The sequence below is a fragment of the Acanthopagrus latus genome, chromosome 12, assembly GCF_904848185.1.
Source record: "Acanthopagrus latus isolate v.2019 chromosome 12, fAcaLat1.1, whole genome shotgun sequence".
NCBI lineage: Eukaryota > Metazoa > Chordata > Actinopteri > Spariformes > Sparidae > Acanthopagrus > Acanthopagrus latus.
Window position 1 is genome coordinate 26,553,928 of NC_051050.1, and position 125,327 is coordinate 26,679,254.

The following is a 125,327-nucleotide window of genomic DNA, read 5'->3' on the forward strand; positions in this document are numbered from 1 at the left end:
GTCGGCTCCATCCGGGTTTACTTCGACCAGGTGAGGAGGACTTGAGTTTGTACCTTTCAGAGTTTTGGTCCTTTTCACTTCCTGAGGCTTTTAAGTTCATGCTAATATTCACAGAATATTTTTTGTATTTTTTATATGTTGTATTGGATAAAGCATTGTACATTATTTGTACATCTTTATGAAATGTTTGAGGAGATTTTTAACATTACAGCCCCTCTTGGAGGAAACGCTCATTCCGTTGATTAATTTTGGTGAATAAAGCAAATCACACATCACAAAACTATATTTACTCAACATGTCAAACTTCTGGCTTCAAGAAACATTTAAAAAGATAAAGAATGAAAATTGATGTATTCAGTCACATCAGATATTAGATCAAATACATTTTTTTGATTAAATGAATAGGGCTGTAACGACACATGTATCAAAACTGCAGTCGCGACACTCAGATCCACTAACCTGTCTCACGATGTGAGAAGGCAGAATTGCGACACAACGTCCAGTCCAGATCCAGTCCTATGAGCTGTAAGTAGCCCCTTTCACATAGAGACGCTGCATTAACACCACAGCGGTGGTTCGCCAATTTTTCGCCATTGTCGTTCACAAAGATTGAAGCACCGCTGGAGTAAAGATGCACCGCTGTGTAATTCACACAGAAAGCCGGCGCTGCAGCTCCTAAAGAGGCGTGACGGTACACGTCATGATGACATCTGTGTGTTTTCAAGGTGTTTCCCAGGTGTCCTCCTGTCAGTCTAACCCTGCTGACAATTTATGATGATATGGATGCTGTTATGTGTAGTGATTGAGATTCTGACCCACCAAACATCCTGAAAAGTGACAAAGTTAAATTTTTCACTCATTATCATTAATTACATAATTATATTATATAATCGCCATCAGTAAACTGGATACTGTCTGACTCTGGGGGAAAGTTCACTGAAGTCTTGGTCCAGAGGACTGATGGTCACTGTGATTTATTTCATCACAAACTCTCGGTGAGTTAAAGTTTTTTTGTCGGTGACAGACGCCGTTTTTTGGGCAGAAATGTGACGAGGAGTTGGTAGGACAGACAGGAAGACAGACAGGAGGACAGACAGTAGGACAGGCGGGAGGACGGCCAGGAGGACAGACACTTCTCTATGTACAGCTGCAGTATTTTTTTTTACATTTCTCTGTATTCAGTTGAGTGAGGGACCTGTGCAGAACAGACCATCCAATAGACACGCATCCATAGGCGCAGCTGGCTCATCCATTCACACTGGTTCAGTTCACCAATACTGCGCCTCTGATACTGTCAGACAAGTATCTTATACAGAAGTTATTAAAAGGTTACATAAATAAAATGTTTTGGTTTTTTTTAAATTGAGGTTTGTATCAAGTCGTGGGTCAAAAATCGTGATACAAACCAAATTGTGAGTTTGGTGTATCGTTACAGCTCTATAAGTGAATATTTGAGCAAATATTTTAATGATTAAAGTCTTCCTTTGCTTGTTTATGATCCTCAGGAGCTTCAGACGAATGCTCCTCGCTACAGGAAAGGCTCCTTCTATGACCGCAGCTACGTTGTCGACGGCGACCAGGTGTTGACAGGGACAAGTGAAGGGGGCCTGGTCTCCATTGACGGAGGGGGTGTGGCCCTACAGAAGGGCGCAGCATTAGGGGAGTTTAACCTCGGCTCCACCATCGTTCTTCTTTTCGAAGCTCCAAAAGACTTCAGCTTCAATCTGCAGCCGGGACAGCGAATCAGAGTGGGAGAGGGTCTCGGCTGCCCCTGATTGGATGAGCTTGAGTGAGGGGGAGGGGCCTGATGATGAGGAATGGCTAGAGACTAATCAAAGACAGATTTTAAGGTTAACCGCATTGTGGGTAACTTTCTCAGTATGTTTCTATGACAAGGACTCAAACTCCCAGAATGCCTTGTGCCTCATTAACGACAATATGCCAAACTCTCTTTTTCTATCCTCTCTGTCGATCGCCCAGAAACTGAACCAACAAACTAAAATATTCCTTTAAAATCAATACAAACAAACATTCAGACAACATTTAAAAAACAAACATCTGTTTCTGTTAACGTTCTGTTAACGTTCAGACAATCCGTCCACTCAAAGTTTGAATGGTGAAACTTTATTGTACAGTCAGAGCTGATGGCATCAGCAGCTGATTGGTGGACAGTGTACAGGATGCCTGTGATTGGTCGTAGTTTTGATGTTGCTGAATGAACAGACAGATGATGACTGGATGCTGACTGTGTTTGATGTTTTGTAAAATATGTCATAAATAAATCTTTCTCTGTGAGCCGCTCTGTCTTCATTACACTCAGAACATTATTAGGACAGTTTAGACGGAACAACACTGTGATGCTTCTGGTCTTTACACAGGCACAGGGAAGTTTGATAATCACCTCTGATGTCATCGATGACATTATCATCAATGATGTCATTGATGACATCAGCGTGTGTTATTATATCACAAGTCAGACACACTTCAGCTATATTTGTTCTTCTGTGTTTAGTTTTATTTATTGTGTTCAGTAGAGGGCAGACCTGACTCATTGGCCAGTTCTAGCCCCGCCCCTGGCAACAGAACCAGCAGCACAGCCAATAGGACGGCAACGGACAACAGTTGCCATAGCGATGGAAACGCGGCTCAGCCAGTCCTCCGTGTGACCAGCCATCATCAGTGACCTCCTTCCCCAGCCATAGCTTCCCGTCCCGGGACGTGTCTCCGGCCAGCACCGCTTCCCTTCGGCTGGAGTTCCAGGAGGTCAGGGAGCAGGAGGATGTGCAGGTCTGCTGGGCCTTCACTCCCAGGAAGGAGGCCAAATCCAGGTCCAGACCTGCTGCTCCTCCTCTGGGCCGAGGAGTATTCTGTCGACACTGAGGACACGGGATCCACACCTGAAGAGGAGGAGGAGGAGCTGAGATTTAATCAACTCCCACAGTTTACACATGGTTAACATGTTCAGGTGAGTGTTGATGATGCCATCAGTCACCTGCTCATTGATGACCGTGTCCAATCTCTTCAAACATGCCTGACAGAAGGCGTGGCCACAGTGCAGTCGCCGCGGCAACCGAGTCGCCAGGTCGTAGCTGCCGAAGCACACAATGCACGCCAGGTCCTGCCTCCTCAGTGACATCACCGTCTCCATGGCAACAGAGGAGAGTGGAAGGGGGAGGGGCTGACAGCTCACTTCCTTCTCTTCTTCTTCTTCTTCTTCTTCTTCTTCTTCTTCTTCTTCTTCTTCTTTTCTGTTGTCTGACATTTTCTCCTGTACAGCAAATAAGAAATCGTTCAGATTCACTCAGAAGAGAATGTGACATTAATACGAATATGAATAAAATATCATTGATCCATGATATACCTGTAACATAAGTTTTTTTTTTTTTTTTTTTGGCCTTTTTCTGGCTTTATTGATAGTACAGCTGAAGAGTGTGCCAGGAAACATGGTAAGAGAGGGAGAGTGACACACAGCAAAGGGACCCGGGCCACTGTTGGAGGCTGATGAGTAAAGAGCTTCATGCTGTAAATGATATCCTGATTACAAACAAACAGACCATAATGCAGCGCCTAGATGTTACCACGGTAACGTGTTGTCAGGTTCTCAGTCAGCTCCACCCTCACTTCCTAATATGGTCAAATCTGAATCCAAAACTAATCAGTAACTTTTAACAGTAACTTTTCCAGTGAGTAATCTGTACTGAACTCTGTCTGTCACTGTCTCGACTGTGATTGGTCAGAAATGGGAGCTCACCTGTATGAACATTCTGAACCTTCACATAACGTCTCCTCTTCCTCCCCTTTGGTCCCTCTTCTTACTCTTGTTTGTTGTTACTGACACGTTTCTTCGGCTTCTTCTTCTTGTTTTCTTCCTCTTGGTTTATTCTTCTTCCTCTTCTTGTTTTCTTCTTCTGTCTTCCTCTGTCCACCTGTTAGTTTCTTCCTCCTCTCATCCTTTTGTCATTTATTTTCTCTGTTTCTTCTTCTTTGGTTTTTTCTTTGCTCTGTTCTTTCTGTTTATTCTCTCCTTTTCTTGTCTTTCATATGTTTGTTTTGATCTTTTCTGTCTGTCCTCTCTCTTGTTCCCTCTTTTCGTCTTCTGTTTGTTCGTTGTCGTTGTTCATCCTTTGCTTCAGAGAGAGGGTTAGGGTTAGAGAGAGAGAGAGACAGAGAGAGAGGCCTCCATCAATAATTCAGCCTTGTTCAGCCACAGCAGAAACTGACAGACCGTGAGTAACATGAATCTTTTCATCATATTTAATCACACCCGACATTAAAATAAAAACATTTTAAAATATTTTTTTTAGAAAATAAAGAGTTTGAATATAAACATGAATATTGTGATCAATTAACAGAACATCAATCAATAACTATTAATACATTTATATAACAATCATATTCAGACATCATCATGATGAAGAGATCAATCTGTAACCTGATCAGCCAATAGAAAGTTGAGCTGCTCTCAGGTTTCCATTGGCTGCTGATGTCCACCTATCAGGTTACAGCTCAGTGTAGACTGACAGACGTCACCTAGCAACAGACACACAGAGAGTGTGTGTGTGTGTGTGTGTGTGTGTGTGTGTGTGTGTGTGTGTGTGTGTGTGTGTTTGTGTGTGAGATGGTTGGTCATCTGTCATCACGTCGCTCCTCTGCAGGGAGACGAAGATAAAACACAAAGTGATGAGGGAAGCCAGACTTCTCACCTGAACACCACCTTTCCTCCTCCTACAGGTGGCGCCACAACAACATCTCACTGTAGACACTGAGCCAGGGAGTGTTGTTATCCAATCAGTTTGCAGAGTTTTTGTCAGAACTGACACTGATTTTTCACTTCCTGTTTGTCACAATGATGTCACAATGATGTCATAAACTTCGCTGATGAAGATTATTTAAAGAAATGGAAATTGTATTACCGCACAGAAGAAGCTCACCTGCCGTGTGAAACCACTACAGTTGGAGGCATCATTTTCTGAGGTCACTGTCACCAGGGAATGTTGGAATAACGTCAATAACTGTGGACAGTCTACACTGTAAAAGAAAAGAAGCCATTGATGGCAGCGGTGAAGAGGGAGAGTGATCGACACCGAGGTAAGACAAGAGTGAACAGATGGACTTTCTCTCACCACCGAGACCTCAGGTGCTTCAAAACTGCTGTCATTCTACAAAACCTGGCGACTGATTAACAAAACCGGCTGTTTTACTGTGTTTTACCTTTAACAGCACTGAGGTTAGGTTTACAGATCAAACTGGGATCTTTACATATGTTGGCTTTGGAGAGTAGCCATGCTGCCAACTGTAGCCAGGCTGTCAACTGTAGCCATCCTGCCAACTGTAGCCATCCTGCCAACTGTAGCCAGGCTGTCAACTGTAGCCATCCTGCCAACTGTAGCCATGCTGCCAACTGTAGCCATCCTGCCAACTGTAGCCAGGCTGTCAACTGTAGCCATCCTGCCAACTGTAGCCATCCTGCCAACTGTAGCCAGGCTGTCAACTGTAGCCATCCTGCCAACTGTAGCCATGCTGCCAACTGTAGCCATCCTGCCAATTGTAGCCATGCTGCCAACTGTAGCCATCCTGCCAACTGTAGCCAGGCTGTCAACTGTAGCCATGCTGCCAACTGTAGCCATCCTGCCAACAGTAGCCATGCTGCCAACTGTAGCCATCCTGCCAACTGTAGCCATGCTGCCAACTGTACCCAGGCTGCCAACTGTAGCCAGGCTGTCAACTGTAGCCAGGCTGCCAACTGTAGCCAGGCTGCCAACTGTAGCCAGGCTGTCAACTGTAGCCATGCTGCCAACTTTAGCTATGTGGCCAACTGTAGCCAGACTGCCAACTGTAGCCATGCTGCCAACTGTGTGTTTGTTTGTTTGTTTACATCCACCTGATGACAACAACAGTATTTGTGTTTGACATGTGTTCAGCTGTTACTCAGATGACCAGTTCAGACCAGACCAGTGGAAGGTGTACTTTCCTTTTCACCCTGCAGGTCATTGAACACATCACTCTGAGCTGATGTGAAACTTCCAATGTCCCAGTGGTCGCTGAATGCACCGCAACTCAACCTGATGAGCAATTGGTTTAAACAGCACCTGGAGACCACTGAGAGTTTTACCTGTCAGGCACCATACAGGCTGTTCTGCTGCAGACTGGAGGGAAAATCTGCAGAAAAAACTCAGGGCAAAAACAACAACAATAACAACAACAATACGAGTATTATCTATAGTTGAAAACTAATTTATGGTGTCAAACACCTTTATTAATATTTTTCATCTTTACTTCATCAGCTCCTCTGTAAGAACAAAACAATTAATTCAACTCGTCATCTTACAGCATTATAAGAATATTAACAGTTGATATTAATATTTTTCTAATTTGATGTTATTTCTAATTTGTTGTCATTCTATTAAGATTTTCTGATTATCTTGATTTATAAAATCTCCATGTTAAAATGGTTAAAATAATTGAAAAATAAAAATACTTTATGGAAACGTTGCAACAGTTCTGAAACCAGAATAATACATGAATAAAATATGAAATACAACAAAAACAAAACAAGTCCCATCACAAGTTGTTCGTCAGTAGAATGTGTTCATAATGATAATCAAGCATATTAATAATCAATCAGAGAAGAAACTAAAGGTTACATAGAAACACTAGAACATGTTGTTCATATTTCATGTGTCATAAACAAGCAAACTTTAAGCACAGACTTGTTAATGTCTCCAATAATCAACCAATATTTAATCAATATTTACCCTGAATCATGACAGGAAATAAAACCAGTAGAATAAAGTGTGATGTCATAATGTTGCCATGAAGCAGCTCATATTCTTTTGTGGTTGTCATGGCAACAGCAGAGAAATAAACCTGGAGCATCAGCAGTGGCCATTTTGTGTCAAATCTGTAATGTGTAAATAATGATGTGTTTAACAACAACAACAACAATAACAACAACAACTCCTTCTCATGAAGCTCTCAGGTTTATCTCATTGTCTTCAGCTGCACCAATAACGGAAGTGGATGTTGAGTTTAAAGGTCAAACAGGAAGTTTACACATTTTGTAGTTTTTCATTTTGAGCTCATTCGAGACACAAAATGGCCGCCCCCGAGGAAACACCCAGCTAACCTCCTCTGTCTCTGATGGTTGGGGGTTGGCCAGAACACCAGGATGAGCCAATCAGAGGCAGAGGAGGCAGAGGAGGCAGGGCATGCTAAGAGAAGCAGAGGAATTCAAGAAACAACTTCCTCAACGTCAACAACTCTTTCCTTCCCTCTCCCTCCCTCCTTCCTTCCTTCCTTCCTTCCTTGGTTTGAGTTTTTCTTTCTTTGTGTGTTTTTATTTCATCTCTTCACTTGGTTGCTTCCTTGTTTCCTTTGTTGTTTCCTCAGTCAAAGGAAGGAAACACTGACTCAAAGAGACCAGGAAATAAGTATATCTGAGCCAATCACAGTTCTCCTGCCTCTGTAACATCACTTCCTCCTCCTGCAGCGATAACAGCACGCACGGCTCCTCCCCTCCTCCTCCTCCTCCCCCCCTCCTGCTTCCTTCACCACGTATGGTGGGGGGGCGGAGCTTGACACACCATACGGGTTCCCGCCGTCACTGCTCAGAGCCATAGGATTGGCTATCACTGTGGCGATGTCATTGGAGGAGCGGAGCTTAGCCCGAGGGATGCTCACCTCACTGTACGGGTTCTCCAGGGTGACGTCAATCTTTGACATGATGGTGTGTCACAGGGGGTGGGGCCAAAGATGATCAAACAATCAATCAATCAACTAACTAGTCTGGTAGTCGGACAATTATAAGGCAGTAAGGGCGAGAGAGCTCTGTCGAGGAGAAAGAGAGAGAGAGGCATTAACTGAAAGGGGAACAAGGAGGCATAGAAGGAAAGACATCAACAACCAGAGAAGTTTTTCTTCAACATTCAAATTAAAACCTGATTGAAAGTGACCCAAAAATATAATCGATTACTCTGCCACTGAAAAGAGTTCTGCAGAGTCTTTGCTCTCTGATTTTGTTCATCGTGGATGAAGTTTCTCGAAATCACATCTGTGTGTTTCCCTGTGAGGAGGAGCGCCCCCCTCAGGACACTTCACTTTTAGGAGCTGTCCACACCAGTCCGGTTAATTTTGCAACCGTGAAGTTTTGTTCCTGGTTTCACTGTTCTGTCCACATGCAACCATGCTTTTGGAACACTGAAACCACTGTTGTTTGAAACCAGAGTCCAGGGTGAGGTTTTCAGCCGATTCGTGTTTCAGCGGTTGCGTGCGGATATGACAACTGCCAATATTTCCAATCAGAGCTGAGCGCGTGCCTCTGTAAATATTGCACATGCAGAAATGTAAACACAGAGAGTAACGACAGTGAGAAGGTGGGTAGAGGTTGTTAACTAGCTTCGCTTGATAATTTGGCTAAAATGGACGTGACGAAGTTGTTGTTTATTGGCTTGCTGTCAGCTGTGTTTAGCTGTCATGTCCAGCTGCAACAACGGCGGCGCCTGGATGAGTAACGAAGGAGACTGCTCCTCTTGCAAATAGCAAATAGATGATGCACCCTTGGGAGTTGCCATTGTTGTTTGTGTTTTGGTATTTGCCACACTTCCCCTTTCCGGTTTTAAACTACTTTGATTGGTTAAAACGGCCTTCCTGTTTTACCTTACATCCCCACCTATTGCTGTGGCATATGTATTACACGTATATTGCATCACTTGGTGGCAGATTTTACGATTGCATTTGTACAGAGTTATTCTCGGTTATTTTTATTACACCACTCGTGTGGACGCGGAATCTTATTTAACAAAACCTTGGTTGCAAAATAACCTGGACTGGTGTGGACAGGGCCTTAGTTACAGCTACAGCTGCAGCTGTAGTTAGTCACAGCTATATGATGACAGTTACAGGTATAGTTACAGCTACAGCTGTAGTTACAGTTACAGCTATAAGCTGTTTTTAGACAGAGCACCAAGCCGCCAATTTGCCCGTCCTTTTGGTGGCTCGGTCCATGGTTTTAGACAGGGCGGCAAATTGGGGGTCTGTTTTGGTCCGCCGATTTGCCACCTCGGAGGGAACACTTATTTCTTCCTTGCCTTCTATCTAAATCTGAGGCATCAGTGTGCTGGCCCCTGTGTGAGGTGGGTGGAGGTGTCAATGACCTGCACTGTTGTGTGACCCACGGCCACAAGAAACAGCTGATCACAGCAGTCAGTCCATCACTTCATCCGCGGACATTAAGATGAACAACTGGACAGCTGCAGAGATCCAGGAGATGCAGCGTCTCCTCAGTCTCTGTAGCTGTTTGGTTGTGTTAGCTTGTTGTTGTAGCGGCAAGCTAAGGACGTCGGTACTTTCAAATTAAAAGCCCCCCGCTAAGAACCCAGTTCTAAACTCCAATGGGTTCAATGTAAAGCTCTTATTTTGAAGACAAATTCGTTGTCACTGTTCACAGCCCAACTTAAAGCTTCACGTCGCGTCACATGTTTACGCCTACTTCAGAGACGGCTTTTGGAAAAGGAGGAATATTACACCTCCGTTTTAGAAAGACAGGCCGGCACATTGCCTTCCTAACCTTGGAGCAAATGTGTCGCCTTTTCTATCTGAAAAGGGCCACTGTTACAGCTACATTTACAGTTACAGTAACAGTTACAGCTACAGCTACAGCTACAGTTAAAGTTACAGTTACAGCTACAGCTACAGCAACAGTAACAGTTACAGTGTAAGTTACAGTTAGTTACAGTTAATGCTACAGCTACAGTTACTGCTACAGTTAATGCTACAGCTACAGTTACAGTTACAATTAGTTACAGTTACAGTTACAGCTACAGTTAATGCTACAGCTACAGTTACTGTTACAGCTACAGTTAATGCTACAGCTACAGTTACTGTTACAGCTACAGTTAATGCTACAGCTACAGCTACAGTTACAGTTACAGCTACAGTTAATGCTACAGCTACAGTTACAGCTACAGTTAATGCTACAGCTACAGCTACAGTTACAGCTACAGTTAATGCTACAGCTACAGCTACAGTTACAGTTACAGCTACAGTTAATGCTACAGCTACAGCTACAGTTACAGTTACAGCTACAGTTAATGCTACAGCTACAGCTTTAGTTACAGTTAGAGATCAGCAGAGTCAAACGGAGTCACATGAACAAGAAGTCAGTGAAGCTTCATGTTCAGCCTGATGAGACTCAGCAGCAAACATTCAAGCGTAAAACACAACATGTCACCTGCCTCACCTGTTCACACTGCACACAGAGCTGAGCTGCACACCCTTTTCTTCTTCTTCTTGAATTTTGTGTCTTTAAAGAAAATCACAAACTTGTTCTGCTGTTTTTAATCGCGTCTCTTCTTCTGTGCTGCTGTTTAAAGAAACTCAGCAATCTGACTCTCTCTCTCTCCTTTTCACTGTGTGTAAAGCTTGTTTGACCGCCTCGCCCAAACCTGTTCTACCTGCTGACACTCCCTCTTTCTCTCTCTCCCTGTTCATTCCCTGTGGAGCTCCACCTCTCTCTCTAACACCTGACCCCCCTCTCTGTCTCACACTAACATATGAACAGTGTTGGCAGTGTTTTACCTCAGGAGCAGTGGGACCAGGTTCATCTATGACACCTTGAATTGATCCAATCAGAAATGGGCTACAGTGATGTCACTCACTCTGCACATGCTCAGTTTGATTGTCCTGTTGTTGTTGAAGGAGCCAGACTTCCAGAAACACAATTTTGATGTTTTCTGTCACTTTCAGGACTGGACAGGTAGGCAGGCAGGTGACAACATGGCTGCCTTTCACATCATCCTGCAACCAAATCACATTTATACTTTATATCATAAAGGTCTTCAGAAGCTACATGAGACTGCTGTCAGCCTGTAGCTAGTAGCCCCTCTGGCTAATGCCAACATATTTCTAGAAATGTTATTAATTTGCACTGTCTCTCAAATAAAGTAATACAATACAATAAAACTATTATTGTCCAAATAAATGCTGCTCTAAATGCTGAGTTGATGTTAATTAGCCTAGTCACACGCTAACAGTCTTCAAACTATTTAGAATCCATGTTTAACATTTGTGTGTTCATTGAACCATTTTCTTTCTTCATAATATGGCATCTTCATATACTCATATATATTTATAAAGACAAGAATAAGAAAAGCTGGTCCCAATAACCAGTGAAGGCATTTCATGAAAACCCTAAAATGTATTACACATTGAAGTTTATGAGAACAGGTAAGACATTGTGAAGTATGTCTGTAACCGGTTGGACAGAAACTTGTACCATTCTTGTGGCACCAAGTCCCGCCCACAGTCTGCTCCTATTGGCTGAGATTTAAATGTGTTTTTCCAGCTGCTTCAGTTTCACACCTCTGTCATAATAATGTTCATAGTGTTAGAAATTATGATGAAGGCTTAAATAAAATGTCTGAGATGATCCCAATTCAAGAACAAAAATAAATAAATGAACAAAAACAAAGTATTGATCCAGTGTTTGAATATTGATCATGTGCTAACTAAATAATAATCAGTCAATATTTTACAATTTATGTTTCATCTTGAACGTGTTATGTTGTAAGGTGTTTATAACCCTTTGATCACAATATTAAACTTGTTTCCTCTGAGGCTCAGGGGTGGAGTCAGCGTCTCGTTATCAGAAGGTCGCTGGTTCGATTCCCCCGGTCTGCGTGTTCAAGTGTCCTTGGGCAAGACACTGAACCCCAAACTGCTCCTGTTGCTGGTCGGCACCATCAGTGTGTTAATGAATCTGTGTCAGTCACTTTGGACAGAAGAGTCTGATGCATGTTTGTTGTTATATTGTCATTAAAAATGTTTGTTGTTGTTTGTGTTATTAATTGTGTTGTTGTTTATCTTATTAAATGTGTTGTTGTTTATGTTATTATATTATCATCATAATAATTTCACCCCCCTTCCCATTTCCCCCTTTTCCGTTTCCCGCGGAAGCCCCTCCCTGTTAGCCGTTAGCCGCTTAGCTCCATAGCCGGACGACAGGAGGAGACACCGGGAAAACAGAGGAGGAAAACACGGAGAAGAGAAGGACATGAGCCCGGCGGAGGACAGCAGAGGACCGCGGTGACCGGACAGCGAGTCTGCCGCCGAAAACAGCCGCTTCACGGTGAGTAGTTGCAGCTGAAAAGGGCCGCGGAGAAGTGGAAAAACAGTCAACCTCCTCCCGACTCTCCCACTCCTCCTCCTCCGTCTGCTGTCTTCCTCTTTTCTTTATTTACTGGAGAAACGAGACGAAAACAAGAGCCGAAGCACAAAGTGCTGGCTGTAGTCCGTTTATTGAGCTGGTGGTCGGTTTTAAAGGTGGTGTTAATCAAGTTTACCCGCCGCCATCAGCTGCCAGATACAGTTTCCTCCAGTTCAGTGGAAACTTCAGAGCTCCTTATCCTGTTAGCCTGCTAGCCTGCTAGCTTCACTCTCCACTTGTTTTGATGAGGAAGAGCGACTAGCGTTAGCCTAGCTTCAGTTGTACAGCAGTTCTTAAGGAATTGGAAGGGTTAATTTGGAAATCAGTTTGGAAAAAAACAGATTAAAGCTGTTCGGTGTCATTTAAGTGATGTAAGGAGGTTAGAAATGTGTGTGTGAAGGTTTGGAACAGTTAGAAATGTGTGTGTGAGGGTTTGGAACAGTTAGAAATGTGTGTGTGAGGGTTTGGAACAGTTAGAAATGTGTGTGTGAAGGTTTGGAACAGGGTAGTGAAGCGAGCAGGATGTGTTGACAGTTGAAGTATGATGGAGGAGATGTGAACTGTCAGGAAGGTTTTGATGAATGTTTTCAATGAGATGGTTTTCTCTCTGGATCAATACCTGATCACTGCTGGATGTTTTCTCTCTGGATCAATAAACTGATCACTGCTGGGTGTTTTCTCTCTGGATCAGGTCACAGATGTGGTGAAACTTCGTGTCAAGCTCATTTATTGATGTGTTTGGTGGATTTGATGCTGTAAATATTTTAGAATTTCTAAGTAAATGATATGTAAACTTTATGCCTGAATATCATTGAGAATGACAAAGAAGGGGTTTGATGAAGCAAGTGATCACTGTAATAATTCAGTAACTGTATTTATTGCACATTAAATCTAAATGTTGAGACATATCTGTTGGACTGTGAAAGTTTGTAAGTGACGGAACCTGTTACTGCAGTTCGACAGCTACATTTACCTGATCATACTTCAGTGTGTGTTTACCATCCACATGTATGTTTCATCATTATGACGCTGGTGATGATATACACATCTTTGTTCTCTCTCTCTCTCCTCAGACAACCATGCAGTCATTCCTCGCTCACCCCTTCCATTAGAGTGTGTGTGTGTGTGTGTGTGTGTGTGTGTGTGTGTGTGTGTGTGTTTGGGACTGCGTGTGCGTGAGAGATCCAGGATGGGGTTTGGTCGAGATCTGAGGAATTCCCATGAGGGATTACTGAAGCTGCAGGACTGGGAGTTAAAGGTGCGACTTGTTAAGTGTCACAGTAAACATTTTAATATTTAGCTGTGTTTCATCAAACTCTCACTGACACTCCAACTCAGAGGGAGATGATTCTATAATTGAGTGTAAATGTAGTTCGAGACCTCACAGCCAATCAGGTCTTGGGGCGCTGTTTAGCTCAGTTGGTGGAGCAGGCATCCCATGTGCAGAAGCTTTGTCCTCGCTGCGGCCTATCCCTAATCCCTTTATCAATAAAAGCTCATAAAAGGCCAAACGCAAAAAAAATCAGGTCTTCCATTAATCAGTAGCCCCATTCAAACTTCTCTTTGAGTGCAGGGATCCTGCGCCAATTCTCTGCATCCTCCTTTGTGTGAAAGTCTCAGATACAAAAAGGGGAGACATTTTGCTCAGGTGTATCAGAGGAAGTATCAGAGGAAGTATCAGAGGCGCAGTATTGGTGCACCGGACCAGTGTGAAGGGATAAGCCAGTGGTGTCAAGCGAGGGCGTGTCAGTCAGACAGTCTCATAACTACACAGCTCCTTCACTCAACTAAATACAGAGAAATGTCCCATAGTGCTGAACGGTATGACCAAAAATGTTAATCACAGTATTTTTCAAAATTTGGTTTCACAGTATATAACGGTATTTTTTTTAATGCATAATCAGGTGTTCACAGCATTTTCTACTGGTTTAGAGAGTAATTACTAGACCCTGTTAGATAGAAAAGTGAGGTTTAATATTCCTTCTTTCCCAAAAAGCCTTCACTGGGGGAGGCATAAACATGTGATGTGACGTGAAGCAGGAAGTTGGGCATGAATAGTGACGTACAACATATGCATCAGAAGAAATGTGGCGTCACTTGATAAATTTACTTAATTATAGACCCGTGGCCCATATTCTCACCTCCTCAGTCAAACACATGCTGATGTTAAACCCCCGCTATTAAAGGAAGCGTGCAGCGGAGCGCCTCACGTTAGCTGCCTCAGGCAACAGACAGCTAACTGGAAGCAGGTCGAATTTGTCTTCAAAATAAGAGCTTTACATTGCACCCCATTGGAGTTTAGAACTGGGTTCCTAGCAGGGGACTTTTAATTTGAAAGTAGTGCCCGTTAGTAGCTTGCTGCTACAACAACAAGCTGACAGCTACAGAGACTGAGGAGAGCTAGCATCTCCCGGATCTCAGCAGCCTTGCAGTTGCTCATGTTGACATCTGTGGATGAAGTGATGAACTGCCATGTCTATTCTATCCATCTTCACTGTAACGTAACACCAAAGCACTACTGTTTACCCTCACCACGCCACGCAGTTGCACCATGCCTGTTTAGAAGTGCAATGAAAAGGGGCTGGTCTGAAACAGTGCTGCGCAGCGAAGCGTTCCGAACGTTGTGTAATCAAATTCACCAGTATGGCGGTATAATAAAAATTCATATCTTAATGAAAATATACACCGGTATTCAGTGTGAACCGGTATACCACCCAGCACTATCAGTACTGCTAATTCAGGGCTGTATTAGTGAAAAAAAAATAATATGATGCTGTTTTTGAACCTGGAGCAGTACACCCTCAGAGGCTCCTGCACTCATACACACACACACAGCATAAATAAATCCAATGTTAGAGAAAGGAAATATTTTTCCGTCGTCTTCCACCACAGTCCTCGATGTTAACTAGCATGGTGAATATTTAGCTTGATAATTAGCTAGAGGATTAAAATGGTTACTTATATAATTCCTCTCTTCAAACAAATAATAAAAACAGTATTTCTGTACAGTAGCAGACAAATCTTCATTCCAAGCCCATGCTGGGGAATTCATGACGGCTGTGTGAGAGCATCATAACCAGAGAAAAAAAATTAAGTTCCTGAAGAAGTCTATGACATAAGAATAAATAGTACAGTATGATGACTCAAACTGCTCATAAAATACCGTGGGAAACACTGGCCTGTCCAGGCATGTTGCTAGCTTGTACCCAACACACGACCACACCAAGACAGTCTGATTTATTTATTGGACTGTGTGGAGAACTTTAAACACTGACAGGAGAAACATTTATCTGTACCGTGGGTCCTGTGTACAGTCATTTACATCATATGTAACACATGAAATCAATGTGGGTTGGTGCAGCCAGTGTTAAGTCATTGTGGCGCTCACTCCACCTGTTGAGTACCAAGTTAGAGACAGAATATTTTATATTTCAAAACTGAATGATTTGATGAGTTTGTTGCTGAAGTAAACTGAAGGAGGAAAAAGTGTCAAAATAATGAAGTAAATATGAGACCCAGTCATGCAACTGAAGGAGAAAATGCCGAGGTGTGATGTCATCACTTCCTGTCATCTCTGCACACTTTAACAATTAACACAAAAACGTGTCTCTGTCGCCCTCTAGCTGCTGGAGACAGTGAAGCGCTTCATGACACTGCGAGTGAAGAGCGATAAAGAATACGCCGCTCTGCTGCTCAGCATGACTCAGCAAACTGAGAAACAGGAGGCCGCTGATTACGTCAGCACAGTGAGCAAGGTAAGACTCAACTGGTCATTCAGTCACACCTGATGTCCCGATGTCATCATACTAGTCTGTCTCTGTGTTTGTGTGTGTCAGTCGTGGTCTCAGGTGATTCGTCAGACGGAGGCATTGGGTCGAGTCATGAGGAGTCACGCTGATGATCTGAACTCTGGTCCTCTGCACCGCCTGGCCACACTGATCCGGGACAAGCAGCAGGTGAAGAAGAGCTACCAGAGTCTTCATCAGCAGCTGGAGAGTCACAACCACAAGGTCTGCTGGGAAACGCACACACAACACACACACACACACTGAACACAACACTGTAGTTTACAGTGAGCAGTTGACAGGTCAGTTGAAATGTCGATTAGTGAAGCTTAAGTAAATTGTCTATCAGCATTTCAGAATGCTGAATGTTTTCTAGAGGCTAAAGAAGACCTGAACGGATTTGAATTAAACTGATATTTAGAATCAGTCAAACTGTCAGATGAAGAGATTAAAATGACCAGAGAGGAAGAGTGAAAGATGGAATCGGCTGTTTGAGGCAGAAGAAGCTTTAGTCAGTTCAGATGTGACAGCAGTTGATGTAGTTGTTGTTGTTGCCAGGTAACCAGGAGCGACCTTGACAAACTGAAAGCCACGTATCGTCAGCTGAGCCGCGACGCCAACAATGCCAAAGAGAAATACAGAGAGGCTCTGGCTAAAGGTTTCTCTTCTTTACTCTTCTGTCTGTTGATATATTCAAAAAGACTAAAACTTAATGATATACTAAGAAACTTTCAGTGTATTGTGGTCAGAATTTCTGTCCTTGAGTGTTTCAGTAATGTCTCCAACTTATTAAGGTTTTAAGTTGTTTCACAAATGTCCCTCATTCCTCCACCTCCTCCGTCTAATCACAGGCCGGGAGGCAGAGCGCGCTCGCGAGCGTTATGACAAAGCGACGGCAAAGCTCCACAATCTTCACAACCAGTATGTGTTGGCAGTGTGCGGCGCTCGAACGCAACAGGATGAACACCGCCGCCGAGCTGCACCCGCACTGCTCGACGCTCTGCAGAGGATGCAAGAAGACATGACACTCGCCCTGTGAGTCACATGGCTACACACACACTCTGAACCATAGACATAATATACGTAGATGCCTCATGGCGTGCTGGAATGTAATCCTGTGTCGCCGCGGTTGGTTGGGTCTCCTCACTGTAGGCTAGCACCAGAGTCAATCGGAATCAACGGAGAACGAGCAACTATGACCGTATTTTGTGCAGTTTATGGTTGCAATAACCAGCGCAGTATTGTTACCAGATCGCAGGGGATTACCTTTCACAAGTACGTTTTTGTGAAAGTTTTTTTTTTTTTTTTTTTTTTTTTTAATTATCTTTGTGACAGCACCCTGTATCATAAATAAATCTCTGCCGTTTGTAACCGTGTGAAAATCCGGAAAACTCGGGAGGTTTATTGTAGTTGTGGATACACCTTCCTCAGTAGAAATAAATGCAGGGGGTCGCATTGGAGACCCATCCAAGATGGCGGCCGTGCTGATACGTTAACCCCAATAGGCAGCGTCAGTCTATGAGGCGTCTACTTATATTATGTCCATGCTCTGAACCCTTACCTGACACACCCACGTACTGCCTGACACGCACATGTGCCACCTGACACACACTTGCTACCTATCATGTTGACATACTGATGATATTCTAATGTATACCTGTGTAATACTGCAGTAAAAGTATTCTGGAGGAGTACTGTGAGATCAGCAGTCTGCTGACGGAGGAGATCGTGAAGGTCCATCAGGAGATCTCAGCAGCTGTGCAGCAGATCGACCCGCTGGCTGAGTACCAACACTTTATCGACGCCTACAGGTGTGACCCTCACCACTCGTCACACATCCCTCATACTTTGGTTACTGTAGTAACGGTTTTTGTGTGTCACTTTTGGTTACCATGGCAACAGGTCTCCGGAGACTCCTGAGGCAAGCGTGGAATTTGATGCATGCCTATTGGAGGAGACGGACAACCTTCCGGCCAATGAGATCCTCTGGAACACTCTGACGGCCGACAACCTGCAGGCCATGTGAGCTGCTTCAAAATAAGACCGTCACGCACGGCTTCCTGCAGCCTGTCAAAGTAAAATGTTTTCTAGCTTTCTGTGACACTTTGTTGATCGGTCTGTTTGCCTTTCCAGGTTGTCATCGGCAACGGAGGAGCTAGTGCTGACTCAGCAGAATCTGAGGACAAAGGAGGCGTTGGCCGACGACCTCGATACCAAAATCCAGACAAGTCAGCAGAGCGCCGAGAGGAAGAGCGAGTGAGTCTCTCTCTCTCTCTCTCACTCTCTCTCTCAATTTCAATTTTCAATTTCAACAAGCTTTATTGGCATGACTGTGCTTCACAATATTGCCAAAGCGTACAAGATTATAGAAAAAAATGATAATGATAATAATAATAATAACAATAATAATAATAATAATAATAATAATAATAACTATAATAGCAGTAATAACAATAATAAACAGTATATCAGTGTGCAGGTAAGAACCCAGTCAGGATCAGCTGGTTCATGTGGAGGAGATCATGTCTGTGGCAGCATTCACGTATCTCGCTGCATCTACAGCAGTGCCAGTTTGTTCTCCCAGTAAATGCTGGAGTTTTTCTTGGTCTGATAGTTTGGGGAAGTCTGGGGTTGTACATGTGATTTTAGTGTATATGTGTGTTCTGAGGTCTGTGTTTGTGTCACAGTGCAGCAGGAAGTGCTGCTCTGTCTCCACCTGTCTCTCTCTCTCTCTCTCTGTCTCTCTCTCTCTCTCTCTCTCTCTGTCTCTCTCTGTCTCTCTCTCTCTCTCTCTGTCTCTCTGTCTCTCTCTCTCTCTCTCTCTCTGTCTGTCTCTCTCTCTCTGTCTCTCTCTCTGTCTCTCTCTCTCTCTGTCTCTCTCTCTCTCTCTCTCTCTCTCTCTCTCTGTGTCTCAGTGTCTCTCTCTCTCTCTCTCTCTCTCTCTCTCGCCCTCTCTCTCTGATGGTCTATGTCTCTCGCCCTCAGCTGTGTCCTGCTGCTCAGTCAGAAACTTTCTCTCCTCGAGCTTCATCATGCCGTCCAATCACTGCGCAGCTCAGAGGCCCGCCTCGCCTCTCAGAAATCCTTGTTGGATGCCAAGATGGCCGATGCCGCTTCCCCGCCCCCACCGCCGCCTCCCCCCGCGCTTCCATATGAGGACGACGCTCGCTCCGTCGGATCCACTGTAAATAACTCTTTATTGATCAGTGATCATTGATTAATCTGAGCTCTGTACAGGAGCTACAGCTGTGAGCTGCACTTCAAAAGTCAAGGCATTTGCGCATTTTCATTTGCACATCATTTCTTGTAATTGTTTACTGCCAGATGGTCTGCTCCTTTTACCAAAAAACAGATTGTGTATATATATTTATATTATATAGTTATATTTTCTACTTTTTAAAATAGTTTATATTGTTAATTTGTTATATTTTCACTTAATAGTTATTTGATGCATGCACCAACATCACCACAACAAATTCCTCGTATGTGTAAAATCGTACTTGGCAATAAAGCTTTTCTGATTCTGATTCTGATTCTGATTCTGAAAATAAAAGCATGGTTTCAAGAATCCAAATGCTCAACCTCAAGACAACTGGGTTACATGTGTTTGTGTTTGTGTGTGTCTTCAGGACAAAACGAAGGAGAGGAGCTCTCGGTTCGACACTCTGCGTCACTCTCTGGCTGGAATGATTCGATCTCCTAAGGCCATGCTGGGCTCCTCTACCTCGGTGAGACTCGCCTGTCAGTCTGTCTGACCTCCCACCTGTCTGTCTCACCTGTCTCTCTCTGTGTCTGTCTGTCTCACCTGATGACTCTTCACTCTCTCCCATGTCGTCCTGTTTCTTGCTGATAAAGTTAATTTGAATGTGTTTCTGTGGTCATTTCTGCAGCAGTTCTTTGATGTCATCCCCACGTCAGAGCGCCCCCTGGCGGAGCAGGAGTGGTATCACGGTGCCATCCCTCGCACAGAGGCTCAGGAGTTACTCCGGCAACAGGGAGACTTCCTGGTGAGGGAGAGTCACGGCAAACCGGGCGAGTACGTTCTGTCTGTGTTTTCTGACGAGCAGAGAAGACACTTCATCATCCAGTACGCCGATGTACGTATTTACACACATTAACTATGTATAATCAGGTGTATATGTCTGTCATTAATCATGAGTAAACAGTCTTTAAAGTATCAAACTCAACATCTAGACAGAAATGTTTCAAGACAGTTTGTGTGCAGTGAGTGTGTGTAGCTACATGCTGCACACTTTGTGTCAAAGACAGACAGAGGGACAAAATGACCAACATAGAAACGACTCAGTGAGAGTGGCCAGCCTTGGATATCAGACTTTGTGGAAGTACCGTATTGACCAGAATATAGGACAAGGTTTTTTCGATGAAAACAATGTGAAAAAGTGGGGTCGTCTTATAACCGGGGTCTAACTGTTGACACATGCTGAAAGTTGTCTGGGTCGCTACACGACCACAACGGCAGAGGGCTTGCATGCTTACACCAGGTACAGATGACTTTTCTAGGGTAGTTGCCAATTCATTTATGTAGATACTGAAAAGTCCAGGGCTGAGGTTACAGCCCTGGCGGACGCCTTGTCCTTGGGTAAAGTATTCATCATCATCATTCATCATTTTGCCTATTTTTACACTGCACATATTGTTGGAATACATTGATTTGATAATATCATATGTTTTACCCCCTATACCACTCTCAGTAACTCTGTAAAATAATCCATCATGCCAAATAAAGTCAAAAGCTTTATGGAAGTAAAACAGTATAAAACAATTAAACAGGTGTACATTTTGGTTTTATTTTGGTTTATATGTTTGTCAGTTAGGGTATGTAGGGTGTAAATATGATCGGTTGTTCATTGTTTTGGTATGAATCCACTTTGGATTTTGCTCAAGACATTGTGTTTGGTAAGGAAGTTCATAAGTCTGGTGTTCATAATATTACAGAAAACCTTCCCCAGATTACTGTTCACACAGATGCCTTGGTAATTATTAGAGTCAAATTTGTATTTTTTTATAAGGTTATAAGTCTGCAGTTCCAGATCTCAGGGGAAAAACCTACACTCAGAACCAAATTGAATAGTTTTAATATGGCCGATTAGGATTTTTTTGTCTCTGTGTTTTTAGCATCTCATTCAGTATGCCATCAGGCCACAAGCTTTTTTAGATTTGAGGGTCTGCAGTTTCTTTAGGAGTACTTGTTTAGTAATTGGTGAGTCTAATGGATTCTCTCTGTCTCTCTGTCCGGCAGAGTCAGTACCGTTTTGAAGGGACTGGGTTCTCCACCATCCCTCAGCTCATCGAGCATCATTTCTCCACCAAACAGGTCATCACCAAGAAGTCTGGAGTCGTGCTGCTCAACCCCGTTGTCAAGGCAACCACCACCATATATATCTATATACACCCACACAATAAAACCATAAAATAATCCATATATCAATAGGTATCAATGTCTTCAGTAAGGATTATATGACCTGACCTATCAGTAGTTCTGCCCAATGAGGGACGCACATCTACTTATTGTATGCATTTTATAGATTGCACGTTTGTGTAAACGTGTTAAATACACAGATACATAAACCTGTCCGGTTGTACACTGGATGTATAGCTGTGGCGGTTGAGTGATGCTCCGTGTTCTTCTCTTCTCTGCAGGATAAGAAGTGGATCCTGAACCACGAGGACGTGGTGCTCGGCGAGCTGCTGGGAAAGGTGACCTCACCTCCTATTTCCTGTTTCCTCCTGTCATAGATTTTGGCCATTTGAAACAGCGTTTTTATTGTTTCTCTCTGTCCCATCATGCCCTGCTGTCGGCTGGTTGCCAGGGTAACTTTGGTGAGGTGTTTAAAGGGACGCTGCAGCGTGACAGAACACCAGTTGCCGTCAAAACGTGTAAAGAAGATTTACCTCCAGAGCTGAAGATCCGCTTCCTGTCCGAGGCCAGGTCAGCATCGATCAATACATAAATCAATACATCAACAATGAAGAATATGTTTGTCAATAAATCTCATCAAACAACAACAGGATATTGCCATCAGGTCATAATCACGAAGGATATGAAGGGTTTTCTCAATCCTTCATATCCTTCTTGATAAACTTGTGTTTAACTGAAGAAGTCTCCTGGATGAGAGGGATGCTTCAACAAACTGAATCCAGTTTCCTATGATACAGCACTCAGTTACCATGACAGTCCTCATCAACATGTGTAGTGTTTGCAGTATGTTTTGATTGGCTAGTGTCTAATGCTGTCTGTCTCTGATTGACTGCAGGATCCTGAAGCAGTACGACCATCCGAACATTGTGAAGCTGATTGGTGTTTGTACGCAGCGACAGCCAATCTACATCGTCATGGAGCTGGTTCCTGGTGGGTGGATTCAGCTGGTTCAAGCTCAGTTGGTTCTGTACTTGAAATGTTTGTGTGACCCTATCCTCTGTCTGTCAGGTGGAGACTTCCTGTCCTTTCTACGAAAGAAGAAAGACGAGTTAAAGACTAAGCAGCTTGTTCGCTTCTCTGTCGATGCTTCTGCTGGCATGGCATACCTGGAGAGTAAGAACTGTATCCACAGGTAAATAATCAAAAACTAATGAATACCTGATCGCTGTGGTGTCCGACAGACCCTTTTACAAAGCACAACACTTTTATGTTTACGTGTGTGTGCGTGCGTGTGTGTATGTGTGTGTGTGTGTGTGTGTGTGTGTGTGTGTCAGGGACCTGGCAGCGAGGAACTGTCTGGTTGGAGAGGGCAGTGTGTTGAAGATCAGTGATTTTGGGATGAGTCGCCAGGAGGACGATGGGATTTATTCTTCATCTGGACTCAAACAGATTCCAATCAAATGGACGGCGCCAGAGGCTCTTAACTATGGTAACACATCTGACTAGGGCTGCGTTATGCGTCGGCATAATCAAAGTTATCTAACACGTAAATACGTTGATTTTTGAAACGTGCATCGAAACGTCTGATGTAAGCAGTACAACTGCCGTGCTCGAGCACTTAAGGCAGAGTCGTCCCGGGGCGGCTGGATTCCAGTTGGATGGTGCAGGTTGGTGTGGTGGTGTGAGAGTCACACCACAGTCCGTGTGTGGGATGTGTTGGGAACCTTCGCTGATCAGCTTGCTGAACGACAAAGCTGCTATGTTGTTTGTGTTGGTCCTGCTAGTAAAGAACCAGCATAAGCATCATCACTGTGTATTAAACTGGAGAAGGGACCAAACTGAAGTGAAAGTGAAACTTAACTCTACACAGAGAAATGTCTGCTTTGTCCCCTCGGTAGTATTTATCCATGGTAATAAACACGTCCTGGTGCTGACCTGTTCTGCCGTGCTTATGATCTCCAGTAATGTCTCTGCCACAGTAGGTTAAACCTGCCGGTCAATAGTTACCATTACTTGTAGTTACTTTTAGTCTCCACCCAGATACAATGAATAACAGGATTACACAGATTACAGTTTAGATAATGGCCTGCAGTGACTTTGTCATATTCATTTGTATATGATTGAATAAAAATTTGAATATGTTATTTTGGGTAAAGTAATTGTTATAATAATCAAGTATTAAGTATAACTAAAAGTAATCAAGTATATAAGTATATATAAAAATAGTCAATAGGAAAGATATTGTTAGGCGCAGCCCTACACCTGAAACACGCCTGACACAACTTGTTGAAAACAACATAGGAGTATATGTATGTATAGGAGTAACAGTATAGGATGGTATGAACCCGTTTCTACACCTGTTACTGTGATTGGTCCCTGATGTCTCCTGCTCTGTGATTGGCTGTTGCAGGGCGTTACAGCTCAGAGAGTGATGTGTGGAGTTATGGAATTCTGCTGTGGGAGACCTTCAGTCTGGGGGTGTGTCCTTATCCTGGGATGACCAATCAGCAGGCCCGAGAACAGGTGGAGAAAGGTAAATGCACAGAGAGAAGAAAAGAAGAGCTGTAATCTGTCCACAGCTCTTCATCATCATCATCATATTAATAAACGGACATCTCATACAGCTCAGATCACTTCTGTTCAGTACTGATTAGTAATCAACAAGATAATCAAAAAATAAATTGAAGTGAGCCAATCATCCTTATCTCATCAAATCTCTGCTAGTGCACCATGCAGTTACCATGAAAACATTAACCCCACCCCCTTTCTCTACTGCTGGTTGCTAGGTTACAGGATGGCGTGTCCTCAGCGTTGCCCTGACGATGTGTACAAAGTGATGCAGCGGTGTTGGCAGTACAACCCCGAAGACCGACCCAAGTTCTCTGAGCTTCAGCGAGACCTCGCTGCCATCAAGAAGAAGTGATGATGTCATCATACACCTCACCACCATCAGGAAGAAGTGATGATGTCATCATACACCTCACCACCATCAGGAAGAAGTGATGATGTCATCACACACCTCACCGCCATCAGGAAGAAGTGATGATGTCATCATTCACCTGGCCATTTCATGAGACACAAGAAGAACATTCAGTTGCGTCCTCAGTATCAATCACCAGCAAAGAGTTACTTTTTTTACAGATGGGCGTGATCTTTGTGTGGGCGTGGTCTCCATGTGGGCGTGTCTCTTCAATAACAAAACTTATAAAAACACTTAATCTGTGGTTACACTACAGACGGAGAGCGTGGAGCTGATGCTGTCACAGCATCACACTGAGCGTGTCCGTTAATAAACAAACACTACAATATTTATATTCATCAAGTCATCACTGACAGTCAACTGAACAAACTGTAGCAAACAGCTTAGCGTGATTGTAGGGACGGTTCCTTCGTACTAACAGTCCGATACAAACCAACTACAGTCAGTTAATGAACAAACAAACATCCAGCTTTGAGCCTTGTGTGTGTGTGTGTGTGCGTGCGTGCGTGCGTGTGTGCGCCTCTGCATCTGCCTGTGTGCACACATGCTGCTCAGCCAACTGAACACAATCAGACCTGATGCCACAACCACCTGTCACTGTTGTAACTGTGGCAACAGCTTGAACCCTAAACGTTCCACTGCTGAGGACCAATCAGCTTTCAACATTAACATCAAGTCTTTATTATTTTTATTTATTTTAATATTTTAATGTTTCATGAAACTTTTAATGGATTGATGTGAAGCTGAAGGAGAACTGACCTTTAGTCTGAAAATCCAGCTGTCAGTCATCACTCAGACCACGCCCACTCTGACAGTCACAAACAAAAATAATCAGATTTTTTTTTTAAAGGAAGTAGTGAAAGTTTATAAAAAATAAAAAGGTTGTTTTTTTTAAGACTTTAAAACCAAAGTAAGAACTTCATCCAATCAAACATCAAGTAAATGACATCATCAGCACTTACTCCACAGTTTCCAGGTTGTTGTGGTAACTGAACTGACATCAGACCACATAAAAATGTCAAAAAGAGAAAATTTTAATATAAATATGTTTAAGAAACATGTATCTGTGTAAAGTAATTGTTAATCCTGATTGGTCATTATCACTTCCTGAATTGGTTGGGGGAGGAACTCAAATGTTATGATGTCAGCGCGATGCCTACTGTTCCTGTAAATAAATCCAAGATGTTTTTAAAGTCTGTTTTTGTTTTGAAACACTAATCATCTGTTTGTCTTTTACATTTGTTTAAACTTTTTACAAATATTATCGTCGCATTTATGATGAAAATAAAACCAACAACACCAACATTCACAGAGGTGTGACATCATTTCAACCAACTAACAGGCTCAAGTTGGCTAACATGCTGATGGTAATTCGTATTAGGAATGACGTCATCTATCGACTGGGATCCAACCAAATCGGCTGTGACTTTTTATGTGACATGAGTTTCTATGAAGATAACCAGTCAGGTTTCTGAGTGCATCACTGCTCTTGTCTCTGTCAGTCTTATTGTCACTAACTGGAACATTTAAAGCAGGGGTGTCAAACTGATCCAGTAAAGGGCCATGTGGCTGCAGGTTTTCATTCCAACCAAGCAAGAACACGCCTGATTTGGATCAGGTGTGTTCTTGGTCATTATCACTTCCTGAATTGGTTGGGGGAGGAACTCAAATGTTATGATGTCAGCGCAATGCCTACTGTTCCTGTAAATAAATCCAAGATGTTTTTAAAGTCTGTTTTTGTTTTGAAACAAACTGATCCAGTAAAGGGCCATGTGGCCATGTTTTTAAAGTCTGTTTTTGTTTTGAAACAAACTGATCCAGTAAAGGGCCATGTGGCTGCAGGTTTTCATTCCAACCAAGCAAGAACACGCCTGATTTGGATCAGGTGTGTTCTTGCTTGGTTGGAATGAAAACCTGCAGCCACATGGCCCTTTACTGGATCAGTTTGACACCCCTGATTTAAAGGAACTGCACTGAGCTGGTTCTGCTCATCAGACCAGTGCTATAAGAATCCACGAGGTTCTGTGCTTGGACTAATAGAGTCCATTTTGTAAATAGATGACTTTATTAATCCCTGAGGGGAAATAATGTGATCATAACAGCACATTCAAATACAAATACAATCAAAATATAATAAGAAACAATAAAGTACTATTACAATATACAAAACACAAACTACTGTAAATAAAATGCTTAATTAGTTAAAAAATAAAATACTGTGGTATCGTGAAGTAAAGGTAAGTGGACCACGGGCTGCGAGAGGATAAGGTGCAGTATTGTTTACAGTACCCGCACCCCAGGACACCACAGAAGAAGAAGAAGGTGCTCACAGTAACAGACTGATAAAACATTTGGAACATCTGGCTGCAGACATTAAAGGACCTGAGCCTCCTCAGGAAGTAAAGCCGGCACAGGCCCTTCTTGTAGACTGCCTCCATGTTTGTAGTCCACTAGACTGGAGAGGGCGGGGCTTGTTCCTCCTGAAGTCCATTACAATCTCCTCCGTCTTCAACACGTTCAGCTGCAGGTGATTCTCTCCACACCACTTTACAATACTGCCGACCAGGTCCCTGAACTCATCCTCCTTTCTGCCTTCTACACGCCCCACAGTGCTGAGCTGGCTGGCACAGGCCATCAGCACACGAGGGCTGATGAGGTCCAGTCCGGTCCGGTCCAGCAGCTTTCCCCTTCTGTATATGCTTCCTCCATTAATTTTCATTCTCAAGCAGATGATACACAATTATACTTCTCCACGAAGCCCGATGGCACAAATCCGTCAGCTAAACTTTGGCACTTGTTCAGGACGCAAAAAACAGGATGACCTGATTTTCTTCTTTTAAACTCAGACAAACAGAAGTTATTGTGCTGAGCCTCCAACATCTTTGAGACCAGCTGAAGACGGTCAGCTGCCTCTCAGAACCTCCATCAGTACCTCCACCATTAATTACTTCATTTACACAATAACAATGTTTCTTCATGCTGACTTGTTGTAAGTGAAAATAATAATAAACAAAATAAAACTAACCTGATTCCTTATTTTGATTGTTAATGTGTTATGTATTTATTTTATACAAATCTCTTATTCATATAAAGTTTTTTTCTTCCATGTCATGTGACCCAGTGACTCAATCTCATTACTGAATGGAACAAATAAGACAGTGAATGTCTGTCAAATATCCAACTTCAAACAAACTTCACTGTGTTCATTAACCAATGACACAGCTCCTCTGGATGACATCAAGATGATGATTATTAGTTCCAGGAATGGGGGAAAGAAATGAGAGGAGGAATTTGTTTTTTTATAATGCACTTAAACAAAAAATATTATTGAAGTGGACTCTTCTGGTCCCACAAGTCCAGTTCGGGGAGCGGCTGAGCTTTTGTTGAAGCAGTCACATGCCTGTTTGATATCATCTCACAAGGTCGACTTTAATCTGGAAATGTCAACTTTATTTTTGACATTCAGATTTTTTTCTTCAGGTGCATAATGAAAATTTAAAAGAATTCCTCCTGAGAATGTTTTTCTCACCTCTGGTTCTGATTCTCTTCTGTAGGATTTGTCTTGTAACTCCCACTTCAAGACTTCCGTCTTCCACCTGCAAAAATCAGGAACATCCTGTCTCAAAAAGATGCAGAGAAATTAGTCCATATTCCCTCAAGTCTGGATTACTGTATGTGTAAACAAACTTCTCCAGTCACATAAACTGGATTCTAATTCAGTTCTACTTAAATTCTTGAGTTCAATCTTATGTCAACACAATATTTCAAATGTGTTCAACATGAGACAACATGTGTGTCAGCACATTTCTTTATACATTATAAATTCAGTTATTTTTTAAAATAAAATTAACTTTGAAACACAAAACATCACCAAGAGTTTAACTTCACTGCAGTACTTTTACTAAAATAAACAGGGAGAGTTGTACTTTAACTCACGCACACACACACACACACACACACACTCTCTCTCTCTCTCTCGCACACACACACACACACACACACACACACACACACACACACACTCTCTCTCTCTCTCTCTCTCTCTCGCACACACACACACACACACACACACACACACACACACACAGACAAGATGGCGGACCGCAGCAGCAGTGCCTCCACAACAGAAAGGCCTCAGAGTTAAACTTCTCCCGACTTTGGTAACTCCACTTTTCCCGGTCTGACCGGAGACATGAGCGGCCTCTGCCGCCTCTAACGGACCGTTTCCCGGGTCGGTGTGATTCTCCGGTGATGTTCCCGTGAATCCGTCGCTGTCTGAAGCGGACTTTGCTCTTTTCTCCAAACCGGGAAGGTAAGAACGGCCGTGCAGTTAGCTTAGCCACATGCTAACCGTTTGTTTTGGTTGGATGTCGCTGTTTGGACGGGTCTGTGAGCTCACTGGTGTTGGTTACCGGGTTACCAGGACCGGACAGAGGAAGGGGACGTTCGATTAATTGCAGACCGAGGGTATGTGTGAATGTATTCTGGGGAAATGACGGCAAAGTCGCGGGTCAGTGTTAGCCGCACAGTAACGTTTAGCTAGCTACGGAGCTGCTACTATTGTCACAGATACACGGTATATGTGTAATTCTGCAGTACTACAGTACTACTACCACAGCGTAAGGTTAAGGCTGATTAGTGTAATCACTGCTGAGTTTTAAAACCAGTACTACATAAACTACATCTACCTGGTGCTCCTTTGTTACTAACGTTAACCCCACTTAGTAAATACTGGTACAGTTACGTGTTGGTGCAGTCCGTGTTGGTACAGGGAACCTGTTGGCATAGGTACTTGTTTCTACAGGTGCGCGTTGGCACATTTACACCAAATCTGATGGTGAAACCCTGCAGGTTGGTGCAGCGGTGTGGGAGTCACTCCCTGGTCCGTGTGTGTGACGTGTTGGGTCAACCCTAATCCTCAGTTTGCTGAAAGACAAACATGCTATTGATATAGCATCCCTAGTAGATGAGGACAAGTGGTTACTAACAGGACCAACTTGCTAGTAAGGGAACAATTTCTGATACTAGTATGTTGGTCCTGCTAGTAATCATTTGTATTATACATGGAGTGGTTTATGAAAACCGTCGGAACCGTTCGGTCCGACTGTCTCAGTTCGGTTTGCGTATGATGGATAGACATAGCAGTTCATCACTTCATCCGCGGATGTCAAGATGAGCAACTGGAAAGCTGCTGAGATCCGGGAGATGCTAGTTCTCCTCGGTAGTGTTGTGTCGGTCGCGAACGTGTCGTTCGAATGAATGGATCTTTTCAGTAAATGAAGTGAACGGGATCACTTCATGGACTGATTCATTCCTTTCTCAGTTCAGTTGAGCTCAGCCGCAATCATGCCAGCCGGGAGTGGAACTGCTGCGACTCACTCAGAGAACTGTGAGGACGTGATTCTCGTTCGCGCTGTGATTCGTTCATGATTCGCCTACTGCCTACTGCAGGCAGAGAACTGACGCTGAGGACATGATTTTCGTGCAGGTACTGTGCTGACAGTGGCACTGTGTCACTCACCCAGCCAGGGCAGAGGAGATGATTCACGTTCAGTAACGGTACTGCTAAAATTAGCGCTGTGTTGCTAAAATCCGTGTAGCATCATGTTAAGTGATTTTACTGTGCACAGAGGACACTTTCACCGTGTAATAATTTTAGTGCATGTATACTCAGAGCAGCACTGCGTCTCCTGTGAATGATTGCGCACCGTCCCTCAGTAAGTGAACGTGAACCTCAGGGCTGAATTATTAACTGAATGACGGATCGTTTGGCTGCTTATCAGTTCAGGGAGTTGGAGAGCACTGAACGATTCAGTGAACAAATCTTTTGAACAAATCATTTTACTGAACAGATTCTAGAGATTCAGTTCAGTAAAAAGAACTGCCGTTCCCATCACTACTCCTCGCTTGTTGTTGTAGCAGCAAGCTACTTTCAAATTAAAAGTCCCCCGCTAGGAACCCAGTTCTAAACTTCAATGGGGTGCAATGTAAAGCTCTTATTTTGAAGAGAAATTCGACACGCTTCCTGTGAAGGCAGGAACACACAGGCCCAACCGTTGGACGTCTGAAGCATTTGGAGAGACTCGGATGAGGTCGGGAACATTTCTGTTTGGTGTGTTGAGCTGCGTTGGAAGCTTTCGGAGCCGTGCGGACGTTGTCTGCTCAGACAAAGCATGCGAAGTCTCAGGAGGAGGGTCGTCGGACGTCTGAGCTATTGGATTCTCTGATTGGCGGTGTGCTAATGAATCAGCACGATGTGTGGGAGGGTTGGAATACTGTGTGCACACTGGTTTTCTACGCACTCCGTTCCGACATTCCCCGTTGTCATGCTTTGCAGTACCGGCATGAGACTAGTTGTTATGTCCGTTCAGGATGAATTAATTGTTAGTTTGGTAATGCCTCGCTGCATGTTTAGTATGCAGCTGTTTTTATCTGAAATAGTTCAGTTTCGTTTTGATCGAAAACAAAGAGAGTTGAGTGCATAAGCCTCGTTTACAGCTCACAACACAAGCGCCACCCGCTTAGTGCATCTCGTGCAAGCGCAGAACGTACACGCTACTGTGGAGTAGGCAGCACGTCGAAGTGACGTGTTTCAGTGCAACCTTACTGCTGAACGGGTCAGACAAAAAGGCAACTAAAAAACACATAGGTTCGAACCATTTGAATATCTATATTTGCCCATTATGTCAGTAACAGGAGGACAAACTAATACGAGACATAACTACTTGTATAGGTATTTTTGGGATACGGTACCTCGGTTCCAATTCTTGACAAATCTCTCTGAAGCCTGTGCCATCAACAATACTGATCGACCTCACGTCCATGCATATAAACGAAGCAAGTCTCTTGGTGCAGCCTCTTGTCGTGCTACAGACAAAGAGCTTGTGGCGGGCGGTGAAAAATATGAGTGGAGATGTGACTGTTCAGTTGCAGTTCCAGACATAATGGCGTGCTCATTTGGGTGCACATTTTCGAGATGTGCCCTCATGTTGCTGGTGGTGGAATGGTTAGCTATCTGTGGCTTACACTGCTTGCATACAACTTTATCTCCAGGCTCCGCATTTTTCCCCTCTGCTGACCAGAATCCGATGTATTTCCAAACGGGGCTTTTTAGGTTGCTTGGAGTCCAAACCACTCTCTCTGCTCCCAAGTTGGGCTCTGAACTTTCTGCCATTACGTTTTTCTCTCTGCCATCTGCATCTGCCTTGGTTTTTGTCATGTCCCACTTTTAGCAGTGAGTGACGCTGTGCAGGTGCGACTCCTGTGACCTGTCCCTGACCCGTCATGCCGTGCGCCCATTTGCAAAGCAGCCGCCGATGTGTTTTTTTCCACAGTCGAATATTAACCCTTAGGAGTCCAGGGTATAATTGGCCGTTTTTGACTATTTTTGATTTTACCATTATATGTCACCTTAAAATCTACTTATCTTGCCTTGTTTGGTGTCATTATTTTCAGCACAACCTCACATGTGTGACTGTACAGTTATTTTTTTCATTTTGACACCCTGTATTAACACAATGGACCGAGTAGAAAACCACAAATATGTTTAATGAACCAATTTTATTTCTTTGAATGCAAATACAAATTGTTTGCTAAAATTGTGCATAAGTATTTGAAATTTACAAAGTTATAAGTAAGTATTTACATTTAGATGCAGGCAGTGCCTCAAGCTCAGGGCTTCTCAGCTCTCCTGCCTGTTCCACATTCAGCAGTCTCCTCATTGTTTTGACTCACAAAACAAAAAAATGACTACACTACACACTAAACACTATATGACACACTAATTACACACTCCAAACACGCTATATGTCACAAATCTCTCAACTCTCACAACTCGCCACCCCATCGCTGTCTCTGTCTGCCGTCTGTATCTCTGTCACCGTCCCTCTCACAGCTTCCCCTGTTCCTCAGCAACCAAATCACATGATTTATCATATAATTTTGTGATTGGTTGGTGTGGTGCCTTTTTACAGCAACAGGAATGTGTTTTTTTTTTGCTTGTAAACACTTCCTGCTTGCAGACACTTTCGCGAGAGCAGCCCGTTTTTATCGCTTCATCCTGCATCAAACGCGCAGCAAACATGACGGCAATGTTGGCGAAAAAACGTGGCGGACATTATTGATCATAACTCCGGTTTTACGTGGCCTATCAACACAGTTTAAAAAGTTGTATATTGTTTGAAGGCCGCGCCAATACATACAGTCAGAACCAAGACTCACCTAGGCTCCGTCTCGGTGCTACGTCATCTTAAATCAGTCTCGTGATTTGGTCACGCCGGCGTGATCGCCGACTCTTAAGGGTTCATTTTCACAATCGAATCTCCGTTTTTTTTTTAAATACTCGAATATATATATTCGAATTTAGAATATTCGAATTTAGAATATTCTGACACCCGGAGATTATGTAATTATTTAATTTAGAGAGAAAAACTTAACTTTGTAACTTTCCAGGATGTTCAGTGGGTCAGGATCGCAATCACTACACATTATAACAGCATCCATTCAATTATAAACGGTCCGGATTTTGATTGACAGGGAGGACACCTGGGAAACACCTTGAAAACACACAGACGTCATCATCATGACGTGTACTGTCGCGCCTCTTTAGGAGCTGCAGCGTTGGCTTTCTGTGTGAATTACACAGTGGTTCATCTTTAAAGGTCCCCTATTATACTGTTTTTCATCAATTTCACAAAGCTGTCAGAGGTCCAACAGCTCTGTATTCAACATGCCCCAAACCCATTGGTGGTCCTGAATTTCAGCTGTCTAAAAGTCAGCTGCTGAGAGCAGGCTGTTTCTGTGCCTGCACCTTTACATACTAATGGGCTCTGTCTGTCAACAACAGAGCAATTTGCATGTCTAACTCGGAACTCTTACCGCTGGACACACCGAACTTCACCTCGGGGATGAACGCCCCCCTCTCAGATATCTCCTATCACTGTGCAGAGGAGGCCGGCCTATGTAAATGACAGCTCCTTTCGTTACATAACGAAAGGAGCTGAATCTGAACAGCCTGTAGGAGCGCCCTGTTACCATTGGGTGGGCTGCAGAGACCATGCAGGAATCCCTTATTTTCCTATTCCTATTCTGGGAGTTGGCAGGCTCAGGGAGGACCAGCTTATTTATGTAGAGACCAGAGAAAAGGTGTTTTTCATAATACGGGACCTTTAAGGCGGAGATGCTTTGCTCTGTGTGATTCACCAGAGGTGGAGAACTGGCAAACTGCTGCTGCACAGATAATGCGGCGTTGCTGTGTGAAAAGGGCTACTGATCAGAAAGTGATGTTATGTAGGTTTGTTCATGAATGTGAAATGACTCCAGCTGATCATAAATCGAACTCTTATCAATTTTATTTTTATGGAGGAAATACAATACAGATTATATAGATAAAGATTTAACCATTGATTGGTTTATTTATTAAACAGAAAGGGAATATGTTGTATTGTGTTTTGATAAGATTTGATTAATTGTTTATCTGAGTAAACTGTGTGTGTGTGTTAGTGTGTTGGCTGTAAATGCTGACATGGGATTGGCCCACTGCTCAATGAGGATGTGACTGTTTTAATAAGTCTCTGCTATTGTGTGGGGCGAGAGACATTCAGACTGGAGAGAGAGAGAGAGAGAGAGAGAAAGATTCAGACTGACGAGAGAGAGAGAGACATTCAGACTGAAGAGAGAGAGAGCGAGAGAGAAAGATTCAGACTGATGAGAGAGAGAGAGACATTCAGACTGAAGAGAGAGGGACAGTAGCTCCATTCACACTGCCATTGGCATGCGGGGTTCCTGCGCCAATTCTCCGCCTCGTCCTCTGTGTGAAAGTTTCAGATGCAGTGCGGAGCGAGGGCATGTCGGTCTGATAACTGCACAGGTCCTTCACTCAACTAGATACAGAGAAATGTCCCACAAAGCAACGTTACAGGACCAAACAACAGTAACGTAGTAACTATAACTGTCTTTGGCAACTTACATGAGGAAAAAGATTAAATTAAAAGCCCCCCACGAAGAACCCAGTTCTAAACTCCAATGGGGTGCAATGTAAATCTCTTATTTTGAAGACAAATTGGTTGTCACTGTTCACGGCCCAGCTTCGCGCTTCACATCACATGTTTACGCCTACCTCAGAGGCGGCTTTTAGATAAGGAGGAATATTACACCTCGGTTTTAGGAAGACAGGCCGGCATATTGCTGCCCTTACCTTGGAGCAAATGTGCCGCCTTTTCTATCTAAAAATGGCTAGTGAGTGAGTCAGACAGCGTCCAGTTTACTGATGGTGATTATTTTTTTTTGGTAATTTAATTTTTTATTTGGTTTGGGTTAGGGTATATATATATATATACACTATATTACCAAAAGTATTCGCTCACCCATTCAAATGATCAGAATCAGGTGTTCTAATCACTTGGCCTGGCCCCAGGTGTATAAATTCAAGCACTCAGGCATGCAGACTGTGAAACAAGACATTTGTGAAAGAATGGGCCGCTCTCAGGAGCTCAGTGAATTCCAGCGTGGAATTGTCATAGGATGCCACTTGTGCAACAAATCCAGTCGTGAAATTTCCTCGCTCCTAAATATTCCACAGTCAACTGTCAGCTCTATTATAACAAAATGGAAGCGTTTGGGAACAACAGCAACTCAGCCACGAAGTGGTAGGCCACGTAAAGTGACGGAGAGGGGTCAGCGGATGCTGACGCGCATAGTGCAAAGAGGTCGCCGACTTTCTGCACAGTCAATTGCTAGAGAGCTACAAACTTCATGTGACCTTCAGATTAGCCCAAGTACAGTACGCAGAGAGCTTCATGGAATGGGTTTCCATGGCCGAGCAGCTGCAGCCAAGCCACACATCACCAAGTGCAATGCAAGGCGTCGGATGCAATGGTGTAAAGCACGCCGTCACTGGCCTCTAGAGCAGTGGAGACGCGTTCTCTGGAGTGATGAATCACGCTTTTCCATCTGGCAATCTGATGGACGAGTCTGGGTTTGGAGGTTGCCAGGAGAACGGTACATTTCAGATTGCATTGTGCCAACTGTGAAATTTGGTGGAGGAGGAATTATGGTATGGGGTTGTTTTTCAGGAGCTGGGCTTGGCCCCTTAGTTCCAGTGAAAGGAACATTGAATGCTTCAGGATACCAAAACATTTTGGACAATTCCATGCTCCCAACCTTGTGGGAACAGTTTGGAGCGGGCCCCTTCCTCTTCCAACATGACTGTGCACCAGTGCACAAAGCAAGGTCCATAAAGACGTGGATGACAGAGTCTGGTGTGGATGAACTTGACTGGCCTGCACAGAGTCCTGACCTGAACCCGATAGAACACCTTTGGGATGAATTAGAGCGGAGACTGAGAGCCAGGCCTTCTCGACCAACATCAGTGTGTGACCTCACCAATGCGCTTTTGGAAGAATGGTCAAAAATTCCTATAAACACTCTCCTCAACCTTGTGGACAGTCTTCCCAGAAGAGTTGAAGCTGTAATAGCTGCAAAAGGTGGACCGACATCATATTGAATTCTATGAGTTAGGAATGGGATGGCACTTCAGTTCATAGAATGAGTAAAGGCAGGTGAGCGAATACTTTTGGTAATATAGTGTATATATATATATGTATGTATGTATGTATGTGTATATATATATATATATGTATATATATATATATATATATGTATGTATGTATGTATATATGTATGTATGTGTGTGTGTATATATATATATATATATATATATATATATATATATATATATATATATATATATATATATATATATATATATATGTATATATGTATATGTATATGTGTGTGTATATATGTGTGTGTGTATATATATATATATATATATATATATATATATATATATATAATATATATATATATATGTATATGTATGTATATATGTATATATAGATATGTATGTATATGTATGTATATGTATATATAGATATGTATATATATGTATATATAAAAATGTATATATAAATATGTATATGTATATATATGTATATATAAATATGTATATGTGTATATATATGTATATGTATATGTGTATATATATATATATATATGTATATATGTGTATATATATGTATATGTATATGTGTATATATATATATATATATATATATATGTATATATGTATATATATATGTATATGTATATATATATATATATATATATATGTATATGTATGTATATGTATATGTATGTATATGTATGTATATATATATGTATGTATATATATGTATGTATATATATATATATATGTATGTATGTGTAAAATATATATTATATAATATATATATATATATATATATATATATATATATATATATATGTATATATATATATATATATATATACATACAAACATACAAACAAATACACTCACATGTATATGCACATACATGGATGATAAATAGACTTAGCACTCATAGTAACATCTCTATCTCTACAACATCCCCACAATACCATAGGCAAAGAGATAGAGAGGCAAAGAGATCTTCATATGATACTATCTCTGACATGAGCTGTAACCATTGTCTAAATTCTGGAGGGGATGTACTTTTCCACAGCCTCAAAATCAATCTCGTAGCTGTCACAGCCCCCACCTTTATCACTGTAAGGTCATATTTTGATGCTTGTGGCAGCTCTGTATGGTCCCCTAAAAGGCACAACCTAGGAGATTTCGGTATTGTCATACTCTTCGCTTTCTCCATATGTTCTATGACTTTTTCCCAAAACGGCTTAACCAACTTACATTCCCAAAGTGCATGTACAAATGTTCCTGTTTCTGTATGGCATTTTCAACATAAATGATTGGCCAAAATACCCATTCTGTATAGTTTAGAAGGTGTGAAGTAAAATCTGTGTATTAATTTATATTGAATAAACTTTCCCCTGGCCTCCCATATACCTTTTCCTGTGTTTGCCAAGATTTTTGACCATTCCTCCTCACTAACTTCTCATTCCAAGTCTTTTTCCTACACTAGTTTTAAGTTATTACACGGATCTCTCGATTGCCCAATAAAGAATTTGTAGAATCCTGATGGTCTGTGTGCTGTGCATGGTAAGTCCAGAAAGTCCATGATTGGGTTTTTCTCCAGATTGAATTTACCTTTAGTAATGCAGTTTCTGATTTGTAAATATTTCCAAAGGTTTCCTTTGCGTTCCAGCTCAGATTTTTGCAACAGCTCTGAGAAAGATATAACATGTCCATCTAAGTACAAATCACTTATTTTATGAATCCCTTTTTGAAGCCATTGGTCCCAGTAAATAGTCTTTTTTCCAATCCGTATTTCTGGGTTGTGCCATGGGGAGGCATAGGGTTGTCTTAAGTGTGGCACTTTGTACATCCTGTGTACTTCCCTCCAAACTGTTTGGGAATGAGCTATTACTGGGTTAGAGGAACAGGTACCCCCATCAGTCCTTGACCTTTGTGAGAGAGTGTCCACAAATGTAAATGGAGCAACCAGCTCCTGCTCCATCTTTATGCAGCTTTTTCCTGTGTTTGCTCCTCTCCAGTGCTCACTCAGCATAGCCATTTCAAAAGCCATATTGTATAACCTTACATTGGGGAGGCCTAAGCCCCCTACATCTCCAGATGACCACATTTTCTTGATGTTGATTCTGGGCCTTTTCTTATCCCAAAGAAATGTTTTTACTATGTTATCAAATGTCTTGAACAGTATGTCTAAAGGTAACATCATGGAAACATAATTGAATTGTGGGACAACAACCATTTTTATCACATTCACTTTCCCCCATAGAGTAAGCTTTAATTTACCCCACTTTTCTAAATTTGTTTTTATCTTCTGTAGGAGTGGTTCAAAATTAAGAGCACTATTTCCTCCAAGTTTGGAGTTAAATGAATCCCAAGGTATTTCATGCCTGTAGGCACCCATTTGAAATTAAACACAGTAATGTCATTTGAGTGACATTTTTGATTCTTGATATTGGCATGCCTTCAGATTTATGCCAGTTTATTTTATATCCTGATAATTTTGAGTAAGAGTTAATGCATTCAAGTAACACTGGCAAAGAGTGAGCCGGCTCTGCTATTACTGCCAAGATGTCATCTGCATACATAAATAACCTGTGTTCTCTGCCACCTGCATGTACTCCCTTAATTCTTTCTTCTGCTCTAATTGCCAGAGCTAGTGGCTCTAAAGCTCAAGTGAATAAGAGGGGTGATGGGGAGCAGCCCTGTCTCGTTCCCCTTGATAGGCCAAATAAGTTAGATATCACACCATTTGTAAGAACAGCTGCTCTTGGATTTGAGTAGAGCACTTTAACCCAGTGGCAAAAACCAGGCCCAAATTCAAATTTAGAGAGAGCTGCCATAAGGAAGCCCCACTCTACCCGGTCAAATGCCTTCTCGGCATCTAGTGAGAGGGCCATAACCGGTATAGGATTAGTGCGATTTATATGTACAAGATGCATGAGTCTTCGCATATTATCCATTGATGATCTCTGCTTGATGAAGCCTACTTTGTCACCATTTATGACATTAGGTAACACCCGTTCCAATCTTGATGCTAGAGTCTTAGTCAATATCTTAAGGTCAACCCCAAGTAGACTCACAGGTCTAAAGTTAGTTGGTTATGATGTATCTCTATCTTTCTTCGGGATAAGAGTGATTAAGGCATCATTGAATGTGCTGGGCAGAGAGCCCCTCTCAAATGCCTCCAGGTAGACCTTATGCAAAATAGGGGCCAGGATATCAACATATTTTTTATAATATTCAATTGGGAAGCTGTCCAATCCAGGCGACTTCCCATTTTTCATTGACTGTATGGTTGCTCTTATCTCATCCTCCGTTAGAGGAGCATCCAGCATCGTTCTTTGCTCCTCAGAAATATTAGGCATCTGGAGGCTTGAAAAAAACTTCTCTATTTCCTCTGTGCTAGGAGTGCAGTCAGATGTATATAATTCTTTGTAAATCAAATACCTTATTAATTACTTTTGAGGAGGTCACTACTCCATTTGCTCTCTTAATCAATGGGATGTTGTTAGAAATGTCCTGATGTTTTAATTGCCTGGCTAACAGTCTACCACCCTTTTCCCCTCCTTCATAAAAAGTAGATTTCAGTCTAAATAAAGCATATTCTGCTTTTTTATTAAATATTTCATGTAACTGATATTTATGATTACTGATGGTTTGATATATCTCCTCTGTATTATGAATTGCCTCTGATGGTGATTATTAATTATGTAACTTAGCGTGAAGAATGTAACTGTCACTTTCCAGGATATTTGATGGGTCAGGATCTCAGTCACTACACATTATAACAGCATCCATACCGTCCGTGGGTTTAGATTGACAGTGAGGACACCAGGGAAACACCAACGTCATCAACATGATGTGTCATGTTCATGGGTTAGGGTTCAAAAAGAGGAGGCGTGGGTGAAAGTCGACGTTGAAAGAGCGGGTTGAGAAATAGCGGTTCAAAAAAGGAGCGGGCAAGCCCGTTGCCTTTTTTTTACCAAGAGAGGCAAATGAAGCGAATTATGCAAATGAAGCGAATAGTCCAAAATGATCAAACGGCGCCATGGAAGCGTCAAAGCGATTGTATTCGCATCTGTCGCGTTCGTTCTGAAAGCTCCTATAATGCAGAGACGCTGTTGAGAGAGAGAGAGGTAGAGAGAGAGAGAGACCTTCACACTGAAGAGTGATGCAGTGTTTCACTCTTTAGTATTTTTCATATGCATCATTATTTGTTAATGCTTAAATTGTTTTTCATAAACTAACATGAGTTCTGCTACTTTCATTAGAAAAGTAGGATTTATGCATTTAGAATTTATGTTAACCTTCCTTTATGGCTAACATTATTAAGGCTAACATTATTTTCTATCAGTTTTGTTGTGTTGAAGCTTTTTATGCTTCCAAAAGTTTTCTTGAGTATACTTTAGTATTAATGCCAACATTAAATTGACATTAGTTTTTAAATATTTAGTTTTTATATCAGGTTAATATTGTTATTTGGTGATTAGTTTTTTTCTTATGTTACTTATTAATGATTTTGTTTATGCTAACACTGATTTTTATCATGAACTGACCATCAGATATGTAGAAGACTCTCAGTGTCTGTGTCTGTGTGTGTTTGAGTAACCTGGTCAGTCTGCCTGCAGTAGCAGCTGCAAAGCATGCTGGGAGGACTAGGAGGAGGGAAAAGTAGGTCCCCCTCCCTCATCCTCCTCCTGCCCCTCCCCTCCCCCTCTCTCTGTCTCTGCCTCCTGATTGGCTGCTTGTTCGCCCAGCTGACTCCTCTCTGTCAGACACAGAGAGAGAGAGAGAGAGAGAGAGAGGGAGGGTGATGGAGGCTACAGCGATGGGGTGAGCTGCCATTTTCTCTTTCTTTATCCACAATGTATTCATCCTTTCTTTATCCTTTATCCATCCTCTGTCTTCTGTCTCTGTTTTTATTCTGTGTCACATCACTGAGAGACAGAAAGGGGGAGAGGAGAGGGGGATGAGGGGGAGGATGAAGGGAGGAGGAGGCAGAGAGGAGGATAGAGGTTGTTTTTTTCTTCCTTCATTGTCTGTTTTCCTCTTCTTGCTTTTTCCTCTTCTGCATTAAAATCATTTTGTTTTCTGTGATGGAGAGAGGAGGAGAGAAGAGAGGGAGGAGCGGAGAGAGGGAGATGAGGGGGGGTGGGGGAGGGTGCTCGGTGGTTGATGGAGAGAGGAGAGAGGAGGGAGAGAAAATGGCCGACTGGTGATGGTGGATGAAGACAGAGGGATGAAATCAAAAAATAAAGAAGATGAGAGGAGAGGGCGGATTCTGTCAGCTGAAGCTGGACTGATCACTGTATTGATCAGTGATCACAATATGACTGATTGATGTTGCAGAGAATGTTAAACAGGCAGACATGAGGATGTGTGTACTTTTAGCACTGCAGTACTGCTGTAGTACTGTGTTACTGTAGTAGTACTGCATTACTGCTGAAATACTGTGTTACTGTAGTAGTACTGCAGTACTGCTGTAGTACTGTGTTACTGTAGTAGTACTGCAGTAGTGCTCTAGTACTGTGTTACTGTAGTGGTGCTGCAGTACTGCTGTAGATCAGATTGAGTTGATGACTGTGACGTCTTCATGTCGTGTTTTTGTCATTTCACAAAGAGAGTAAGATTCCAAAGGTGAAAACTGAAACCATTAATTGATTTTCTGATTAGGGTCCTGATTGTCTTTCTCAGTTGACGTTTTCATGAAGTAACAAATTGTTCCAGCTGTGATTATATGATTAAAATATAAATCCTCACAGTGAAAAGAGATCCGAGCGAAAACGGGTTTAGACACAAAAATGTGTGTTGGCACTTAAATCTGTTGTTAACATGTATTTATGCTGTAAAACAGGACACACGTCTGTTAAAGTAAAGCTGCAAAAACTGATGTTTTTCATCGTTGTGAGCAGAAACCGTGAACACGTCAGCAGATCACTTCCTTGGCAGTTACAGATCAACATGATCAACATGTGTTCAGCTTGTTTGTGTCTCCTCGTCAATCAAAATGTTTCAGCTCGGTTTGGTTTCCACCAACTCTTGAAAGAAATGTCGGCCTCTTTAGCTGCTGAACGTTCACAAGCTCATCAATCAATCAATTGCCAAAATTGAAATAGGCCAACATTTAAGTAATTAAGTATTTCACATCTGTTCCTTCTCAGGTCTTTGATATCTTATAAGAGTTAAAAAGTGAAAGTTTTAAAAATCAGATTACTGAATTATGGATGAAGGGTTAAGGTGACATTACAGAGAAGGTAATTAAACTAATTGCTCTGGATAACCAGTTCACCTCCGTGGTAGAATTTAGATTCTCTGCTCGAGCAGACCCAGGTCACTCAAAATAGTGACTGTATTTCCAGCTCGAAAATGCGCATCTCTCTCCTGCCTCCATTGTTTGTGTCGCTGCGTGGAGTTACACCTGAGCGTCCTCATGCTGAAAACCTGACGTGACATCACACCCGAGACACAAGAAGAAACCAAAATATATATTTTTACTAAGGAAAATGACTAATAATAATAATAATAATAATAATAATAATAATAATAATAATAATAGTTCGGTGGGTAGAGCGGGTCGACTAGTGATCGGAAGGTTGCAGGTTCGAATCCCGGCCCCCTTGGAACTGAGCCAGCTGTTGAAGTATGCAGATTGAGCAAGATACTGAATCCCAAAATTGCTCCTGATATGCAGTTGGCACCTTGTGTGGTAGCCTCTGCCATGAGCTGGCGACTCATCCATGCCTTCATAGTAATAGTAATGCACAGTGACTTGAATAAGCAAAAAGCCCTTTAATCTGATTACTGGTTCGGAAATATTAAGGAAATATTAACTAGATTACCTGTTACTGAAAAAAGTGGTTACCGGCATCACTGATTGTGTAGCATAAGTGCAACATGGAGCTTGAAGATATGAAGAAAGCAATAAAAACATGAGAATTATCTTTTGAGTAAATTTGGAGGAAAGTCGGAGGTATGGAGCCATTTTAAACAAGTCGTGGGCAGTGACAACATGTCGGGTTTGTTGAGTTTGTTAGGTGTTGCACTTGTTGCATTATTCATTAAGATAATTCTTAATAGATTTCTGTAGTTCAAACAACTTAACGTCATAACATCAGTTGTAACAGCCCACATATTAAAAAATTGTCTGGTTTAAATCAGGCTCGGGCTCATAATTACAGTTAATGGGCCGGGCCGGGCTGGGCCGGGCTTGGACACAACAGGCTCAGGTCGGGTCAGGCATGATCTTTTGGGCCCGATCTGAGCTCATCTCTGTGGTAGAGAATCAGGGTTTTCTTCATCACCTGGTGTTTGTGAACTCCCCAGTATGCCCTGCCATCTTGCCATATATAGACTTTGTTTCAACAAAATGAAAACAACAACCATGAGCTCTATGAACCCATTCAGTCTGGTATCAGGGCACGCCATAGCACAGAAACTGCCCTCATCAAGATCACCAACGACCATCTCATCACTGCAGATTCTGGCCACATCAGTATTCTGATCTTCCTGGACCTCTCAGCCTTCGACGCAATCTCCCTCACCATTCTCCTTACATGCCTCTCTGAGTACCTTGGCCTCACCGGTACAGCACTCCCCTAGTTCCAGTCCTATTTAACAAACAGGAAACAGTTTGTCACCGTTGGAGACTCCAGTTCTACCCCCACAGTCACTTTATTTACTTTTTAAGAAAAATTGACATTTATTATACAGTATGCAAAGTAGTAAACCGTTTCAGTCAAAATTTCCAATAAAAATAAATAAAATTACTTAAAACTTAACATTTCCTGAGACATAAAATTAAATAAAATTGTTTCCCACTTATTTTTTCTAAGTATCAAAAATGAAATAAAAAATACAGATTCTTAAACACAGCGTTTAGATTGTGCAACTTCACATTCAGAATCAGAACCAATACGTTTCAACAGAAATGCTTGGCTGTGGACTGGGACTTGGAACAAGAGTCTAACACCCCCTTTACAGTCTCTTTGGACTTGTGTGTGCAAGCCATTAGGAGCACATGGTTGCAGTGAAGGGAGGTGAGCATATCTACATGCTCAGGGCTGAGGCTTGCCCTCTTTTTTTTTTTTTTTTGAAGCAATGTTACCTGCTGCTGAAAACCAATGCGCTGATGGTGTGGATGTGGCCGGAATACACAACAGGGACTTTGCCAGCCTCGCCAGTGTTGGATAGTGTGGTGGATTTGCTTTCCACCATGCCAGCAGATTATTCTTCTTGGGCAGGGGCTCTTCTCCAAAATACATCTAGACCTGTAGTATAGTTTGACAACAAATAACAAACTATCAAAAATGGGTTTTGTTTATTCATATTTTGTAATTTGTATTTTCTGTTTCAGTGGTACACTTTAAATTATGTGTACTGCCTTATTGTGGAAATTGTTAAAGAAAACCAAAAATAAAACGTTATTTGTACTCACCTCCTTCTGTACAGCTCCATTTGACAGCTGCTCCTCATCTTGTTCTTCATCACTGGTGGTGGAGTCCCAGTCAAGTCATCTTGCCACAATGTGCTGCCGGCGGGGAGTCCTCTGATGTGCTGAATGCTCCATTTCCACTTGCAGTGGGCCTCACTTGCTGTTAGGCAGCAAGTGCCGCCATGTTTTTTTACTGTGCTTTTGACACTGAATGCCTGGTCAGCAGTTAAGAACTTCAGTTTTCAAAACCTCGGATCCGTCCATCCATCCATCCATCCATCCATCCATTTTCGTCCGCTTATCCTTTGCCGGGTCACAGGGGCAGCTGTCTGAGCAGGGACACCCAGACTTCCCTCTCCCCGGACCCTTCCTCCAGCTCTTCCGGGAGGATCCCAAGGCGTTCCCAGGCTAGCTGGGTGACAGAGCAGCAGAAAGCAGGGTGATGTTTGGAGATTCAGGTTTGAACTCCGTTAAGTCTTTCCATCTTTCTGTGACCTATTCTGTCGCATGAGCCTGGAATTACTTCACAGGTGGCGACTCAAGATCTGGGTCCTGTAGTTTCTTTTAAATTTTGTGTCCAATATGTGGAAGTATAGACAGTGTGACATATTGTTGTCCACTCATAAACTTTGTGGCTGAGTTAAAGGACTCACGGACCTAGTTCAGCTCCTCAGTCAGGCTCCACTGGTCAGACTTGAGATCGAGGTAGTGTTTCCCTCTCTGGGTCACTGCTGGGTCAGACAGTGTAGCAGTCACTGGCCATCTCTGTTCTTGCAGCCTGGAGAACGTGGCATAGGTGCTGTTCCAGCGTGTGCAGACATCTTGCACCAGCATGTTCTACTTGGTATCCATTTGCATCTGCTTGACCCTCAACATTGTGCATGCCAGTTCACTCTTCTTTAAGTGTTCAACAAGGCTTCTTGCAGCAGCCACACACTTGGAGATAGCCTGTTGGCTTTTCAGAGAGTTTTGCACGACCAAGTTGAAGGTGTGTTCTGCACCTTTCGCTGATGCCCATCCATGCTTTTCATGCAACATCTTTGCTGCTGCTACGACATTAGCACCATTTTCATGGACGACGGCCTTGATTTTCTCTGGTGGAATGTTGAATTTGGCAATTATCTCCTCAATCCATTCTGCAGTATTAGCAGCTGTGTGTGGAAGTTCATAATTGGGATGGAAAGTGGAAATCATGCTCAGTGGGTGCATGTCTGGGATCAGTGTATTTAGAATGCTGTCTGTCAGTACAGTTACTTGTGCAGGGGTGCAGGCTGGTGCTTTTTGCAGAAACTTGTCCATAAGAGGCTGTTATGGTTTACTGCAAAAGAGGTGAAAATAATAATTACTTAATAGATATTTTGAAGGCTAAATGTCTTAATGCTACAATAATAATAAGCCTTACTGACCAAATATACTGCAAACTAAAATTAATAGATATGTGGTATGGTTAATCTGTTAACAGCAGATCTACACTCTCGCAACGTGTCATGTTAAGATGTAGTGGAGTAGAAATGAAAGTATTTAAAATTGGAAATGCTCAAGTGAAATAAAAATATCTAAAATTGTATTTCAGTGCTTGAGTAAGTGTACTTAGCTACTTTCCACCACTCATAATCATAATTAATAACAACAATGTTCCTTTGATTAACGCGACGTTGGTAACATTAACGTTTATCACATCATGGATTTTATGTTGAAGTAACCTTGTCTCGGGTCGACTGCTCATGTCGTCAAATGGGTGTTTTCTTTTGAGGTGCTGCAGCATTGAACTCGTGCTGTTATGGTACGCCAACTCCATCTTGCAATGTGCACACACCATGATGTTGTCCTTAATTTTTAATTTAAAATGATCCCACACCTTCGACATCTTGTCTCTTCCTCTTATTACTTTGGCTTTGCTGCGTTTGCTCATTTTCACTGTTTTCACAGTTGTCGGTCCCGGCGTCTGCCATTCTGTACAGCAAAACTGTCCACACACGTTAGCCTGTTTCCCTCTTCTTCCGCTTTGTAGGGACGTAAGCACGTCGTGTGACACTAAAAAGAATTTGTGGGAAACGTGAGCCTTAAATTTAATTAAACAAGGCTTCGAGGCAGAGGAAATACGTCAATCATTTTTTGTAATTGAGTTATTCGAGGTACTCGAGGAATCATTGCAGCCCTAAAAAAACCTATTAAGGAACAGCTTGGATGCAGGTACTTTTTTTGTTAATGCCGCTGTATTATTCAGGAAAATATTAGTTAATGCTAGGTATCACTCGGGAGTCGGTATCAGCAGATACTGAATATTAAAGGACTCGGATTGGGGTAAAAAAGAACCTGATTGGGATATCTCTTATTATTATTATTATTATTATTATTGTTATTGTTGTTGTTGTTGTATTTATAGAAAACATGTTGGTTTGATACTAATCTGAATAAATGCTACATCATCGTTTTGAATGGATTTTTTTGTTTTGTTTTGTTTTGCCTAATCACCAATCATGAATGAAATTGCACAATATCACTGTTTGACCACATCAAACAGCCGTAACTACAAAGTGTTACAGGGTTCACCTGAATGATGTGCTGGTGCCAGATGAGGAAGTTTGTAAAGCAGTGTTTACAGGTCCAGTAGCAGTCTTGCAGTTCTACAGTGTGATGGTTCCTGGTTTGCTCTGTGCAGGTCAGTCGTGGGTCTTCCAACATGGCGGCAGCGTCTTATGACCAGCTGCTGAGGCAGGTGGAGGTGTTGAAGATGGAGAACTCTAACCTGCGTCAGGAGCTGCAGGACAACTCGAACCACCTGACCAAACTGGAGACAGAGGCGTCCAATATGAAGGTCAGTGTCAGACTATACAGTGTGGACTGGTAGCTGGAGAGGTGTCAGTTCATCCCCCAAGCACTGCTGAGATGCCCTTGAACAAGGCATAAAACCCCTTACTGCTCCTGGTGCCCTATATGAGTCAGCACCCCTCACTATAACACCTCTAGACTAATACATGTGTGTCTCTCTGGGTTATTGTTACCCTCTGTCTGTCTCTCTCTCTGTCATACTCAGTAGCCCCGTTCACTCTGCAGTTTGAATGTGGGGTAACGTAGTAAGTGTAACTGTCTTTAGCAACTTACATGAGGAAAAAATACTGCAGTTGTACACAGAGAAGTGACTGTCCTCCTGTCTATCCTCCCGACTCTGTCATGTTTCTGCCTGGAAAACGGCTCACCTGAAAAACACTTAAACTCACCAAGTGTTTGTGTTGAAAAACAAATCACCGTGACGGTAGCCCTCCTGAAAAATGTAAGAAATGTAACTTTGTCGCTTTCCGGGATGTTTGGTCACTACACATTATAACAGCATCCATATGATTTAAAAATTGTCTGTGGGTTTAGATTGACAGGAGGACACCTAGGAAACACCTTGAAAACACACAGATGTCATCATCATGACGTCACCGTCAGGCCTCTTTAGGAGCCGCTGTGCCGGCTTTCTGTGTGAAATACACAGCGGTTCGTCTTTAAGCTGGCGCTGCTAGGCTCTGTGTGAACAATGGCAGAGAATTGGTGAACCACCGCTGCGGCGATAATGCGGCGTCTCTGTGTGAAAAGGGCTTGTGTCTCTCTCTGTCTCTTCAGCCCAGAATAGACCTGTGGTATTTTCTACCAATCACGCGGCGCTCTGAGCGGCAGAATGAGCTCCTTGTTGTTGTTCTGAGTGAGATATTTGTGTGTTAGATGATCTTTGATGTAACGCAGAGTACGCAGGAAAGCTGTTGGAGTGAGATGTCTGTGTTTTCTACTCACCTTTACTTGCTCTTCTGTCTTTATTTTTCCATCTTATCTGTGTTGTTTTTCTTGTTTCCCGTTGTTGTTTTCCTTCTGCTCCCTCCATCTTTTTTTCTTGCCTTGTTTTTCTGTTTAAGTCTTTCTTTGTGTTAGTCTGGACCCTAACCCAGTGTATCCTTTTGTTGTTGTGTTGCTCCTGTCTTACTGTGTGCTTGCTGCCTTGGGTGAAGTGTTAACCCTGAGAGGAGAGTTAACTCTTACCCTAACCCTTCTTTTTGCATATTTGGTGTTTAGTTTTATTAAGTTTGACCTTTTCTGCTCTTATATTTCCTTTTATTTTATTTTCCATTTGACTTCTGCTTTTTGAACTGTTCAGTTTTAGTTTTCTGTTGATAGTTCTGTGTTACCATCTTATGGTCTGGTCTCTGTGTTTTTCGTGTCTTTCACTTGTAGTTTTCTTCTTTTTAATTGTTGCGTCCTTCCTCTCCAAACACACACTCACTTCCCGTTTCCTGTTTCCCGTTTCCTGTTTTGTGTCGTTGAGCAGAAAACACATATGGACAGTCTGAGAGTTGTTAGTTCCCATCATGTCGCTGTATGAACGCTGTCGTTTCATCGTGGTGAGTGAAGAGTCTTGCAGTGATTGACTGGGCGAGAGACATAGACAGAGAGAGAGAGAGAGAGACTGAGTATATATGACACAGTTTTGTGTTTATTAGTTTTTATTTAGTTTGTTCTTCTTGTGTTTGGCAGATTGTTGCTAGTTTTAACAACAACTTTTCACTATTATTGTTGATATTGTTGTTATTATAATTATTATTATGATTTGTATTGTCAGTGGTTGAAACACTGTCAGGAGCAGGTCTGTGCTCAGGATGTGACTGTGGCGCCCCCTGTGGCCTCAGCAGACAGCAGCGCACTGTGATGTCACTCTGGACCTTCTTTATTCTCCTCTTGCATCAAACAGGAAGTGCTGAAGCAGCTGCAGGGCACCATAGAAGAAGAGTCTGGAGAGGCGTCTGGTTCTCAGCTGGAGCTCATTGAGAGACTAAAGGGTGAACCGCACACACACACACACACACACACACACACACACACACACACACACACACACACACACACACAGTAAAGATGCACACTCACTAACCTGACTCTTGTTTCCCCTCTAGAGATGAGTCTGGACTCTGCAGGTTTTAAGCCCAGGTCGAGGGCTCCTCTTCCCCCTTCATCCTCCTCCAGCTCGGCCTCTTCTGGCTCTGGAGCTGCTGGAGGAGCTGCTGGAGGCTCTGGAGCTCCAGGCCCCCTGACCACCGCTGCCTTCCCTAGGAGAGGGCTGCCGTCATTGGGCAGAGACAGCCATGACCGCTGCCTGGAGGAGCTGGAGAAGGAGAGGTACTACAGAGTGTACTACTACAGCATTGATTATTGATATTGTCATGGTGTTGTATCAAAGGTAGAAGTTCTGTGTCAACACTAGTTTGTAGTTTTTGTCAGATTTTACATTTTATGGTCCTCTCTCTGTTTCTCTCTGTGATTGGCTGCTGCTCCCTGTCAGGTCTCTCCTATTGGCTGAGCTGGAGAAGGAGGAGAAGGAGAAGGACTGGTACTATGCTCAGCTGCAGAATCTTACCAAGAGGATTGACAGTCTGCCGCTCACTGAAAACGTGACTCTACTTTGATTTTTCTACTGAAAGTGCACACACATCTCTAAATACTACAGAACCCATGAGCATCAGCTGCTGTTGCTGCGGTGACAGTAACCTGATGAAAACTGAGTCACAGATGTGTCCTAACAGCTGATTGGACTGTGTGTTTTTAGTTCACTCTGCAGACGGACATGAGTCGTCGTCAGCTGGAGTTTGAAGCTCGTCAGATCCGATCGGCGATGGAAGAGCAGTTGGGCTCCTGTCAGGAGATGGAGAGGAGAGCTCAGGTAGGAACTCAACTGGAGTCTGTTTGATCACCTCTGCAGGGCTCCAGACTGCGACCAGTGAATTTGCCGGTGTTTTTTTTTTTTTTTTTTAACGCTGGAAGGGGCGAATCACAGAATCTGGAATCACAGGTGGCAGGTCAATGTGTGTGAGAGGGGGAGGGAATGGCACTGTAAGTGGCTAATGTGTGGAGGGTGGGGTCCTAAAGTTGTTCTGGGCAGGGAAGGAGAAGGTTTCACTTTCAGCCAACAATGACGAAACATTACCCCGCAGTTCCACCAGATACGTGTCCGCTGCGTTACGGCTCTGCCACGGCAACAGGGCTGATTTACTGTAGTCCATGAGTAAACTTCCGCCCTGCCCGGTCTGGTCTGCTGTGTATTTGCTCCGTCCCAGCTCTGGCAGTCCGAAGCCCTCCAAAACAGATACCCAGGACTTCTATTTCTAGTGGATGCAAGAACATAACCCAGCTGAATTTAGCACTGAGCAAACAGGAAGTCACACACCGAAACAACAATAAACTGTCCAGTTACTATATTACTATATAATATATGTGTGTGTGTGTGTGTATATATATATATATATATATATATATATATATATATATATATATATATATATATATATATATATATATATATATATATATGTATATGTATATATGTATATATATATATATGTATATATATATATATATGTATATGTATGTACATACATACATACATGTACATACATACATACACGTACATACATACATACACGTACATACATACATACATACATACATACATACATACATACACACTAATACAGTTGGACTACTTTCCACACTGCAGACATTTTATCCACAGGTTTGCAGGGCAACGTTGCGCGCGCGTCTGAGTTCTGCCACAAATTGTGCTCTGACGTAAAAAAAACTTAAAATCAGGCTTGGGTCCACGTTCAAAATTGCCGATTCTGATCAGTGGGAAAATGCCCATATCAGCCCCTATTCCGATCCTACAGATTGGATCGGGACATCCCTACGTGGCGCAATGCAGTCAGACAAGTATCATTCTCCTGGCAACCGTGAAACCCAGACTCGTCCATCAGATTACCAGATGGAGAAGTGTGATTCGTCACTCCAGAGAAGGCGTCTCCTCTGTTCTAGAGTCCAGTGGCAGCGTGCTTTACGCCACTGCATCCCACACTTCGCATTGCATTTGTTGATGTATGACTTTGATGCAGCTGCTCAGCCATGGAAACCCATTCTATGAAGCTCTCCATGCACTGAGCTAATCTGAAGGCCACATGAAGTTTGGAGGTCTGTAGTGATTGACTCTGCAGAGGGTTGGCGACCTCTGCACACTATGAGCCTCAGCATCCGCTGACCCGCTCCGTCATTTTATGTGGCCGACCACTTCTTGGCTGAGTTGCTGTTGTTCCCAATCGCTTCCACTTTGTTACAATACCACTGACTGTTGACTGTGGAATATTTAGAAGCGAGGACATTTCATGACTGGACTTGTTGCACAGGTGGCATCCTATCACAGTACCATGCTGGAGTTCACTGAGCTCCTGAGAGCGACACATTCTTTCACAGATGTTTGTAAAACAGTCTGTATGCCTACGTTCTTGCTTTTATACACCTGTTGCCATGGAAGTGATTGGAACACCTGATTCCAATTATTTGGATGGGTGAGTGAATACTTTTAGCAGTATAATATATTATATAATCAATATAATTGATTTACGGTGTGCGCCTCTAAATTCTGTGATTGTGCTCCTAAAATTTTCAATGAGGGGCCACTGTGCTCCTAGTAAAGAAAGCCCTGCTCTGAGTGAAGCTCAGAGTGACCATGACAACTGCTAACTAAAGGGTGGAGCCTCCACCTTATCTCGGTGGATGTGATGAACGATCTCTCCTATCATTAATGTCCAATTCAAACAGCTTCATCACAGCTGAAATATTTAAGTTTGAAGAAATGTTTTTTAATGTCAACATCGTGTGTGTGTGTGTGTGTGTGTGTGTGTGTGTGTCCGTCCGTCCGTCCTCAGGCTCGTGTGTCTCGTATTCAGCAGATAGAGAAAGACATCCTGAGACTGGGAGCTCGCCTACAGGTAACCTCACCTGTTCCTCATGTTTATAGTGACATCACAGACTGTGCAGTGAACTAATCAAAGCTCAGTGTAAGTTGATTGGTTGATGGAGATAAACAGCAGCTTGAGCTATTTGTCTAGTTGTTGCCATTAAACCACAGAAGAAGAAGACACAGTCGGAGAGCTCCAGTGAACCGTCAGACTGGGGTAGATTTCTGTTTGACTGTTTTAATGTGAGGAAGGTTGCAGGAGGACTTTTCCTGCTGTGCTCAGTGTAAATGTAACATTCCTCAGACCTGCTGTTTGAATCTTAAAGTTAACCTTTTAAGCCCCAAGCCAATTTTCTAGGGTTAAGGTTATGATGATTGACGAAGTTTGATGTTTAGTTGTTTATTTGAGTAGTGTTTGGGTCATAAAAACATGTTTTCTACACGTTGTAGCCCAGCTTCTGCTGTTTAATTTGATTTAAAATATGACTATATTCTTTCATAATTAGTGCAGTAGTGGCTGTGGTTGTTCTGCATGTCTTAAGGGTTAGGGTTAGGGGTTAGGGTTAAACCCCCAAGGCCTTAAGGGTTAAACGTCATTCTGATTGATTAATAAGTCGTTTACGTTTCTGATTAAACTCGTCCTGCGCCCTCCTCTCTCTCTCTCCAGGTGGAGGAGGGTCAGGGGGCGAGTGACAGTAGCGTACTGGCTGGAGCTCAGGTGAGCTTGCTGTCCTCTCTTCTTCTTCTTTACTTCTTCTTATTTTTTTGTTTAAGCTCTTGTTGTAATCTTTCTTTGTTTTTGCCTCCTTCAGAGCTCCAGCAGCCGATTGGACCACGAACCATCTAATGATGGGAGCTACTCGGTGCCTCGACGAATCACCAGCCACCTGGGAACCAAGGTCATAAATTGTGCCTAGCCTAGCAACCCTCTAAATACATACTTGGCTCTGTGTGTTTACGCTGTAAAAATGTACATCTCTGTGTGGAGATGATTTACACCGTAAAAAGGTAAACCTCTGTGCTGCCCCCTGCAGGTGGAGATGGTGTACAGTCTTCTGTCCATGTTAGGGACTCATGATAAGGACGACATGTCGCGGACGCTGCTGGCCATGTCGAGCTCGCAGGACTCGTGCATTGCCATGCGTCAGTCTGGCTGTCTGCCATTGCTCATCCAGCTGTTGCACGGCAATGACAAGGACTCTCTGTTGCTAGGTAACCAGTGTTTCTGCCCTTTTCTGTCACAGGTATCTCATAACACGTGCTTATGTTTCCCCATCTGCCCAGGTCATGCTGTATTCTCACCTGTGGTATGTCTCCTGTTGACTAGGTAACTCTCGTGGCAGCAAGGAGGCTCGAGCGCGGGCATCAGCGGCGCTCCACAACATTGTTCACAGTCAGCCAGACGACAAGAGAGGCCGTCGTGAGATCAGGGTGCTCCACCTGTTGGAGCAGGTACGTCATTACTGTGAGGCGTGTTGGAGCTGGCAGGAGAACCATGAGAGGGGCATTGACCAAGAGGAGAACCCCAGTGAGTGATGTCACACTGACCAGTCAGGGCACATGTCACATATCCATCACAGTTTTTTTTGTTTTTTTTTAATCTACTAAATACAAATTATATATATGGAATGTGTGTGGTGTTCTATACATACATGTGTTGTGTTCGTAGTGCCATCTCCAGTGGAACATCAGATTTGTCCCGCTGTCTGTGTCCTGATGAAACTCTCCTTTGATGAAGAACATCGACACGCCATGAATGAACTTGGTGAGTCTGAGTATCTCGTCTTGGAGTCTGGTTCCTGACTGGTTCCTGACTGTTTTTACTGGTTATTGATTCCCTCCATCTCTCTGCAGGTGGTCTGCAGGCAGTGGCGGAGCTGCTTCAGGTGGACTGTGAGATGTTTGGTCTGAGCAGTGATCATTACAGCGTCACACTGCGGCGATACGCAGGCATGGCACTCACCAACCTCACGTTTGGAGATGTTGCCAATAAGGTTGGAGGAAAACACAAACATGTTTAAACATGTTTATGCTACATTAATCAATCAGGTTACAGCTCTGTGTTGTTTTTCGTATCAGGCCACGCTGTGCTCCATGAAGGGCTGCATGAGAGCTATGGTCGCCCAGCTGAAGTCTGACAGTGAAGACCTGCAGCAGGTAAACTCACCTGTGTGTGCAGCTTGTGAAGGATCATGAGCAGATGTTATCATCAGCATCTAAACTGTAGTGCTGGTGGGACCCACAGAACCCACAGGTACCCTCTCCACGTACCTCTGAGGACAGGGTCATAAGAGAGCTCTGCCTTGTCTTTCAAGACGACTTGGCAGGTTAATGAGGTCCAACCGTCAAAACATTCTGAAATAAGCCCGTCTCCCAGGGCTCCACACTAAGAGCAGCAGTGTGACTTGTTAATATGTTTTGTTAGTTTGTTTTTCAATTGATCGTCTTGTGTGAAATACCAGGAGCATTTTGTTCAGTATCGTCTCACCAGCCTTTCCCTCTTCATGATACCTGTCTGCGGCCTCAGGACTCGCCTAATTCTGTTTCCATCTCATTCCAGGTGATAGCGAGCGTGTTGAGGAACTTGTCCTGGCGTGCTGATGTCAACAGCAAGAAGACGCTGCGTGAGGTTGGCAGCGTGCGAGCGCTGATGGGCTGTGCTCTCGAGGTCCAGAAGGTGAATATTGATAAGTTTGTTTCTATTTATCTTCAGTTGTTGTTGTGTCTTTTTAAACTCTGAAGTCTGTACTGAGCGTTTTCCTTGATTTCTCCTAGTGTATTTTTTTTCTTGTCCTTCAGGAGTCGACACTGAAATCTGTACTGAGTGCGCTCTGGAACCTGTCAGCTCACTGTACTGAGAACAAGGCAGATATTTGTGCTGTAGATGGTGCTCTGGCGTTTCTGGTGGGAACGCTGACGCATCGCAGCCACACCAACACGCTTGCCATCATCGAGAGTGGTGGTGGCATCCTGCGCAACGTCTCCAGCCTCATTGCCACCAACGAGGCGCACAGGTAAACAAGTGTAAACAAGTAATCAAACAGTGATAAGCTACAGTGTCCTCTGTGGAATAAATACTGATCATTCCCTCTTTTCCTGCCTTCTGCCTTGCAGGCAGATCCTGCGTGAGCACGGCTGCCTACCGACTCTGCTGCAGCACCTCAAGTCTCACAGTTTGACCATTGTGTCCAATGCGTGCGGGACCCTCTGGAATCTGTCAGCTAGAGACGCCAAAGACCAGGAGGCATTATGGGAGCTTGGTGCTGTTGGCATGCTGCGCAACCTCATCCACTCCCGGCACAAAATGATTGCCATGGGCAGCGCCGCCGCTCTGCGCAACCTGATGGCCAACCGGCCAGCGCGCTACAAGGATGCCAGCGTGGTGTCTCCGGGTGCTGGCGCCCCTTCACTGCATGCCCGCAAACAGAAGGCATTGTTCGAGGAGCTAGATGCCCAGCAGCTGTCGGAGACTTTCGATAACATTGACAACCTGAGCCCTAAGGCAGCACACAGGAAGGGGCGGGGCTGCAATGGTGCTGGAGGAGGTGGGAGCACAACACGCTCGTACGCCAACACACCGGTGCTGTCAAGCCCGAAGAATGGAGATGGATCAAAGAGGACGAGTGAGGAAGTGGCATACGCTCGGCCAGTGTTCCCACCTAGCGTCCGAGCATCCAGCGACAGCCTCAACAGTGTGACGAGTGCCGATGGCTACGGCAACCGCGGCAAGACTAAACCATCAGCAGAGCCATTCTACTCATCAGACGAGAGTGGAGCCAACAAGTGCTGCGTCTACAGGAAGTACCCTGCTGACCTGGCACACAAGATCCGCAGTGCAAACCACATGGCGGACGACGATGGCGCAGAACTTGACACACCAATCAACTACAGCCTGAAGTACTCTGATGAACAGTTGAACTCTGGGAGACAGAGTCCAAGTCATCGCGGCGGAATCGAGAGCGATGAGGATGAAGAACAGGATGCCAGGCTGAGGAGAAGGAATGACTGCAGCGACTCAGCAACAACCAGTGGCTGCATAGCTTCTGGCCCCCCGCCACGCTACGTTGTTGCCACAGCAACATCAAACTACAGTGGTGACACTACAGGCGAGCAGCCAATTGACTATAGCCTGAAATATGGTGCAGACGCTGCCCGTAAACCTCTGTTCAAACCAGAGGAGACCGCTGCCCCCTCTGCTCCTCCTCCCCCATCAGCCTCTGCCAACAAGCTCCGCCCCCCTCAATCCTCAGCTAATCGGGTTGTGCCCAAAGGCAACCAGGAGTCAACACAGACATATTGCGTGGAGGACACACCCATTTGCTTCTCCAGAGGCAGCTCGCTGTCCTCGCTGTCATCAGAAGAGGAAGAGGAGGACGGTGATGTCATTGAGAGGAGGAGGAGAGGTGGGAGTGTCATCAGCGGCTGCGGTGGCAGTAATGATTACCCGACCCTTCCTGTCAGTGAGAAAGACGCTCATGAGCAGCAGCAGAGGCAGCAGAAGGAGGCGGAGAGCCAGACCGCCACTTCTGCAGTTCCCTCCACACGAGGGAGACGAGGTCACCACCACCACCACGGCCACGCCCATCACCACCATCACCACCACCATGTTACGTCATCCTCGGGTGCCAGGACTCCCAAGAGTCCTCCAGAGCAGCCGTATGCTCAGGAGACGCCACTCATGTTCAGCCGCTGCACATCTGTCAGTTCCCTCGACAGCTTCTCCACTTCGTCTATCGCTAGCTCTGTGCGCTCAAGTGAGCCTTGCAGTGGCGTGCCAAGTGGCGTGGTCAGCCCAAGCGACCTGCCCGACAGCCCAGGACAGACGATGCCACCAAGTCGTGCCAAAACGCCACCACTGCCACCATCAACACAGAAAACAAAGGAGCAGGAAAAGGCCAAGAAGAAGGATGAGGAGGAGAGCAGCGCAGATGTCCTGCTGCACTTTGCGACAGAGAGCACGCCACACGGCTTCTCCAGAGCTTCCAGTCTGAGCGCGCTCAGTCTGGACGAACCGTACATTGCAGCTGAGATGAAGAAGAAGAAAGAGGAGGATGGAGGTAACGAAGAAAGTGGGCAGGAGGCGCCAAAACCAATCCTCGATGAATCGGATGACGACGATGACATCGAGATCTTGGAGGCCTGCATCAACATGGCCATGCCCAAGTCATCACGGAAACCAAAGAAACCACAACAAGCAGCACCACGGAAACCCAGCCAGCTTCCTGTTTACAAGCTCCTCCCACCTCAAAGCCGCACCCAGGCACAGCCAAGGAAGGATGTCCCGCCGCCAGAAGAGGTGCCCAGAGTTTACTGTGTGGAGGGAACACCGCTCAACTTCTCTACTGCCACTTCACTCAGTGATCTCACCATCGACTCCCCACCCAATGAGGAGGCGGCAGCAGTTGTTATATCTGTAGGCCCTCCTACCTCCACTCAGGGGAGGCGGGCTGGACTTCCTGAGGGCGAAAACGGCGATGATATCCTTGCAGAGTGTATCAGCGCTGCTATGCCCAAAGCCAAACCGAGAAAACCAATCAGAGCAGCAACAAACAGCGAGCACCACCAAGCTCCACCTCTTCCCCCACCTCTTCCTCCCCCTGCCCCACCTTCTCTCGTCCCGCAGCAGCAGAAGAAGAAGCCGACATCTCCTGTAAAGCCGATGCCCCAGCGGACATCATATAGTATCACCACGGCAACAGCAGCCAAAGCAAAACCAGGGTTTGCTTTTGATTCGCCGCGTCACTACACTCCAATAGAAGGCACACCGTGCTGCTTCTCACGCAACGACTCGCTGAGCTCACTCGACTTCGATGAAGACGATGGTGGAGAGAAGGATGAAGAGGAGAAGAAAACAAAAGAAGAAGAAGGAAGGAAGAGGAAGCAGCAGACAGCGGCTGTTTTCCCTCGAACTAAACCTGCCACCAACCCTACAGCGACGGATGAGAAGCAGAAGTTTGCCATCGAGGACACGCCCGTCTGCTTTTCCAGAAACTCCTCTCTCAGCTCGCTGAGTGACATTGACCAGGAGAACAACAACAAGGAGTTTGCTCCACCACCACCAGCTGAGCAGCAAGATGGAGGAAAAGTGAGGAAGAAGTCTCCTCCTCCTCAGGCAGAGTCAAAGCCCCGCCCCCCAGCAGCCAGTGGCTACGCCCCAAAAGCGTTCCATGTGGAGGACACACCTGTCTGCTTCTCCAGGAACTCGTCACTCAGCTCACTGAGTATCGACTCAGAGGATGACCTGCTGCAGGAGTGCATCAGCTCCGCCATGCCTAAGAAAAAGAAGAAAGCAGCCAACACCGTCCCTGCCGCTGTTGCCAGTGCACTTCCTATTTCCAAAACTGATGACGGCATACTGGCTGAGGAAGAGCCTTCAGAGGCACCAAGAAGCCCTGCCTCCCCTGACTCTGAGTCGTTTGATTGGAAAGCTATCCAAGAAGGTGCTAACTCAATTGTCAGCAGCCTGAATGCTGCCGCCGCTGCTGCCACATCACTATCCCGCCAACCATCATCTGACTCAGACTCAGTCCTGTCCCTAAAGTCTGTGGGCTCACCATTCCGTTTACCAGCAGCCAATAGCAATGCAGAGGGAGAAGAAGTGGATGGAAAGGAGTTGAAACGGGGGGCGAGGATCTTGAAGGGGGGAGAACACACCACGCTGGAGGCCAAGAAGAAGAAGGAGGAGGAAGATGATGAGGAGGCAAAGGCGGTGAGAGGCGGGAAGAAAGTGTATAGGAGTTTGATCACAGGCAAGCCGAGGGCGGAGCCAGCAGCCAGGGGGCGGAGCAAACCCCGAGCAGCAGCTGTGGCCAAAGCTCCAGGAAGCAGCGATGGCCCTGACAGAGGAGGCGGGTCTTCTCGGGATTCCACGCCGTCCCGCACTTCCACCACAGCCAGTCAGAAAGGAGGAAAGCTGTCACAGCTGCCACGCACAGCCTCTCCAGGAAGTGCATCATCATCATCTTCATCGGCCTCCAGACAGGCTAAACAGAGTGCGGTGTCAAGGAGTGGTGGCGGCATTCCAAGGAGCGAGTCGGCATCGAGGGTCAGCGGCAGTACGGCTGCCAAGAAGCAGAAGGCAGAGCCGGAGAAGCCGGCGCTCGTCCGTCAGTCGACCTTCATCAAAGAAGCTCCGAGCCCAACACTGAAGAGGAAGCTGGAGGAGTCTGCAGCCACCGTGGCATTAGATTCACCTACCAGCCCTGACACACCGCTCCCATCAGCAACCAGAAGACACGACGTCAACCGCTCCCAATCTGAGAGCCCGTCACGGCCACAGGAAGTGACATCATCTCGCTTCAGTCGCACCGGCACCTGGAAGCGGGAAAATGGCAGTGGAGGGGGGGGGGGAGGTGGAGGGAGTGGCAATAAACATTCGACATCATTACCACGTGTGGGGACGTGGAAGAGGACAGGAAGCTCCTCATCTGTGTTGTCCGCGTCATCAGAGTCCAGCGATAAGGGGCGGAGTGAGGAGGAGACCACCATGAGGTCGAAGGGAACATGGAGGAAGGCGAAGAGCGGCAGCGGCGATTCATCAACAGGGCGGAGCTTGACCAACAAATCAGAAGATGTGTGGGTTCGCCTGGAGGACTGTCCCGTCAACAACCCGCGCTCGTCCTCTTCCTGTTCAGCCCGCTCTCCCACCGCTGCCAATGCCCCACCTGTCATCGACAGCCCTGCCCCTTCAAAGATCCCCTCCTCCTCCTCTTCCTCCTCCTCCAACCTCAACCTGCGCAGGAGCTGCGAGAGCCTGGATGACAAGCTGCCACCACCCGAACGGCAAAAACAATCACAACAACAACAGCAGCGCAGTCAGCAGCGCAGTGGTGCTGTAGCGGCTCGAGTCAGCCCCTTCAACTACACCCCAAGCCCAAGAAAGAGCAATGCTGATGTCACCACCACCGCCACCCCAACCACCACGACATCTTCATCAACGACCCCCACACGGCCTTCACTCATACCCACTCCTGTCACCAAAAAACGAGAGCCGAAGGGTGGAGAGGGTGGTGGCGGCAGCGGTGGCAGTGGCAGTAGCAATAGCGGTGAGCGTGGCTCGTACATCGTGACGTCAGTGTGAGACGGGAAACGGGAAGAAGAATTTGGAAACAGTTGGACACAAAATGGCTGCCCCAGTTGGGACAGTTGATAAAATGGAGGAAGTGTAAATATGTGTTTGTGTGTTAACGATCTGTACAGGAAGTCTGTATTTAAGTGCTATTCCCGCCCCTCGCCTCCCTCCTCTCCCCTCATTGGCCCCTCTCACCTGTCAATCAAGCTTCTTTATTCAATGAGAGAAACTTTAAAAATGAACTTTTTATGTTTTTATACCACTAAAATGTGTAGCGCTTAGCTCCGCCCCTCTGCCTGTGTCCCTGCATGGCCCCTCCCCCTACCTTAACGATGACAGTTACCACGGTGGTGGTGATGGTGATGATGATGGTGGTGTTTCTGCTAGCTGTAGCGTCTGAGCTCATTCTGCTCTTAGGGAAGTTTTTTGTTTCTTGAATTGAGTTTGGTTCTGAAAGCAGATTTTTGTCCTGTTGCCGAAGTTAATTTATTTTCTCCACATGGAGAAAAATGACCCTTGATCAGTTTATTTCTCAGAATTTGAAAACTGTGATCCAAGTCCAAATTAAATCAAAATGCTTTTGTCTGTTTCAGTTTTTGGTTCTAATTGACATATAAAAAGTTTTGTGAATGGAACATTTTCAGTTCTTCTTTCTGTCGTCAGATGGATGTAAAACACGTTTTCAGAACCAGACTCAAAATCTTCATTTCTGTCAGAGAGGGAAGTTTTCTGCTGACTGAACTGTAGAAATTGAAACGTGTTGGAGGAAGTTTGAGTCGGTCCTTTAATTTTAGGATACATTTTGAGAAATTGTCTGTTGGCTTAAAACTTGCCGCTCTGTATCGCCTTGGAAACAAATAACACTGTAAAACGTAAGTTATTGCTGTAAAACCTTAAAACCTTCTAACTTTGAAGCACATAATTTAAAACAAAAGATTTTTGCCAAAAAGTTTCCACAGTGTTTCTTCATGGCTGTAACTTGATTTTCACTGTTTTTATGTTGAAGCTGGAGGAAAAACTTTTAGGTGAAATGTTAAACAGAACAATAAAATTCAACATTTTAGCTGCAAAACAGCTGGTTCCTGTTTTTATTTGCGAGTTTGGGCGGCAACGTTTTGCTTTGATGTTGTTGAATGTGTGAATGGATCTCCAGGTCTTGGCAGTGTGGCGGGATGTTAACGACAAAGTTTAAACATTAAAACATTTGTAATATTTTTAAAGGGGTAAAAATCTGTGAGCTTGATCAGAACAAACATTTTCTTGTCAGAGAAATTGACAGAATCTGAATTTGACTCAGAACAAAGTGACTTTGTGTTCGAGTCATTTCCTCTTAAACTTTCAGCTGCTCTGATATTTATTTTTGTCTGTTCTCTCAAGAAAATTACACATTTTCAGAATTCAATTAAAAACTTTGCTTCATTTCAATCTGAGAAAAATAACTTTTGAGGAGGCTAGAAGTTCATTTCAAACTGAATCCAAAGGAAAATGTAGTTTATTTGTTGTGATCCATGGAGGGAAGCTGATACTGTGACACTTCAGGGCCTCTGTAGATCAGCTGATTGAACCATACTGAGGTTGTGATGATTGTTCGATCAACTGATCAATAACCTTCCTCATTTCTGTTCAGTTGGAATAATCCAGAGTAAAATATTGATCAACTCTGTTAGATTAAAATGATTTTGTGATGACACAATGAGCCGGCGACGTAGACCAACAGGTTAAAAAACATGCAAATCTGGAGGCGAGTTCAATTTCAGATACTTGGACAATAAAACAATAAACTTCAGATATAATCAGAATGAAAGGTGCTCCTACAAGCCCAACTCCATCAGGTCAGGGTTCGGTGTATGTAAGGTTTTGGGTTTCAAGGAGTTCCAAAACAAACACCGTTTCCTCAATAGAATGATGTGAAGCAGCCAATAAAATACAGCAGGGCCTAAACGGAGCAGAGCTTCTGTCTGGTGATCTGAGGGGACAGATTCAGAATGAGGGTCAGAGCCACCTGTGACTTCCCCCACCTCTTTTAAGCCTTCACAAAAGGGCGTCCTCACACTGTGATTGGCTGAGAGGGGAACGCCCCAAACAGCTTCCACTCCTCAGTCAGAAGTCAGTCTCCCCACAGGTGATGAAGGTGACATAGACCAACAGGTGAGTTTCATCAGAAGGTGAAAAAGAAGGAGACGAACGTTGATGCTGTTGATCAGATTTCCTATCAAACATGACATCATGTCATATACAAATAAAGTTTGACACACAGTGGAACAAAATAGTCTGCTAACAATCCCATAATGCAATGTGTATTTGTATAGGTGTTGTTGTTGTTAGTAATAAGCTTTTATTGTGATAAATTCGAATCAAAATAACACATTAGCACTGTGACGATAATCTTTATCTTCAGACTCTTACTTTGACACTCCAGAAAGGAAGTGTTGCTGTGATGTTGTGCGTGACTTCACTTCCTGTCAGTGCCTCTTCCTCTCTCCCTCTCTCTCTCCCTCTCTCTGTCTCTCTCTCTCTGTCTCTCTCTCTCTCTCTGTAATGGACACTCAGAAGGTAAGGATGATCGACTGATGATCAGTAACATCTGATCAATTAGCTGAGGGCAAGTCACATAGACAACACATGAAGGAGAAAGAGAGAGAGAGGATTAGCTCGCTGTTAGCGCCTCTCCGGTCGAGTCAGCTTCACTTTGAATGGAGGATTTACAGATAAGACTCTCTCTCTCTCTGGTCGAGTCAGTATCAGAGTGACAGTCAGCTGGTTAATGTTTTATTTTTTATCTCAAACTTTATTGACACAAACAAAAACCAAAGATGTTTCAGTGCGGTCACTCGACCTCCTTTATTCTCTACGTAACTCTACCTCTCTCTCTCTTTACATGTGGGAATTAAACATTCATCAGAAACAGAATATTAATAAATATTAAAGCAGTTTTAATAGAACCAGTCCTGATCGCAATACTCTGAGGTATTACTGCAATACTTGTACTCATGATGAGTGATTGTGACAGTGAAAGGGGAGGAGTTCACCAGTCAGGTGTGTTCCTACCTGTATCACCATCCATCCAGAGTAATCTGATTACACAGCTGTGTCATGAACCTGTTTGGCCTTCAGTCTGTAGTTTTACAGTGTAACTGCATCATCAGTGACCTACTTCTACTGAAGCAGAACGAGAGAGAGGGCGAGAGACATTAACAATGAATGAGAGAGGGCGAGATGTGAGGCTGACTGACTGTAAAGGATTGTTTCTGAAGAGTTTTCTGTTAAATTAGTTTTTCATGCTCAGATTTGACAGTGTACTTCACCAGTTCAGTCATGACACTAAAACTGTGACACTGTAAATCTGCGACACTGTAAAACTGCTGCATCAGTTGCACTTTATTTTGTACACTGTAAAATGACCTGGAACAATTTAATCTGTTACACTTTAAAATAAAATAAAATAAAATAAAAAAGAATACAACTAGTTTCACACAAGTCTGTTTGGGTGTCACACAGGAAGCCCTGCGCAGGATCATCAGCACATTATCCAATAAGAATGAAGAGCTTCAAAACTTCCTGGAAACAGTTGACAGCACACTGACAGGACTGCAGGTCAGCAGCTGATTGGCTGAGAGGGTACTGAGGGCGGGGATTAAAAAGGAAACTAGAGAAACTAAAATTAAACATTATCTGTCCAATCAGGAGGAGTCATGTAAGGTGATGTCTGAGCTAGAGGCGGAGCTTCAGCTTCTCAGCTCCACCCTAGATGACAAGGGGGCGGAGCTGTGTGGCATCATTAAGGAGGAGACGCAGAGGAAAGAGGCGGAGCTTCAGGTAAATATTATTCACTAGTTCCTCCCCATTTTGTTTTCTGTCTTACTTCTTTGTATTTCATTAATTTAACATAAATACTTTTGTGGTAAAATCTTCAGATGAAGTTTTATAGTCTTTTGAACACATTTTGAACATAAATGTCTCTAAAAATGAAATGTTTTAATGATTATATCATTTTTGAACAGTGTCTCCTCTTTGTTCTTTTCTCACCTGTTATTAATTAATATTTGGTGTTTCAGACGCAACTGTCGGAGGGAAAGTTCGCTCTGCTGTCGTGTGAAGAACTGCTCGAGTTTGCCAATCAAACACTGACGATCACCAATGAAGAAGAATTCCTAAAGGTCGGAGGGATGAGGATGAATAGATCAAATCTTGTTGGAAACAAATTCATTTTAAAACAAACTTGAACTAGCTATAAACATAAATACACAACATTCCATTAAATAATTTGATGTTCAAACTTTGTTTTGTCCGTTTTGTTTCGTAGGCGGCCAAACAAATCAAAGAGAGGTTAGTTTACACCTGAATCCGATTTCATGTTTATGTCATTTTGTGTATGAAGTTCTGTTGTCACATTAAAATTTTAATTTTGTTTTCTGTTTTTTTGTTTTTTCAATAAAATTGTATTTCCTGCTTGATTTATGGAACATTACCACAATTTTCAAACTAATCAAAGTTGAGAATAATTAATGAATCACAGCTCTGATTTGATGATTGACATGTAAACCCCGCCCCTTTAACACCAAAATCCCACCCCATTAACACCGTAACCTCACCACCTACCATTGCCAGGGTAACAATGGCTCCAGCGTTCCGGCTGACGACTCGCCCTGCGGTGTCGGAGAACATGTCGCAATTTACTGTTGACTTCAGTGTGGAGAGGGCGGGGCTTCAACGACTTCACTTCCTGCCTGGTGTGCCACGCCTCTTCTTCATTTCCTTCCTCTTCTCCTCGAATTATTGATGTTTTTTGTTGATGATTCTTGTTTCTTTTGTTTGAATTGATTCAGTCCCCAGAGCTCCAGAGGTCGACATGTCCAGATGCATCGTCCGTGACAACAACATTATGGTTGCCTGGCGACCAGCTGGCGAAGATGACAGTGATGGTGACATCAGTGTCAGTGGACCAATCGAACGCTATGACCTTGAATATAGAAAAACAAACCAGGAAGGCTCGCTGAGAGCTGCAGGAGAAGCATGCTGGGAAAAGATCTGTGACATCAGAGAGACTCACGTCAGCATCTCAGGTGAGAGGTCATGAGACTGGATACGATGCTGTGTTTACTGCTAATGCTGGCATAACGTGCTGAACTAATGTGATGAATGTGTTAGCATGATAATGTTTGCTGTTAGCATGGCTGCAGTTTTATTTAATAGCGAAACACTGAATTAATTTAAATGTTTCAGATCTAAAGTTCGACTCTCGCTTTGTTGTTGTCCGAGTACGAGCGAGAAACAAAACGGCCGCCGGTGACTTCTCTGAGCCTGTTGCCTTGGAAACCAGAGGTGAACACAGGAATGACTTCATAAATACATGATGGGACTGTGTGTTACTGTATGTGTCCAGTTAAATAGGTACCCTGAGCTAAAACTAATATCTGACAACATAACAAACACCTGCTGTGTAAAGATCAATAAAGTGATCAGACACCAGACTGAACACTGGTGACATCACAGGTGGGGACTTCACCTGCCACCTCTTCCTCTTCTGTTGTTACAGTGTTTATTCTTCTTCTTCTATTGCAGCGTATAACTTTGGCTTTGACGCGGCGACGGCTCATGCCGAGCTGAAGGTTCAGGGCGACACAGTGACCTGGGAGCCACAGGGGGTCAAAGGTCATGACCCTCGACTGAGAGGAAAAGAGAATAAAAGCAGGTGAGGACATGTGTCATTGATGTCATCAGAATTTAAGGATATATATTTTATATCTCTGACATCATAGATCATTGTACTGCAGTGGCTTCCTGTTTACGTAATTGATTACATTTGATTGGATGTTTCTGAAAGTGTTCTGATCTGTTGATTGACAGTGAGAGTGACTGATCGGTTTCACATTCACTAAATTCTCTGCTGCTCTTTGTTTTTTGAGATTTTTGACCCTCTGCAGTCTCCATACTGCATCCCCTCGAACTGCTTCAGGTAGAAACTGTCATCGCTAACTGGTTGCCTAGCAACCACTATGTCACCAATCACTTTCCATCCACCATTTCTCGCTTCACATCACTGCTGACATCACTGCTGACATCACATCAGTTTAATAAGATGTTTTTATTGATGAATATTTGTTTTTTGTTGTTTCCTCCGACAGCTTCCTGTTTCCTCCAAATTAAAACAGTTTATGTTTATATTTGTTTAGATGACTTTGTGTAATTGATTTTATTTATTATGATATATTTTCATGTAATGTGTCGGTACAAATTAATTCTGTTGCAGTTCTATGAATATATAAATCTTTTAAATTAGTATTTATTGTTATTGTATTAAATGCTGTGATTTATTCACATTTTTCATCTTTCTCTTCACTGCTTCATGGCTTTGGCACGACGTCATTTGCTGTTTCATCTTGCTGTTTTTCCAATTTGTTTTTGGGATTATACATTTTCTAATTCATGTTTTTATTTTGTATATTATTAGTAGCAGAAGTGCCACGCCCTCGCCTAATAAGACAGCAGGAAGTCGAGCAGGACGTGACCGATTCGCTGGAGAGTCGTACACAGTGCTCGGTACTGCAGTAATACTTCATATGATATGATTGCAGTAATGCTAATGAATGTTGTATATTATTAAAAAAGAATATGATAACAGGAACACATATTTCATCTGAATGAAAGACTTTTATTTCATAGGTTCCAACAGGAAAGAATGGCTTTTATTTGTTAAATATTTTCAAATGTAAATCTAAAATAATCTTTAAGTGATTTTATTTTATTCAATATAAAATCAGATTTTTGCTGCTTTTTAAAGAACATTTTAGTTTGTTGTCTGTCTCCAAGGTGACCAGGAGATGACGGGTGGCACGTATTACTGGGAACTCCGCCCCCTGGTGGACTGGAAGTCAATCAGTGTGGGCGTTGCCTACCGGGCTTCCCTTGGCCGCTACGACCAATTAGGGAAGAGCGCTGGTTCATGGTGTCTCCACGCCAGCCAATGGCTGCAGAGCTCGCTTGCTGCAAAGCACAACAACCGAGCAAAGGTGCTGGATTGGCCGCTGCCTCAACGAATTGGAGTCTACTGTGACTATGACAACGGTACCAGTGAAATTATTTTATTTTGTGATTTTATTGTGTTGTTGTTTATTGTGTTCAGTGTTGCTGGTGACAAACTGTTTCATGTTGCATGTTTTTTCTTTAACCTGAACTTCAGCTGACGTGTTTCAGGTGATTTATCCTTCATCGATGTTGATCATCTTCGTCTTCTTCACTCCTTCAAAACAAAGTTCGGCCAGCCGCTCGTCCCCGCCTTCACTGTCAGTACTGCAGTAATGCTACATCATATATTAAATTGTATACCTCATCTAACACTACATCTCATACAGCGCATTGCGCATGTTATTGCTGTAATAACAGTAGTAAAACTGTGTTGCAGGTTTGGTGTGGTGGTATCACCATAATGACGGGCCTGCAGGTGCCGAGCTTTATGGGTAATTTCCTGTCAACCAATCGGAGCCTCAGTAACCTGTCTCAGTAGATTGGTCTCCTCCTCCATCTGTTTTTAATTTATTGTGTATTTATAATAGGCTAATTATCATTAATTTATTTTTGTATATTTTAACTTATTTTTTCTTAAATTGAAATGATAAATAATAAAATATTGTAGACATATATTAGTTGTGAATTGTTTTCAATATTATTTGAAAAAAAAATCTTTGTTTGAATCTGTAATGAATTAAGGAAATATATTGATTGTTATTGTCTTCTCTTACTTTGAAAAGCCATAGCTCAGTTTGAGTGCTTTTGTTGTGAAGAGGTAGCTTCTTAGACGAAATGTGTGTAACAGGAAAACTTTTGTTTTTAAATGACAGCATATAATTATCAGCAAAGAAAATGACATGTTCTGTTTTATTTTGAAGGATGTCACAAGATGACATTTAAAGTTTAAATAAGAATGATTTTTAGTTTGAAGATAAATGTTGATACATTTTATTGTCAGGTTCTTATCTGACCTGGAAACTGAAAATATCACTGTTTATATTTATTGATCCATTGCATGTTTAAATGTCTGACCTAAAATCAGCCCCAGTTCAATGTTTTATAAGTATTTTGATCTGTCAAAATAAAATTTGGAAATAAAATGAAACAACCTCCGTGTTCTGTTTCCAGTTCTGAAAGAGTGATTATAAAATAAAGCAGGTTCTTTCTGCAGATCATTTGCTCCATCAAAAATGTGCTGATTGGTTGTTTCTTATAAATAAACACATAAATAATAATGAATAATCATAATTTAAATGATGATAATAATAATTAAAATGGGTCACAACAAAGTGTCAGGCAGTTTGAAGGAAAAAATGCCAGAAAAAACCATTGTGATCCACTTGTAATAAACACTTAACTAAAATGGGTCCCGGTTCTGATGGGTTAAATAGAGAGTGTGTGGGGGAGGGGCTGAGGAGCTTGTCTCCATGGCAACAGAACAACAGAACAGAGAGAGGGAGAGAAAAAGATTAAGAGGAGAAGAAGAGGAAGAGAAAGAGGAGGAGAAGAAGAGGAGAATAAAAAGAAGAGGAAAAGAAGAGGCAGAAGAAGCAGAAGAAAAAGAAAGTACCTGTAGCAGCAGGTGAGGAGGAAAAGTTCTGTGTTGTTATTCACTGAGAAGAAAACAGAACCAGTCCAACAGTATTTATCACTCGCTCATCAGTTCATCCTTATTTCATTGTTTTTGATCACATTCTGTCTGTACATTTAATTGTTATTTATAATTCAAACAGGGATAACTGTAATTCTGCTCCTGATTGGTTGATGTCTCACCTGAAGCTACAGGCATATTAAATGATCTCTTTGTTTTAAGTAACAATGGCCTGTTTCCGTGGTAACCGAGAGGAATTTTATGGGGAGGTGCTGCTATTGGATGAGAAGAAGATCACGCTTATGGCCGAGCAAGGCATCAAGGTGAGTGAGAACTTCCTGTTCTTGTCACGTGAATGAGACGATGAGTAAAATCTGTTTTATCCTCAGAAATCTTCAAAAGCGGCAGCCATCTTGCAGCAGGTATTCTCTCACCTGCGCCTGGTCGAGGTCGAATTCTTTGGTTTGAGGTTCTGTGACAACAAACAACAGACGGTGAGAAGACCAAGAAAATACACCAGAGCATTGTGTGTGTGTGTGTGTGTGTGTGTGTGTGTGTGTGTGCATTCTATATAGTGTTAATATGATAAGAGACCTTACTGACCGAACCACTGTGATGTCACTGTAACAACAACACGTCACTTCCTGGTAGACAACTGATGACACTGTGTTGATGTGTGACATCACTGTGTTGTTGTGTGATGTGACAGAGCAGCTCTGTGACTGACTGTGGGCAATACATACACACACACACACACACACATACATACATAACATATCGAGTGATTGAATAAGTGTCAGTGCTACTTGATAATCGTGTACGATGACCAGCTGTCATATAGGGAAGAGTTCTGGTTGCCTCGACCTTCTGGCACAAACTAATAGCACTGACACCACGAGAGGCCTGATAGAGGACATTCAGAGAGCCACCCTGGACTTATTCTGGTCTGGGAAACACTGAATCCAGACATTTGCCCTCTATCTACCTGGGTCTGAAGGGGGACAAGGACTGATCAGTATCCAGTCTAAGATCGCCTCATTTAGACTCAAGACTGAACAGAAACTTCTTCATGACTGTGTCCCAAGCAGGTGCGACACGGCTCGTTGGCTGCTGAGAAGAGCTGCTGGCTGGACTATGAAAAACACCTGTTCCTCCTCCAACCTGAGGGCATGGACCTGAGTGGATTGGCTCCTGACACTAAAGAGACTCTGGGCCTGTGGCTGTTTGAGGAACATCTGTTCTTCAACAGCCTCTAACCCTGGCTCTGATCCAAAAAGTGGTGGAGGAAGTCTGTGCTGTAATGTAGTGGAAATTCTCCTTGTGAGGAAGAGAGTTGCTAAATCTCTTAATAATTTTAGACTCAGGGTGATGAATCAGATCTCTTTACTACATGCTGCAAGGAGGGAAGGTCCAGAACGTTCTCTCCAGCTCTCCAAATGTTACTGACTTAAATACAGAACAGAGAGGAGGTTACCTGCATTTACAACAGGCATCAATCATTTCTTCCCAAAACAGTGGCTCCCTGAGGTGTGGGTTGACCATGTCTTCCCAGGACAGTGACCCTGTGATGTTTTATTTGGACAGTAAATGTCATCTTATCTACCCTCCTGTAACCCTCCTGTAGAGAGAATTTTCCTCATGTGGCTTTCTGACACCTCACCAAAAGGCATTCTCCCTCCTCCTCTCACACTCTGATCCTACTCCTTACAGCACATTGATCACTGAATGGACAACTATGTAATGTCTCACATTCTGCCTCAACACCTGAAAAAGATGGCAGAAGATTGCACGCTGCTGTCAGTTGAAACTCCTCATCTGGACAAGATTCAGGCTGCAGGGAAAAAAGCACTTCAACACATCAGCATCAAACTAAATGTGCCGTCTCTGGCAGGGATGGAGGTGCCGAGGTGGATGGAGTTCTTTGGCCCAGACATTTCCCTGAAAGGCAGCTGACGGTCCGTGTACAAGCTGTCCGTTGAAAAGTGGACAGCAGACCTCCAGTGAAGGATTGTGCACAGTGCAATTGCTACAAACAAATACAGAGTGCACCTTGATCCTGATCCAAGGGAGGGATGTATTCTCTGTTCACAGACTGAGACCATTTATTTGTTCCGTGTTCTTGTCTGGACATTTTGTTTGAGCTCTTAAAAAGCTGGTTTCAGGGTCTTGGGGAGGTTTTTTCTTTTTATTTGTTTCATTTTGGCCCAATATACTATGTCAAGAAGAGGTCTGTCTACACATTGCTAAACTTTGTATATGGTTCTGTGAAGTTGGCCATCTGGCTGACCTGCAGAAACCAAGCTCAAACAGTGGGCAGTGTGGAGCCAGTGTCGGTTCTGAAGGGACTGTTGAAGGCCCGACTGTGGGTGGAACATGCTTATTATCGGATGATGGACACTCTGCAGGCCCTCACAAGTATTTGGGCTATTGAGGGGCCTATGTGCTTCATGAGGGAGGACAGGGAGCCAGAGACACATTTCTGAAACACTCTTTGTGTTGTTGTTGTTGTTGTAGAATATTCTTTAACTAAGATTGTTGTTGTATTCTATTGAATTTAGATGTGTTTTTGTTTTGATCAGAACTGGTTGGATCCTTCAAAAACTCTTTCACAACATCGAGACCTCAGTAAGTTTTACTAATCACAAACAAACAAACAAACTGAAAGCAAAGACATTTAACAACAAGAAACAAGCATTCATCTCATTAAACCTGCTGACTTTTAATGCTAACGTATTGTTGTTATATATTTGTCATTTTTCATCACACAACATAGATTTAAAAAATTGTATATGAATTGCAGAACAAATAATTTCACTTATCTGAATTCACTGAAACAATAACAACAACTGTGACTGAGTCACGTTTTTTACAACAAAGAAATGTCATACTTTGATTAACAATGTCTGCTTCTTTTGAACTGTTTTGTCACAGCTGGGCCACCATATATTTTCTACTTTGGTGTCAAATTTTACACTGAGGATCCGTCAAAACTGAAAGACGAGACTACTCGGTACGCTCATTATTTATTAATCCAGCGTTTCATGAAAGTTATCAGTATTTTAGTATTTTCTACATTTAGATCAGAAATGTATTTATTAATTCAATTAAACTGTTATGTTTTGATTCTGTCAGGCTGCATTTATAATTAAATGCTCGAAATCTTCTTAAATGAATGTGTCTTCTGTCAGGTATCAGTTTTACCTGCAGGTCTGTCAGGATGTCCGTCGAGGTCGTCTGCCAGTACCCGCCCACCTCAGGCCACGCCTCGCTGCTCTGATGCTACTTGGTCAGAAAACAATTCAAAATCACATCAGCTTTTTCATCAATTATGTCACCTGTTGGATTTGTACCTGATGTTTTTGTCACATTGTTCTCTAAAAAGTTAGCACAATATATTCAAACACAATAGCTGAAGATAAACGTCATCGAGCAAACGCTGGAAGACTATTGTTCTTCTTATTTTCTCCCCAGCGGAGCAGGAAGATCACAGCGAGCTGAAGTTTGATTCCGAGGAACATCAGGAAATACGACACATCTACAAAACACTCAGGTATGAAACAAACACAATATGTTGCCCAAAGGATTCACTCACCCATCCAAACAATTGAAATCAGGTGTTCCAATCACTTCTATGGCCACAGGTATATAAAAGAAGCACCTAGGCACACACACTGTTTTACAAACATCTGTGAAAGAATGTGTCGCTCTCAGGAGCTCAGTTAACTCCAGCATGGTACAGTGATAGGATGCCACCTGTGCAACAAGTCCAGTCATGAAATGTCCTCGCTTCTAAATGTTCCACAGTTAACTGTCTGTGGTATTATAACAAAGTGGAAGCGATTGGGAATGACAGCAACTCAGCCAAGAAGTGGTCGGCCACGTAAAATGACGGAGCGGGTCAGCGGATGCTGAGGCTCATAGTGTGCAGAGGTCGCCAACTTTCTGCAGAGTCAATCACTACAGACCTCCAAACTTCATGCGGCCTTCAGATTAATTCAAGAACAGTGTAGAGAGCTTCATGGAATGGGTTTCCATGGCCGAGCCGTTGCATCCAAGCCAGACATCAGCAAGTGCAATGCAAAGTGTTCGATGCAGTGATGTAAAGCACGCTGCCACTGGACTCTAGAGCAGTGGAGACGTTCTCTGGAGTGACAAATCGCTCTTCTCCATCTGGCAATCTGATGGATGAGTCTGGGTCTGGTGTTTGCCAGGAGAACGGTACTTGTCTGACTGCATTGTGCCAAGTGTAAAGTTTGGTGGAGGGGGATTATGGTGTGTGGTTGTTCTTCAGGAGCTGGGCTTGGTCTCTTAGTTCTAGTGAGAGGAACTCTGAATGCTTCAGCATACCAAGAGATGATGGACATTTCCATGTTCCCAACTTTGTGGGAACAGTAACCCAACATGACTGTGCACCAGTGCACAAAGCAGGTCCATAAAGACATGAGGAGAGGGTTTGGTGTGGATGAACTTGATTGGCCTACACAGAGTCCTGACCTCAACCTGACAGAGCACCTTCGGGCTGAATTAGAATGGAAACTGAGAGCCAGGCCTTCCCGCCCAACATCAGTGTGTGTCCTCACAAATGTGCTTCTGGAAGAATGGTCAAAAATTCCCATAAACACTCCTAAACCTTGTGGAAAGCCTCCTAGAGGAGTTAAAGCTGTTATAGCTGGAAAGGGAACAATGTCATATCATACTTGCCAACATTTGGTTGTGAAAAATAGGGAGATTTTTCTCATTGGTGTATCGGCCCAAGTAACAAGGTTCCTTCGCCAGGTGTGCGTTTTATTTGTCATAATTTCTTGCCTTGTATTTTAAACCACACATGTCCAGAATTCTTAGAACACAGTGTTTCCCCTTAATTTTTTATAGCAGTGGTGCTCTGAGCTGAAAGAAAATTTTGAAAATTGACCCTTTAAATCTCACCGACTGGTGAGATTTTTTTGGAAAAAAAAAAAAAATCATTTCCAGAATTTCAGAATCAGAGTCTAAGACATGAGAAAAAATAATGTGGGAGCTGACATTGTTGCTTGAAAATTACAGAAATGTTTTACCATTATTTTCAGAAGTCAGTGGGCCACATGACATGGCAGCTATTGAGAAAAAAAAAAATCATAATTTCTGCATGTTAATATTCATATAAAATAGAGGAAGCAGTAAAGTACGATAAAAATAGGTGTGTCTCATTCGTCCAGTTTACTAATACAATCTGCTGCTGAAGTCACTGGGTCACATGACATGGAAGATATTGAAAAAACTGCAGTTATTTTGTATTAATATATGTATGCTAAGTAATTTAATGACGGTCCCTAAATCAGTCAGTGACTGAGCCGAGACTCTGGAGGTGAGCTGACCGTCCTCCTGCTGCTCACACTGGAGGAACCTCAGTAAAGTCTCAGCTGGACCCCAGTGAATATCCAACCTGAAACTAACTTCACCCCGGTTAGATGAGTTGCCTGTTGCAGCCTTTGAATAGGATGACGAGGATTTCAGTCACTCAACTTAAACAGTGACTTGCAGAAATTATACAAATAGCAGTAATGCCCATAATAATTGATTTCAAGATAACTTAGGCTTTAATTCTTTCACTGTGTGCAACTTAAATTCGCCATTCTCCCGTGATGTTAAACCTACAAAAATCATGTCATCATCAAAATCAAATGTTGTTATGTTTACCAATACCTGACCTGTGCCCCCCCCCCCCCCCCCAAAAAAAAAACAAACGGATTTGCATGATTCATGAGAGCCTCATTTTCAGGTTGGAAAACCCGGATTGTGGGATTTATCAGGAAGAATCACGCCCCTGCTCATCCACGCAGGCAGGCCAGGGTTGCCAGATACTGCGACAAATATCCCCCACAATCTTACTTGTTTCCTTCACTGTAAAATCGGGAGATTAATGGGAAAAATTACTGACCAGGAGCATCGAGGGAGATAGGGTTAAAAATCGTGAATTGGGAGAGTTGGCAACTCTGGTCATATTAAACCCTATGGATTAAGAATGGGATGTCACTTAAGTTCATATGCGAGTCAAGGCAGGTGAGCAAACACTTTTGGCAATATAGCGTACCTCAACAACTCAATTAACCAAAAGCAAAGAAAATTACTGCATATTGTGAAATGTAGAAGAGCAATTGTATTCAATGTAGGTTTAAATGTAGCTAGAACACAATTTGAATCTAATTTGACTTTAATGTCAACATTTATATACAGCAGCCCTGAGGGGCCAGAGAAAACACTTCTGGTGATCCTTTTCTAAGGCGGGATTCACATTGGATCTGGTGTTGCAGCGAAAACACAGGTTTTACCCATTTTAATAAGGCTTGTCCATTTTTGCAGTGGTGCAGCATGCAGGGGGGTTCTGCAAGAAAACCCAAACTGGTGGCAACAAAACAATTGAATCCTGCTCAAATTTTGGAGAAACCCAACGTCAAGGTCTGGTGGCCAGTCACATAAGCCTGGCAGAGACATGTCCGAAAATCATGTGCACAGCAGACTGGGTCAGCACCAGGATGTGTTATTTACCATGGATAAATACTACAGAGGGAACACAGCAGACATTTAGTTCCACTTTCACTTCAGTTTGGTCTCGTCTCCAGTTTAAAACACAGTAATGATGCTCACGATCACTAGCAGGACCAACGTGCTGGATCAGAACAACGTAGCAGCTTCATTTATCAGCAAACATCTTAACTGCTTAATCTTGATCTTAAAGGGATAGTCTGTGTTTTTTGAAGTAGGGTCATATAAAGTACATATCTATAGTCGATCTGTTTCCTACCGTAATCAGCGATCAGCGCAGCCTCAGTTTGGAGAAGTAGAGAGTCGCTCCAGCCCAGATGCTCAGCTTTGTACTGCAGTGAACAGAGTCCAGAGAAAAAGAGAAATAAACCACCTAAAACAAGGCTGACCATAGAAAATCTATAACAGCTCAAGTGTACGTTGTATAGGGAAAATTCACCCCGCTTTATATTGCGGTCAGACCGGCCTTTATTTTGGCACTACATTTTCTCAACCGTAGAACCTCCGTATCCCTACGCATTTGCGCAACTGGGCAACAGCTGATCTGTGAGTGGCGAAATACAGTGCGAGGCCCAGTTGCTGGACCAGAGGTTTACTTGTGATATAAATGAAATGTAACTCTCCGTATCCCTCCGCATTAGCACAACTGCGTAGGGATACAGCGGTTCTATGGTTGACAAAAATGTACTATAGATATGTACTTTATATGACCTCACTTCAAAAAAACACAAACTATCCCTTTAAGCTGAGAAGCGGGGGTCCCCAACACATCACTCACATGGACTATAGACTGACACCCACACATCACCACACCAAGCTATGGCGTTTCACTGCAAAACCAGATATACCAGGATAATTATATTTTCCTTCATTTTCCCTCTTTGAAATCACTTTGTGAAAAAATCATATTTTCAGGAGAAATTTTAATTTCCCCACTGGGGGACTTTGTTTTATTCAGGAGAAAAAAATTTCTTTGAGCATTAAACAAATTGAAAAAAAAAAAAAAATGTTTTCACCTCAACAAAAACAAAGACATGACAACCATGACACGCAACCTGCTGACACAACAGATGTGTTGCCAGTGCAGAGGTCCTGCTCCTTCAGAATTACAAAAACAAACACATTGAAGGAATTATCCTACCAAAGAAAAAAGTCTTCTAGAAAAAAAACATTTTCACTTCACACATGAAAAGAAAAATGTAACTAATATAGAAGTTATAAAGATAAACTGTTTCACACTCACACTGGTGAGAAGATCATCTGTATTCTGTATTTACAGTCTTTGTACTAAGAGGTTAAAGTTTGTTTCAAAGTTTATCTGTCACATTCAGTCACTCCACACTGAAGAACAGGGAGACATGGATTCAAAATGCATAATTCATAATGAAATAAAAGAAGAGTGATGCAGCAGGGTAACCAAATTAAAATACTGATTAAATGGCAGGTCGTTAATGTTTTTATATTCATCTGCTCTATAATGGTAGATGAGAGGCAGAAATAGACAAAACCTAAATAAACTGGTGCAAAAGCTTTAACATGCATCACCCAGTGTGAATGTAATGACTGTGTAAAATCAATAAAATCACATACTCCTGAGATCTCTCTCTCTCTCTCTCTCTCTCTCTCACACATTGTCTAGAGGTGTCTCTCGTCCTGTGGCTCAGCATCACTTCCTGTCCCTCTGCAGCTCTCTGCAGATGTTTGGAGTCTCTCTGTTTGTTGCCTATGTAAGATCACAGATCAATACTTCTTCATCCTTGTTCCTTAACTTGATGTTGTGCCTCTTTGTCATGTGACATGTTGATTAACCAGTGAAGAACCAGAAGAAATATATTGACATAACGTCTGTTTTTTTCCTGTCTTCACTCCCATGATTCCTGACAGGGTGAGAATCAAACTGAGTATTTCCTGGGTCCAACTCCAGTGGGTGTGGTCATCTATAAGAACAAAGTGCTGGTGGGGAAATATTTCTGGTAGGAGTGAGACCTCACTAACTACCTTTGAGCCTGTTCTGTCTATTTTGTTAAGAATGACACACTCTTTTCATTAACAGCCTTGGTAGCATTAATTATGAATAAATAAATAAATAGATGTATATGTTTTCGGTTGTGAGTAAATAGTCTCATATATGTAAATAAAATTCTTTAGTAAATGTTTATGTAAATATAAAGAACATAAAGTAACATGAAGTTTGTGTGGATATAAATAATGTGGTCATGTTCCTTCAGGCAGAGGATCATCAAGCTTCACTTCAAAGAGGAGACGTTTGAGCTCCGGGTCAGCGGAAAGAGGGTGAGTTCCTACATGCTTACTGATGCTAATGCTGACTGATGCTAATGCTGAATGCCAGTAATACTGCCTCTAAGTTGTAGCTGTACATGCAAATGCTAATAATCATGCTAACAATAACAACTCACTTAAACTCTTCTGTCACAGATAACACAGTGTAAATCAGTGAAATGGAACTAATATTTATTGAATGTTTCTACAACATGAATCAAAGAAAAATAAACATATTCAGTAATGTAAACAGAAGAACTTGTGCACTAAGACAAATAATCCCACGTGATGAAACCAACATGAGATGAAGAATCACTGACAGTGTTTTGTCAGCAGATAACAGTGTTAGCATACATATATAATTATCCTGATGCACAGCTAATGCTAATGCTAAAGCTAACATAATGTAAAGATGAGAGAAGGGTGAACATTTATAATAAGATCCAAAACTAATGGTTGTTGGATTTCAGGGTTCAGAGACGTCATTCTTCTTTCAGACGTCAGATCGATCCGATTGTAAGCGTTTGTGGAAGTGCTGTGTCCAACACCACATCTTCTTCAGGTCTCTCTCTCTCACACACACACACACACACACACGCACACACACACACACACACACACACACACACACACACACTGATTGATTTTTTGATTGACCCTTTATGTATCCATTCAGGATGTCTGAGTCCAGACCATCAACACACACACTGAAACACGACAGGTAAACACCTGCAATATATAATAAATAATATGTTCAAGATTTTATTTGTAAGTGTTTATTTCTCCTCAGAGCCTGGTATTTGGGGCATGAGGTGAGGAAATGTAGTTGTGACTTGACCTGTTGTCAGTCACAGTGGGAGCAGAGTCTCTCCTCCTCTGGCAGCAGCTCTGTCTGTGTCGACCCTTCTCTACAGCTCGGCTGTGTTACATAGTCAAGGCTTTTCTTAATTTAGGATCTCTTACTGTGCTCAGATAATTTGCTAATGTGAAGTTTCTTTTTCAGTCAGATAACATTTTAGTTTACTCTGTGTTTTAGTTGTGTCCTTACAGTATGTGATATAGATTTCTTTTTGTTGGCTGATAATTTGATTTGGTCTGACTGGCTTGGTGTTGTGGTCCCGAGGCCGTCCGGGCCGTGTTAGGTTGTCTGGACAGAGCCTCCGGACCAGCTGGCTGAGGGAGCTCTTCTTCTTCTTCTTCTTCTCTCTCTCTCTCTCTCTGTCTGTCTGTCTCTCTGTCTGTCTCTCTCTCTCTCTCTCTCTCTGTCTGTCTGTCTCTCTCTCTCTCTCCGTCATGTGTAGTATTGCTCGTTCTCCCACTCTGGCTTTTCCTCGGCTGAACATTGGTGGACTGAGAATCAAATCCATCAACAACAAAACAGCAGATGTCTGTATGAGAGCAAAAAATCGCAGTGAGCCCAATTTGTTATTATCATGATTATTTTGTTGTTGTTATTAATGATAGCATCACTATTCAACTGCTGATATTACGTTTATTAATTTGACTTCAAACACAATCAATGTTATCTGTTTCATTTTCACTTCACCTTCAGATGATTCACACAAAGTTTCAAAAGATAATAATCAGAATAATCTACATTTTAATATTTTTATTTTGAATAATTCTCAGTATTTAGGCTTCAGCCGATAACTTCTCAATGTTAGATTTACTTGTTGATTTATTTGAGTTCTACAAGTTAAAGTTTTCTCTGGATTATTAATTTCTAAAGGTTTTGTTTTCATAAATTACTTTGTGAACACAACACTATCGCTGCTGTGTCTCCCTTCTTCAGCCAATCAGACATCGAGAGTTGCCAGTGAACCGATAATGATGCATACAGCGCCATCTGCTGTTCACAGGTGAGATCCAATTAAATTCAAAATATTTTTGATGTCGTGGTACATGGTCATGTGATGAAGCTCCTTTCATACTTGTAGGTCGGAAGGTGGAGCAGAGCAGGACAATGTGAAGCCCAGTGCACCATGGGAAAACAGCGGCTCTCTGAAGTAAAAAATAATCTAATAATCTGTGTAATCTAAACACAACAAGAAAAATAACACAAGATCCGAACACTATATAAGAGAATGTAGTCTGATTAAATTATGGATGTAATCTGACTACTGCCTGAAAATAAATATATCTGTTATAATAATTAAATTGTTACATTGTGAGTGTGCTCTGATTACCTTATTAATGCAATCTGAGTATTTATTGAATATGTGTTATTGCGTTATATAATTTTGAACCAGTGGCCTTTTCAACCTGAGGTTTCCTCCGAACACCGAAGAAGAGGAAGATGATAAGGGAGGAAGACCACAGAGGTAATGGAGGAGAGAGAAGGAGAGAAGGAGAGAAGGAAGGTGATTTATAACTAACTTTGTGTTTGACTTTTAGGCGAAGCAGAAGTCTGGATGGAGATCGACCAATGAGACGGAGGGGGAGGAGGTGTCATAAAAAATTATTTCCTTGTTTTAATTTGAAAGACTTTGAAAGAAATAAGTTGTTTGACAGCTTTTTAAATGAAAATTTTCATTTTTTAGACAATGTTCTACAGTTTTTGACTTGCAGAATTGAGGATCAGTTTCAGAAGTTTTGAAAAGGTTTGAAAAACTTTGTCAACATGATTTTTCAGGCAACTGTAAACATTTCTTTCCAGGTCTCATTCCCATGGCAACACAAGCAGTGGCAGCGAATCAGAGAAAATGGAGAGTCATAGCACCCGATGCAGAAGAAGAACAAAGAAGCGGTAATAACTTCTGTCTGTTCGGCATCTTTCAGTCGCCTCTGTCTGCAGTCATTTCAATAGTCTTCCTCTTTTCTGTGGTCACAGTTCTGATTCCACCTGCCGCTGCCGTGCCAGATCGTATGTAAACAACAAATCTTTGTCAGAAACAATCAATGCTAAAGTTATTTGTTAAACATTGAGGCTGATGCTATAATTCAGCTAATATGCCAGTTTTAGCCAATAAGAGCTCAGTGCTTACATATGTGTTGTGTTACAACTCCATTACGCTTCAGTTATCATCCATTTGCAGCTGATGCTAATGCTAATACTGTCTCTTCTCTTAAGACGGAGTCCCAGTGCCCTTGCATGGAAACACATCCAGTAAGTGTGTGTCTGTGTGTGCATATTTATGTGTTTGGCCTTCACCTGCTCTGTGAGAACAAACAAAAACAGAAAATAAGACATTCAAATGTATTTACAGAAAATAAACACATTTGAAGTTGTGTATTACCGACTTGTATCAATTAACTCAGGAGTCTCTCACACTGTCTCATCCAGAGTCCAGAACTTCTCTCAGTTCTTCTAACTTGTACTTGTACTCTAACCCAGTACTCTGATTACTTTCTGATGTCATTATGTCAGTTGGGGGGTGGCTGTGGCTCAGGAGCAGAGTCAGTGTCTTGTTATCGGAAGGTCACTGGTTCGATTCCCCCTGTCTGCATGTCAAAGTGCCAAATGACCTAAATGTAAATGAAAAAATCTGTTCTCAGGCTCACCAACATCTGAGTTTTCACTGGATTGTGATGAAATTTGACCCAAAATTAGTCTCAATATAGTTCTATAGTTACTGTAGTTCTGTGTAGTATTACTGTGGTTTGTGTGTTGATATTTATTTGTTGATACTTTGTATGAGTTGATATTCAGTGCAGACACAAAGTCATAGATGTTCTATTATTCCTTCATAGCTGATGTCCACATATTACACACTGTTATATCACATCCAGTGATTTTATTTAATCATGACATTAGACAGTTATAGCTTGTAAATTATTTGATTTATTGCATATAGTTCCTGAGCTCAACACACATATAATGCTGTAAAGTTTCAGACTTCTCTAATTGATTCATTGAAAGTCTTGAGCCACTACAAACAATACCACAGTTACTCAGACTAATACAGTGTGTGTGTGTGTGTGTGTGTGTGTGTGTGTGTGTGTGTGTGTACAGGAAGCAGCTGGTGGAGCCTGATGGTTTGATGGAAAGACAAACAGAGGAAATACCTTATAAGGAAGTAAGGTAAGGAAATAGGAAAGGAAGTAAGGAATAAAAAAAGGAAGGAATTAAGGAAAGTTGTTTGTGATCTACAGAGTCTCAGAACAAATCAGAATGCATCGTTCTCCAAGGGGGCGGCGACATCATCGGTGGGCATCAGCTACAGACCTCCAGTACGTGTCAATCAAATGTATGAGCTGTATGAGCTGCTGTTTGTCTTTTAATTTCTTTTTCTTTCTTAAATTTCTTTTTCAGTTTAAAGATTGAGTTGGTACCTCCTCTTCCTGTTACCAAGGCAAATGACACTTCCTGTTAATAAGCCACACATCTGTGAGGCAGCTGCTACATCTTTATCCACAATTCATTGCTCACAGTAAAAGCCCTAGCCCTGTGTGTGTGTGTACATACAGTAAATTACAAAGTAGTTTATATTGTTTATGTGACTGTACAAGTTTTCAGATTGAATATGAATTATTATTATTACTATTATTATCATTATCATTATTATTATTATTATTATTATTATTATTATTATTATTATTATTATTATTAATAATAATAATAATAATAATAATAATAATAATAATAATACATTAAATATGACTATGAAATATTATGTTCACATTCATATTAATATTGGACCAATGTCATGTACCAAATGTTCATGTGTGTTTATTCAATTTGAAATAAATCAACAAAAATCTGTTGTGTGTCTTTTAAGAGTCTCAAGGTACAAATGTACAGAAAAGTACAGTACTGTGACATTTTGAAGTGTGTGTGTGTGTGCATGTAGTTTGGATTGTGCAGTGACAACGAAGAAATTCTTGTATCTTGTATTCTACTTGGCAATTTCATTTACATTGAAAGACTATTGTATTTATTTACTTATAGATTATCTGTTTTACAGGACAGTGAGCAGCTTCTTAGCTGCACCAGGAAAAGCTTTAAGTTAATTTACATCTATAGTCTCTCTTGCGCACAAACGCACATTAATTTATTGAGTCAGTGTGAACTAATAATCACAGAGGTGATTCTTCATCAATAAAAGGTTTTTTTTTCTCATTGATGAAACTTCTGCGATGTTATAGGAACGTTGTGTTGCTTTAGTGAGATCCTGTTTTTGTGTTTGAGAAACAAACTGTCTCTGAGGTCTCTGGAAGACTTTCAGGACACACGATTCACACACTCATGTTGAACTTAGACAGACGCTGTGACTCACAGCCTTTTCTGCTGTTTAAACCAGTGACTGTTAAACAAAAGGAAGCAGCCTTACACCCCCATTCATTCTAATGTCCAGAACTGCTCCTGGAAGACAGTAGAATAAGAAACAGACGACAGCAGAAGAAGAGACGGACGACAGCAGAAGAAGTAGAGTTGTATAAATGGAGGAGCTGTGCAGTGTGAGCGGTCTGGATCCTCTGTGGGTGAGTCTCTGATTCAATGAACAACTGATTTAATGAGATCAACTGATTTAAAACAGGTACACATTCGTTTACCTGTTCACAAATGACTCACCTGTCTACAGATTACTCACCTGTTTATGGTTGCAGATCTTAAATTGTGAGGTGTGACCACTGACATGTTTTCTGGTTTCAGGACTGGAACCTGACCTGGTACACCTCTCGACCCGACCTAACCCAGTGTTTCCAGCACACTGTACTGGTGTGGTTCCCATGCGTTTACCTATGGACCTGTTCTCCTCTTTACCTGTTGTACTTGCAGCTCCGCCAACACAGGGGCGTCATCCCACTATCAAAGCTCTGTTGCAGCAAGACGGTAAAAACACAGTGCCATGCTCAAACTAAATCCTAGTTCAGTGCTCAGAACCCTGACTCTCTCTGGTTTCTCTGTTATTAACCATGACCCTGGTCTCTCTGGTCTCTGGTCTGACTCTAGTCTATCTGGTCTCTGGTCTGACCCTGGTCTCTCTGGTCTCTGGTCTGACTCTAGTCTATCTGGTCTCTGGTCTGACCCTGGTCTCTCTGGTCTCTGGTCTGACTCTAGTCTATCTGGTCTCTGGTCTGACCCTGGTCTCTCTGGTCTCTGGTCTGACTCTAGTCTATCTGGTCTCTGGTCTGACCCTGGTCTCTCTGGTCTCTGTTGCAGCTCCTTGGTCTCAGTCTGGCATCATTCGGTCTTCTGGAGATTTTTTACTTCCTTGTGAAGAAAAACCAGGAGATCCAGAAGCACCTGTTGATCCTGATAGGGCCACTGTCTCGCAGCCTCACTCTGGTATGTTATGACAACTGGTCAGATCGACCAATGGTTACTTTGAATGGCCAACTGGAATTAATACAAACAGCTTGTTTTGGTAAACTCTAACCTCCTCCTCTCCTCCTCTTCTCCTGTCTCCTCTTCATCCTCAGGTTCTTGCTGTTGTTATAATCCAGGTTGATAGGATGAAGGGCTGTCGTTCCTCAATCCTCCTCTTCCTCTTCTGGACTCTTCTGGTTCTTTGCTCCCTCGTTCCTCTGAAGGTCAACATTGAGCAGATTATTGATCAGGTATCAATATTATATAATTTATATTTTATTCTCTGTTGTGGATCAAATGTCTGTGGCAGGTTTAAGATTTGGTGCGGTACGCCTCCTTTCAGATGTGTGAGGTGCAGCGGTGCCCAGTACACGTTGTTGTACTATAGACTGGAACCAGAGTGCAGGATAGAGGTAAGGAGGACCTGATGAGACCCTCGGAAGGGGTTGAAGTCTGTAGCTGGACTGTGGTGGTCTCATACAGAGCTGGTCCATGAACATCCCAATTCATCTCTGTTCCAGCTCTTAGCCGTAGTCCTGGTCTCTGGTGTAGCTCTTAGCCGTGGTCCTGGTCTCTGGTGTAGCTCTTAGCCGTGGTCCTGGTCTCTGGTCCAGCTCTTAGCCGTGGTCCTGGCGTCTGTTCCTGTCCTCGGCTTTCACTCTGTGACCTATTTTGTTTCTGTCTTGTTGACTTGGCTCTCTGTTATTTGATTCTTTGACTTCAGGAACTGAATCTCAGTTTGGGTCGAGTTTCTCTTGTGTTTTCTTTGACTGCTTCTCTTCTCTCTTTCAGCTGTGGTATTTCACAGCTCTGTGAAAAAAAGCTGCAGCAACTCGAGTCTAAATGAATTTTCCCCTCGATGTGTGAATATTTGTGTGTGTGCTAATCATTTCTTTGAAAGACGTTCATATGTAGCTGCTAATTACTGACAAGTTGTTCTTGAAATCCCTGAAGCGAATTTGTCTGAAGATAAAAAAGCAGATGGACATGAACACCTGCTGAGTTACATGAAGCTGTTCCAGTCATTAACAGCATAAAGTGAATTAGTGCTTCACATTTTCATCATTGACTTAATTTAGTTAAGAAAACTAACCCTAACCTACATTTTTATCATTGCGCAATATTAAACGCCACTCCACAGAGAAGACCATCACTTTTCTCAAAGCTGGAGACAAGACACATGCAGTACCACGGACAAGACCATGCCGACTGTCCACAGCCCCAGATGGACAACTGAGACTCCAGCTGAAGATCCCCGATCACATCACAGAAACCATACTGGATCTGGCGCATCTGGCTGCTTGCAGAATTAAGGGGCAGTCACAAAACTCCTAACAGAAGCAAAGAATACATAGGCGAACTGGTGGTCCTGTGGTTGGATCTTGTGACCTTATTCCCGATTAAGACAACAACTTCTGGTTGAGATTTACCTCTGGCTCTACAGCTTCACAGTGGCACAGACTTGAGAAGGAAACCATAACATCTCAGTCTTCCTCTTTGACCTCACCATGAAAATGGTGGTCAAGTCAGCAGAGGTGCCCCCTGATATTAACTAGTGTGTGACAGCCATCAATCCCACTGACTGAACAGCCAATCAAGAGCTTGGGGAAACTATTCGACTGTAGTCTGAGGACGCAGCACACACACACTGCCATTCACAAAACCTGTGGATACCTTGAGCCCTGGCTCACAGATGTTGACATGTCTGGGCTGCCTGATCGCTTTAAGGCCTGGATATATCACTATGTCACCCTGCTCAGAGTTTTATGCTCTGTGCCTTTATACGCTGTTCCATAGGTAAATTGTGGGAGTCTCTGAAAAGGAGATCAGTAGCTATTTGCTAAGATATCTAGGCCTGCCAAGGAGCTTCAGCAGTGCAGCTGTGTTGGTCCAGCAGCACCCTACAGCTCCCTTTCAGCAGCCTTGGGGAAGAATTTGTAGTGACACAAACAAGAGAAGCCACGCAGTGCAGGAACTCTTGAGACCCCAAAGCTGCAGCAGCTGGAACTGAGGTCTGCGCAGGTAGTAACTGGAGTGCTGCCAGAGAGTTACAGGTGTCAGAGGCAAGATAAGGCTGAAGGCTCTGTTTATGCGGTAGCAACAACAAGTGACAACATCTCCCCCAAGAAGAAGTGTGTGCAGGTGTGGATGAGGTGCAGGTTTGAATTTGACCTTTCACCTTTGGCTGTTTCAGGGTTTTTCATCAGATGGCATTCGTTTCGTCGTCTTCTTCATCTGTTTTTCCCTCCAGCTCATCCAGCTAATCCTCAGCTGCTTCTCTGACCACCGACCACTCTCTGAAAAAAACGCCTACATCCAGGTAACACACACACACACACACACACACACACACACACACAAAATCATCATTAGATGAGTTCTCTTGATCAAATGATTAAAAAGTACATTTCTGTTTTCTTTGATTATTATTTGTTTTCTTGTTGCTTGGCTTGTTTCTCTGCTCAGAACCAGTGTCCAGAAGCCGACGCCTCATTTCTCTCTAAGTTTTTCTTCTTCTGGTTTAGCAGGTAAAAAAAACATGGCAGAATCACTAAGCTCAATAGAGCTCAACAGTGAAATAGAAATGCCATTCATATTCTGAATAGAGGATTTTAATTATTGGCCATAATGTCGTAACCATCCAAAATAGACTTACCAAGAGTTATGAGATTGTGAAATGATGGTATATGATCCTGTAGAAGCCACAAGTCCGTATGATATCGTCCTTGTTTTAAGAAAAACATGTTTTGTTCACGATGTCATGGAAAAATACTACACTACCCACAATCCTATAGTGTAACAGCGTCGTCTCTGATTGATGGAGCTTGCCATTACCGTGGAAATGTTTACCAAACCCGCAAATTTCATGTTTGCTAATTACTGCTACCACTGAATTCTATGATCGTTTACCACAGAGCGACCATGATGTCACTCTCTGACCTACTGCATGAGGAGAAGAGTGTCGAAAGGGTTCACCGGAACATGAAATTCACGGGATTGGTAAACATCTCCATGGTAACAGCGAGCTCCACCAATCAGGGACGTCGCTGTTACATTCACAATGGTTTATGGGATGAGTAGTTCCTTTACTCTTCAGATAATTATGTTCACAGTTTTGTACCTTTGCTTTTTTCTCCATTTTCCAACATTTTTTTGCATCAAATTAAATGTTTTATGGTCACAATTAATATTGTAGTTTATTGGCTTGGTTCCAGGCTTAAAACTCTTCATAAAAGGATTCTATGAAACGTCAATGGAGTGAATGAATGGCAGATTCACTTCCGGAACCAGAGCCATTAAAAAAGTGGGTGGTGACTGTTGAGCTCTATAAAACTAACCAAACAGCGGGGGGGGGGGGGCAGTCACATGATAGGAGGATAGACTTACCACTGACAGTCTCCTCACTGGATTTAACTAAAACAATATTTCTGGTTTACCCGCTGCTAGTGATGGTGAGATGAAGTTTCAAGAAGCATTGAAGCTTTCCATCCAATTGGCTCACACATGGGCCAAAGCTTCATGGAGCTTTATTTGCTCTACTGTGCCATCAAGTGGACAATGAATGTAAAACAGGCAGAGTGATTATAATGACACCATGGCTTTGGTGCATGAAGCTTTGAATTGAATTGTGCTTAAATGATAATGCCAATAAACAAATAATATACTCATTATTATAGTGTCTAGTTGTCTGATAGAATGATGACAGGGACAGAGGGGGAAGTTGGAACAAATTGGGGAGAGGGTTGTGATGTGAATGTGTTACTAGGGACAAAATGTAACATATACAATGGGGAAACTGTATTCATTTTTATTTAAAAACAACAACTTCTCACTGTGCTGCCCTTCAGGCGGGTTCTTTTTTTTGACAGGATTTGACGTGACGGGGGACCTCCATTGCGTTTCGTTGCCCCTCATATTTTGAATAGCATGCCAAAGCTGCAAATCTGAATCAGTCATGCGATATGGCTGACTCGCAAGGCTTCGAACGTCACAACATGTCATTGACACTACGAGGAGGGTCGTCCTGTCTCTCAGGGAGATGGCGATTCTATGGGCCCTGTCAACAGTTGGAGGGGTAGAGAAGGCCTCTGTACCGAAAGTTCCTTTAGGAATATCTCTGTGAAAGCAGTTGGTTGCATGCCTTCAACTTTCTCAGGTAAACCAGTTATGCGGATGTTATTTCGCCTCGACCTATTTTCAAGGTCTTCTGTCTTAAGCTTGAGGCTCTCATTTTCTTTGGACAGCGCTAAACAGGCAGATTCAAGGGTTGCCAATCTGGTCTCTATGTCGCTGAGAGAAGTTTCTATGTGTTGAATTGTCTGGTCATGCCTGTCGATAGTTGCTTGGTCAGCAGACAGTTCGTCAGAAAGTTTGGCTTTAATGCGGTCCTCCATTGACTTCAGAAGTTTCTCCATTTCCACCAGGGTTAGCGGCGCATTGTTAGCATGTTGTTTACCTTGGCTAACTTGCATTTCGTCACTTTGACTACTTTCTGAAGATAGCTTGCCTGTCGGCTGGCTTGACGTTTTGTTATATTTACCCATATTTATTAGCCTTTAGCACAGGTTAAGTGGAGCAATTTAGGACTTGTTGTCTGGATTTAGTCAGGATTTCAACAAGGATCTCCCAGCATGCGACCTACTCCACCATTCGTCAAACTGGAAGTCAGAAGGACCTTTTTACAGCAAAGTTTGGCAAAGTGTTGGAGTACCTGGGAACTCAGAGTGCAAGGGGGTTAGCCCTAACCCTAACCCTTCCTGAAACATTAGACCTAGTAAGGACTTTTGATATCATTGCTAAGAATGTATTCTGGATTTGCTACATATCTCATATAATCTGTATATACACTGTGCTGGACCTTCAATAAGAAGAATGTTCAAATAAAACTCCCTGAACAGCAACAAACCAACTGGATTGATCGTTGTCATGGAGACAGTTTAGATCACAGCAAGTTTTTGACCTTTGACCTGATGAAACAGTCTGCTGCTAATGCGACAAACAATAATGATTGTAGTGACACAATTATTTATTTAAAAAAAGGTGTTGTTATTTTTCACCTTCCTGTTAGTTTGGTGGTTCGAGGTCACCGGCGCCCCCTGCAGGCTGCAGATCTGTGGCCTCTAAGGGACCAGGACTCGTCAATCTGGATCATGAAGGACTTGGAGAAGTTCTGGACGCAGAACTGCAAAGAGCTGCGGTAGGTGATCTTAATGATTACTTTGTATTTTACCTGAATGCTGTCATGTGACAAAGAGCAAACAATAAAGGAAATTATATAAACACATAAAAACAGGTGGTCACAGTGATGTCACACTGCTGAGCCTGATCACTTCACTCTGATTAGGCATTTCTGAAAATGCTGCTGATTCAACTTCACAACTTTCACTTTTTTCTATACCTTACTCACTGAAATGCTTTTAATTTGACACGGGAAATCATTTAACATGGAAAGTATTTTCCTGAAGCATGACCACATACAAAGCAGTAAAAGTTGGATGCTGTGATCCACGGGGTGGCGGGTTTAGCTTGTGGACGGGTATTAACTAGGCCAAGTTACAAGGTCATTTTTGTAAAGTAAAGGCCTGAAAATTCACCAAAACCTGTTTGCTCTTCTGAAGGGATGAGCCTGCAGGTTCTGGACTGGCCTGGGGCCGGTCCTGGTCCAGTGGTTCTAACATGCCAACAGAAAAAACACAGCTGCTGAGTAAGAACAGAAAGGGGAGGGGGTGTAGGCTCTTCCTCCTGTGCGCTCTGGGGCAGAGCTTCAGGTTTTACTTCCTGCGTGGGACTCTGTGTCTCCTCCTGCATGACGCCTTCATGTTCGCTGTGCCGCAGGTGCTCAGGTGAGTGTCAAAGAGGTCATAGCGATCAAATGCATGCTTAGTGATATCTCAATGTGTGATGTTGTTTGTCATCAGGTGTAATGAACAGTCAGTTCGAGACACTTTAGGGTTAACCCCTGGTAACTCCCAGGCTCAGGGAACTTTTAGCCTGGGCTGAGGGGGCTGTTAGCAAAGTACGGTCAACAAGCAAACAGAACGACAAGCATGTGCCAAGTCTTACCAGCTCATCAATAGAATGTCTTTATGTTCAAAAGGTCACCAAACTCCAACAAAAAAATGTTTTCTCCTCTTCTCAAATGTTGAGGAAATCCATTTCTGTAACACATTTAGTCCAAAACACTGTATTCATGATTTAATGGTGACCAAATGTAAAAGAAAATGATTAATACTTTTATCTGTAAAAAGACCCCTCTGATTTCAGCAGCAATCCTTTGATTGACAGCTCATCAGATTGATATGAGCTTCTATGCCCGCCTTAAAGCCTACAACAGCCAATGACTGAAAAAATGTTTTCTCCTCTTCCCAAATGTCGAGGAAATCCATTTCTGTAACACATTTAGTCCAAAACACTGTATTCATGATTTAATGGTGACCAAATGTAAAAGAAAATGATTAATACTTTTATCTGTAAAAAGACCCCTCTGATTTCAGCAGCAATCCTTTGATTGACAGCTCATCAGATTGATATGAGCTTCTATGCCCGCCTTAAAGCCTACAACAGCCAATGACTGATCATTTAGACCAGTGACCCACTCTGTTCTTTTTCCTCTCTCCTGGGCCACTTACACGGCAGCTTCAGGATTACTGGGTCATCATATAGCCAATGATATTTCAAATCCAGTGAATTTATAGTATAATAGTAATATAATATTGTCACTCTCAGGCAGGGGGATTTTGAGGTCACCAATGGCTTTTTTTTTGCCAGGCACTTGAATATTTCCTATACCCCTTTTACATTTTCACTTTTGTGGGTGTTTATGTGCAGTGTGATTGTGAATTATCAGGATTTGCTCCACCAGAAATATTCAGCTCAGCAGTGAATGTAACAATCAATCAATCTTTTTTCTATATCATCATTTAAAAACAAAAGGTCTCTTGACACTCAGTCTTTAATTAAAGAAATGAATGAAAAGTACTGAATATGTCTGCAGTTCTGTTGCCTTGACGAAGATGACACCTGGCACATGAGTTCTCCATGACGTGCTCAACGTTCCAACAGAGACACCTTGTGATGATTGTTGTTGATGCCCTCAGCTTGCTGCTGGAATTCATGCGGGACAAGAGTGCTGAGATGTGGAAAGGTTTCCTGTTCGCCACCTTTCTCTTCCTGCTGTCCTGTCTGCAGTCGCTCTTCCATCATCACTATATGTTTCACTGCTTCACTGTGGGGATGAGACTGAAGACCGCTGTCATGGGCCTTGTCTACAGGAAGGTAACAGACAGACAGGAAGCTGTCAGACAGGAAACAACTGGAGACAGAAAGACAGGAAACAGACAGACAGACAGGAGACAGACAGGAGCCAGTTGGTAACAGACAGGAAACAGTCCAGAGCAACGGCCCATTGTGCTGCTCACCTGTGTCTCATCACTTCCTGTGTATTGAAGCCTGTGGCCTTTTTTATCCTCACTCCTGGTTGGTTTGTCTGCGTGTCTCACCTGTGTTCAACATTTTTGATAAGATTGAGCTTTTGGAGTTCATATTTTTCTACTTTTGTAATTTCAGCTTCATTAAAGGTTGCAATGGAGTCAATGCATCTGCCTGCCTATGTATCAGCGTTAAGGTCCTTACCATTTTGTCATTGTGACAACATGAACCGACCAGGAGTGTGTCAGACTTAGACAAAAGAGAGGACTCAGGTGCAGAATGACAGATGTAATGTCAGATTTTATTTCTCTGTTTTGCGGCTCTCCAGACAGAATGATAAATCAAAAACTATGAAATACTAGAGGACTCACGAGACAAACAAACGTGAAACACACAATAACGTAAAGCGCTCCCGAAGGAGGAAAACCTACTCTGAACTATGAATCTTAAATATACAAGTTAACAAACAAAATTCACTCCGAAGAGGAAAGCACACAGGCTATGAAACTTAACTACTCTCTCTATTTTCAAAAGGATACAACAGAAAACGCTCCAAGAGGAGGAAAACAAAAGACTATAAACAAAGCTAAACTGAAACACAAAAATCCTAACCAGAATATTAACAAACAAAAAATCACTCTACTAGAGAGGACAAAATCAGAAAATAAAACGTGACAATACTTAACGTGATTGACAATGGCAAGGCTGTGGAACAAGGGCTTCAGTTAACGACAAAATGACGAAATACTTGGGCGACGCAGACAGGGGAAAACAAAGACTTTATACACATGGGGGGAAGGGAACACAGGTGAAAACAATCAGGGATTAGGGATGACGTCAGACCAGGGATACAGGAGGAAGGGCAAGTGACCTGAAACGAGAGGGAGAGATATTTTCAAAATAAGACATGAAATTTCACAAGACAGACCCCAAGACAGGACAAACCTCACCGCGATGTGACAGAGTGAGGAGAAAACTCAGGCTTCAATAAACAAGAAGTGTAACCCTAGCCACAATATAAATCAGCTTTCAATGTACAGAGTTCAAGCTGTGTCCTCCGGGCCAGAGGCTGCTGGGGTTAACATTTAAGTACTGGACACCAGCTGGTTAGGGTCCTGTACCTAAAAAAAGTAAAACTGTGGTTTTGTGTGTTTGACTCCTCAGTGTCTGCTGCTCAGCAGTGCAGCTCGGCGGCAGTGTACTCTGGGAGAAATCATTAATCTGGTTTCAGCCGACACTCAGAAGCTGATGGACTTTGTGGTTTATTTGAACTGTCTGTGGGTCACGCCCATCGAGATCACACTGTGTTTCTACTTTCTGTGGCAGGTAACACATGATGTTAACGCCTAAAATGATGTCAACACAAAACAAAACATTGACTTATTGATTGATAAATTTATTGACAGCTCCTCGGTCCGGCCGCTCTTGCTGGTATCATCGCCGTGATCCTGATTTTCCCTCTGAACGGATTCATTGCTAAAGTGAGAAGCAAACTTCAGGTGAGGAAGCAGTTTCCTTGTTTTGTTGTCACTTTCTTAATTTAAATCTTTTCATTATTTAGAGGAACAGTTTTCGTGTTCTGTGGCAGAAGACCCAAAGCTGAACAACACTTTGTTTTGTCAGGAGGTTCAGATGAAGTTCATGGACAGTCGGATCAAACTGATGAATGAGATCCTGAACGGCATGAAGATCCTGAAGTTTTATGCCTGGGAGGAAGCTTTCCTGCGTCGCGTTGGCGTCCTGAGAGACGGAGAACTCGATGCCCTGAAGAGATCTCAGGTCCTCCACTCTGTCTCTCTAGCTTCCTTCAACTCCTCGTCTTTCCTGGTGAGTCTCACACTTGCCTGCTCAGGTAAACCTCAGAATAATATCTCAGTGTGATGTGTTTTTTGCTTGTGAAACAAATCCCTGACATCACACTCTCTCTGCTCAGTGATTGGTCAGCTGTGTGTGAAAGCAGGGCAGGGTTAAACATCTCTCTCGGCTCTCTTCTTGTCATGACGAAGAAGGAGAGACCGTCTGTCAGGGACCAGATGTGTGTGTGATGTTTTTGATCTTTAAACACGTGTGACTTCACTCACATGTGTCATCAACATGTTAGAAAACAGAAGCTCAGATCTTCTTCTTGTTTGTTGTTTGGATTATCTGTGTGTTGTTTGTTATTGTTGACAAACAGAATGTTTACTGGTCTCTCCTGCTTCATGTCTTCTCTGATCAGATTGCCCTCTCAGTTTTTGGAGTTTATGTGTTGATGGATGAGCGAAATGTTCTGGATGCTCAGAAAATATTTGTTTCTGTTGCTCTCATCAACATCCTGAAAACTCCTCTGAGTCAGCTTCCCTTCGCCATGAGCACCACCATGCAGGCAAGTGACAGCCAATCAGAAACCATTGTTCAGTGGACTAAAGATTAGTTTTACGCAGATCAGAAAAAAACAACAAATTGTCCCACCTCAGTTCAAAAACAAACAAAATTAACAAATTATTTCCTTTGAAAATGTTGATTTTAATTCATGTTATGGTTAGGTAGGTTTAAGTTTAGGATTAGGTAACAGCAACATTGTTTCCAAAGAGCAGGTAGTCCACACAACACACTGAGCCTGTTGATATCTGGCTTAATGTGTGTTTTTGGTAAACTGATCACATTATTCCATTTCTCATTGAAATTAACAAGTGACAACTACTGATTAGATGTCAGTGGAACAACCAGAAACCATGTTTTTACTCAAAGGCAGAAAGAAGTTCATGTAGAACATTTGCTGAATGAACAAGAAGGTCCAAATAATGCAGAATGAGTCAGAGACAGAGTTTCACAGAGTTTATAAAGTGTCTCCAACTCAACAACTCACTAAACTGACACATTTGTTAAGGGAGTCTGGTGACTTTCTTGTTTTATTTTGAACTTCCTTTTTCTGTGCTCACCTGTGCCCTATCAGTCTATCAGGCCGTGTGTATATAGTGTGTGTCCTCCCTGCTGTCTTTGAGCTTCTGGTTTAAAATCTTATAACTCTCCAGAAACATCCTTTACAGGCAACCGCTCAAATACTAGATGGGGCAAAACTCGCCATCTGTAACCTGGTAATGAAGGAGAAGCTTCTTGCTGTGTCTGCGTCTCCTGAGCTTCACTTATCCTTCATGAACCAGAAACTCAGACCTTCACTGAATGCTGCTGCTGAGTGTTGTGAGCGTATCACTTACTTGACTGTGATCAGCCTCTTTAATGTAGCTTTAACTAAGCAACTACAATGACAATCAAACCTACATGCAGCATCCTCCCCGAGTGCTTTTCTACCCGAACCAAACACTGTATAGACACTTGCTGATAATAACAATGATAATAAAAATAGATGTATTTTATATAGCACTTTTCAAGACACTTTACAGGTTAACAAGCAGAGTAATAAAAACACACTAAAAATAGAAAAAAGAGACAGAAGTTATAGTTATAGGCTGTTAATGATGTCACTGTCATCCATTTCCTCCAGGACGCAGTTGAGCAGCTGTGATGTCTCTGTCTAACCTATCATCACACAGAAAGATCATTCCTGTCCAAACTTAAAAACATAGGTCCTGAAGTAGAGCCTTGCGATTCTCCTACTGTACTTTGTCTTGGCTGACAGTTCTGATTCTATCCATCTGAAATGTCTTTGAAAGATTACAAAAGATTAACTGTTTGAAAAGTGGAAAACTCCTCACACTTACACCTCTGGTGTATGTTGTATTTTATTATTGTAATGGGTGTGTAAGGTTACTGATCTCTGTTCAATTTTTGGGGGGGATTTTTTTATGATCAGGCTGTTGTGTCACTCAGACGTCTGGGAAACTTCCTGTACCAAGAGGAATTGAAGCCGAACAACGTGGAGAGACTGCCTCACAGCACAGGTGTGACATTACATACACCTGTCCAACTCAGGAGGATAACTTCACTTTCATCTATGTGTCCAACACTGTTGCTAGCTTAGCACAAACACTGGAGGCAGGGGGAACTGTTACAACCATGCTTATATGGCTGACCGATTACCTGATTCTGTCCAGCTGTCTGATCGCTGGCTGAGCCACTCCTCCCTCGCCTCCAGCAGCTGCCACCTTAACCACACCCCACTGCCACACTACCTTAGCACAAACACTGGAGGCAGGGGGAACTGACACTTACCTTAAATCAGGTTTGATTTCTGCTTTTAATGTGTTTTATTGTTTGGCCACTTACATGAATATATTTACTGATTTACAAAGATCTGGAAACAGTCTAAACATCTACAGCCAAACTGCATTTTAGAACCATGTGTTGGAACCACAGAGAAACCAGGTCCTAGAACCACATAGAAACAGCGGATTAGGACCACGTAGAAACGTGTGTTAGAACCACATTAGAGTCACATCTTAGAACCATATACAACCATGTGTTAGAACCACATATTAGAGCAACATGGACACATGCTCTGTCCTCAGATGGAGACAGTGTGGTGATCGAGGGCGGGTCCTTCTCCTGGACTAACGACGGGCTGCCGTGTCTGCAGAGGATTAACATGAAGGTGAAGACAGGCTTCCTGGTGGCTGTGGTTGGCCATGTTGGCTCAGGAAAGTCATCTCTTCTGTCAGCCATGTTGGGAGAGATGGAAAAGAGAAGTGGCTTCATCTCCATCAAGGTGACAGCAAACAACATGTATTACACTTTTTGATGTATTTATGTTTGAACCATGAATGGTCAGTTGAACTTTGTCAGAGTCTGCATACGTTTTTTTTGTATTTATGTATTTGGATGTTGTCTCAAGGGGCGAGGAGACAAGAAGAGAAACAGTAGTCAGCATGTTGTCCAAACAACGACAGAAAATAAACTGATGGTTATTCAGAAAGAATACCTTTTCTTCTAATGAATGGATGCCATCTTGAAATGTGTTATCCAGTTCTTATACATTTACAGTTTTTTCTTCATGCCAGCAAAGTTTAATTTAAGAGAAATGAGCAAATATTAACAACAAAACATTTGATATGCTGTTGGAATAAACAAACTTGTGGACTCTTGCATAATGTCACAATTTCCTGTGACATTATGAGTTAGAACACGCGGATATTTCAGCTCTGTTCAGCATAACTTAACAGACTGAGAGGAATATAAAAAGCAGGGCTGTATGAACACTTGGTTTCTATGAACAGTGAGGCTGCAGTTCATCTGTTCTTCTCTGGTTTCTTTGCATCTTTAGTTTGTTATTCATAACTCAAACCAAACAACTCGTCAGGTATGTTGGTGATGTCTGATGAATATATAGTCATGTAAAAAACTAAATATTCAGTTCTTTATTTAAAAATGTTCACATATTGATGTCTAATGTTTTTTTTATTTATCGCTGGAAAATAAAGTGATTTAATTGCAGGTACACAACAAAGTTTAACCTTGTTTTACTCGTTAAACCAAAGGTAACAAAAATGTGTATTCTGAGGAAAAAGTTAGGACACCCTACCCCATAATAGCTAATGTTACCCCTTTTGGTTGAAATAACTTCAGTGAGACGCTTCTTGTAGCCAACTACCAGTCTGACATCAGTCTGAGAAAAGTTTGACCCACTCCTCAATGCAGAATTATTTCAGCTGTGAGATGTTTCACAGGTTTCTTGCACGTACAGCCAGTTTCACCCCACAGCATCTCAGTGGGATTAAGATCTGGGCTTTGACTCATTGACCATTCCAGGACTCCCCATTTCTTAGGTCTCAGCCATTCCCTGGTGGATTTACTGGTATGTTTTGGGTCATTCTCATGTTGCAGGGTCCAGCTCTGCTTCAGCTTTAATTTTTTTTTTTTTTTACAGATGGTCTCAGATGTTGCTCAAGCACCCTCTGACACAGTAGAATTCATGGTGGGTTCTATGATGGTTAGCTAGCCAGGTCCGGCTGCAGCAAAGCATCCCCACATAATGACACTTTCACCTCCATGCTTCACAGTTGGCATGATGTTCTTTTCCTAGAATGCTGTATTTAGATCATGCCAAACATGTCCTCTGTTCTGGTGTCCAAATAATTAAATTTTACACTCATCACTCCAAAGAACATTATTCCAGACGTCCTGGTTTTTGTCTACATTCTCTCTGGCACACTTCAGTCTGGCCTTCACGTTTTTCTAAGAGAGTAAAGGTTTCCTCCTTGCACACCTCCCATGAAAGTTAAACTTGTGTAGTCTCCTTCTGGTTGTAGAGGCCTTTTCACATCTACAGTAGCAAGAGCCTGCTGTAGATCCTGTGTGCACATTTTATGGTTTTTGGTGACTTATTTTGGCATCTTGTGGCCTGCTCTCAGGGTGAACTTGCTTGGATTCTATCTCACTATGACGTTCACTCTGCCTTCAACAGTCAGGAGCGCAATAAACTAAATGTCTGAGGTTTAAATAGTTCAAGCCTCCTTCAAAATGCTTAGTAATTATGTTATAATCATGTGCACCTGATGTGATACACCTGTGTGTGATTTTAGCCATTTTAAATGGGAATAATGGGGATGTCCTAATTTATTCCTCACCAGACATTGCATCTTTCAGTTTTAATTTTTTCAATTTTAATTGTTCAGTTATATTACTTGAATCTCTCAGTATTGTTATAATTGATATGAAATATCCCTATGTCTAAATATATTTAAAAAACACACAGGCTTTCAAAGGGTGTCCTAATGTTTTCATATGACTGTACATACACAGCAGGGACCAGTGCCCCAGAAGTGATTTTTTATAAAAATGTATCCACTGAATATATTTTACAGCAGTTCACAGTGTGAGTGATTATCTTGATGATGATGGTGCAGGGTTCAGTGGCCTACATCCCCCAGCAGGCCTGGATCCAGAACGCCTCCCTGAAAGATAACATTTTGTTTGGTGGAGAGAGGAAGGAGAGCTGGTACCACCGTGTGCTGGAGGCCTGTGCTCTGCTGCCAGACCTGGACATCTTGCCTGCTGGAGACAGCACTGAGATTGGGGAGAAGGTACACTGGCCAACCACAGACTGCATTTTTAACTGTATATTCTTCAGTTGTTATTTCATTTAATTATGTGTATATGGACTGCAGGGTCTGAACCTGTCTGGGGGTCAGAAACAGAGGGTGAGTCTGGCTCGGGCAGTCTATAGGAGGTCAGATGTTTACCTTCTGGATGACCCGTTGTCAGCTGTTGATGCGCACGTTGGACAACACATCTTTGATCGAGTCATTGGACCCAGAGGACTCCTTAAAGACAAGGTAAGATCCTGCAGGTTCTCGGCAGACCTGATCGAACTCTCCTGCAGCCATCCCTCATCTCAACCCATATACAGCAGATTGACATGGATGTAGCTGGCCCTTTGGTGAATAGAAGCTGAGTCCACAAGCAACCAGGTTGTGTCTATCTGCACATGATTACTGTCTCAGCTGTTCTACACTGTCCAGCTTTCCTTCTTTAGAGATTCTTGAAGAGATCCTAATTAACCATAGGATCTTCAAGTTTACTTTTCAAGAAGTAACCAGGCACCCCTGCACACCCACAGACTGATGGGCTCTCTGTGAGGCTGAGCACACCCCGGTGTAACTGGTTCTGTATTGGGACAATCAGGAACCATTAGACCAACTCCAGAAGGATGGGGAAGTTCTTTCTACTGCACAGTGTGACAGTGGGATGGTGTAGTGTACTGACAGGATACAAGGAGAACCTATAGGAGACTTGGAATGACCAGCAGACAGTGTCCTGATCTCAAGCCAGGTCAGACGGTGCTTTCACTCCTTCCTTCCTCCAACAGCAAGCTTTAAGCCAAATCAAGAGGCTTTCAATTCATCAGTCAAGTGATGCATCCAGATGAAAGGAAACAGACCTGAGATTCATCTGAGAGAGAGGAGGGAACGACCCAGGCTCCTTAAGTCACCCGCTTTGCGAATGAAGTGGATCTCAAAAAATCTGCCAACCTCCCTGTCACGTCCTTTTCAGCCAGAGGTGGAGGCCATGCATGTTGGTGTCAGGAGTCAGCAATATGGCAATTTGTTCATTTCTGTCTTCAATGTGTAGCCACAGGCAATGTACTGATAACTTGGTGGAGAAAATTGGCCCACTAAGCCATTTGTGTAAGTATTACGAACATGTACTGGAGGCATCAAGCACATCAAAACTAGCTTGAGACAAGTTCTTTAGAAAAATCCAAACCAGATGGACCTACAACAGCTGATAGTGTGAGAAGGTAACACAGGACGCCCGGGCTGCAGGCTAGAAGGTGAAATGTAAGGCCACAGGTAGCGAATGCACCCCAAATTGGCCCCCAACAGAAATAAGGCGCTACAGTCCTTTCTGTCCCTGAGTGAGTGAAACAGGGTTAACAGTGTGATAGTGACAATTTTGATGCATGAAGGCTATGAGTAGTTGTTGTTCAAACATTGTTGTTGTTGTTTTTAAAACAGCAGTGCTGATGTGTATTTTAGACCCGGGTGCTGGTAACTCATGGGCTCAGCTTCCTGTCCAAAGCAGACCTGATCCTGGTGATGGAAGAGGGTCACGTCTCTGAGATGGGCTCCTACATGGAGCTGATGGAGAGGAGGGGAGCTTTTGCTAAACTCATCCAAACCTTCAGTGGAAACCAACGCAGAGGCAGCTCCACCCCCAGAGACAAGAGTGAGAAATCAGTTGAAGTGAACAGAACCAAACTAAACTATGAGCAGAATAAAACTGCTGTAACTACGTAAGTAATCAGCAGTTTTCATTATGAATGCCACTATATATAAAATTATATAGAAATATATAAAAATATATAGAAATATCTAGAAGTGGAAGAAAAAAAAACAATGGAAGAAACCTGATGAAGAGCTCCAGAGGAGGATCCTCTCAGAGGACAGACATGCAAAAGATCAAGATCATTAGGAACAGACAGAGAGATCAGGGTTAAGAGGCAACAAAACTTTGAGAAAGACAGGTATAAGGAGAAAACAGAGGAGAGCAATAATCTAGCGGAGGTGACTCATTGAGACTGAAACCGACTCAGTGAAGAAGCTAGCAGTCGAAGTCAAGGGATAATTAAAGGCTAAGTCAAATAAGTGAGTTTTGAGTTTAGATTTAAAGGCGTCAATGTAGCCAGATTGCCTGATATCAGCTGGGACGTTATCCCAGAGGAAGAAGCCTGCAGCCAGCTGACTGAATGAAAACTGACATTAATTGTCTCATTGAAGATTTAATACATTTTGATCATTTTACAGATTTTATTAGATGGAGCAGAATGTAAGAAACTGTTTGCATCTGGGATTTTTGACAAAAGTGTGTGTGTGTTTGTGTGTGTGTGTAATTGTGTGTTTGCAGTCAGCAGGAAGTCGGTGTCTCGTCTCAGTATGACTGATTACTCCATTGATCTTTCACAGGAGCAGCTGATCAGGTAAAAACAAACTGTAAACACATATTTGTATAAACAGCAATGATGCAACCTTGCATGTCATTAATAACATGTGAAACAGAGGAAGAAAACTTCAGAGGAATCCCAACTATGAAAACCTGTTGGCATTAATATGCCATAATTGTTTTGTCATATTAAAATGTGTTGCCAAAACACATGAATTATTGTTATTACTTTAAAAATCCTCACTGTTTGATAGACATTTGGACCTGCGGATGCTGGCATTACTTTACGAGCACAATGCGCTCTAGGTTCGATGATGTCAATTGGCTGCTGCTAGTATTCGGAGCCTGCTATATTTACTGGCCAACAGTAGAGAAATGTCATTCTAATGCCACATTGAGGTGCTTTTGGTTGTAATCTTAGTCGAAAGACAACAAGGGAAGCAATGTCAGTCTTCACAGTTTTCCGACTTAAAATAAAGAGGGAAAGGAGTGCTGAAGTGCTTGTGGACGTACACAACTTCCAAAGGACCTGCAGCTATGTTCTCACCATTTTGCTCCTGACATATTTGATGCAATTTGTTGACCACAGCTGCTAAAAGAGCTCAAAGGTGTTGCTGATTATAAACCAAAACTAATAAAGACCAAAACCAAATTTCATGGCCCTCATGCCCGGGAAGTGTGTGAAATCTGCTCAAAGAAACACAAAAGACAGGAGATGCTCCCCTACTAGGATGTTAACAACCCACTCCTGCAGTTGCAACCTCTATGGTTGAGCCACTGGATGCAAACCCAGATCACGGAGGACAGTGACGATCCATCCATTCAGTCCATTCAACAATCTGTAGGTCTGCAGTGTTCTCGAAGACAGCTACTCAGATGGACAAAGACATGTCAGATGCAGTGGTACAGTGGCGAGCAGATGTGCACCGACTCGTAACCAGTGATAAGTTTAATAAACAAGCAGAGGACATTTCCAAGATCTGTTCCTCTGAGGCGATGAATGTAGCGAGGAGATTCAGCCTCGGTACAGACAGTCCGATCCAGAATCCAGTTTAAGGTCATCCTTTTCAAATACCTTTCAAAGCACCCAGGGATCATATGCTTCAACTGACACCCCGAAAGAAGATTGTTACTGTTTCTATATTTTTGAAGAACAGGTAAAATAATTGCTTCACTATTTTTTAAAGTGTGGCTCCTTGATTGTCAAAGAAGATAAGAATGCACTGTGAAATTAATGATCACAGAACTCACCTGTACTAATGGTCAAAACATAAACAACAAAGGCCACTGCAGCTACACAGAGGGAATATAAAAGCCCAGGAAAGTCCATCCATCATAAATCATTTCTGGTGGAGCATGCAAACCGATGAGGGTGACAGAAGATTTGAAAGAGGGGGTGGGTATTGGAGAGCAGTGGCTTTTGTAGATCCACGTCATCTGACGAAGTACATCCACAAAACAGCACCACAGGTATGTTCACATATAGAAGTCTTAAAAAAGGTTTCATCTTAATATTATGTGGCAGGATGTGACTCTCATATCTATTTTCATTTCAAAGTCAGATTTTTTCAGGTGTACCACTCCATGAACCCTAACCCTTCTGAAACAAACACATATTGGATATGATGTGATGGTCTCCATGTGTGCTCCTCTGGACCATAATAACAATGTGAACAGGGAGCAGGTGGGTGAACTATTATTATGACTCCTTTGTAAGCATTATGTTGGACTTGATGAGGTACATCCAACTGTTTCTGACACCTTTAATCTATTTGAATGTTTGCATTTGTGAATCTGTTGTTTTTTAAAGATCGGGAGAGTGCTGATGAACCCAAGTTAAAAATCTCATGGAGCAAAGTCCAAAAGAGGTTCACAGCAAGACCGGTGGCTGTTGAGAAGGACTGCGGCTACGTGGCGCCATGGTGGCTGATGTTTCCTACTCTGTCCAATTCAGACAGGACATGAGAGTGAACCAAACACACATAATGGCTCCACATGAGACATCCTCCAGATCACACCATTGTTCAAACTCGCTGGTTTTCAAGTGTCAAGTAGCTGCATCATTAGTAAACATAACTTACACACCAGCATTGTTTGAATCCACATCAACTTTAATTTAAATTCTATTCAAGAGGTGAGTGTTAAAGGACACACTTCATAAACGTCATGAAACAGATGTACTTTCTATATTTTTGATTTTGTCAAAACATTAACATTTGTGTAGTTGTAACTGCAACAGAAAAGCTAACCCTAACCCCATTCCACTTGGGTCAAAGTAAATGTTTGTTATGTTGTTAACTGCACAAGATGGGATCACTGTGACGATTCTTCTCCTCAGCTGCCATTCATACCTCGTGTAAACTAACGGTACTTGTCACAGCTGTAAACCTGCAACCAGAATATTTGTAACAACTGTTACATTTGAAATACAGTGAAGTGATGGAAGACTGGTGCAAGTGTTTTGCCTTAAACTGTAAAACTAATGAAAACTTCTAAACAAGGCACAGTCCAGGTAAACATAATGTCATCATAATTTACCGTGTGCACAGGTTCACTGTAACACAACCCTTCAGTCAAACATTCCCTTAACTAGGAAAGTAAAATTTCACATGAATACTTCCAGCTAACTTCTGCTGTTTCCTCTGAGGACTTGCGTTACTGATTTAGACAAATTGAAAATACGACAGCTATATACACACAGCGTGGTTCTCCTGTAAATATAAGGTGTAACAATCAGATGTTTTGTGCAATATGAAGCAAGGATGTCGTTTAGTAATTTCATACACTGTAATCTTGTTGGGCAAAAAAACCCAACAAATATACAAGGATACAAATAGCCAGGAATCAAACTGAATGTATTTATGATACACTTTAAAAAAGACAAGCAGTTATTGTTAAATTACTTACTTCTAAAATACAATATAAAGTATGAAAAAAAGTAAATATAGAGAACTTAGCAGTGATCACGGGCAGATGTTCTGACTAGACTATTGCTAACCTGGTTCTGATCTGGTAGAGAGGCACTCTCTCGGTCATGGAGGCTGACAAGTTCCCATAAAACATCTCCACTGAAGTAAACTGCATCAATGTTCTGGTGTGCTGTGCTGCGAGGGATATCTGTAAATATAATCAAACCCAAACGTGTCTTGTCAGTGTATCCTCATAATGTGTAAAGCATAAAACAGCAGTGGACACTAACATCTGAGTTTGTTTCATCATACAATGGTTTGATCCATATGCCAACCTTGAACAGCTGCTGACACAAATCGGAACCCTTTCTAAAAAGAATTGGACCAAGGGCTGCACAACTGCTATATATCCCTACCCAGACTGCATTGCAACATCGACAACAATGACAACCTATGAGTGAAATTATTTTTTAAAATGTTATACAAACTGGGGCGCTGTTTAGCTCAGTTGGTAGAGCAGGCCTCCCATGTGCAGAGGCTTTGTCCTTGCTGCAGCGGACCTGGGTTTGAATCCTGGCTGTTTGCTGTGTGTCACTCCCCCTCTCTCTCCCCGTTTCCTGTCTCCCTCCTCAGTGGCACTATTGAATAAAGCCATAAACGCCAAAAAAAAGAGAGAAAAAGTTCAACAAATGTTATGCATATAAACTAAGACATATAGAGTGATTTTTATTTTGAAGTTATATAGCTGATACCAGCGTTGATCTCAGAATGCATACAGGTCTTCACAGTTGGGTTCCTGTTATCAAACAGTTGGCTACTTGAATCTTTTATATGCCTTTTCAGATGCCAAAATTATGTTTATTGAAGAAATTCAAACTTGGCAACATTTTGTTAATTCACTGGTGTCAGATACAAAATATGCAACATTTACAAAACATACAAAAGACCTCCAACCTTGTGACTGAAAGATTTTTACATTATTGATCTATGTGTTAATATGTGTGTGTGTGTGTGTGTGTGTGTGTGTTTTCCAGCTGTGATATGGGCAGTGCCAGTGTTCAGGTGATGGAAGCAGCTGATCAGGACTTGGATGCAGAGGATGTTGGAAAACTCACAGAGGCTGACAAAGCTCACATAGGGAGGGTGGGTCCTTCTTTTCAACAAGTGATTTTTGTATCAGTACTATTCATTTTTAAGCAAACAGTAAAACATAATTTTAAGACAACACATCAGCATCTATACATGTTTACAGAAATAACGTTACACAACAAATAAAATAAATGGATTAGGGTTAACATGTTTATTTAGGGTAAAAGGAATAATTGTATTTAGTATCAGAAACTCCTCAACAGCCACTGTGACGGAAGAATTAAAACTGTCTTCTGAAAGTAACATTTTACATTCCAGCGTCACCGTTCATGTCAACAAAAATAAACCGTCAGAACATTACTTGATTGAAAATGAAACCAAATCATGATGAATTGATTTGTAACATAACAACAGAAGTCATCCAAGGTCCAACATCTTTCCACTGACACTGTTCACTACTGAGCTCATCCGGGTCTGTTTGCTTGTGTGTTTGTTTCCTCAGAGATTGTCATTAACAGGAAGTGTGTGTAATGAACAGAGTTATTCTCCTCTTGTCAGGTGAAGCTGCAGATGTATCGAGAGTACTTCAGGACCGTTGGCCTTACCTTCATCATGACCATCATCTTCCTCTGTGCATTCCAGCAGGCTGCCTCATTGGCCTACAACTACTGGCTGAGCCTGTGGGCCGACGAGCCAACCGTCAATGGCACACAGAGCGACCATGGGCTGAAACTGAGTGTGTTTGCAGCTCTCGGTTTCACTCAGGGTGGGTCAAAGGTCATCATAGATCTACCAGCTCTGTGATAAAGTTTCCCATTAAAACCAGTTTGTGACCTCATCATCTTTACTTCAGGGATGGCCATGTTTGGGACGACACTTGCCATAGCTCTGGGTGGCATTGTAGCATCACGTCACCTTCATGCTGATCTTCTCAACAGTGTCCTTCGCTCACCCATGTCCTTCTTTGAGGTCACGCCCAGCGGAAACCTCCTAAACCGATTCTCCAAAGAGATCGATGCGATCGACTGCATGATTCCTGACGGGCTGAAGATGATGCTGGGCTACCTGTTTAAACTGCTGGAAATCTTCATCATTTTGTTGTTGGCCACACCCTTCACAGGGCTGGTGCTCCTCCCCCTCACCTGTGTTTACATCTTAATACAGGTAACCGTTTCACCTGAATCTTATCTCTGAGGTTCAGTTGATGCCTTGTTGGAAATGATCACTTTCCATGGGTCTGGTCTCCAGAGTTTCTACGTGTCGTCGTCGTGTCAGCTGCGACGTCTGGAGGCCGTCAGCCGCTCCCCGATCTACAGTCATTTCAACGAGACGGTACAGGGTGCCAGCGTCATCCGAGCTTTTGGCGAACAGCAACGCTTCATTCTGCACGCCAACCATCGCATCGACGGCAACCAGGAAGCTTATTTCCCTCGTTTTGTTGCCACCAGGTTCATTCAAACTACCTGAAACAAATTAGAGTATTTTAACAACACACATGATTTTGACAGAGTGAATATTTATTTATATTTGAAGTTGTGCTGATGATTCAGTAGGTATTTGATTTATGTGTATTGCATTGTACCTTTTGTAAATGAAATGTGTCAGGCTCTCAGGTGATTTCTCCAGAATATTAATCCACTCCGGAAGAATATAAATAATAATTTTATAGTATTTAAAATGTGCAGATTTTTTTGTGTAATTAAATGTGTTTCTTTCAGATGGCTGGCAGTGAATCTGGAGTTTCTGGGGAATGTATTAGTTTTGGCTGCAGCCATCCTGTCGGTGCGAGGTCGGGATGAACTGAGCCCGGGCATTGTGGGATTGGCAGTGACACATTCTCTCCAGGTGACAAACTGTTTGGTTTAGTCAGCTTTTTTTGAAATTGGAAATGAAACAATTATCAATGATTTTTCCTTCAATAGACATTCCATTTCCACTAGTAAGTTAAAGAAATCCATGGACATGCCAGTATTAGTAAGGGTTGAGTAAGTACATTTCTAACAATTCTTTGATTTTTTTATATATGAAAATTTGCAGATTTAGAATTTTTGAGGACAACATACCCTTTCCATGTGAATTAAAATGGTCACATTTTAATTCACATGGAAAGGGTAAGGGTAGGTTTGTTTATATATATTGTTCTTACCCTATATTATTATACCCTTATTCATATGCAGGCTGTAAATTGTCATTAACTGCCGAAAATTAGGGAGGTTTACGGGTAATTACAGGGACAAAAACCCCACTTTTCTTGCAGTGTCTGTTCACTGTCTGCCTAGCAAGTGACTACACCTCCATATTAGCATGTAATTTTTTACTTTCCTGGGTGGCCGGGGTTTTGTCAACTGGCTGTCATTGGCTTGATGGCTGTCAATTAGTCTAACTTGACCAATGGGTTTTCACATATGGGAGAGCTACTCAGCATACTGAGGTTTTCTCCATTTCAGTATGCTGGCACACCGTGAGGCTGGGCAAATGGTTTAATACCTTAGGATGGGCTCAACCAAGTTCACAACTGTGTGTGTGTGTGTGTGTGTGTGTGTATGTTTTCCTTAAAAACTGAAATCAATTGAAAATAAATTAGAAATAACCAGACAGATCTGTTGACAGGGTTTATAAAGAGTGCATATTTAATATATTTTCTACTGTATATTGGGGGGACAGACAATATGAGGTTCGGGAGGAGATTTTCTTTAACTGCACCCCATTGAATTTTAATAGAATATTGCTGCTTGGCAGCAACAGTGTGTAAAGTCTTAGTCATAAAATATCTAGAAATAAGCCTCATAACACAACAAGTTAGTTGCATTGCAAGCACGCGAAGCTGATGTAATGTAAACTGGCATAAGTAACGTTACAGACTGAATATTAAAACTTGAGGATCAACAGATATCAACAGAGCAGCAGTGACCAATGATGCTATATTATTATTTGTCACCGTAGCATCCAGGATGCGTTTCTGCTCTACCGACAGAGACATAATCCCTCACCACCCTGACAGCAACAAGCAGTGTTAGTTTAAAATTGTTGGAGTCTTGAAGAAGCCTCTGTCAAACACAGTCCTGTCTCGCTCTCACAGCAAACTATTTAAAGCACCAGTAAATGATGTTTGATTGTGTTTGATGAAACTGAGTTAACAGCTCGAATCTCTGCAGCATGATTCAGATTAATGAAGGAGTTGGTCATGTTGTGCAGGTGACGGGAATCCTGAGTTGGATTGTTCGATCCTGGACTGATGTGGAGAACAACATTGTGTCCGTGGAGAGAGTCAAAGAGTACGACAGCACACCCAAAGAGGTCAGCTGCTATACAACATGTTGGAGCTTAAAATACAGCAGTATGCTTTGTAGCAATACTTCCTGTTTCAAAATACTATAATGTTATTCTTCTTCTTTTATTTCTCTTGTATCTTCACTGTGTTTTTGGTTTAAGATAAGATAAGATAAGATAAGGACTTTATTAATCCCGAAGGAAATTGCTGTGCCAGGGTTGCAGTACAAGGAAACAGTATAAATCACATCAAATAGAAATAAAAAATATAATATAAAAAATACAATGAAAAAAAAGTAAATTGCAACTATAGATACATGAGCTATTGACCTGTAATAGCAGATAAGGTGCGAATCAGCAGCTTAAAGTGTTTGTGGACGTGCAGGGATATTATCATTGTCCTATATGGAGAAGGGGGAAGAGTTAAAAAGTTTGATGGCCACAGGGAGAAACGATCTCCTGTGGCGTTCTGTGGAGAACCTCTGTGCTCTCAGTCTGCGACTGAAGGTGCTGCAGTAGGAGTCCAGTGTTGCATGCAGGGGGTGCGATGTATTGTCCAGGATGTTGAGCAGTTTCCTCAGCATCCTCTGCTCAGACACCTCTGCCAGAGACTGCACTTCAACTCCCAGGACAGAGCCAGCTCTCCTGATGAGCTTATCCAGCCTGTTGGCATCGGCTGTCTTAGCCCTGCTGCCCCAGCACACCACAGCGCAGAAGATGACGCTGGAGACAACTGAGTGGTATAACATCTGCAACATGGTCCTGCATACGTTAAAAGACCTGAGTCTCCTCAGGAGAAAGAGGCGACTCTGACCTTTCTTGTGGAGGGCATTGATGTTGGCTGTCCAGTCTAGTTTATTGTCAATATTTACCCCCAGATACTTGTAACAGTCCACTATATCCACATCAGTACCCTTGATGTTGATAGGGTTTGGAGGGTTACTCTTCTTCCTAAAGTCCACCCGCACCTCTTTGGTTTTCCCCGTGTTGAGCTGCAGGTGGTTCTGTCCACACCACTCTACAAAGCTGTCCACCACACCTCGGTATTCAGCTTCCTGATCCCCTGAGATACAGCCCACAATGGCAGAGTCGTCCGAAAATTTCTGCAGATGGCAGGATTGTGAGCTGTACCTGAAGTCCGAGGTGTACAGTGTGAACAGATAGGGTGAGAGAACTCTCCCCTGAGGAGCCCCCGTGCTGCTCAGTACGGTGTCTGAGATGGCGCTCTGCAATCTCACATATTGTGGCCGCCCCGTGAGGTAGTCCCCAATCCAGCTGACTAGCGAGTCATTCACCTGCATGTCCAGGAGCTTACTGCAGAGTACAGCAGGTCTTATGGTGTTAAAAGCACTGGAAAAGTCAAACAACATGACTCTGACAGTGCTTCCTGCCCTGTCCAGGTGTGTGTAGGCTCTGTGCAGCAGGTAGATGATGGCGTCATCAACTCCGATTCGTGGCTGGTAAGCAAACTGTAGGGGATCCAAGTATGGTTCCACCACTGAATGGATGTGTTTAACAACCAGCCTCTCTAGTGCCTTCATGGCGTGTGATGTTAACGCCACGGGTCTAAAGTCACTGTGTGATTTGGGGTGTTTGCTCTTCGGCACCGGAACCAGGCATGTTGTTTTCCATGGAGCAGGAATCACCATTATGCTCAGGCTCAGGTGGAAAATGTGCTGAAAAACATCACACAGCTGGGCGGCACATCCTTTCAGGAGTTTCGGGCTCAAGCCGTCAGGGCCAGCCGACTTGCCTGGACAAAGGCGGCTGAGCTCCGTCCTCACAGCCTCCCTGCTGATGTTGATTGGAGGCTCTGACTGATTAGGAAGGGACAATAGTGATGGAAGCGGAGGGGTGGTATGTGGGAGGAGTTGAGGCTGAGGTCCACAGTGGTGAGGAGGAAGAGGAGAAGGGGGGGGAGCAGCCCATGAGTTTAGTATGTTTCCTGCTGACATCATGTCGCTGAATATTGTTATTGAGCTATCTGTGTTGATCATCCAGCCCTCTTGATGGGATGTGTCTCTCCAGGCAGCGTGGACCCTCGAGGGCAGTTTGCTCCCAGCAGAATGGCCTACCACAGGAAACATCCAGTTTGAAGATTTTGGACTGCAGTATCGTAAAGGTTTGGACTGGGCTTTAAATGACATCAAAATCAGCATCCAGGACAGAGAAAAGGTCAGAAATAATCAGACTTAAACAAAAATTGTATTGTGCATTATAATATATAGACATATGTTAATATGTTGGGAATTAACATATACTGTAAAAACACCAACCGAACAAGATTTAAGAGTTCAAACAATCAAACAAAATGTGAAACTTGTACTGGATAATTTAATACTTACATGAATCACGTTTCCTTCAATATTTACTGATGAAAATAATTTGTAGGTGGGGATCGTTGGACGGACAGGAGCTGGGAAGTCTTCTCTGGCTTTGGGAATCTTCAGGATTTTGGAGGCAGCAAAAGGAAGAATAATTATTGATGGCATCAACATTGCTGATGTCGGCCTGCATGATCTCCGCTCCAGGATCACCATCATTCCTCAAGTCAGTAAGACAAAAAACAACAAATGCAGGGGTGAAGTATCATCGAGTATAAACCTCAAAGGGAAACACTCTGCTCTCATAATGTCATGAGAAAGTCCATCCTAAATCAACACAATCCTCTGTAATAGCTTCCCTAGACTCCAAATCACGATAACATAATACACTCATCTCACTGCCTGGGTTATCTGACATTAAAGAAGTTGGATTTTTAACTAGTGGCTCAGTCTGAAGACCAAGACTAAAACCAAGCCTTTGGATTCTGAGGAATCCTTTTTTCCATTAGGCCTTGGTGAAAAGTGATGAGGACATAATTACCACTGCACAGGAGGTCCGTGATCTGGTGGAACAACACAAGTTGTTCTTCAAGGATGTACTTAAATGAGTACCTATAAAGGTTAGGGTTAAAAGACAAGAACATCTTAAAACAGCTATTATACAATCCCTAAAGTCTTTATAACAACTTATGAAATCAATGTAAAGTGCTACACAGTGATGTCAGCACATTCAGCTCCAGCCTTAACAACTTTATAGAAGAAACTGACAACACGTATAGACATGCTGTAAAAGGTGTCAACACTGATTTGTAATGGAGACTACTCAGAATCTGTATGCCAGAAACACAAGAAACTGATATAACAAAGAAGCTGTGCCCAAAAAGAGGTGACATGCTGATGTGAGATATGATTAGCGTCCTCTAAGACTCACAATGAAATGATTCATATTCAGACAGGAACTTCTGGAATTTTTTATTTCACTTGTTTTGTTTAAAATTAACATTACATGAGTCTGAAATGTGTCATGGTTTCATGTTTTACATAACAGTTAAACACCTGCTCCCAACCAGACATCATGGATCTGTGATGATGGTGCATCGCTCTTCCTCACTGTGATTAGTTGTCCAGACAAGAATACAAGAAATTTCTCATCATTAAGTTCAGTTATTTTGTTCTCTCATCCATTTGAACAGCACAGAGATGAAAAATCAATAGATTTACAGATTTTCTCTTTTTTTCTGATTTTACAATGCCGTATTTCTGTAAATGCAACAATGGACTTGACAGTGTCCTGAGTTTGTACATTATGTATCTTCTTTGATTCATGTTTTCTCTGTTATTGCTCTTATTGAAACATAGCTAACAGAAGAATGCAATCATAAGTTTACTCATTTCATCAGATAATCTTTTTACATCAAACCTTAGAAAGTAATAATTCATAGTCAACATGTGTTTTCTACTCATTCTGATGAAGTTAGTTGATTGAAATTGTGTGTTACAATAATAATCAGTTATTCAGTATCAACCAACTGACGCTGGCATGACTTGTTTTATTAAGTCACTGATTTTAATAAGGTAAAGAAAACAATATCAACACAAACATTTGTAAAAAGGAAATTCAGTGTAGTAGGTTTATTAGATAGATAGATAGATAGATAGATAGATAGATAGATAGATAGATAGATAGATAGATAGATAGATAGATAGATACTTTATTGATCCCGGAGGAAATTCAAGCATCCAGTAGCAATAACAAACATTGAACATACATTGAACATACATACAATATCAAAGAAACATTAGAATAAAAATATGGAATAAAAAATGTTATAAAAATGTTTTGTACAACTGTATAAAAATATAAAGTGATATTAAAAAAATATAAAGTGACATAGAGGTAAAGAGTATTAAGGGGACAGGGGACGGTGTACAATTAAATTAAATTGGGCTATAAAAGATGAGTGCTTTTAATCGCGTGATTTAAAATAACATGCAGATAAATTGCTCAAAAAAGCTTGTTTTGGAGAATAAGTGGCAAATCTATTACATAAATTGATAATATATTATGTTATACTCTTAATTATTAGAACCAAATAGGAATTGTATTCACAGATGGACAATAAGAATATTGTCACCAGGAATCTAGTGGAATAATGACAAACTGTTAGTTTGTGTTACTGTCATTCCCAGGACCCAGTGTTGTTTTCTGGTTCTCTGAGGATGAACCTGGACCCCTTTGATACCAGTTCAGATGAGGATCTGTGGAAAGCTCTGGAACTGGCTCACCTCAGCAGCTTTGTGTCTGCACTGCCACAAAAACTCAACCATCACTGCTGTGAAGGAGGCGACAACCTCAGGTAGATTCAAAGCATTGCACGACCAGGTTTACTTGAAATCAGCGCACAGCAGATGTGTGACATCAACACTGACGGACATTAATACTAATGCAGGAAATCTTAGATGTAATAGTCAAAGAAGCGTACATTGCAGTTTTTAAAGGGATAGTTTGTATTTTTGAAGTGGCATCATCTAATAGATATTTGCTTTATATCACCCTACTTCAAAAATACGAACCATCCCTTTAATGGCACAACTTTTTTCTGATGTATAAGAAACATTTTTTGTAATCCTTTCATGTTATTAATCATCACAAAGTCATGAAGTGTAATATGTTCGTTTCCAGTCTTGGCCAGAGGCAGTTGCTGTGTTTGGCTCGAGCTCTCCTGAGGAAAACCAGGATCCTACTTTTGGATGAAGCCACAGCAGCTGTAGACCTGAAGACCGACCAGCTGATTCAGTCCACCATTCGTGCTCAGTTTGATGGCTGTACAATCCTAACCATCGCTCACCGCCTCAACACCATCATGGACTATACCAGGTACTACCTCTACTCTTCTGACCTAACCCTAACCCATGTCAGCAGGAGGAAAAGACATAATTGTAACACTAAAAACCTAACCAGAATAGCACTGTTGCTGTAAATATATGTAGTCTTTTGAATTCAAGAGTTCATGTTTTGATGTACTGCAATTTGAGATTGTGTACGGTAAAGAGTCTTCCAAAAATGTCTAAAGGACGACAAAGAGTGAAATCCAAGGTCATAGAAAACCTAAATTCTAATGTTCAATCTTTTTGGGGGATGGACTATAATTGTGTCGAGAAAGAGGGCGGCACTTAAAGTTTGTCTTGGACTCTTTCTTCTAACTTTTCTGACTTGTCACCTCTGTCTTCTCAGGGTTGTAGTAATGGACCATGGCTCCATCGCAGAGACAGACTCTCCTTCTCAGCTCCTCTGCGTGCAAGGTCATTTCTATCAAATGTGTGTCGAGGCAGGTTTGGCCTAACATATGTCATTAGAAATAAAAAATGTGATGATTGACGTACTGATCATGTGTGGTTTTTATACTGTCATCACTTTTAGTTTCCATAGCTATCAGGACAGAATCTATTCCTGAATGTTTGTGTAAAACCCTTCGGGGTGTACAAAGACTAGTTCTTCAGATGTAAACAAGACAGAATATTAGATCAGTAATATCAAAATAGGAAGAGTGTTGTCTCTCACAGTCTGTGGGATAGACAAGAAACCAATGGTTCTTATATTATTGTATCATCATTGACAATTTTACATCACGTATTTACATGGAAAAAAAGCATGTTTAAGCTGAAATGGTTGTTTGTTTGCAGATATATAGCTTAAGCTTAACTGCTAAAGTAGCGTTTCTTTCTTGATGACTGTAACAGTCATTAATTCCTTTTCAATTCTGCAGATAACATCAGCTTTATGAGGTAGCAACAAAAGCACATATATGCATATTATTTGTGTAATATATTTCCAATATATTGTGTAATGTAATGGTTAATAGTTATATTACTGACATACACAGGCTTCTAAGCCAAACAACATACACATGTTTAGCACACATGTAACACAATCTGTTGCCAATTGATATTAAATCAATTTTTTTTTTAAATGACAGTGCTGACTGATGTGTTGTACAGATGTTTCTGTTGATGACATCTGTAAGGTATTATGCTGAAGTTAAGCCCAGCCAGACAAGCCAATTCAAACACTTTGTCAGCGGCAACCCCTAAATCTGCATCAGAACAGGCAGGGGTCGATGGTGAACTTTTAGGGGCAATCTGCCAAGTAAGTGTTAAAACATGCTTAAGTTAAGAGTCGTATATTCACAGACAAGATCCATCTTTCATGTATACAGAAACACACACAGCTATATCTCCAGTATCCACTCATATTTCAGAGAGAATCACAGGAGAAGGAATGAAAATAACCAAACAGTGTTGAAAGGCGTAAATAATTCATATCAATGTATGGATAGGTTATAAATAGACAAATCGATAAATAAATACTAAATCAGCCATTGCATAGTTTACACACTGTGTCTTTACATGCTGTCAACAGGAGGGGTAAATAAATATAAATGCTGCATCTTAAGCCAGATGGCGGCATTGCTGACTCCAAAAAATTAGGTGTGGGGTAAATAAGAATGTAATCCCTTCCACGGAAGTTGTCAGCATTTTACTACAGTGTAGCATGTATTTGCATGCACACATGTGCACACAAGTGCATTCACATATGCACACAGACTGGAAAATATTGTGTGTGGTTGTTTGTAAACCCGTGTTTTGCCTGCACAGCCTATAACAGCACAGACAGAAGCTCATTTGTGGTGTAAAGACAACCCCTGCTGGATGAAGATGGGAATTACCTTGGATGTGAAGTCATGGTGGTGGTGTCGTGTTAGGTGGGTATTGACAAAATAATGAGATAGAATATAGAAAATAATCACAATAGACAATCATACACATTTTTAATATAAACAGGTTAGGTATAGGAGATAGTGGAATATGAATGTGTTCAATAAGAATTCATGTGAAATGTCTATAAAAGAGGAATGGAGAATTAGTCATGTGGGGGATGGCATGGGTAGCAGCCCCTTGGGATGATGAAAGGTAAGACATGGTAAACATTAATATAATGGAACCAAAATGGTTAGTGTCAGGGTATAGGGATGAAAACCACCCAAAGTGGTGTTTTTTGGTGACAACTCGATGACAAAAATTCCAATTGACTTAAAACCAACTTCTATGCCCATTGTAGTGCCCTCCGGACCATCTGGTAGCACTTCCAAGTTGGCATAACCTATGGTTGCTGAGATATAGAGAGCACAATTTCAAAGCATTGCATTTTGGAAATAACTGGAGATAGGAAGGTGCTAGATCTTTAAGGTATCCAGAGACTCATCTGGATGAGGTGTATTAGGGTTATGGTGTCAGGGTTATGGCTTGAGGTTAGGGTTATCCCCGTCCAAAGTGTGAGAGGTTGTGTCAGGAAAGGAGACTGTTTTTCGTCTCCAAGGGGAGAAGGAAGGTGAAACGTTCATCCACCCGTTGCAATTCCCGTACCCCCGGTCCCAAAAGAAAAGGGGTAGAGAGAGGAGAGGAGGAGGGGGGTAGAGGGGGTAGAGGGTGTTAACCCAGATTGACCTGGGTCAATCTGTCAGTTGTGGGAGAACGGTAGGTGGTATAGCTACAGGGGTGGGGGTTAGGGAAGGGGAAACGGTCCCTTCTCCCAAAGGAGAAGGAAGGTGCACTCTCCTTCCTCCCATCAGACCACCCGTAGTCCCGGTCCCTGTAGGGTGCACGGTCACGCTTGGCCCGCCGGCCATAGCGGACCTCTGTCCATCCGTCCATAGTTTGTCTCTATTTTTTGTTAATGTTTTAATGTTTTAATTGTTTTTTTTTTTATGTTTTATTTTTGATGTCAAAAAATCAACTAAAAAAGCTTTCCCAAATGGGGAAAGTAAATAAGGAAAACCAAAATTGTTTTAAATGAAAAAAATGTTTTTTTTTAAGTTGTAATGAACAAAAGAAGGTGTCCCCTAAAAAACGCGACGTTTCGACCTAAATAGGTCTTCCTCAGGCTTACGGCACACTAAAAATATTTTTGTGGCTTGCTGTGTGTGGCTGGTGTCGAGCTGCTCATGTGCACTCCTCAGTGTCCAAAGCCGAAATGAGCTCTTGGGCTGATGCACTGCCTTTTATCCCCCCCAAAAAATGTATAGGGATGAAAACCACCCGACGTCATTCTTTTTTGGAATAAGTCGAGAACGGAAGGTCTGATGGACTTGAAAGTATGTTTTTGGCCATTTTAGGCCGTTCCGGAGCGCCTGATGGTGTTCCCAAGTGGCTAGGAGCTACGGTTGCTGAGATATGGAAAAAGTATGATTTCGATGTCATTCTTTTTGGGAATAACTCGAGATAGGAAGGTGCTAGAGAGATGGTAGAGGTATCCAGAGACTCGTCTGGATGAGGCGGATCCGTAGATACCGGAATCTTGTATGTGGGATTTGTAGTTTTTGAGAAATTTCCCAAAAAGCTTTTGTCATTTGACTTGGTCAGATGGACTTGAGACTTTGGGAACCCCCCCTAAAGTGGCAATGGGCTTTCCAATGCACTTGGAATGGAGTTTGTAGTAGTTTCCTGTCTGGAGTTGTGTGGGTTTGAAGGGTTAGGGGTTAGGGTTAGGGGGTTAGGTAGAGGAAGATTGGTTCTTAAATTGCCACTGTTGTGGGTCCAGTGCACTGGCGCAGATGCCTGCCCATAATCACACGTATCCACACCACCCATGGCCAAGGAGAGAGGTGCATCAGATTGTGCATGAGTACAGTTGTGCTTTGTTATGCCTGATATAGAGAGCAAACAAAGAATGTTTAGATGGAGCATTGTTACACCACAGTTTTGTTCAGTTTTTGATATATTTTTGTATTTTATGTTTAGGTTTAGGTTATGGGAAGAAGATCCGGCAGGACAGGCGCACTGCCTATCCCGCCAGGAGTGCACGGTCCATCACATGGATGGTCAGTCCCCCATCCTCATCTCCTATATTTAGGTTTTATATATTTTTTTGTAGCGGTGTATATAGTTAATAACATAGTTTATTCTAGGTTAGATATCTTTATCATAAATTAAAGTTATATCAAGTATAATACCGCTTTTAATTTTTTGGTTTTTAGTTTAGTATTTTTTTATATATTTTTTTGGGGTTTTTTGTTTTACTGTTTTTTTGTTTTTTTAATTTTTGTTGTTTGGCTTTTGTTTGGTTTTCTTTTAATCTAATTCCCTCCCTATTTGAATTTGGTTAACCTTTTCTTCTTCTGTATGTCTTTCAGGTGGCCCTCGCGACGTTTCGTCCGCAGTTGGGGACTTCTTCAGGCAAGCCACGACATACAGGTATTTCTTTGGAGATGTTGCTCCTTCAGATTCCCACGCCAAACTGATCACTTAGTTGTTTTTTCTCCCTTTTATACTCTCCCTTCCATGAACTTATTTGTCTTTGTTTAACAGATTTGTTTTTTAACTTGTATGTTTGTACCTTTGTTTTTTAACCATCTTGTTTTAATTTGTTATATTTAACTTGTTTCTAGCCTGTTATATATGAATTGTATCCCTATAATGTATTGCTATTTGTATTAATAAATGAGTTGTTTTACCCTATGAATTTATATTATGTATTTATTATAATAATGAATTCATTTATCCTATTAATCTAATTAATTTAACTTCCTTTCCCCTCTTCTATCTCCCTCTTCTTTTCCTTTTCTCTTCTCCTGTCTTCCCTCCTTCTACCATAGCCGGTATCCAAATTCGCGTACCTCGTATATTTATTTTGCCATTCTTTTTGGGTTAGGGTTAGGGTTAGGTTAAGGAATAAGGCTGGGCACCACTATGTGGTCGCCCAGAAGTGCACTGTCCATCTACATGGCTGGCCAGCCCCCCATCCCATCCTCTCCTGTTTGAGTTATTTTCGCGGTGTATTTATATAATAATTTTTTTATAATTTCTAGTTTGAGTTATATATCTTAAATTAAATTTTATATCAAGTATTATTTTCACCGCTTATATTGTTTTATTGTTTGTTTGTTTTTCCATTTTTTTGGTTTTTTATTTTTTTTAGTTTTTTTGTTTTTCCATTTTTTGGTTTTTTTATTTTTTTAGTTTGGCGTTTTATTGTTTTTCTAATTCCCACCCATGTTTGGTTTTTGGTTAACCTTTTGTTTTGGTTGTAGGAGGCTCGCGCGACGTTTCGTCCGACTTGGACTTCTTCAGGCTATGGCCTTCCTACAGGTATCCCTTCAATGCTGGGGAGATGTTGCTCCTCCGAAGTCTACTGCCAAACTGAATGTGTCTTACTGTCTGTCTCCCTTTTATACTCTACCATAGGTTCTCTTTATTTAGACTTAGATAATTTCTATTTACTTTGACTATGAATTAACTTATGCTTGTTTTTCCACTAGGTTGTGTTTAAGGTTGTTTGTTTTAAGTTATTTATCTAACTTTTTTGTTTTTAATAACTTCTTCTATAACATATTTGTTGTCAATAAATTTAACTTATTTGTTATGTCTTTCTTGTTGATTTTTAACGTGTTATATTTAACTTATTTTAAACCCAATAAATAACATTCCCCTATGAATTTTGTTTGTCAATTGTATTAATTTAATGTATTTAATTAATTTATTTATCTAATTTATTAAACTAATTTATTCATCCCACTCTCCCTATTCCTCTTCCCTCTCCGCTTCCTTTCCTATCTCTCCCGCCCTCCATCCTTCACCCACAACCGGTGTCCAAATCAGCGTACCTCGCACATTTCTTCCCCTGTTTGGGTTTTATTGTGGCTCGTGCGGAACATCTCAATTTAGGGCCTCTAGGGTCAACTTACGGGTTGGGGTTAGGGTTTGGGGTCGGGGTCAGGGTCGGGAATCAAATTAGGACAAGTCTCAGGGGTTGGGGTATGGGCCACAACTGGGGCTAGTAATTTTAGTTAGGGGTAAGGTTGGGTTTAAGGCCAGATTTAAATTGGTTGGGGTTAGAGTAAAGGGGCAGGGCTTCCTTAAAGTAGGCTCAATAATGGGGGAGGGTTAGGGGGTTAGGGTTAGGGTTAGGGTTAGGGGTTAGGGGGTTAGGGGGGTTAGGGTTAGGGTTAGGGTTAGGGTTAGGGTTAGGGGTTAGGTGAGGGGAAATAATAGAGAGACAGGTGCACTACCTGTCTCCCCAAATGCACGGTCCTTCTTGTACATGGGGATGGCCAGGCCCCCCTCCCCATGTACCTCAAATTGGTTTTTATTTAACAGCGCGGTGTATATATATAATAACGTATTTGTTTTTATCTAGTTTAGTTTTATTTATCTTTAAATTAAAGTTTATATCAAGTATAACGTATTTGTTTTTTTCTATACACCACTTCTTTTTTTGTTTGTTTTTTAATTTTTTCTATTTTTTTGTATTTTTTATTTTTTTGTTTGGCTTTCACTATTGTTTCTAATTCCCTCCCTTGTTTGAGTTGGTTAACCTTATTTAGTTTGTTGTCTGTATGTGGCGTCGCGACGTTTCGTCTCTTCTTGGACTTCTTCAGGCTGCCATCATACAGGTATGTTCCCTCTATTAAGTTCTCTGGGGAGATGTTGCTCCTCCGGATGTCTATGCCAAACTGATCTTCTTCTAACTGTGTTCTCCCTTTTATACTCTACCCATGTCCATGAACTTGTTTGTCTTGTTTTTAAACTAACTTGTTATTTAACTATTTTTAGATTTGCATATTGACCTGTTTGTCTTTTAATTTGTTTGTTTTTTAACTTATATCCCATTAAACATATTTGTTATTTACCTTGTTCTATTTATTAATAAATTATTTAACCTCCAAATTTGTGTTTGTCATGAATTTATTTATCCTATGAATTTATATTTAATGTATTATTTATTTATTTACCCTACTATCCCTATTCCTTCTCCCTCTCCGCTTCCTTTCCTGTCTCCCGCCCTCCATCCTTCACTCACAACCGGTGTCCGAATTGGCGTACCTCGTATACGTAATTTTGCCTCCACTATTTGTGTTTATTTTTGGGCTGTATACGGCAATTTCTAATTTAGGGCCTCTAGGGTCAAATTACGGGTTGGGGTTAGGGTTTGGGGCCGGGTATAGGGTCGGGAATCAAATTAGGAAAATTCCTGGGGGTTGGGGTATGGGCCACAAATGGGGCTAGAGTTAACATAAAGCCAATTGGGGTTGGGATTAGGGCTATACTCAATTGGGGTTAAGGTTAGGGCAAGAGTCTGGGGTGGGTTAGCTTTAATTTAGCTTAACAATGGGGGAAGGAGGACTGGCCATACACCCACGGAGGCACTGGCTGGTTAGGTGAGGGGAAATAATAGAGAGACAGGTGCACTACCTGTCTCCCCAAATGCACGGTCCTTCTTGTACATGGGGATGGCCAGGCCCCCCTCCCCATGTACCTCAAATTGGTTTTTATTTAACAGCGCGGTGTATATATATAATAACGTATTTGTTTTTATCTAGTTTAGTTTTATTTATCTTTAAATTAAAGTTTATATCAAGTATAACGTATTTGTTTTTTTCTATACACCACTTCTTTTTTTGTTTGTTTTTTAATTTTTTCTATTTTTTTGTATTTTTTATTTTTTTGTTTGGCTTTCACTATTGTTTCTAATTCCCTCCCTTGTTTGAGTTGGTTAACCTTATTTAGTTTGTTGTCTGTATGTGGCGTCGCGACGTTTCGTCTCTTCTTGGACTTCTTCAGGCTGCCATCATACAGGTATGTTCCCTCTATTAAGTTCTCTGGGGAGATGTTGCTCCTCCGGATGTCTATGCCAAACTGATCTTCTTCTAACTGTGTTCTCCCTTTTATACTCTACCCATGTCCATGAACTTGTTTGTCTTGTTTTTAAACTAACTTGTTATTTAACTATTTTTAGATTTGCATATTGACCTGTTTGTCTTTTAATTTGTTTGTTTTTTAACTTATATCCCATTAAACATATTTGTTATTTACCTTGTTCTATTTATTAATAAATTATTTAACCTCCAAATTTGTGTTTGTCATGAATTTATTTATCCTATGAATTTATATTTAATGTATTATTTATTTATTTACCCTACTATCCCTATTCCTTCTCCCTCTCCGCTTCCTTTCCTGTCTCCCGCCCTCCATCCTTCACTCACAACCGGTGTCCGAATTGGCGTACCTCGTATACGTAATTTTGCCTCCACTATTTGTGTTTATTTTTGGGCTGTATACGGCAATTTCTAATTTAGGGCCTCTAGGGTCAAATTACGGGTTGGGGTTAGGGTTTGGGGCCGGGTATAGGGTCGGGAATCAAATTAGGAAAATTCCTGGGGGTTGGGGTATGGGCCACAAATGGGGCTAGAGTTAACATAAAGCCAATTGGGGTTGGGATTAGGGCTATACTCAATTGGGGTTAAGGTTAGGGCAAGAGTCTGGGGTGGGTTAGCTTTAATTTAGCTTAACAATGGGGGAAGGAGGACTGGCCATACACCCACGGAGGCACTGGCTGGTTAGGTGAGGGGAAATAATAGAGAGACAGGTGCACTACCTGTCTCCCCAAATGCACGGTCCTTCTTGTACATGGGGATGGCCAGGCCCCCCTCCCCATGTACCTCAAATTGGTTTTTATTTAACAGCGCGGTGTATATATATAATAACGTATTTGTTTTTATCTAGTTTAGTTTTATTTATCTTTAAATTAAAGTTTATATCAAGTATAACGTATTTGTTTTTTTCTATACACCACTTCTTTTTTTGTTTGTTTTTTAATTTTTTCTATTTTTTTGTATTTTTTATTTTTTTGTTTGGCTTTCACTATTGTTTCTAATTCCCTCCCTTGTTTGAGTTGGTTAACCTTATTTAGTTTGTTGTCTGTATGTGGCGTCGCGACGTTTCGTCTCTTCTTGGACTTCTTCAGGCTGCCATCATACAGGTATGTTCCCTCTATTAAGTTCTCTGGGGAGATGTTGCTCCTCCGGATGTCTATGCCAAACTGATCTTCTTCTAACTGTGTTCTCCCTTTTATACTCTACCCATGTCCATGAACTTGTTTGTCTTGTTTTTAAACTAACTTGTTATTTAACTATTTTTAGATTTGCATATTGACCTGTTTGTCTTTTAATTTGTTTGTTTTTTAACTTATATCCCATTAAACATATTTGTTATTTACCTTGTTCTATTTATTAATAAATTATTTAACCTCCAAATTTGTGTTTGTCATGAATTTATTTATCCTATGAATTTATATTTAATGTATTATTTATTTATTTACCCTACTATCCCTATTCCTTCTCCCTCTCCGCTTCCTTTCCTGTCTCCCGCCCTCCATCCTTCACTCACAACCGGTGTCCGAATTGGCGTACCTCGTATACGTAATTTTGCCTCCACTATTTGTGTTTATTTTTGGGCTGTATACGGCAATTTCTAATTTAGGGCCTCTAGGGTCAAATTACGGGTTGGGGTTAGGGTTTGGGGCCGGGTATAGGGTCGGGAATCAAATTAGGAAAATTCCTGGGGGTTGGGGTATGGGCCACAAATGGGGCTAGAGTTAACATAAAGCCAATTGGGGTTGGGATTAGGGCTATACTCAATTGGGGTTAAGGTTAGGGCAAGAGTCTGGGGTGGGTTAGCTTTAATTTAGCTTAACAATGGGGGAAGGAGGACTGGCCATACACCCACGGAGGCACTGGCTGGTTAGGTGAGGGGAAATAATAGAGAGACAGGTGCACTACCTGTCTCCCCAAATGCACGGTCCTTCTTGTACATGGGGATGGCCAGGCCCCCCTCCCCATGTACCTCAAATTGGTTTTTATTTAACAGCGCGGTGTATATATATAATAACGTATTTGTTTTTATCTAGTTTAGTTTTATTTATCTTTAAATTAAAGTTTATATCAAGTATAACGTATTTGTTTTTTTCTATACACCACTTCTTTTTTTGTTTGTTTTTTAATTTTTTCTATTTTTTTGTATTTTTTATTTTTTTGTTTGGCTTTCACTATTGTTTCTAATTCCCTCCCTTGTTTGAGTTGGTTAACCTTATTTAGTTTGTTGTCTGTATGTGGCGTCGCGACGTTTCGTCTCTTCTTGGACTTCTTCAGGCTGCCATCATACAGGTATGTTCCCTCTATTAAGTTCTCTGGGGAGATGTTGCTCCTCCGGATGTCTATGCCAAACTGATCTTCTTCTAACTGTGTTCTCCCTTTTATACTCTACCCATGTCCATGAACTTGTTTGTCTTGTTTTTAAACTAACTTGTTATTTAACTATTTTTAGATTTGCATATTGACCTGTTTGTCTTTTAATTTGTTTGTTTTTTAACTTATATCCCATTAAACATATTTGTTATTTACCTTGTTCTATTTATTAATAAATTATTTAACCTCCAAATTTGTGTTTGTCATGAATTTATTTATCCTATGAATTTATATTTAATGTATTATTTATTTATTTACCCTACTATCCCTATTCCTTCTCCCTCTCCGCTTCCTTTCCTGTCTCCCGCCCTCCATCCTTCACTCACAACCGGTGTCCGAATTGGCGTACCTCGTATACGTAATTTTGCCTCCACTATTTGTGTTTATTTTTGGGCTGTATACGGCAATTTCTAATTTAGGGCCTCTAGGGTCAAATTACGGGTTGGGGTTAGGGTTTGGGGCCGGGTATAGGGTCGGGAATCAAATTAGGAAAATTCCTGGGGGTTGGGGTATGGGCCACAAATGGGGCTAGAGTTAACATAAAGCCAATTGGGGTTGGGATTAGGGCTATACTCAATTGGGGTTAAGGTTAGGGCAAGAGTCTGGGGTGGGTTAGCTTTAATTTAGCTTAACAATGGGGGAAGGAGGACTGGCCATACACCCACGGAGGCACTGGCTGGTTAGGTGAGGGGAAATAATAGAGAGACAGGTGCACTACCTGTCTCCCCAAATGCACGGTCCTTCTTGTACATGGGGATGGCCAGGCCCCCCTCCCCATGTACCTCAAATTGGTTTTTATTTAACAGCGCGGTGTATATATATAATAACGTATTTGTTTTTATCTAGTTTAGTTTTATTTATCTTTAAATTAAAGTTTATATCAAGTATAACGTATTTGTTTTTTTCTATACACCACTTCTTTTTTTGTTTGTTTTTTAATTTTTTCTATTTTTTTGTATTTTTTATTTTTTTGTTTGGCTTTCACTATTGTTTCTAATTCCCTCCCTTGTTTGAGTTGGTTAACCTTATTTAGTTTGTTGTCTGTATGTGGCGTCGCGACGTTTCGTCTCTTCTTGGACTTCTTCAGGCTGCCATCATACAGGTATGTTCCCTCTATTAAGTTCTCTGGGGAGATGTTGCTCCTCCGGATGTCTATGCCAAACTGATCTTCTTCTAACTGTGTTCTCCCTTTTATACTCTACCCATGTCCATGAACTTGTTTGTCTTGTTTTTAAACTAACTTGTTATTTAACTATTTTTAGATTTGCATATTGACCTGTTTGTCTTTTAATTTGTTTGTTTTTTAACTTATATCCCATTAAACATATTTGTTATTTACCTTGTTCTATTTATTAATAAATTATTTAACCTCCAAATTTGTGTTTGTCATGAATTTATTTATCCTATGAATTTATATTTAATGTATTATTTATTTATTTACCCTACTATCCCTATTCCTTCTCCCTCTCCGCTTCCTTTCCTGTCTCCCGCCCTCCATCCTTCACTCACAACCGGTGTCCGAATTGGCGTACCTCGTATACGTAATTTTGCCTCCACTATTTGTGTTTATTTTTGGGCTGTATACGGCAATTTCTAATTTAGGGCCTCTAGGGTCAAATTACGGGTTGGGGTTAGGGTTTGGGGCCGGGTATAGGGTCGGGAATCAAATTAGGAAAATTCCTGGGGGTTGGGGTATGGGCCACAAATGGGGCTAGAGTTAACATAAAGCCAATTGGGGTTGGGATTAGGGCTATACTCAATTGGGGTTAAGGTTAGGGCAAGAGTCTGGGGTGGGTTAGCTTTAATTTAGCTTAACAATGGGGGAAGGAGGACTGGCCATACACCCACGGAGGCACTGGCTGGTTAGGTGAGGGGAAATAATAGAGAGACAGGTGCACTACCTGTCTCCCCAAATGCACGGTCCTTCTTGTACATGGGGATGGCCAGGCCCCCCTCCCCATGTACCTCAAATTGGTTTTTATTTAACAGCGCGGTGTATATATATAATAACGTATTTGTTTTTATCTAGTTAGTTTTATTTATCTTTAAATTAAAGTTTATATCAAGTATAACGTATTTGTTTTTTTCTATACACCACTTCTTTTTTGTTTGTTTTTTAATTTTTTCTATTTTTTTGTATTTTTTATTTTTTTGTTTGGC

General features: G+C 42.1%; 7 protein-coding genes and 3 long non-coding RNA genes across 23 annotated transcripts in view; 6 read left to right on the forward strand and 4 right to left on the reverse strand.

Annotated features, from left to right (window-relative positions):
• Positions 1 to 2,295, forward strand: part of pisd (phosphatidylserine decarboxylase) — a 24,770-nt gene extending 22,475 nt beyond the window's left edge. For all 5 annotated transcript variants that reach the window (XM_037118292.1, XM_037118293.1, XM_037118294.1 and 2 more), the window contains 2 exons: positions 1 to 30; positions 1,506 to 2,295. The exon at positions 1 to 30 is cut by the window's left edge and continues 131 nt beyond it. In XM_037118292.1, coding sequence (XP_036974187.1) covers positions 1 to 30; positions 1,506 to 1,775 — 300 coding nt within the window. In that variant the 3' untranslated portion in view covers positions 1,776 to 2,295. The remainder of the gene's footprint in view (positions 31 to 1,505) is intronic.
• A 149-nt stretch (positions 2,296 to 2,444) lies between these two features.
• On the reverse strand, positions 2,445 to 3,965 carry si:ch211-202f5.2 (uncharacterized protein LOC795181 homolog). The gene is made up of 3 exons (XM_037118296.1): positions 3,752 to 3,965; positions 2,993 to 3,268; positions 2,445 to 2,897 (listed from the first exon to the last, which is right to left on the reverse strand). The coding sequence occupies exons 1-3, from the start codon at positions 3,761 to 3,763 to the stop codon at positions 2,562 to 2,564; spliced, it is 624 nt and encodes a 207-aa protein (XP_036974191.1). The 5' UTR covers positions 3,764 to 3,965; the 3' UTR covers positions 2,445 to 2,561.
• A 7,814-nt stretch (positions 3,966 to 11,779) lies between these two features.
• On the forward strand, positions 11,780 to 25,656 carry fer (fer (fps/fes related) tyrosine kinase). Of its 2 annotated transcripts, none has more exons than XM_037118282.1 (20): positions 11,780 to 12,124; positions 13,276 to 13,460; positions 15,826 to 15,957; positions 16,039 to 16,212; positions 16,546 to 16,645; positions 16,839 to 17,022; positions 17,661 to 17,798; positions 17,890 to 18,009; positions 18,121 to 18,243; positions 18,973 to 19,171; positions 19,617 to 19,715; positions 19,881 to 20,084; positions 21,248 to 21,370; positions 21,649 to 21,705; positions 21,819 to 21,937; positions 22,263 to 22,357; positions 22,436 to 22,559; positions 22,702 to 22,856; positions 23,778 to 23,900; positions 24,154 to 25,656. In XM_037118282.1, the coding sequence occupies exons 2-20, from the start codon at positions 13,392 to 13,394 to the stop codon at positions 24,288 to 24,290; spliced, it is 2,475 nt and encodes an 824-aa protein (XP_036974177.1). In that variant the 5' UTR covers positions 11,780 to 12,124; positions 13,276 to 13,391; the 3' UTR covers positions 24,291 to 25,656. The 2 variants fall into 2 exon arrangements, with proteins under 2 accessions (XP_036974177.1, XP_036974176.1); XM_037118281.1 differs by having other exon boundaries at positions 11,786 to 12,124; positions 19,878 to 20,084.
• LOC119030577 lies at positions 22,318 to 28,574 on the reverse strand. Of its 2 annotated transcripts, none has more exons than XR_005078330.1 (4): positions 28,450 to 28,574; positions 27,877 to 27,943; positions 23,725 to 23,858; positions 22,318 to 22,455 (listed from the first exon to the last, which is right to left on the reverse strand). It is a non-coding gene; the product is annotated as an uncharacterized LOC119030577 (long non-coding RNA). The 2 variants fall into 2 exon arrangements; XR_005078331.1 differs by lacking the exon at positions 22,318 to 22,455 and adding an exon at positions 22,863 to 23,356.
• apc (APC regulator of WNT signaling pathway) lies at positions 28,406 to 61,171 on the forward strand. 2 transcript variants are annotated; one of them, XM_037118279.1, is made up of 17 exons: positions 28,406 to 28,659; positions 46,932 to 47,087; positions 48,996 to 49,083; positions 49,198 to 49,420; positions 49,584 to 49,692; positions 49,848 to 49,961; positions 51,997 to 52,059; positions 52,696 to 52,746; positions 52,841 to 52,927; positions 53,063 to 53,240; positions 53,356 to 53,556; positions 53,698 to 53,793; positions 53,883 to 54,022; positions 54,108 to 54,185; positions 54,589 to 54,705; positions 54,828 to 55,042; positions 55,143 to 61,171. In XM_037118279.1, the coding sequence occupies exons 2-17, from the start codon at positions 46,953 to 46,955 to the stop codon at positions 60,106 to 60,108; spliced, it is 6,861 nt and encodes a 2,286-aa protein (XP_036974174.1). In that variant the 5' UTR covers positions 28,406 to 28,659; positions 46,932 to 46,952; the 3' UTR covers positions 60,109 to 61,171. The 2 variants fall into 2 exon arrangements, with proteins under 2 accessions (XP_036974174.1, XP_036974175.1); XM_037118280.1 differs by lacking the exons at positions 28,406 to 28,659; positions 46,932 to 47,087 and adding an exon at positions 48,601 to 48,648.
• On the reverse strand, positions 43,054 to 44,812 carry LOC119030581. The gene is made up of 3 exons (XR_005078337.1): positions 44,273 to 44,812; positions 43,943 to 44,105; positions 43,054 to 43,445 (listed from the first exon to the last, which is right to left on the reverse strand). It is a non-coding gene; the product is annotated as an uncharacterized LOC119030581 (long non-coding RNA).
• A 121-nt stretch (positions 61,172 to 61,292) lies between the features above and the next one.
• LOC119030579 lies at positions 61,293 to 64,251 on the reverse strand. Of its 3 annotated transcripts, XR_005078335.1 has the most exons (5): positions 64,126 to 64,240; positions 63,148 to 63,255; positions 62,506 to 62,632; positions 62,153 to 62,308; positions 61,293 to 62,065 (listed from the first exon to the last, which is right to left on the reverse strand). It is a non-coding gene; the product is annotated as an uncharacterized LOC119030579 (long non-coding RNA). The 3 variants fall into 3 exon arrangements; XR_005078334.1 differs by having other exon boundaries at positions 61,293 to 62,308; positions 63,148 to 63,258; positions 64,126 to 64,251; XR_005078333.1 differs by having other exon boundaries at positions 61,293 to 62,308.
• fsd1l (fibronectin type III and SPRY domain containing 1-like) lies at positions 62,581 to 68,225 on the forward strand. Of its 3 annotated transcripts, none has more exons than XM_037118288.1 (14): positions 62,581 to 62,652; positions 63,598 to 63,693; positions 63,784 to 63,915; positions 64,155 to 64,256; positions 64,403 to 64,425; positions 64,708 to 64,829; positions 64,926 to 65,162; positions 65,323 to 65,421; positions 65,662 to 65,791; positions 66,006 to 66,055; positions 66,551 to 66,639; positions 66,891 to 67,164; positions 67,280 to 67,382; positions 67,502 to 68,225. In XM_037118288.1, the coding sequence occupies exons 1-14, from the start codon at positions 62,638 to 62,640 to the stop codon at positions 67,524 to 67,526; spliced, it is 1,497 nt and encodes a 498-aa protein (XP_036974183.1). In that variant the 5' UTR covers positions 62,581 to 62,637; the 3' UTR covers positions 67,527 to 68,225. The 3 variants fall into 3 exon arrangements, with proteins under 3 accessions (XP_036974183.1, XP_036974182.1, XP_036974184.1); XM_037118287.1 differs by having other exon boundaries at positions 62,583 to 62,652; positions 67,294 to 67,382; positions 67,502 to 68,224; XM_037118289.1 differs by lacking the exon at positions 66,006 to 66,055 and having other exon boundaries at positions 62,584 to 62,652; positions 66,910 to 67,164; positions 67,294 to 67,382; positions 67,502 to 68,223.
• Positions 68,226 to 68,633: 408 nt separating this feature from the next.
• On the forward strand, positions 68,634 to 82,130 carry epb41l4a (erythrocyte membrane protein band 4.1 like 4A). Of its 3 annotated transcripts, none has more exons than XM_037116247.1 (23): positions 68,634 to 68,689; positions 68,921 to 69,021; positions 69,088 to 69,192; positions 71,278 to 71,323; positions 71,630 to 71,708; positions 71,887 to 71,984; positions 72,170 to 72,248; positions 76,860 to 76,947; positions 77,105 to 77,193; positions 77,449 to 77,512; positions 77,971 to 78,062; positions 78,177 to 78,221; positions 78,802 to 78,911; positions 79,293 to 79,359; positions 79,438 to 79,506; positions 79,750 to 79,821; positions 79,895 to 79,945; positions 80,157 to 80,246; positions 80,331 to 80,363; positions 80,571 to 80,606; positions 81,453 to 81,521; positions 81,593 to 81,670; positions 81,753 to 82,130. In XM_037116247.1, the coding sequence occupies exons 2-23, from the start codon at positions 68,926 to 68,928 to the stop codon at positions 81,811 to 81,813; spliced, it is 1,617 nt and encodes a 538-aa protein (XP_036972142.1). In that variant the 5' UTR covers positions 68,634 to 68,689; positions 68,921 to 68,925; the 3' UTR covers positions 81,814 to 82,130. The 3 variants fall into 3 exon arrangements, with proteins under 3 accessions (XP_036972142.1, XP_036972143.1, XP_036972144.1); XM_037116248.1 differs by having other exon boundaries at positions 81,593 to 81,646; XM_037116249.1 differs by lacking the exon at positions 78,177 to 78,221.
• A 1,226-nt stretch (positions 82,131 to 83,356) lies between these two features.
• Positions 83,357 to 113,471, forward strand: LOC119030266 (multidrug resistance-associated protein 1-like). Its single transcript, XM_037117700.1, has 29 exons — positions 83,357 to 83,509; positions 83,604 to 83,729; positions 83,864 to 84,001; positions 85,945 to 86,070; positions 86,217 to 86,278; positions 88,819 to 88,947; positions 89,369 to 89,593; positions 90,848 to 91,025; positions 92,343 to 92,504; positions 92,585 to 92,677; positions 92,802 to 93,005; positions 93,397 to 93,543; positions 94,972 to 95,059; positions 95,627 to 95,823; positions 97,961 to 98,137; positions 98,222 to 98,389; positions 99,593 to 99,782; positions 100,461 to 100,533; positions 104,440 to 104,548; positions 105,053 to 105,260; positions 105,348 to 105,658; positions 105,743 to 105,942; positions 106,213 to 106,339; positions 107,690 to 107,791; positions 109,793 to 109,939; positions 110,156 to 110,314; positions 112,279 to 112,445; positions 112,772 to 112,966; positions 113,324 to 113,471. The coding sequence occupies exons 1-29, from the start codon at positions 83,357 to 83,359 to the stop codon at positions 113,430 to 113,432; spliced, it is 4,470 nt and encodes a 1,489-aa protein (XP_036973595.1). The 3' UTR covers positions 113,433 to 113,471.
• The last annotated feature ends 11,856 nt before the right edge of the window (positions 113,472 to 125,327 follow it).

Coding starts and splice junctions, on each gene's coding strand:
- si:ch211-202f5.2 (XM_037118296.1), bottom strand. Junction 2,898..2,992: donor ACACGGTCATCAATGAGCAG/GTGACTGATGGC, acceptor CCTCCTCTTCAG/GTGTGGATCCCGTGTCCTCA.
- fer (XM_037118281.1), top strand. CDS start 13,392: ATGGGGTTTGGTCGAGATCTGAGGAATTCCCATGAGGGATTACTGAAG. Junction 16,213..16,545: donor TGGAGAGTCACAACCACAAG/GTCTGCTGGGAA, acceptor TGTTGTTGCCAG/GTAACCAGGAGCGACCTTGA. Junction 20,085..21,247: donor TCATCATCCAGTACGCCGAT/GTACGTATTTAC, acceptor TCTGTCCGGCAG/AGTCAGTACCGTTTTGAAGG.
- apc (XM_037118279.1), top strand. CDS start 46,953: ATGGCGGCAGCGTCTTATGACCAGCTGCTGAGGCAGGTGGAGGTGTTG. Junction 47,088..48,995: donor CAGAGGCGTCCAATATGAAG/GTCAGTGTCAGA, acceptor TGCATCAAACAG/GAAGTGCTGAAGCAGCTGCA. Junction 49,421..49,583: donor GAGGAGCTGGAGAAGGAGAG/GTACTACAGAGT, acceptor GCTCCCTGTCAG/GTCTCTCCTATTGGCTGAGC.
- fsd1l (XM_037118287.1), top strand. Junction 64,830..64,925: donor ACGACTTCACTTCCTGCCTG/GTGTGCCACGCC, acceptor GAATTGATTCAG/TCCCCAGAGCTCCAGAGGTC. Junction 67,165..67,293: donor CTACTGTGACTATGACAACG/GTACCAGTGAAA, acceptor GACGTGTTTCAG/GTGATTTATCCTTCATCGAT.
- epb41l4a (XM_037116247.1), top strand. CDS start 68,926: ATGGCCTGTTTCCGTGGTAACCGAGAGGAATTTTATGGGGAGGTGCTG. Junction 71,324..71,629: donor TTCACAACATCGAGACCTCA/GTAAGTTTTACT, acceptor GTTTTGTCACAG/CTGGGCCACCATATATTTTC. Junction 80,607..81,452: donor CTTGCATGGAAACACATCCA/GTAAGTGTGTGT, acceptor GTGTGTGTACAG/GAAGCAGCTGGTGGAGCCTG.
- LOC119030266 (XM_037117700.1), top strand. CDS start 83,357: ATGACCCTGGTCTCTCTGGTCTCTGGTCTGACTCTAGTCTATCTGGTC. Junction 95,824..97,960: donor GTGGCTTCATCTCCATCAAG/GTGACAGCAAAC, acceptor ATGATGGTGCAG/GGTTCAGTGGCCTACATCCC. Junction 104,549..105,052: donor ACAAAGCTCACATAGGGAGG/GTGGGTCCTTCT, acceptor TCCTCTTGTCAG/GTGAAGCTGCAGATGTATCG.